The sequence below is a fragment of the Bos indicus genome, chromosome 8, assembly GCF_029378745.1.
Source record: "Bos indicus isolate NIAB-ARS_2022 breed Sahiwal x Tharparkar chromosome 8, NIAB-ARS_B.indTharparkar_mat_pri_1.0, whole genome shotgun sequence".
NCBI classification, from domain to species: domain Eukaryota; kingdom Metazoa; phylum Chordata; class Mammalia; order Artiodactyla; family Bovidae; genus Bos; species Bos indicus.
In genome coordinates this window covers 89,419,728-89,559,975 of record NC_091767.1, presented here as the reverse complement: position 1 = coordinate 89,559,975, position 140,248 = coordinate 89,419,728, and the positions used below count along the sequence as shown (strand labels likewise).

The 140,248-nt window shown below is 43.7% G+C and overlaps 2 protein-coding genes, 1 long non-coding RNA gene and 1 pseudogene across 4 annotated transcripts; 2 read left to right on the top strand and 2 right to left on the bottom strand.

Moving 5' to 3' along the window:
- Positions 1-3,586: 3,586 nt before the first annotated feature.
- Positions 3,587-27,846, bottom strand: LOC139184622 (uncharacterized). Of its 2 annotated transcripts, none has more exons than XR_011568165.1 (2): positions 27,352-27,583; positions 3,587-5,533 (listed from the first exon to the last, which is right to left on the bottom strand). XR_011568165.1 is itself a non-coding variant. In XM_070795194.1 (2 exons), exons 1-2 carry the CDS (start codon positions 27,844-27,846, stop codon positions 10,999-11,001), a joined length of 501 nt encoding a protein of 166 aa, XP_070651295.1. In that variant the 3' UTR covers positions 10,618-10,998. The 2 variants fall into 2 exon arrangements, 1 of the variants encoding a protein (XP_070651295.1); XM_070795194.1 differs by lacking the exon at positions 3,587-5,533 and adding an exon at positions 10,618-11,004 and having other exon boundaries at positions 27,352-27,846.
- NXNL2 (nucleoredoxin like 2) lies at positions 27,706-34,688 on the top strand. Its single transcript, XM_070795195.1, has 3 exons — positions 27,706-27,862; positions 27,967-28,319; positions 34,393-34,688. Exons 2-3 carry the CDS (start codon positions 28,018-28,020, stop codon positions 34,559-34,561), a joined length of 471 nt encoding a protein of 156 aa, XP_070651296.1. The 5' UTR covers positions 27,706-27,862; positions 27,967-28,017; the 3' UTR covers positions 34,562-34,688.
- Positions 34,689-52,063: 17,375 nt separating this feature from the next.
- On the top strand, positions 52,064-133,640 carry LOC139184469 (uncharacterized). Its single transcript, XR_011567969.1, has 3 exons — positions 52,064-52,221; positions 52,628-52,744; positions 133,391-133,640. It is a non-coding gene; the product is annotated as an uncharacterized lncRNA (long non-coding RNA).
- On the bottom strand, positions 78,766-81,285 carry LOC109562727 (vasculin-like protein 1; annotated as a pseudogene).
- Positions 133,641-140,248: the final 6,608 nt, after the last annotated feature.

Here is a 140,248-nt window from a genome sequence, read left to right as displayed (position 1 = left end):
GGGTGGGCAGTGAGGGTGGGAAAGGAGGAGAGATGGGCAGGATGAAGTTTGGTCTCAACAACCATCTCAGGCAATATTTTAATTGTCAATGTTAGTGTACTCAGGCCAGAGGGGGCCAGTGAGAGCTACACCTGCTTGTGTCCTGTATCCTCTAACATGCTCTCACACTTTGTATTTCTCTGTTTTAATTCCCTCACAGACTTCTTTGTAAGATCAGCTCTTATCAATAAAGATTTTCTAACTTTCTCATGGGGTCTTACCTGGTGGCTCAGTGGTAAAGAATCTGCCTGCCAGTGCAGGAGATACAGGAGACTCAGGTTCAATCCCTGGATTGGGAAGATCCCCTGGAGGAGGAAATGGCAACCCACTCCACTGTTGTTGCCTGGAAAAGTCCATGGACAGAGGAGGCTGCCAGTCTAGGGCTCATAGGGTCACAAAGAGTCAGACAGGGCTAAGCAGCTGACCATGAGCATGAACTTCCTCATGCCACATATTTGTGATCTATCAGAGAGCCCTCCATGCATTTTGTTAGTTCATTCAAGGGTGTTAAGGGATTTCCATTTGTAGTTACAATTGAGGTCTATGGGACTGCCCATTGGCTTCTGAAAACAATAGTCCTCTCTGACAGAGTCATTGCCTGTGGACCAGATCTCTGCAGTAGAGAAGGCAAGGGGGTGGTACATAGAGCCCTGTGTTTTAGGGGATCCTCTGTAAGCAAAGCAACAACATAATATATATTCTGTTCTGGCAAAACAAGTTTGGGTGCCAGGACAGTAGGTCGAGGTCCCATGTATGTGTGTGTGTGTGAGAGAGAGAGAGAGAAAGAGAGAGAGTGTGCGTGCAAGTGAGCAGTGGCAGGGGTTACAGGGAAAGGACAGTCAGAGTGCTAGCCATTCACCGTGTGCTTTTAGAGGCTTGAAGGATGCTGTACATGGGGAGTCTGGAGACAGTTGACACAGGTACCTTGAGCTAATGGTTTCCATTACTGTATATGAGGAACTCTAGGTCTCTCATTGGAAACTAACCATCTCTAAGCAAGAAATCATTTCAGCTCTTTATGTCCTAACAGGCGACTCATCTCTGCCTTCATGCCTTGTCACGCAGGGTGTGGTGGTCAGGCTTCAGATCTCCACCTTTAAAATGGACTCATTACCCCCTTTAGGAACTCTTTAAGGGGCTGTCACAAGGAGTGAGTGTGACCTCCACCAGAGTGACCCCAGGAACAGGCAAAGGCACTGCAGGTCTGACTAGACGCACCTGTCAAATCGTGATTCTGAACTGCGTTGTCTCCCTGAGATTCCATCACGTTCAGTAGGAAAAGTATCTGGCATGATACCTTATACAAGATAGAAATTTTAGACAAAGTACCACCTAGGGTATTTTCCACAACAGTGATAGAACACGTTGGCTCAGACACGAATGGATCATCTCCCATAACTGAAGGCTCTCAGAAGGGGCGGTATGATGAGGCATAGTACATCAGGGTCGCCTCTGTCTTCTCCATCATCAGTTTTACCCATAAAACTGCATCAGTCTGACAGCAAGACGGGTGCTGCTGTCCCAGGTATCATGTCTACTCCTCGTCCAGTCCCGAGGACCTAAGTCTGTTAAGGGATAGTAGGACCTGAGCAAGAGGAGCAGGACATAGGCGAGAAAGTCCACACAGACGGGTACTTTCCGGGGGATCTCCCTTGCCTGCTGGGAGGCCAGACAGAGGGGTTGGAGTGGTCAGGACTCTGCTCGCAGGATGCATGCCAGCTTACCAACAATCAGGGCAGAGAGAGATGGACTGCTACCTTGCTGCACTTCCCAGCCCGAAATGCATACCAGATGGGGCTTCTAGTACCAGCAGCACCTAGGCACTGAATCTGGGGTGGATGGGCCCTGGGAGAAGACTCAGTCTAGCTGCACAGAAATGGCCTGGGGGTCTGGGGTGTGATATGGTTTGAACCTTGGAGCCCCTCGTTAGCATGAGAATGCCAAGTGTGGTCCTCCACTGGAGCCCATTGTCAGTGCATTAACAGTGGGGCACAGGTCCAGCAGAAGCAGGGGTGCTGGCGTGCATATCTGGGTGGTGCCTCAGAAACACACGTCTTACGTGGACAGCCCCTGGGGAGGAATATGCAGCAGTTCCTTTCCTGGGAGGAGTGCTCTGCTTCTGCCCACCCCTTACCACAGTTTGGAGCTGGATCTGGGATGATCAGGTCCTGGGAGAGACCTACTATAGAGGCGGCCAGGTCCCATGCAGCAGCACAACTACCCAACTACCTTCGTCCCTGTAGCCACAGTGCCCTGGCCCCCAGCACCAGCCCAGGATGAGGTGTAGGATAAACACAATGGAGGAAAGGATGTGACCTTGGGCTGCTTCCACGTGACCGTGGACTACAGCACAGGTGGTGAGTGGGTTCACTGTGACCACAGGGACCTCAGTTGCTTCAGCACTCACCTCCTTTGGGACAGAGCATGCAGTCAAAGGCAACAGAATGTTATTTAATCCATCCATCAGGGCTTCTACTCCAACAACAGGGGAGCAGACCCTGCCCCTGACAGGGCTGTGATGGCTATGGAACAGAGAGGAGCCCCTGCCCAATAACCAGTGCTGGCTCTGGATCTCACAACACTAATTATACCCACTGTCGAGTGGATAGGGCTTCCCAGATGGCTCAGAGGTAAATAATCCATGTGCAGGGTAGGTGACGCAGGAGACACAGGTTCAGTCCTTGAGTTGGCAAGAGCCCCTGGAGGAGGAAATGGCAACCCACTCCAGTATACTTGCCTGAAAAACCCCATGGACAGGAGCCTGATGGACTATAGTCCTTGAGGTCGCAAAAAGTCGAACATGACTGAGCAGCTGAGCACAGCACATCACGTGGGGAACAGCCAGCACACACTGACAAAAGACACCCGTATCAAAAATACTGGACTCTCACAGTCTACACAGAGGAGCTCCCACAGAAAAACACCCCTTCAAGGACCATAAGAGGTAATTTTCTCCTAAAGTTATACAGGCAGAGAAAGTGAAGTAAAATGAGGAATCACTCTCAATTAAAAGAACAAGAAAAATCCCATGAAAGAACAAATAATGAAACAGACCTCACCAGTCTATAAGACACTGAGCTCAAAAAAGAGGTAATAAAAAGGCTAAAGGAAATAAAGATTTTAAATAGAAATGCAGATTACTCTAACAAGAAACTAGAAACTGTAAAAAGGAATGAATCAAAATTAGACAACTCAATTGCTGAGATAAAAACCAATCTAGAAGCAGTTAATACCAAACTAAGTAACACAGAAGAACAAGTAAGTGATCTGGAAAATAGAATAATGGAAATCACCCAATCAGAACAGCACACAGAAAGGCAAATGAAAACAAATGAAAGCAACATACGAGATTTGTGGGATAATATAAAGCATGAAAAATAAAGGTACCAGAAGGAGAAAAGAGAGAGAAGGGGATCAAAAATGTATTTGAAGAAATGATGGCTGAAAAATTCCCAAACTTCAAGAAGGAAATAGATATTCAGGTGCAGGAAGTACAGAGGGTCCCAAATAAGATGAATCCAAACAGACCCACACTCAGACATAAATATTAAAATAAAGAGTTGATATAATTAAAGAGAGGATTCTAAATGCAGCAGAAGCAGGGACAGAGGATGAGATAGTTGGATGGCTTCACCAACTCAGTGAACACAAGTTTGAGCAAACTCCAAGAGATAGTGAGGGGCAAGGAAACCTGATGTGCTACAGTTCATGGGGTTGCAGAGAGTTGGACACGACTTAATGACTGAACAAAGGTAGCAAGAGAGCCTTCAAAGGCCATCAGCTGATTTCTCTGCAGAAATTCTGCAGGCCAGAATGGAGTGGAATGATATATTCAAAGTCCTGAAAGAGGAAAACCCGCAACCAAGGATACCTTACCCAGGAAGATAAACATTTTGAATAGAGAGAAAGAATTTCTCAGAAAAGCAAAAGCCAGAAGAATGCAACAGTACTAAACCTATGCTAAAAGAAATATTGAAAGGTGTTTTCTAAATAGAGAAGGAGCAAGAATCCATAGAAAAGGGAAAATCACAATAGGAAAGGCAAATATATGAAACTATTGAAGATCACTTTAAAAAGTCAGTTGTTTAGTCACTAAGTTGTGTTGAACTCTTTTGCAACCCCATGGACTGTAGCCCACCAGGCTCCACCATCCATGGGATTTCCCAGGCAAGAATACTAGAGTGGGTTGCCATATCCTTCTTCAGGAGATCTTCCCAACTCAGGGATCAAACCCGGTTCTCCTGCATTGGGAGATGAATTCTTTACTACTGAGCCACCAGTTGTTCAGTCACTCAGTAGTGTCTGACTCTTTGCGACCCCATGAACGGCAGCATGCCAGGCTTCCCTGTCCTTCACCATCTTCCTGAATTTGCTCCAACTCATGTCCATTGAGTCAGTGATGCCATCCAACCATCTCATCCTCTGTCCCCTTCTCTTCCTGCCCTCGATCCTTCCCAGCATCAGGGTCTTTTCCAATGATTTGGCTCTTCACATCAGGTGGCCGAAGTATTGGAGCTTCAGCTTTAGCATCAGTTCATTCAATGAATATTCACGGTTGATTTCCTTTAGGATGGACTGGTTTGATCTCCTTGCTGTCCAAGGGACTCTCAAGAGTCTTCTCCAGTACCACAGTTCGAAAGCATCAATTCTTTGGCACTCAGCCTTCTTTATGTTCCAGCTGTTACACTGGAAAAAATCATACCTTTGGCTATCTGGAACTTTGTCAGCAAAATATGTCTCTGCTTCTTAATACACTGTCTAGGTTTGTCATAGCTTTTCTTCCAAGGAACAATGTCTTTTAACTTTATGGCTTCAGTCACTGTCCACAGTGATTTTGCAGTCTAAGAAAATAAAAGCTGTCACTGTTTCCATTTTTTCTTCTATTTGCTATGAAGTGATGGGACCAGACACCATGATCTTAGTTTTTTGAATATTGAGTTTTAAGCCAGCTTTTTCACTCTCCTCTTTTACCTTCATCAAGAGGCTCTTTAGTCCCTCTTGCTTTCTGCCACTAGAATGCTATCATCTGCATATCTGAGGTTGTTGATGTTTCTCCCCACAACCTTGATTCCAGCTTTGATTTATCCAACCCAGCATTTCACATGATGTATTCTGCATAGAAGTTAAATAAGCAGGATGACAATATACAGCCTTGTTGTACTCCTTTCCCAAAATTTGAACCAGTCCTTTGCTCCACGTCCAGTTCTAACTGTTGCTTATTGTCCTGCATACAGATTTCTCAGGAGGCAGGTAAGGTGGTCTGTTATTCCCATCTCTTGAAGAATTTTCCAAAGTTTGTTGTGATCCACACAGTCAAAGGCTTTTGCATAGTCAATGAAGCAGAAATAGATGTTTTTCCAGAATTCCCTTGCTTTCTCTATGATCCAACGAATACTGGCAAATTTTATCTCTGGTTCCGCTGCCTTTTCTAAATCCACTTTGTACATCTGGAAGTTCTCTGTACATCAGGAAGTATATCAGTCTCCTGAGAAACCTGTATGCAAGTCAAGAAGCAACAGTTAGAACCCTACATGGAACAACAGACTGTTTCAAAATTGGGGAAGGTATACATCAAGGTTATATACTGTCACCCTGCTTATTTAACTTCTACACAGTACATCATGGGAAATGCCAGGCTGGATGAATCACAAGCTGGAATCAAGATTGCTGGGAAAAATATCAACAAGTCCAGATATGCAGATGAAACCACTGTAATGGCAGAAAGCAAGAGGAACTAAACATCCTCTTGATGAAGGTGAAAGAGAAGAGTAAAAAAGCTGGCCTGAAACTCAACATTAAAAAAAGTAAGATCATGGCATCTGGTTCCATCAGTTCAGTTCAGTCGCTCAGTCGTGTCCAACTCTTTGCGACCCCATGAATCGCAGCACGCCAGGCCTCCCTGTCCATCGCCAACTCCCAGAGTTCACTCAGACTCACGTCCATCGAGTCAGTGATGCCATCCAGCCATCTCATCCTCTGTCGCCCCCTTCTCCTCCTGCCCCCAATCCCTCCCAGCCTCAGAGTCTTTTCCAATGAGTCAACTCTTCGCATGAGGTGGCCAAAGTACTGGACTTTCAGCTTCAGCATCTTTCCCTCCAAAGAAATCCCAGGGCTGATCTCCTTCAGAATGGACTGGTTGGATCTCCTTGCAGTCCAAGGGACTCTCAAGAGTCTTCTCCAACACTACAGTTCAAAAGCATCAATTCTTTGGCACTCAGCCTTCTTCACAGTCCAACTCTCACATCCATACATGACCACAGGAAAAACCATAGCCTTGACTAGATGGACCTTTGTTGGCAAAGTAATGTCTCTGCTTTTGAATATGCTATCTAGGTTGGTCATAACTTTCCTTCCAAGGAGTAAGCGTCTTTTAATTTCCTGGCTGCAGTCACCATCTGCAGTGATTTTGGAGCCCCCAAAAATAAAGTCTGACACTGTTTTCATCACTTCATGGCAAATAGAACAGGGAAAATGGAAACAGTGACAGACTTTATTTTCTTGGGCTCCAAAATCACTGCAGACAGAAACCGTAGCCATTATTGCAGAAATTATTAATAAAAGATGTTTGCTTCTTGGAAGGAAAACTATGACAAACCTAGACAGTGTATTAAAAAGCAGAGACATCACTTTGCTGACAAAGATCCATCTAGTCAAAGATATTGTTTTTCCAGTAGTCACATGTAGATGTGAAAGTTGGACTATAAAGAAGGCTGAGCACCGAAGCATTGATGCTTTCTAATTGTGATGTTAGAGAAGACTCTTGAGAGTCCTTTGGACTGGAAGGAGATCAAACCAGTCAATCCGAAAGGAAATTAACCTTGAATATTCATTGAATGGACTGATGCTGAAACTGAAACTCCAATACTTTGGCCACCTGTTGTGAAGAACTGACTCATTTGAAAAGACCCTGATGCTGGGAAAGATTGAGGGCAGGCAGAGAAAGCGGTGACAGAGGATGAGATGGTTGGATGGCATCACTGACTCAATGGACATGACTTTGAGCAAACTCTGGGAGATAGTGAAGGGCAGGGAAGCCTGGTGTGCTGCAGTCCATGGGGTCCTAAAGAGTCAGACATGACTAGTAGTTTGTAAAGGTGGCTCAGCTGGAGAAATATCCCCAGAGAGGCCAGTACTCCCTGCAGGGGGACGTCACATTTGTAGAGTTCACTGTTGAACCAGGGCACTGCCTTAAGCCAACACTTGTAGCAACTGCAAGGCTTATATGCCAGCAAACTGAAAGGCAGATGCATGTCATTCTTTTTTTTTTTTTTAAGGAGAGTAGTTTACAACTGCTGAGTTTGTGCATGCATGCTTAGTCGCTTCAGTTGTGTCCTAATCTGCAATCCCATGGACTGTAGCAAGCCAGGCTGCTCTGCCGACAGGCAACCATTGTCAGAGTCTGGTTACTGCACTAGGTTAGTAATTCTCATTCCTGCACAAGTTAAAGGCAGCAAGTTGGAAACTGTATTTTTAGTTTTGTATCCATTGCCCTACCAATGCCCAGTATTCTATGGCTGGTTTGAGACTGCCTCCAAGAGCCGTCAGACTCCTTTTCCTCAGCGGACCCCGAGAACTGCCCTCTGCATGTGTCAGAATGGGGCTATTGAGTGCACTGAGCCCCCAGATCACATTTGTTCTAACAGTGGGTGGCATCCTCCCATCTCCATGTGGCCTAGGGGAAGAAGAATGAGCACGTTGGGCCCCTGGAGGGCCTGGAAAGATAGGAAGAAAGTCTCCTGCCCTTGCAAGCAGACCCTGAGCCAGCAGCACCCCAGGACACTTCTGTCCCCTTCCTGGGAAGGGAAAGAGGCCTGCAGGATATTCCTGGTCTGTAGCAAGGCTGTGTCATGGCCTACATGGGGATGTTTATCTTAAGCTGCATCTTTGTTTTATGTGATTTTACAAATCCCTTTTTTTCTTTACAGTAAAAACTTAAAGAAGTACACAGATGAGATAAGAAAAATCCATGGAGGAGCCAAAAAGAACACCAGAAGCTAAGCGTCTATGGAGAGATGCCAGATGCTGTTGCCTCTACATGTCAGAAGTTGGGATGGAAAAATTCTACATAAAGAATACTTGCCTTTGTCTTTGGCCTTTTAGTTAAGAATTGAAGACAGTTTCCCTTGGTGGGGATACCAGTGGCTTCTGGATATGATTGCTTTGTGCTTGGTGTTGATAAAAATGTGAGCAGGCCTGGGAGTTGTATGGTTTTCTCATTATCCAAATGCTAGCTCCTTGAGGCCACCAAGTCTGGTCTGATGTGGAGCCTCCTCTATAGATGGATGTGAGGATGAAGTAAGATCAAATATTATAGCTGTGTTCATGCTTCCTGTTTACTCCCACCCAGCTTATCAAACTTCCTGCCAAAGTCAGGCCAACTGCTCTCCCAATGTGGCTGAAAGAACCCTCAGGACAGATGTGAGAGACTGGAGAGATGGGGATTCTTAGAATGCTAAACGTGAGAGCTGGAAACACCTCCTTCCATCTCTGCCCAAACTGGACAGCTCCTTATTAACTCATTATTAACTGGGGGATTTTTGCAGAAAGTAATGCCTGTGGCCAGCGATTTTTATTTTGCCTGGCCGAAAATTAATTCTGTTACTTCACTAACACTCTGCGGGGCCTTGCATTCAGTTGTTACACCTGATACACAAGTAAAGTCTTCTCCAGCACCAGGAGTTTCATTTTCACTTTCCATATAAGAATCAATCACTGAAGCTTTTTGTCTTTTTGTTGGTCTAATATTCCCATCATCTGAATCAGAACTAAGTTCTGAAGAACTATTATCTTCTGAGACACTGGTATATATGTCTCTCAGACAATCAGAGAAAGTATCTGGATAAAATTCACTGAAACATTCTTCTTCACTCAAAATTTTGCAATGCATCATGTTTGAAAATTTTATGGTAATTAACTTATGTTTATAATATGCACAAAGTTGGAACAAAACCCAACAGAGCAAAACGTGAATGATAATGACAATCATAAGTTGTATAATAATCAATGTTAAGCTCCAACAGCTTCATACAGTGATGTTAATTGTATCATTCTGTCAAAACATATTGTCGTGTCTCAGGTCAGTAATGTGTTAAGTCACCAGCAGTCTCACAGCCCAGTCATCTTCCTCCCTCCTTGCTCCAGAAGGAAATTAAATCAACCAATAGAAATAGACAAGTTAAAAAAAGACAACATGAAACTGGAAAGAGAAAATGAGGGTGGGGAAGCCTGGCTGGGCACATGGGCTGATCTGAGCCTGAGTCCCCAGGGAAAGGGCCCTGACTTTTGGGGTTCCCCAAGGCGGATCCCCATCTGTGCTGTCAGTCAGTGTAGGGCCCCTGAGTTCTGCTTGGCCATTGAGGCGCCCATGCTCCTGGGGAGTTGCAGCTTTTCTTTCTGTTTTTCCCTGTGCATTGAACTATCTCCAAATCCTATTTAGATTAGTTATCTTGAAATCAAAAGACCAACAATCACCAAACACACTGGAAGTGAGGAAAGTGCCCTCAATGGGCAGCATGGCCTGGACTGGATGTGAAGGCCCGCCCAGGAGCAGAGGAGAGCAAGAGGTGCTGCTGGCAGGTGGATGCTGAGGTCAGGCTCATGGGGCCTGGGAATGGGGTGGGAAGCCCAGCAAGTCCAGCTCCATTGTAAATTTAATGTGATGTGATAAGAAGTGGTTTTAAAGCAATCAACGTCATCTACCGTAGGCGTATTTTGTAACTTCACATAATTCTGTAAAATCCGGTTCACTTTTCCTAGACAATCACACAGACATTAAAGGTTTATGAACAGGGGGGAGCAGCAGAGACAGATGGATCTCTTTGCAGTGAAAGGAGAGGCATCACAGCAGCAAAATGTGTCTGTGGAAAAGAGAGTGCAGTTAAACTCACTCTGTTTCTTCGGTTTGATTAGTGGATTGGCTTGCTTCATCATGATTAGCCCTGGATCATCAATAGTCTCTATTCTTTAGCTCCTCTGATCAGCACAAGAGAAGGGATTTCCAGCATTACTTACAAAAATGAATTCTTCTGTAGCATGAAACAGACACTAGCACTGACCTTGAAGACCCCAGACTTCTCAGACTTCTGTTCTCAGGATCCTTTGTAGTCTCATGAATGACTGAGGAGCCAAAGACCTTTTATTCATGTATGGTGAATGTATTACTATTTACTGTATTAGAACTTAAAAATAATAAAATTTTTATGTGCATGCTGCATGCTAAGTTGCTTCAGTCATGTCCGACTCCTTGCGACCCTGTGGACTGTAGCCCTCCAGGCTCTTCTGTCTTTTGAAATCTCCAGACAAGAATATTGGAGTGGGTTGCCATGCCCTCCTCCTGGGGAGATTCCTGACCCAGGGATCGAACCTGAGTCTCCTGCATTGGCAGGTGGGTTCTTTAGCACTAGCACCATCTAAAATAACACTAATAAACCCATTACATGTTAATTCACATATTTTTAAAAAAATGATGTTTTACCAGTAATTATTTTGTTTGAAGAAGAGTGTCACTGTGTGCCTTTTTGCAAATCTCTTTAATGGCTGGCTTAATAAAAGATAGCTGGATTATAATATCTACTTCTGCATCCAATCTTCTGTGATGGGTTTTATTTTTCATTTTATTTATTTTTGGCTGCATTGAGTCTTCATTGCTGCACGCAGGCTTTCTCTAGTTGCTCTGTGCAGGCTTCTCATTGCTGCAGTTTCTCTTGTTGTGGAGCATGGGCTCTAGGCGTGCAGGCATGTGGTTCAGCAGTTGGTGCTTGAGGGTTCTAGGGCACAGGCTCAGTAGTTGTGGCCCATGGACTTAATTGCTTTGCTGCATACTATGGCATATGGGATCTTCCCAGATTAGGGATCGAACCCAGGTCTCCTGCATTGGCAGGCAGATTCTTTACCACTGAGCCACAAGGGAAGCCTGATAGGTTGTTTTGATTGAAGTATATGAAGAAAATCCAACCTCACTTAGATCTGTAGTTTTAAAAGAGAAGAGAATTTGAAAAGCCTTTCAGATAGTTGTGAATCCTTCTTTGATATGACATCAACACTTGACTAGTGGTAGCTTCTTAAAGGTTAGCTGCAATATGCAATCTGAAATCATATCAATGGACTTTTTGTCCTCCATTAAAATAAAATCAGTTAGAGTATGTTGCACTTTGAACAGATTTTTCAATCTGTGCATGGTTTTGTACAAAAATGCATTGGCCATTTGGAAAATATTGGTTCACTAAGGTACATGGAACTTCCAAATGTTGATCTAATTATTACAGAACATGAAACAAATCACAATTGTTAATATCACTACCCACCTCTCAAGTATTTTAATGATTGAAAGGCTCTTGAGCTCATGGTTCTTGGTATAAGCTTTTCAAAATTTCAATTTTTGCTTGAAAGATTGAATGGTATCACAGGCAACAAAAAATGTCAATCGTTTTTCTTGAATCGACAGGCTCCATTTATTCATTTCTGAGAAAACATCTGCCAAATACCCAAGTCTAAATATTCAGTTTGTCTGCTAATTGTTCTTTCAGGAAGAAATGATGTTCCATGAAAAAGTGGCTAGTTTGGCTTGCTATTCAAACAACTGCACAAGTGTTTTTCCTCAAGAAAACCATAGTGTTTTGGGATGCAACAAAAGTCCTTTTTGTGAACTTTCCATTTTGTCATACAGAATACAAAACACTTGTACTCAGAGATTGAGAGTTAATAAATTAATAACTCATAGCATCATCATGAGCGAAACTGGCCTTTGTTTTTTAAGTGTGTGAATGCGTGTGAGGGAGGAATATGATCTACAGTACAGTCTGGTGCTGCTGGCTTGATTCAGGTTGTGCCAGCACTTTTACCCATTGTTTCTTTTGTACCATTTGGGCAAATGTCAGTGCAATGAACGTGAATACCATTTTAGTGTTATTATGAAAACAGTTTCTACCCTGTAAGCCATCTGAAAGGCTCTTGGGTCACACAGTGTTCTGCAGAACATACTTTGAAAACCCCTGAGATAGGTTTTTTCTTTTTTCTTTCTTTCATTTTACTTTTTCTCTTTTTGATTTTTATTTCTTCTTCCAGTTTTATTGAGATATGTTACAGCACTGTATAAATTTAAGGTGTACAGTGTAATGATTGGAATGATCATCACAATAAGTTTAGTGAGCATGCTTCATCTCATATAGATACAAAATTAAAGAAAGAAAAATTTTTCATTGTTATGAGAACTCTTAGAATTTACTCTCCTAATGACTTTCATATATAACATGTTAATTGCTCAGTTGTGTCTGACTCTTTGTGACCCCATGGACTGTAGCCTGCCAGACTCCTCTGTCTGTGGAATTCTCCAGGCAAGAATACTGGAGTGGGTAGCCATTCCCTTTTCCAGGGGATCTCCCCAATCCAGGGACTTAACCCATGTTTCTTGCCTTGCAGGCAGATTCTTTTTGGTCTGAGCCACCAGGGAAGTCCCATCATATATATAACATACAACAATATTAATTAGTGGTTTACTTTTCTTATAAGCCATCTTGCCAGCCTTCTGGAGACAGGTAAGCTCCACACAGGGGGTTCTGCTTATTCCTTTTGTACCACTGAAAGAAGATTCCAGGAAAAGCCTTACTTCCCACTGGTCAGGCCTGCAGGAGGCTCAGAAAGGAAGCATTTGGGTTTTCATACTTCTTGGGTGGGTGGGGGGAATGGCAGCAGAGAGAATGGAGGATGGGGTTAGTGAGGGGAAGCCTCAGTGCCTGAACAAGGAAAGTATTTCTGGGCTTCACCATTTCTCATTTTAATAAAACAAAAGTCCACATTTCTGATTTTACAGTTTCTTTTTTAAAGAGAGGAACTACATATATTGCTTTGTTTCTGCGATACCTTATGAGACTTTTTGGAGGACTGAATAAGATAACACGAAATAGGGGATGCACATAACACAGTGCCTGGCACATATCATGGATTAAATGCCATCATCATCACATATACCAGGCATCCAGGGCCCTGCCTGAGCTGGCACAATCAGCCTTCCACCATCCTCTCCATCCACCCTCCTGACAAATGTCCACCCAAGCCAAATCGAGATGCTTGCCATTTCCTCTCCCCAGTCTGCTTGAGTTCAACTCCCACCACCTCTTTCTTGGGCTCCTGTCTCTACAAAGTCTCCCAATCCTCCTCCTTGAAATAACTGTCCTTCCTCTAGACTCATGTTATGTCCTGAATCATATCCCGCAAGGAATATATATCGATGTCCTGATCCCCAGAACTTCAGAATGTGACCTTATTTGGAAATAGGGGCATTGCAGATGTGATTAAAGTTAAAATGATGGTCTACTGCAGGAGACTGGGCCCATGATCCAGTGTGACCAGTGTCACCAAAAGGCCCTGTGAAGGTGGAGGGCTGGAGAGATGAATCTACAAGCCAAGGGACACCAGCAATTGCTGCAAACTCCTGGAAGCCAGAAAGAGGCGAGCATGGATTCCACTACTGGCTTCAGAGGGCAAGGGTTCCTCTTGGATCCCAGCTCTACTCTCTTTGCATTTTGATCTCTCTGACTTTATTTTACATACCTGTATTTTGTTTGTCGAAGCTTCTTGATAAGTCCCCCTTCTATCTGAAGGGGAGAAATCTGTGCTTCTCTGTGTTTTAGGCAGCAATGGCACCCCACTCCAGTACTCTTGCCTGGAAAATCCCATGGACGGAGGAGCCTGGTGGGCTCCAGTCCATGGGGTCGCTAAGAGTCGGACATGACTGAGCGACTTCACTTTCACTTTTCACTTTCATGCATTGGAGAAGGAAATGGCAACCCACTCCAGTGTTCTTGCCTGGAGAATCCCAGGGACGGTGGAGCCTGATGGGCTGCCGTCATGGGGTCACACAGAGTTGGACACGACTGAAGCGACTTAGCAGTAGCAGCAGCAGGATTACTGGGACTTCCCTGGTGGCTCAGTGGTAAAGAATCCACCTGCCAATGCAGTAGGATTCAATCCCTGGGTCGGGAAGATCCCCTCCCTGGAGGAGGGCATGGCAACCTACTCCATTATTCTTGCCTGGAGAATCCCATGGACAGAGGGGCCTGGCGTGCTACAGTCCAGGGGGTTGCAAAAGAGTCAGACATGACTTAGTGACTTAACAGCAACAGGATTACTCTCCTCAGAGATTGTTTTAGGGAATTCAAAGGCAAAGATGGGTTCTACCTGGTCTAAAACTCTTTCTTCACTGTCCTCCAGAATACCTGTTTCTGGAGACTTCCCTGTCAGTCCAGTGGTTAAGACTCTGTGCTTTCAAAGCAGGGCATTTGGATTTGATCCCTGGTTGGAGAATCAAGATCCTACAGGCTGTGTGGTATGGCCAAAAGAAAAAGCAATCCTGTTTCCCATGTGTATACCCATTATGGACCAGGAACTTGGCCTTTCTGGGAAATGGGTGAACTTTTGGATAATTTGGAACTGTTAATGGCCACTTTGGGGAAACTTCAATTTAGACAAGTCAACCTGAAGGGGCATCCTTGAAAAAAGGACCTCACATCTTTCAGAGACAGTGGAAAGCAGTCTTTGATTGGTATGCAGAAACAAAGACAAAATGATTCCAAAAATATCTTTTCTAAAAGAATCCTTACAGCATGCAAAAAAAAAAAAAAAAAAACTTCAGCAAAAAACTGGTCACCTGAGCAGGTAAACTTAGTCCAGCAGCCAGAAACACAGTTAGTATCCAGCTATTCTTTTGGGTTTTGTATTATTGTACCTGAGACATGGCTAAAATTTTTAAATGAAAGCTATAAGGTCTCTGTTTGTGTCGGTCTATATTATTATGTGTATCTCTTCAAGTATTTATATTATGTATGCATTATTTTTTAAAGTGTTCTATTTAATTGGCTAAAAGAAGAATAAGTGATTATAAAAAGTATTTGCAAAATACAGAAATATAGAATCTAACACAAATATTTTTTAAGTTCACATGATCTGGGGTAATCTTGGGTAAATAAAATGTAGTTTAAGTGTGTTGGTTTAATAAAACAGGAATGTCTTCAGAATTGCCAGCATTAAATGTAACACAAACATACAATTTTTCCTACCTGGGTTTACTACTCAAATTAGGTCATCCTATCTCTACATTGGCAAAGTAATGTCTCTGCTTTTGAATATGCTATCTAGGTTGGTCATAACTTTCCTTCCAAGGAGTAAGCGTCTTTTAATTTCATGGCTGCGGTCACCATCTGCAGTGATTTTGGAGCCCCAAAATATAAAGTCTGACACTGTTTCCACTGTTACCCCATCTATTTCCCATGAAGTGATGGGACCAGATGCCATGATCTTTGTTTTCTGAATGTTGAGCTTTAAGCCAATTTCTTCACTCTCCACTTTCACTTTCATCAAGAAGCTTTTTAGTTCCTCTTCACTTTCTGCCATAAGGGCGGTGTCATCTTCGAGAGTTGGACTGTGAAGAAGGCTGAGGGCCGAAGAATTGAATCCTTTGAACTGTGGTGTTGGAGAAGACTCTTGAGAGTCCCTTGGACTGCAAGGAGATCCAACCAGTCCATTCTGAAGGAGATCAGCCCTGGGATTTCTTTGGAAGGAATGATGCTAAAGCTGAAACTCCAGTGTTTTGGCCACCTCATGTGAAGAGTTAACTCATTGGAAAAGACTCTGCTGGGACGGATTGGGGGCAGGAGGAGAAGGGGACGACAGAGGATGAGATGGCTGGATGGCATCACTGACTCGATGGACGTGAGTCTGGGTGAACTCCGGGAGTTGGTGATGGACAGGGAGGCCTGGCGTGCTGCGATTCATGGGGTCGCAAAGAGTCGGACAGGACTGAGCAACTCAACTGACTGATCTCTACATTACAAAATTGTCAATAAGAAAAATAACTTAAGATAATGGTTAGCTGTTTGATGTCTAACCTAGGCATAATTGTTAAGAGTAATTTAAATAAGATAAAATTTACACTAAGTTTAACTATATAATGGATATATTTTGAATATTTAGGTCATATCGCAATAAGGTAGTATACTGAGATTTTGATCACTAAACAGCAGTTTGTCTACTTTGAGCTTTTAATTTTTATGGAGAGACAGTGGATATCTGGGTCTGTAATCAATATATCATTTGACACATTAAAAAAAGGATGCTATGAAAAAATGTCTCTACCAAGTATAGATTTTTATAATTATGTACAGTTGGCCCTGTGCATCCTTGGGTTCTGCAAGCATGGATTCAACTAACTGTGGATCGAAAATATTCAGAAAAAAATTTCAGAAAGTATGCCACATGTTGGCAACTATATACATAGCATTTATACTGCATTAAGTATCATAGGTAGTTTAGAGACGATTTAAAGTGTATAGGAGAATGTGTGTAGATTTTGCAAATATACATCATTTTGGAGAGGGAAATGGCAACCCACTCCAGTATTCTTGCCTGGAAAAATCACATGGATGGAGCAGCCTGGGGGGCTATAGTCCATGGGGTCTTTGAGTTGGACACGACTTAGCGACTATACAGCAACAACAATGATATACATCATTTTATGTAAAGGACTTGAGCATCTGCAATTTTAGTATCCATTGGGGTCTGGAGTCAATCCCTAGAAGGTACAGAGGAGCCATTGTATTTATACATTTGCTAATCTACTGCTGCTGCTGCTGCTAAGTCACTTCTGTCGTGTCCGACTCTGCGACACCATAGACGGCAGCCCACCAGGCTCCCCCATCCCTGGGATTCTCCAGGCAAGAACACTGGAGTGGGTTGCCATTTCCTTCTCCAATGCATGAAAGTGAAGTCGCTCAGTCGTGTCCGACTCTAGCAACCCCATGGACTCCTCCATCCATGGGATTTTCCAGGCAAGAGTACTGGAGTGGGGTGCCATTGCCTTCTCCTGCTAATCTACTACATGATGTTAATAGGTGATCGTTCACTAGGGCCTGCTTCCTAGTTTTCACTGGGAAGTAAAGATTGTAATAGTTAAAATTTATAATCAATATGTAAAAATAGAACTACTGGTAACAATAAGAACAAAGGGAAACAACTTTGTATATAACATATGTGAAGAAAATGGGATATATTTTTATATGAAGAGTATGCAAGTAATATAGAATGTGTTTTTGTTAAAAGAGAGGGATGTTGTCTAAAATAAAATGACTGGTTGTTCCAGAATAAGAAGAGAAAAAATAAGACAAAACCTAAATGGATATAGAAAACTGCAGGAGGTTTATGGAAAATATATTTTATGTTGTGAGGTCACAGCTGGCCAAAAATGAATAGATACAAGGGTTTTTAAAAAATGAGCTTTAATAAATAGGGTACTTATGTAAAACTAAAACAATGCTCTTTCATCTGCTAAAAGGACAAAGTTTGGTTAGACTCTTAGTCTGCTCTTGCTGATTTTGAAAGGTTTTTCTTTACTTTTTAAGTAGTCTGCCTAGAAAACAAAGATTCTGTTGTTTATGAAAATAATTTCCTGTGCTTCATGTTGTCTTTATTGAGTTTGATTACTTAAGAAAACTGAGTCTTCTCTATTAAAAGAGCTAGGGTTTTTTGCAACTACAGCTGACCTTTGAACAACATGGGTTTGAACTGCACAGGTTCACTTATACTCATATTTTTTTAATAAATAGGTATTATGATACTACAATATCCAAGGTTGGTTGGATCCAAGGATACCGAATCTCAGATTTGGAGGGCCAACTATAGAGCTACATGTGGATTTTTGACTGCACAGAGGGTTGTGCTCCTGCCTTCATGTTGTTCAAGGGTCAGCTGTATATAACTTTCTGTATTTGCCTTTGAAATCTTTTCATTGTCACTTTGGTTGAATGAATAATGAAGTGTTGTTTTACAGTGAACTGTGATCTTATTTGATCAAGTGTCTTAAACATTTTGACATTTTTGACACAGTTCCCAAAATCAATTATGAAAGTCTTTTTGATCTCAGAGTAACTTTGGGATTTTTCCAGAGGGTCCCTGGAAGATCTCAAGAGAATTGCTCTTCCTCCCTATAATTTATTAGGCTTAATTTATTAGGTTATTAGGCTTATTTTAAATGTTAAGTTACAGGGGAAACATAATCAAAATAAAAACTGTTTAACTTTCTTAGATTTTATTTACATGGTTATATATTAACATAAGTAATTCAGAAATTATGTGAAATTCCTAAAAATCCAATATGTCCTGCTGTAATGTTATCAGTCATAACTTCAGTTATTATGTTATAGTATTGAAAGTGAAAGTTGCTCAGTTATGGACTACACGGTCCATGGAGTTCTCCAGGTCAGAATACCGGAGTGGGTAGCCTATCCCTTCTCCAGGAATCAAACCGGGGTCTCCTGCATTGCAGGCAGATTCTTTACTAGCTGAGCTACCAGGGAAGCCCAACATCACAAAATAAACGTTTGCTTCTCAATTGCATTATGATTATTATTATTTTGGTCTATTTTAACCATGGCTATTTTTAAGCCTTTTGTCACTCTCAGACAGGTATTTTTCATTCTCTATTCTTCTCTGAATGCACTTACAATCAACTACAGATGAAAATGCTTCATCTTCAAAGAGATTCATGAAAGGACCCTGACAACATGACAAGTACTCTAACTGGTTTGTTGGTTCAAGTCGCAATCTGAGTTACAGGGTTTCAGTCCCATTTCTAAAAGCAACCATTTAATAGTGTCTTTAGAGTGGAAAGGCAATTGAGAGAGGGGATTATTAGAATAAGTATTCAAATAAAGGAGTATTAAAAGGAGTAGGAGTTAAAGTTTTTGTCCCTTTTATATCATTAACCTTTAGTTAACCATCTGCAAATCTTTCCATTAGGCTATTTTGGAATTCTGAAGCCTTTTGGGGCTTCTGTATACCAATTAAAATAGATACAGTGGTTTGAAATAAGAGCTCTCTAAAACGTTAACAATTTGAAGACTTTTGAATTCTGAGGATCCAAGGAGCTAGCTCTTGCCTACAAATATTTCCCTCTGCTAATCTAATTTTAGAAAAGAGAAAAACTTACTGCTGTTATTTCCAGTAGACCCTGCAGACAGAGATCCAGAAGTCTGCAACCCACTCCAGTATTTTTGCCTGGAGATATTCCATGGACAGAGGAGCCTGGAGAGCTACAGTCCATGGGGTGGCAAAGAGTCAGACACAACTTGGCAACTAAACAAGAACTAAACAAGAATTTTATGTGAAAAATTTCTGGAGAGCCAGAAGAACCCAATTTTTGCCATTTCAGGGTCTGATTTCCTTTAATTTCTAATCAAGTACTTGTAAGCATATATAAACCCAGCTGGTATTCCCATAGGTGACTGTCTGCATGGGACCTGTTTGGCTTTTGAGTACAATTTCCCATTACTAATTTGGTAGGCTAATTCAGATATGAAATATGATCTGAACAACTTTCTGAGGCCAGTGTGGTAGATCAAATGTGTGCTGCTTCTGAGTCTAGATCCCCAAGGGGTTACCCTTGGGTCAATTCAACTCTGATATTTCTCAGTTTCTCCCTGTTGCAGTCTAAAACTGCCATCGGCGCTAGGTTATCAGCCTCTGTCTCAGCCCTTGAACCTCCTCACCTCACCATGAGCAGTATTTACTTGATGGTGGTAGAGGTCAGTCTCTCTTGTTCTTTGGAGCTGAATAATTCAGTCTCATTTCATCAGCAGCAGTTTTACTCAGGCCATATATCAACTAGTTTAAAACAAACTTAACAAAACCCCAGCCATCCATGTTTCCCTGGATGTCTTGCCCAGATGCCTTTAGGCCCCTGCCTAGGAAATGCACTGGTGCCCATTACAACTTCAAGAAAACAGCTGGAATAAAATTTTCAGGACCATCACTCAAATAACGGGATGCAATATCAGGAGAACTCATCAGAATACCTGAGCAGTGATAAAAAGGTAGTGGGGTTCAATGGGTCCTATGCTGGTTTCAGGTAGGTTCCAGGTGTCCCCTGTTGGATATCTCTGATATTCTGCTGACCACACCATACATATCATGAAAAATTGATCAGTTGATCTAAGAAAAATTTTGAGTCAAATTGAGAGTTATAACATGGGAACAACCATCCAGAAAGCTCCAAGAACTGTTCTGCCTGTTAGAGGTCAGAGTGAAGTTATTTAAGCTTTTGAGACAGAGGTTGTTGTTGTTTAGTTGCTAAGTTGTGTCCAACTCTTTGCAACCCCATGGACTGTAGCCCTCCAGACTCCTCTGTCCATGGAATATTTCCATGCAAAAATACTGGAGTGGGTTGCCATTTCCTTCTCCAGTGGATCTTTCGAACCCCGAGTCTCCTTCTGCATTAGCTTTTACTGCTGAGTCACTAGGAAAGCTTGAGATTAAGGGCTATACGTTAAATGAAGTATTATTGATAGTTCATGTAACCACATCCATGTGTAATGGGTCATCATGGTCCCTTACAAGGTTAAGAAGGGAGGTTATCTCCTAACGAGGTCAGGTTAATGTGAATGCACACTACACACTAAAAGGGAGGGAGGAGCCCAAAAGAGGAAAGAAGAATTTTATGTTTATTTTTTTTCTCATCTTGTCACGGAATATGAATTTTATTTCATCACCACTTACAGACCTCAGAGCACTCACTACAACAGATCATATGCGGACAACCTCCATTTCTGTTGCTGTATGGTACACGTGAGGACATGATTAAAGACCGTCAAACTGCAAACAAGGAAAATCCATCAGATTGAAACTGCCAGCCTCATTCCATCATCTAAAGATGCCTCAAACTCAAATCTAGAAATTTTCTCAACTAGCTGTTCTCCAAGCTTGGAAACTGAATTTATAATTTGCTTGAACTCTTAACCTTTGTTTTTCTTCTGTTTTCATACCTATTTGCCCACATAATATAGAGGTCAAATTTAGGTGGATGCTCACCTAACATCACCTCTTGAAAGAAAACATTTCCATGTTCATCCATTCCTAAATAATAATGATGTGTGTTTGCTAATACATCATGCTATATCTATGTAAATAAAGATAATATAGATTGACTTAGACAAGTAAAACCTGTATTTGATTAGAACCTAAGTTATTTTATTGGTGAAATTTTGGCTTAAAAACAAATCTTGGCTTCTGGGAATCTCTGCTCAGGGGAGTTTTACAATCCTTGGCTATTTTCCTCCTCATCCTCATCATATTAACCTGTCTAGTTTGTTGTATTCTCTCAAGGTTTTCAATACCTTTTGGTAGCCACTCACACTTCAAATGACATCTGTCAGGATTGGACAACCTAACGAACTTAATGATTGACATCCAATGTGTATGATGCTGATGCAACTGTTGGTAACAGTGACTACAATGACCCTCTGTCCTGATGATTCAATTAGCTGAAACATCCAATATCTGATTCTTCACCCTGGTGGCAACAACAGTGGGAACTGAGAGTAATGCCATATAGTTGGTCACACTCCCAACTTGCTGAGAGAATGATTAAACTTTTGGCTGTTGGTGATTGATCCAACCTCCATTCCCTTTTTCTTCCCCAAGGGACAGGATGGTTGGGATTGAAAGCTCAAACCTTCTAAGCACCTGGTTAACTCCTTTGGTAACCAGGCCCGGTCCTCTGGAGCATTTCAAAAACCTCATTAACATAAAAAAGATACCTTTATTCCTCTCATCACTTAGGAAATCCCAAGGGTTTTAGGAGCTCTGCACCAGGATTGGGGAACAAAGACCACATAAAGATTTTTTTTTGTTATTAATAACAATATCACAAGAAGTCACTGGATTAAGGAGCCTTAATCCAATAGACTATGGCTTTATAAGGGGAGGAAGATATCTCTTCCTCCTCTCTCCTCACTCACCTCTCTCTCTCTGCCATATGTGGACATAGTGAAAAGATGGCTGAAAAGCCAAGAAGGAAGCTCTCACCAGAACCTTGAACTTGGACATCCAACTCCAAAACTGTAAGAAAGTAACCTTCTGTTGTTTGATCTGCCCAGGGCGTGTCCTTTGTTATGGTAGCCCAAGCTAAGTGAGACACACTGCCATCTTCTGCACCTGTTCTGCATTTTCTGTTCTAAGCCATCTGGTGGAGCAATCCAACTGCTTCTAGAATTATCTAAAAGCATCACTGGGAAGAACTAATGGGACCAAGGAGCACTTCCTTGTCCATCACGAGGCCTGTGTGAAGTGCTAAACATTATCATCTCTGAGAAGCTGGTATCCATTGAGGATGACTTGCCCCCGGCCCCACAGCTCATCATTGATAAACCCAGGCTTCTGTTTGTCACTTCAACGTCCTTTCCCTGCAATGGGCCAACCACTGTTTTGAAAAATGAGTCACAAAAACCTCATGATACCAATCCTTAGGAACAAATATTTAAATACAGGAAAATAAGTAAGCATGAATATTTAAAACCGGGAAATTCAGAATGTAATATTTGCACACTAGGATATCTAATTTGTTTGCTATGCTGCTCAGAGCAGAACAAAGTTCTCATGGTTCTATTTATATATTCGTAAGGAGTAGTACACAGAAATGAACCATCATTTGTACGTTTTGGCAATGAAAAGAAAAAGTCAACTTTATGTCAAGCAGCTGAGGGTACCATATTCTTCACACGTTCCTCTTGTGTCACGCAGAAGAAATTCAGTGTGTCAACAAAAGAGGACAGAGCAGAAGTGCACTGATGGGAACTTCAAACATTCCTGCTTAGAAAAGGAATTTCACTAGTGAGAAATAGCCTCATTCAGAAGTGGAGAGAGTGTGCATGCTGAACACAGAAATGCAGAGCCATAATTTTACTGGAGCGTTTCTCCTTGGAGAGCCTTTGAAGACCCCACATACCCAGCCAGCCAGTAGTTAGCTCTGGAAACATTCTGCCTGTCAGTCTATGTCATGGTTATAAGCAAACTGAGGTGTCACAGTCTTTGATGACTGTTCAAAAGAAATAGAGCCAGACCCTAGTTAAAGGCAGATAAGATTTTATTCATACTACTGCAATAAGGGGAAAGAGTTGAGCTCAATTCCTAAGGCAGGAAAAAGTGGGAATTTATGGCTAAGAAAGGGGAGTCAGTCAGTCAGTCCAGTTGCTCTGTTGTGTCCAACTCTTTGCAACTCCATGAACCGCAGCACGCCAGGCCTTCCTGTCCATCACCAAGAGTTATCAAATGGAAGACTACTGAGAGGGACATCAAGGGTGAGCTACTCTTACTAAATCTACCTAGGATTCTTGCTGAAGGCAGGCCAGAGTGGTCAGTTCAGGGATGAGGGATGACAGAAGGATTCTTGGCGAGGACTGGCTGAGGCAGGCCAATGATGGGCCCTGAATGAAACCACAGAACACATCTCAGAGCTCAGTGGCTCTCATGTTCTTTCTGTTTCAGTGTGGAAAGAATTCAGGGAGAGGCAAAGTGATAGATAAGAAGTGATTTATTTGAGGGGATATATGTATACCTATTGGAGAAGGCAATGGCACCCCACTGCAGTACTCTTGCCTGGAAAATCCCATGGACAGAGGAGCCTGGTGGGCTGCAGCCCATGGGGTCGCTAAGAGTCTGATATGACTGAGCGACTTAACTTTCACTTTTCACTTTCATGCATTGGAGAAGGAAATGGCAACCCACTCCAGTGTTCTTGCCTGAAGAATCCCAGGGATGGGGGAGCCTGGTGGGCTGCCATCTATGGGGTCGCACAGAGTCGGACACGACTGAAGTGACTTAGCAGCAGCAGCAGCAGCGTGTATACCTATGGCTGATTCATGTTGAGATTTGACAGAAAACAACAAAATTCTGTAAAGCAATTATCCTTCAATTAAAAATATTATAAATAAATTTTTTAAAAAGAAGTGATTTATTTGTATAAGATGCTTGTGAAGGATACACGTGGGCAGGTAAAAGGGCTCTGCTCTGAGAACTTAGTAGGCTACATTTTTACAATCAAAGGAAAAGTGGGATGGGGGAGAAGACCATCTCTTCTTCATTCTTTTTAAAAATCAATCAGTTAATTAATTTTTGACTATGGTGGGTCTTTGCTGCTGTGAGGGCTTTTCTCTAGTTGTGGCAAGCAGGGGCTACTCTCTAGTTACGGTGCGTGGTCTTCTCATTACAGTGGCTTCTCTTGTTGCAGAACACGGGCTCTAGGGTGTGTGGGCTTCAGTATTTGTGACACATGGGCTAAACAGGATGGCTCCCAGGCTCTAGAACACTGGCTTAGAAGTTGTGATGCAGGGTTAAATTGCTCCAGGGCAGGTGGGATCATCCTAGACCAGGGATTGAACCCATGTTTCCTGCACCGGCAGGTGGATTCTTTACCACTGAGCCACGAGGAAAGCCCTCTCATTCTTTTTAAAAAGTATTCATCTATTTATTTGGCTGCCACAGGTCTTGATTGCAGTGTTTGCATCATGTTGCATCATGCAGGATCTTTTGTTGAGGCACGTGGGCTCTCTCCAGTTGTGGTGCATGGGCTTAGTTGCCTGTGGCATGTGGCATTTCAGTTCCCCAACCAAGGATTGAACCTATGCCCCCGGCATTGCAAGGCAGATTCTTAATCACTGGACCACCAGGGAAGTCTCCTCTTCCTCATTCTAGACTAGACATCAAGCTTCCATCATCAGCTACTCCTCCACCCTGGGTGGTACAGTTTTTTGATTGCTACGTAATCAGACTGGGATTGTCAAGGTGCTATTCAAATCAGCAGAAGGGTGGTAACATATGCTAAAATATGGTTAATCATCTCAAGCTTCTGTATAATGAGGGTCTTCTACTTTGGAATGTTACCTTTCCTATATATATATATATATTTATATACACACATAAATAATTTTATTTATTTAATTATTGGCTGTTCTGGGTCTTCATTGTTGCAAGAGGGCTTTCTCTAGTTGAGGAGAGCAGGGGTTACTCTCTCTTGTTGTGGAGCACAGGCTCTAGGGCACTTGAATTTCTATAGTTGAGGTGCATGGGCTTAATAGTTGTGGCTCTTGGGTGTTAGAGCATGGGCTCAGTAGTTGTTGTACACAGGCATAGCTGCCCTGAGGCATGTGGGATCTTCCCAACCCTGGGATCGAACCTGTGTCCTCTGCATTGGCAGGCAGATTCTTAACCACTGGACCACAAGGGAAGCCCTATTTTTGTTTTTAGTTCATATACAGAGGAACATGTGCTAGGGATCATTAACTTACTGACCTCAACCAGCAGGATGCAGGTGTCACTGACTTGACATACAGTTTTGTTATTAAGCAAGCCTGCTTTGTTTCACAATTTTCTGATTGCTTTCTTGATGATCATTAACTTACAATGGTCTCTCAAAGCCCCCTAAAGTTCCCCATCTATTTATAATTTCCTAGTGGGATTTTTAAACTAGCTATTTGACTGTCTTACTCTAGACTTATCATGAGGACAAGGCCTAGTGGAGAAGAGGGTTCAGAGGAGCCTGTCTAAAGTTTGATCGAGGAAAGCCTTTAACAGAACTGAAGTTATCGGACAGAGACAATGCAGAAAATGTTGCCCTTAAATTCAGGCGGGAAATGGGTAATAAGGTAGAGTATGTGAACAGTAAATTATTTTTAGAGTAATGGCAGGGGTCTGGGAGAGGGGGCAGGGGAGGGAGGCAGGTGTGAGGAGGCCCTCATGGAGCTGCTCTCAAGCATCAGGAGTAAGAATGTTGTTCAGTTCCGCTGAGATTATCCAGGACACATAAAGCTGGTTAGCAGAGGCCAGCAATCCAGCCACCCTTTGATGCCCTGGAAGGAAGTCAGGTACGAACGGATGCTGCATGTCTCAGCTGGGGTTAGTCACCCTATCCTGTTTCCAGGACTCCATTTATGGCTGTTCTTGTGCTCAGTGGAGAAAAGGGGTAGGAGACTTGGTTCCAGAAGAGGCAAGGAAAGGGTTCTGGGCTTCCTCTCATAGCATCTGCAGCCCTCTCCCACCTTAAGGATCAGCCAGTGCGATGGGTCAGAAGCAAATGACACAGGATCATGGCTCAGGAAGGGCCTTGGGAAAGTTCCTTCACAGACTGGTTGAGAATACCCAGTAGATGCAGAGCTGGAAGAGAGCTGAGCTGCGCCTATGTTTCTCTTGAGGGGGTTCTTGAGGGCGGGGTCCCCGGCTTACACACACACACACACACACACACACACACACACACGCACTCACTCAAAGCAGTCACAAGAGGAGGGTCCCTAGGTGCGGAGAGGTGCTGGCTTGCTCTTCTCCCCAGGATTTCTCTTTCCTGGAGGGCTGTGCCCCTTTCACCAAGGTAACTGAGTGGGCTGTGCTCCCAGGAAGGGACATCTACCCCTCCCCCAAGCACTCGGAGGGCACATAATACTTATACCCCAAATCGGGAATTTGTCGGTGGGCAGGTGGCATCATCACTAAAAGGAATGTTCCCTACTTTCCCCACTATGGTGATAAACGAATAAAAGCCAAACATGAAAAATACAGTCCTCACGATATTTAGTTTCGCTACATTCATCTTAGTTCTGAGTTTTAAGAAATGTCAGGGACCTGTACATGCAACATTTATAGGGCTTGTAGTTCCTCTCAATCTTTTCCTCCCTTCCATTTCGCCTACAAATCCCCCCTTCTTCCAAGAGGACAGTGAATCAGAGCTTTGGCAGCACGCTTCATGGAACAGCATCAACCCTCGGAGAGAATTTCCCTTAGCCCTGGCTCTGCCAAGCGCAGGTACACAACCAACCGAGGAGGTGGGGCTAGTAGTGAAAACTGTCCGCGCATTTTCGTCCCATTTCCCTGGGAAGCCGAGGGGACAGCGGGTGGCTGGAGGAAGTTCATCTGCGGGCGACCCCGCCTTCACCACCCGCGCTTCCTTTCCCTCCTCGCACCATCGCAAGGGCTCTGTATTTTCCTTATTCACCTTTTTCTTTTTTCCCTCTTGTCCCCGCGGGAACATAAGCACCGCGAGGCTGGGCTCGAGACGGGACTCAGGGCGAGAGGAGCTCGGTCGGCGTCCAACGGCAGGGTGGTGGGATCCTGTCCTTACATGTTTCATGTTTTGCTCATCATAAACTTTTTTTGCATTAACATCAGAATACTATTTTTTTTTTCCAGAATATTATTTAAATTGACCACTGAACTTTTTTTTTTTTTTTTGGCTCTAAATCTTTTAAAATGAGTCCCGCGCGAATGCCTCACCCATCCCGGGCAGGAAGTTGAAGCTGTTTTGCTCGCTACTGAATCCCAGTGCCGGGCACAGTAATACTCTGGTTCTCCGAATAAAACATTCTTTAAGAACCGCCCCTAATTTCTTGCAGGGACCCTCTCTGCCAGGGCGCAGTACTTCGGGACAAACCTCGAGAAAGAACAGGGCCCAGGTCTCCCCAGCGCTGGATCCCTGCCCCCTACAGATGGAACCGCTCTTACCTTTCCTCGCTGGTGGGACCCCTGGGACAGGTGGGAAGGGATTGAGCGCCGAGTGGGGCGAGCGCCCCGGGGACTTAGGGCGAGGGCGCGGCGGGAGGGGCCCAGGGGAGAGCGCGGAGGGGGAGGGCTTGCGAGGGTGGCGGAGAAGAGTGCGTCGCCCAGGAGCGCGGAGGCGGCGAGCAGCGAGCAGCGCAGGACACAGAGCTGCGCAGGTAGGTGGGACGTGCAGAGGGTCGCGGAGGAAGGAGTGGGGCGGGGCGCCGAGGCAGGAGGGGGCGGTGCAGAGGCAGAAGTGGGCGGGGCAGGGGCGGGGCGACTCGGTTCCCTGGAGGCTGGTGCTGTGGTTGTTGGTGCTACGGCCGCTACACCTGGGGTCGCGGGTGTTTGTGAGTGTTTCCCCTTACTCCAGCGCGGACGTGCCTGCTCCCGCCGGAGGCCGAGGCTCAGGCTGGTGCCGAGGTCCGGGCACCCGGTGGTGCGAAGGGAGCCAGACATCGCTACCCGCCCGCAGGTGACCGTTCCCCCGCAGGGATCAGCCACCTGAGTTCATTCACCCAGGTCCGCTCCTCCGCTAGGATCCGGGCCCCGCGCTCACCGCCCCGCCTCTCCCCTCAGGTGTCCTTCTGCCGCAGGTGTCCTCCCCCGCAGGTGTCCCCGCGCCCGGACATGGTGGACGTGCTGGGCGGGCGGCGCCTGGTGACCTGCGACGGCGCGTGGGTGGAGGCCGAGGCGGCGCTGCAGAACAAGGTGGTGGCGCTATACTTCGCCGCGGGCCGGTGCGCGCCCAGCCGCGACTTCACGCCGCTGCTCTGCGACTTCTACGAGGAGCTCGTGGACGAGGCGCGGCCGCCGGCGCCCTTCGAGGTGGTCTTCGTGTCCGCCGACGGCAGCGCGCAGGAAATGCTGGAATTCATGAAGGAACTGCACGGTGCCTGGCTGGCGCTGCCCTTCCACGACCCCTACCGGCAGTGAGTGGAGGCAGTGTGTGTGGGAGGTGCTGGGAGCTCCCACACCAACCCCCACCCCAGTCCCTCTTCTCCGGGCTTCTCCCAACTCTCAGGGCCTCTTTGATAGCCTCCATCCCCACCCCTTCGTGTTTGAGCCTCTTTGCTTTGGCTTCCCAGGGAGGCTCTAGCGTTGGCTGACGGGGAACTCGGTGGGCGCGGACCTTGGTCCACCTTCGTCTTTGGCTCAGTAGATCTGAGGCTCTGGGAATCTGAATGTATAAGTTCTGGTGATGATTATTCTGCGGCAGGGAGCCCACTCGAGTAATCATAGCCCTGAGGTGCTGCACCCGACTAAGCAGGGAGGGCTTCCCAGGTGCCTCAGCTGTAAAGAATCTGCCTGCCAATGCAGGAGACACAATCGCCGCAGGTTCCATCTGTGGGTTGGGAAAATCCCCTGGAGGAGGAAATGGCAACCCACTCCAGTATTCTTGCCTGGAGAATCCCATGGACAGAGGAGCCCGGCGGGCTACAGGCCGTAGGGTCCTCAAAGATTCGGACACAGCATTGAGCACACAGGCACTGCACAGGGAAGACACTGACGCTTATCTGGAGAGTAGGAGAGGGAGATCCAGAATGGATGCTCAGGTCAGAACTGGAGACGAGGGGTGGACTACCCTGTCCCAGTAGCCTGGGCCTGGGTACCAGGTGCTGGGAGAAGGGTCAGGACTCAAGTCCTGGAGGAAACTACTGTAAGCCAGGTTGCAATTTCAGTTTTATTGACAGTGACCGAAATTTCATAAAGGTGTCTCCTGCTCCTATACCTGTAAGAAGAAGCAGCTTCCTGGACTCTTGAGACAGATGTCAGAGGTGACAAAAATCCATGCTCCCTGAAGGGATCTTGCCCCACCCTTGCTTTTAGAAAAATATGTGACATGGATTTCGGAATTTGTGAACAAACTAGAAATTGACCCTAGCGCTCAACTTTTTTTTTCATTTTCATTTTTTTTTTGCCATTCTGTGTACCATGTGGACTCTTAGTTTCCCAACCATGGATTGAGCCCACAGCCCCTGCACTAGAAGCTCAGAATCTTAACCACTGTACCTCTAGGCGAGTCCCAGCCTTGGTGTTCTGTTGGCTGTGGTCATGGGATCTATGGAGGGGAGGAGGGAGAAGGTGGGGGGTGGTGTGTTAGGGAAGAGAGAGGACATGGGAGGACTTTGTGGAGGATTGGAAGAGGGAAGTGGGGCACAGGCACCGATTGTCTGGAATGTTGGGGTCACCTGTGGTGTAAGAGTCCAGACTGAGGTTAATTGTTCTTCACCAAGTACATTACCCCACCATCCCCTTAACAGATATGGAGGCGAATTTCTGGATTTTTTTTTTTTTTTTTGAATAGCACCACGTGGTACATTTTTCTGGGAATTAGTATTCAATTGTGACGTTCTCCCAAATTAATTATTCTGAAATGGTTTTCCTTCTGGACACTTAAAAATGAAAGCTAACTTTGGAAAGTTCCCTGGAGGAGTAATTTTTCCCAAGCACATGCTTTTGCTGATGCCAAGCAAAAGGTGAGGCCCAGGCCCTTCAAGGGAGGTTACCTGCTTCCCAAGGCTTCACTCAAGGCAGGACTAGGAAAAGTCATCCATGATACATCCAAATGACCATGATTTACTTGGTTGAAAGTTCCTATAGCTTCACATCTAGAGGTAGTTGTAAAAGGAGTTTTGATTTGCTTAGCGTTCAAGTTACACACCGCTTTTGAAAGAATACACTTATTTTTGAAAGTGACAGTGTTAGTAATCAAGCAAAGAGCTCAGGCCCCCGGCAGAATTCAGTTGTGGGATCTATTTGTGGGGTGACTGTAGGCAAGGTATTCAGTTGCTGAGTATAATGACATGGCACGTGATGGATGAGAACTGCACTGATGCACGCATTCAGAGCTATGCCAGCTGGTTGTGTAGCAGCACTTTCCGTGTTGCCCATTTCACTGATGTGCTATTGAAGTGCAGAGATGGGTGCCCCTGGCTCTGGAGCCAGTCCTTTCTGCTCCAGCTTCCTCTCCCAGGGGACACTGAGCCTCAGGACAGTCTTGCTGGGGGTGGGGATAAGGGTGGGGTTGGGGGGGCTTACAGCGTGCTCTCTGCTTCCTGGATTAACTGGTCAAGGCCCATTTGGTCCACTGCAGGTGCTGAGTTGTTTAGGGCCCGGCATGGGGCTGCACTAGGCCCTGGCCATCTCCGGCTGCCAGCCTCACCTAGGCGGAATCTGATAAGGGTTGGGGGGGCAGGGTGGGAGGCAGCAGTTTGGGGAGAAGTTAGTTCCTGGGGCCTCCCCTTCCCAGATTGAACTTTGTTAATCCTGTCATTGCAATTTATAAATTAGGAAATGTGGTATTCTGTGGGAAATTCTTGGAGCTAAGCCCTAAATTTTGCTTATCCCAGCCTGCATTTTGAAATCAGATCGTGAGCAAAAATGGAAGTAACAGCCACCAAGGAGAACTAAAGTATGTAGGAAGCCCCAGGAGGCCTTTTGAGAAGTTCTCAATATGTGCAGAGCATGGCATTCTTCTTGGTGCTGTGAGAAGGTGAGGGACCCGGGCTGTCTTTTTTCAGTGGTCCACACGTGTCATCTGCTGTCCTCTGGTTTTCTGATGACCTGCCTGAGGCTCATGCGTCCATGCATACTAAGTCGCTTCAGTTCGTGTGTGACTCTTTGCAACCCTATAGCCTGCCAGACTCCTCTGTCCAGGGGATTCTCCCAGGCAAGAATACTGGAGTGGGTAGCCATTCCCTTCTCCAGGGGATCTTCCCAATCCAGGGATTGAAACCACATCTTTTACGTCTCCTACATTTGCAGATCAGTTCTTTACCACTAGCACCGCTTGGGAAGGTTTGCCTTAGGCTCAGGAAGTGGTAGATCACCACAGAGGCACTCCACCCCACTAAGCTTACCCTGGGCATGGCTGGAGGCGGTGACGATGGAGATGCAACTGCAAGAAGAAACTTTCTAGAACCGCTCACCTCAAGCTCGGTCAGATCTTGGCTGTCCAGAGAAGAATGCACACAAGACCCAACCCCAAGTGCCACCCTTCTGCCTAGAGAGGCAAATATCTAGTGACGTGCCTATAGCGAGGGGCAGTGGGGGCCCAGGGTGGGCTCTCAGGTCCTGCCTTGATGCCTGTGTGTGCAGCTGGGCGAGAGGTCTGAGCAAGGGGGCAGCGTTGAAGACAGATTCTGTCCTGCCTTCCCTCCCTCTTTTTATGAGCCAAGTAAGGAATAAAGAAAAATCCCTGACTTTGCCAACAGGAATTTCTGTTACATGCTGCCAGGTATGCAAGACCCACTCAGTCCATGTCTCACACATCCCCCTCCAGTATTTGACCCTCACTCATTTTATTTCTTGTTGTCTCGTTTACATCTGTGTTCTGGTCAGACATGACAACTAATATGCCAGAATACTCCACACACTTTCCCACCTCCAAAGGTCTTACACATGCGGCATCCTCCAACCCTGGAGCCTCCCACTTCTCTTCCTAGGAGCTCTCCCTTTGTGCCCCCGGGGACACAGGGCGCATGTCTGGCTCCTGAGGCCTATGCCCTCCATAGCTTGAGCCAGTGCCACTCCTGTTGTCGGAGTGTGTGTCTGGTGGGGGCAGTGGTCTCTGTAGTCCCAGAGGTTGAACTAGACATTGTTCAGGGCTTGGCACCTGCAGGGCACTTGTTTGATGGATACTTGAAGCAAGTAGAGAGATTTGCTCGGTAACAGCCTGGCTACCAGTGGCTGAGATGGAAAGAGACTGGAGCCAGAAGTTGCCATGACAACCCAGAAGCAGTTGTGCCAGGGATAAGGATGCACTGCTTTAGATGAAGGGAGGGAGCCAGTGCTTCAACTGAATGCAGGGTGAGGAGGGAATGGACGCTCACATTTCCCTGAAATGGTTAAAATGCTGAGTTATCACTTCATTCTGCCCAGCAACAAGGCTTTCCTTTCTGAGGCTTGGTCTACTCTCTCTGGACACAGCTCCCAGAGGAGACAGAGATGACTTCATGGTTCCAGGGTAACACCTGTCACCAGTCAGAGGCTGCCAGGGTGGGGATGTAGGGTCCGCATTGGGTGATTCTCTGAAGAGAAGCTGGAGCAATGAAATGTCTTCAGACCTCTTCCTCACTCCTCGAAGGCCTGCCTGACTCCTGATGTCCCTGTGTTGTCCCTTTTTCCTTCTCAATCTCGATAGAGCTTTTCTCTGTTTCTTAGTCTAAGAGCCGGGTTTTGTTTTGTTGCTCACCCCATGTGGATTCATTTCCTACTCCAGTGATTTCTGTCCTCTGTCTTCTTTTGCCTTCTTTCTACTTTCTCTATAATTGCTTCATCACTGTTTTTCTGGTTTCTTGAATTAAACGCAGAACTCATCTATATAGAGGCCTTTTAGTTTTAGACAAGAATATGTAAGATAACTCTCTGTGTCTAATTGTACCTATAGCTTGGGACCCATAGTATATTCCATATTGCCCTGTTCTAATTATTTTGTAAGTCTGCTTTACAATTTCATAGATAACATATGGTTATTTAGTTTTTAACTCATTCCAAAAATTATTGCTTGTTGCTTTCCAGTTCTATTATGTTATGGTCTGATTAAGCAATCTGCACTGATTACTTGAAACTTATTAAGATCCCTTTATGACCAATAACATGGCTGGTGTTGTCACCATTTCATAGATGCGTGAAAGCAAGGCATATTTTCTCTGTTGGGTGTAGATACTGTTTTGTTTTTTTTTTTTTCCAGTTTGAATTAAGATTTGTCTTGGAGCAGGATACCAGAAAGCAGCAGGAAGGACCTGATGGAGGTGTCACAGGGGAGGTTTGGTAACAGGAGGGTCTCAAATGCATTTCTTCTTCCTCTCAGGTTCACAACCCTGAGGGCGCCAGATAAGGGAAATCAGATTACTGCTAACCTGAGGCCCTGGCAAACTGGTAACAGGACGGGATTTGCACCCAGCTGTCCTGGCCTGAGGACGATAATCCCTGTGAAGGTTATGGGGAGATTTGCAAAACTGAGAAGGCAGACACTCCTTTCCCTAAATGAATACAAATAATTTTGTAAAATGGTCACACAAGGGGTTATTACATGTGAAGGTAAAATGTTTCACCCATAATGTTAATCAGCATGTCCTTGAATTTACAGGATAGAAAGTCTAGTAAGCCTTTGCATTTGTCTAAAACTTATGGAATTTTAACTTTTACCATTATAGGTACCTGATGTATTTAAACCTCTTGAGATGTAGGAAGGATCCAAATTTATTGGGTTACTTGTGGGTTTAAAATTGCACTGTGTCATTCGGCAGCCACTAGCTACATGTGACTACTTAAATTTAAAATAGACTGAAATAGGGAATTCCGTGGTGGTCTAGTGGTCAACTTCCCTAGTGGTCAACTTCCCTCCTGTCTTAGTGGGTAAAGCATCTGCCTGCAGTGCAGGAGACCCGGGTTTGATCCCTGAGTTGGGAAGATCCCCTGAAGAAGGAAATGGCAACCCACTCCAGTATTCTTGCCTGGAAAATCCCATGGACAGAGGAGCCTGGTAGGCTACAGTCCATAGGGTCTCAAAGAGTCAGACACTACTGAGCGACTTCACTTTCTTTTCACTTTCTAGTGGTTATGACTTGGTGCTCTTACTTTCATGGCTGGGTTCAATTCCTGGTTAGGGGAACTAAGATCCTGCAAGCCGCTTGGCACAGCCAGAAAATACATAAACAAACAAATAACATGAACTAAAACCCAAAATTCAATTCCTCAGGCTCACCAGCCAGATTTCAAGTGCTCAGTCATTGCGGGTAACCATGGCTATGACGTTGAGTAGCACAGATGCAGAACGGTTTCATCACCACATGCTCCTCTGGGACAGCATTGGCTGAGAACCAGCCAGCAGCAAGAAGAGCCCACAGGAATCCTCACCCCAGTGGGAGGGCTCACCGGGCGGGCTGGGTGCTAAGGCTTTGCGGGCTCAGCTGGCTCTGGGAGGCGCCGGTCCCTGCAGACGTGCAGCGGCCTGGCCTGTCCCACGCTGACCCTCCGCCGCCCTCTTCTCTCCCACAGCGAGCTGAGGACCAGGTACCACATCACGGCCATCCCCAGGCTTGTGATCCTGAAGCCCAGCGGGGAGGTCATCACCGACAAAGGGCGGAAGCAGATCCGGGAGCGGGGGCTGGCCTGCTTCCAGAACTGGGTGGAGGCAGCGGACATCTTCCAGAATTTCTCCGGTTGAGCAGAGGGCGGGTCTCCAGGGGGCCCGGACAGGTGTGCAGTCACTCCTGTTGCTGCAGCCTCAACCCGGCAGAGAAGAAGAGCATCCTGTTTCTCTGTGTTGGTGGTTTCTTTCAGAGCAGAAGCACTCTTCTGTGATGGAAAGAAAATGTTGCTCAGGGAATGCCCTCCCTCTAACTTTGTTGGTAGTTATTTTTATTATTCTTAGCATAGCTTTCTCCACATGAGCTTAAGTGTGTTCACAATGAGCTATTGGAAATCTATGCAAAACATGTATTTATTATACAAGCTCTTCAGGTAAAATGGCATATTTATTGATACATTTTTTTCTGGAGATGTCTTTATTTTCCTTTTATTTTTTTTAACTGAAGGATAATTGCTTTACAGAATTTTCTTGTTTTCTGTCAAACCTCAACATGAATCAGCCATAGGTATACATATATCCCTTCCCTTTTGAACCTCCTTCCCCTGGAAACTTGCATTACCATATGTAAAATAGATAGACGATGGGAATTTGCTATATGGCTCAGGAAACTCAAACAGGGGCTCTATATCAACCTAGAGGGGTAGAATGGGGAAGGGAATGGGAGGGGAGGTTCAAAAGAGATGTCTTTATTTTAATGATATGCTCTCATGACTATATTTGTTACTAAAGTTTGTACAGTCTTTTCGCTTTAATAAACACACCTATCTGCACCTGGAGCCCTCTGATATCCTTCTTTCAAACCAAATGCCTTTATGAGGAAAGTGAAGCACTCGAGAAATACCATTCTCAAACACTTTGTTTTGTTTTTCAAAAGGGATAGTTTTTAATTATAGGTCTTCTTGGGAATTATTCTTCTGTTTGTTTTCTTACACTTTTAGTAGCATCATATCTTAGAAAAGAAAATTTCAAGGCTGCATACTCATATCTTCAAGATCAAATCTCCCCATCTTCTAAAAGATGCTGATTAATCCAGGTAGACAAAAGTTCACACACAATCTTTCATTTTTTAGGATTTCTATTGAAATGTAGTTGATTTACAATGTTGTGTTAGTTTCAGGTGTACAACAAAGTGATTCATTTATACATTGGAGAAGGCAACGGCACCCCACTCTAGTACTCTTGCCTGGAAAATTCCATGGACGGAGGAGCCTGGTAGGCTGCAGTCCATGGGGTCGCTAAGAGTAAGACAAGACTGAGTAACTTCACTTTCACTTTTCACTTTTCACTTTCATGCATTGGAGAAGGAAATGGCAACCCACTCCAGTGTTCTTGCCTGGAGAATCCCAGGGACGGGGGAGCCTGGTGGGCTGCTGTCTATGGGGTCGCACAGAGTTGGACATGTATACAAATATACATATATTCTTTTTTAACATTTTCCCTTATTATAAGATTATTATATTTTTATTTATTATATTTTATAAGATTATTGTATTATTATTATAAGGTTATTACAAGATATTGAGTAGAATTCCCTGTGCTATTCGGTAGGTCCTTGTTGGTTATCTATTTTATATACAGTTGTGTGTATCTTTGCTGATAACAGGAGGGATGTGTGCAGTGCCTGCCTGCTGGAGGTGGCCAGCCGTGATCTGATCCACGTGATTGGAGTCGTGAAATACCAGGCACCCACCTCTAGCCCAGTTCCCATCTGCCAACCCACTTGGCTCACTGGGTCCCTCGCCAGGGATCTGGAGCAAAGCTGTCCCTTGTAGGACCCAGGAACCCCCACATTCCCTAAGGAGGCCCTCTGTAGAGCAATGCTGGGTGAAGTGAAGAAGGCTGCTGGGCTGCTCAGGTAACCCAGAATGTGAGAGTTGAATCCAAGAGGGTGAGGCCGTGTCATTGGTTAATTATATCAGGGCCAGGGAACTCCACAGCACAGTCACCTTGATGTGCTCTCCCCACCGTCAGTCAGGTTCCCCATGGATTGACTAAAGATATATTTGATGAAGCTAACCTGGTCATTATTTGCCCCAGAAATAAAGCTTAAAAGTACAGTTTTCCTCTCAAAACAAAAGATGGCATATTTCACTTAATTTTGGTATTTTCCCCAGTACCATGGTGTTAGCTACTCTCTTTATCATATCACATGGTTATCACTTGATCTTATCCAAAAGGCTGAGAAGCAGAGACATCACTTTGCTGACAAAGGTCCGTCTAGTCAAAGCTATGATTTTTCCAGTAGTCATGTATAGATGTGAGAGTTGGACCATAAAGAAGGCTGAGCACTGAAGAATTAATGCTTTTGAACTGTGATGCTGGAGAAGACTCTTGCGAATCCCTTGGACAGCAAAGAGATCAAACCAGTCAATCTTAAAGGAAGTCATCCCTGAATATTCATTGGAAGGACTGATGCTGAAGCTGAAGCTCCAATACTTTGGTCATCTGATGTGAAGAGAAGACTCATTGGAAAAGATTGTGATGCTGGAAAAGATTGAAGGCAAGAGGAAATGGGGGCAACAGAGGATGAAATGGTTGGATGGCATCACTTACTCAGTGAACATGAGTTTGAGCAAACTCTGGGAGATGGTGAAGGACAGGGAAACCTGGCATGCTGTAGTCCGTCTGGTCGCAAAGATTCGGACATGACTGAGTGACTGAACAGCAACAACAGTGGTTGCCACTGCTTTTTTGTGATGAAATAATGTAAGATCGGATTACAGTAATTCAAATCACACATTTTGGGAGGGGGTGTGGGCATTTCTTGTAGGTGTAACATCCTGGTGGGTGGATGCACACATATGCATGCATGTTTTGTGTGTGTGTGTGTGTGTGTGTGTTAACCACAACCAGACTTCTTAAAAAGTGTAGGTAAGTTCCTCCTGGTAAACATGCTCATTAGTTGCCATGATGGAGCCCAAGCACCGTGGTTACCCCTGAGGCTGGAGCATCACATTGCTTTCAGCTTGGGAGCTGCATGGGGTTGTGTGTGTGGAAAGCATTCAGCACCTGGAGGGAGGGAGAGGTCCCGGCAGAGGCCACCCCACATCTGCACCGAAGTAGCACATTGGAGGTTAGGGTTTCCACATGTGAATTTTAGGGGCACACGAATATTCAGACCACAGTAGTGGCCCCACGCTAGCCCTGCATTCCATCGAAATTCCTGGGTCTCTCTGTGTGTGCTGATTTTACAGAAGTACTGCTCTACAAGGTGTCTGTCTACTAAATTTTGTGAAATCATTTACACTGAGCCTATAATTGTAGCATCTTTTCTCACACCTGGGCTGCCCAATAAGCAGGAAGTATTAGCTGCAGGCTAGGGAGGTCCAGCCACTCAGTTTTGTACAGAATCATGTGCAAATCCCAGGAGGTCTCCTCAGCAATTTCACTTGAGAAAGATGTTGCTTATTGTGTGCTTGTGTGGGGCAGCCACTGGGAGAACATGTGGACACACACACAACACACAAACACCACACCACATATATACCTCATACACATCACACACTATATACCATACATGGATACATACCACACATCACACACGGACACATACCATACACATGTATGTGTATACATGTATGCATACACATACATGGATACATACCACACACAAACATCACACACTGCACACACAGATACACACCACACATCACATGCACACCAGTTATGCACAATATCACACATACTATACCACACCACATGCACATACTACACATCACACAGACACACCACACACTCACCATAAACAGCACACAAACACCACACACACAAAAAGCATACCACATATACACCACAGACACACACACTACACACCACACACAAACAAATCACATGCAAACACCACATACTACACACAGACACATGCCACACACAGACAACACCACACACACTACACACACTACATTCACACCACACATACCACAAACACACATACCATCCTCACATCACATTTGTCTTCTGAGTCTTTCTGTCCTCCCTTCCTTTCTTTTCTTCTCTCATAGTGTTTTGTTCTAATTCCATGAAAGCAGGATCTTCCTATCTCTTCACAGGACACTGATGGGGTTTGTGGGGACCAGATGGAACCCCAGTGGGCTTGCTAACTTTGAGTTCCCTTTAGAGTGATCTTCCTGGGCCATTTTGCCAGTGAGACTTTCTTCCTGGGCTGGTCACATTCACCAGGTAACACCCTCCCATCCCCACTGGCAGGAGAGGACTGGGGGCTGGCAGAGAGAACACATTTTCCCCTGATTTCCTGAAGTTCAGCAAATTTCAGCACCCCGCCTTCAACTGTGTCTCTCCCACCGTGAAAGACCACCAGCCACCTCTGGGTGAGGTGGGACACCCAGGGTAACAGGGTGCAGAGGTAATCTGTTGTTGTGTTAGTCCCTCAGTCATGTCTGACTCTGTGACCCCATGAACTGTAGCCTGCCAGGCTCCTCTGTCCATGGAATTCTCCAGGCAAAAATACCGGAGTGGGTGACTATTCCCTTCTCCATAGGATCTTCACAACCCAGGGATCAAGCCAGTGTCTCCTGCAGGCAGAGTGCAGGCAGATTCTTTACCATATGAGCCACCGGGGAAGGGAATCTAGGTCTGATTTCATGTACAGACCCCAATCCTCATGGGTGCTGTGTGTCCCCCTCAAGGGGTTTCTGGAGCTGCCAGGTCTCAGGTCTTCAGGATTCCCGGCTAAAACCAGTAAGTTTCTGCTTCCCTAGTGCTGGCCAGGATCCTCTGTGTGCGTGTGTATGTGTGCGTGTGTTATGTGTGCGTGTTATGTGTGTGTGCGTGTTAAGTGTGCGTGTGTATGTGTGCATGTGTTATGTGTGCGTGTGTTATGTGTGTGTTAAATGTGCATGTGTTAAGTGTGCGTGTGTATGTGTGCGTGTGTTAAGTGCGCGTGTGTTATGTGTGCATGTGCTATGTGTGTGTTATGTGTGCGTGTGTTATGTGTGCGTGTGTTATGCGTGTGTGCTATGTGTGTGTGTTATGTGTGCGTGTGTTATGTGCGCATGTGTTATGTGTGCGTGTGCTATGTGTGTGTTATGTGTGCATGTGTTAAGTGTGCGTGTGTTATGTGTGCGTGTGCCTGTAGAGGCAGCCACCACCCCTGTCACTTTTAGAGCTTCCAAACATTTCTTCTTCCCTCTTTGTTTTCCCATCATTTAAAAAATCCCTTCATTGTCATTTTAATGACTCTGTCAAGGAGTTAAATTATATGCAGGTGTTCAAACTGCTTGTTTGCCTGAGAGTTGAGAAGTGTCCATTTTAAGTTTGTAATGCCACCAGGACGATCTCTTTGAAATTTTTATTGGATTTAGTGAACTGACAAAATGCTGTGTAAATCTAGCTTTCTGCTTTCAACATAATTTCTAACTTTGACAATGTCTCCACAGTTGTAATCGCATGTCCGGTATTACTTCTACAACACCTCTCTGCCTTTGCCACTGAAGCACAAGAATGAAAATGCTTGTGCCTGGTTGGACCCAGACGCTTCACACCATGGATGGGGAGCAGTGATGATGTGGCCTGGATTAGGATCTAAAAGGATGATTTTAATCCAGGTGCAGCTAGATGTGAATTTTAGGTCTAAAAATCCTGGATGAAAGCTCTCTACTCCATATGAAAGCCGTCTGTAATCCAGTATTCTGTGGGCACAGACTCTCCTTCAAAGAACAACTGCTTGTAGGCAATAGTAATTGAAAAGGAGGGGACTTCACTGGTGGCCCAGTGGCTAAGGTTCTATGCTCCCAATGCAGGGGACCAGGGGTCAATCACTGGTCAGGGAACTAGATTCCACATGCTGCAACTAAGAGTTCGCCTCAACTAAAAAGAGCCCACATGCTGCGATGAAGATTGAAGGTCTAGCATGCTGCCAAGAAGACCCTGCACGTGTGGTGGTGGTTTTAGTCGTGTTTGGGACCCCACGGACTGTAGCCTGCCAGGTTCCTCTGTCCATGGGGATTTCCCAGGCAAAAATACTGGAGTGGGTTGCCATTCCCTTCTCCTGGGGATTCTCCAAACCCAGGGATCAAACCCAGGTCTTCTGCATCACAAGAGGATTCTTTATTGACTGAGCTATCAGGGAAACCTGACCTGGAGCAGGCAAATAAATAAATAATAAAAAAAAAGAAAAGAAAAGGAATTCCATTTCTTTCTGACATCATTGAAAAGTAACTAAGGAGATCCTTTCCAAAGTCCCAAACTACACATGGAAAACTCACCTTGCCTCTGCTCCCCAAAGCTCCCTCCAAAATCTCCTGTCCACTCCCCACACCTCTGGTTCCCCATAGCTCTGCTCTCTCCCTCTCAGTTTCGCATGGTCTGTCTTGGCATCTCTGGTTCCATTTGCATCGCTTTCCTTGTTCTCCAGATTCTGCCTTTCCTCACTTGGAATCTCTGCTGACCTGGAGGACTCCTGGTGGCTGTAGGAAGTGGTGAGTTTACAGGGTACAGAGAACTTTGGCTGTGGAATAACAGAGAGAAGGCTGCTAGGGACGTGGCAAAACACGCCTCATACATTGTATATAATACATCTCTTGTTATTCCAGGTAAATGCAAATCCCTGGGTTAAAGTCTTAAGATTTGAGGGTTAGCATTCTCAGTGATTGGTCAGAAGATAAATCATTTTTATTTCTTATGTTCTTTTACTTTCTTGCTTTCCTCTTAATGATGAAGAATCATTATCTTTAGTCTCTTTCCCTTACATAGGCATCATGATAATTTTATTTGTTACATATAAGCAGCTTCGGTTTGGGGGTAAGATGCATATACTGATACAAGGCTTTGGATATTAACCAATACATTCATTCATCCATTCATTAAACAAGCATCTGGAGCTCGCCAGGTATCTAGGCTGGCAGACATTAATTGTATCATTAAATGGTCTGTGACAGAGCGTGGGGATCTCAGGCAGGGTTTAGGCTCAGAGGTGAGAGAGGCGGGTGGAGTTAGTGAAACTGGCAAGAACAGCTGCTCACCTGACATGATAGCCCTTCAATCAGGACCTCAGAGAGTGGGTCTGAGGCCATTCCCGGGGTGTGATTACTTCTCAACGTGAATGACAGCCATCTGCTGCGAGTTGGACAGGAGACTCTCTCTGCAGTGAAGGAAGTCATCCAGGAGCATTTCTGTACTGGAGGGCCCTGGAGGTGATGACATACCACAGAATCCACGGAAGGACAGCGGATACAGCCAGGACGGTGCCCTGCGTGTTCCTCTTTCCCTCTGTGGGCAGACTTTGCTCCGTGACATTTTCTCCAAGACAGATTCACCAGGCATTCTTCGTCAGGCCAGCATCATGCTGGTGCTCATTGAGTGGGTTTTCCTGGAAGAATTAACATAACCAATTGGTTGAAATAAAGTCCCAGGTTGACAGGACAAGGGGGACAGGCTGGGGATTTTCTGGGTTCATGAAACAGATTTTGTGGCAAAAAGTGTGTGAGGCTTTGAGATTGCAGGAGAAGGGAGGCCACGTTAAAAAAAAAAAAAAATTATTTATTTATTTGACCGTGCCGGGTCTTAGTTGCAGCAGCCAGGATCTTTTGTGAATTCTTAGTTGCGGCATGTGGGATCTAGTTCCCTGGAGAGGGATAGAACCTGGACCCCCTGGATTGGGAGTGTGGATCCTTAGCCACTGGACCACCAGGGAACTTCTGAGAGGCAACAATTTTAATTGCAGCGAATATCTTTACAGGCTGCGTTTTTGTACATCTCAGCTGACAAGGCTCCTCTTTCCTCCTCCCTCTCCCAGCTTCAAAAGAGACCCAAGAAACCACAGGCTTAGGTGGCTCCCCTTCCGGGTGGGTGTCAGACAGAGCTCCCTTCAAGAGCCTCTGTGGTGAGGTTCCTGGCTCTGCAGCCACTTGCATCAAGATTTCTGGAGCACTTACACTGTGAGAATGTTCTTAAACCTGATCATACAGACAAATATATACATAAACAAACCATGTTTGCTGTCATAGTTCATCCCAATTTGTAGAATTGGTGGGTTAGAAATGCTTTTCCTCCTTCCCTGTGTGCAGGCGGGGAGAGTCTCTGACCAATAACCTGAGATGAGGGGTGAAACCCAGCCCCAGAGTGTCCTGGTGCTGCTGCTGCTACTGCTAAGTCGTTTCAGTCATGTCCGACTCTGTGCAACCCCATAGACGGCAGCCCACCAGGCTCCCCCATCCCTGGGATTCTCCAGGCAAGAACACTGGAGTGGGTTGCCATTTCCTTCTCCAACGCATGAAAGTGAAAAGTGACAGGGAAGTCGCTCAGTCATGTCTGACTCTATCGACCCCATGGACTGCAGCCCACCAGGCTCCTCTGTCCATGGGATTTTCTAGGCAAAAGTACTGGAGTGGGGTGCCATTGCCTTCTCCGCTAGAGTGTCCACCTTATTCCAAAACAGACCCCAATTTGTTGTGTGGATATAGATGCATTTTGAAGCCTCACCCACCCAAAGCAAGTAAGGCGAAAACCAGTGAACAAGGAACTGAACCGTGTCCCCCGCCACTCAAGAACCTTTGAGCCAGGGGAAGAAAATTTATAGGAGAGGTCAGTTCACCCTCTCGTTTTATAATAAACTCCGGTGGCAAAGTTCTCTCTTCTGAATTTCAGGAACTGCCCTTCGGTTATTTGCCCCCTCCTTGCTTCCGTGAGAGCAAAGGTCATTTGAGGACTTGTTCAATGGAAAAATGATAGTGCCTCTTTGTCCCTGCCAGGGCTTCCCAGGACCTAGGTTAGAAGGGGAGGAGACAGGCCTTCTATTCCCAGGGGGTAGGTCACTCCATACTCACAGGGCTTCCTGTCTCCACATTCAACCTCTTGGTACCTGTACCAGTCAGCTCAGGCTGCGTAACAAAGCGGCACACACCGAGTGGCTTAAACAACGGACATTTATCCCTCACAGTTTTGGAGGCTGGAAGTCCAAGATCAAGGTGTGGGCAGGGCTGTTTCTCCCGAGGCCTCTCTCCTTGGTTTGTAGACGGCCGCCTTCTCCCTGTGTCCTCTGTGGTCTTCCCTCTGGGCGTGTGTGTCTCAATCTCTTCTTATAGGGATACCAGTCTGCCGGGAGCCACCACAGGAGATCCCACCCATGACAAGGTCGTGTGGAAGAGCCATGACGAGCAAGGTGGATCATGGCTCAAGGGACCCCCTGGATCTGCTTGAGCATCTACCCCAAAACCAGAATCTGTCTGTCTTACTATTTTGTGCCTTTCACCAACTCTTCTGACATTAACAGGGGGCTATCCCTGACCACCTTTTTCTGGAAAAAATCAACTTAGGGCTTTAGTTAATAAGTCTCCTGGGCATGAAAGGAATATTTCTATTTTAACCCCTCTGTTGGCATTCTAGCTTGCCTGACAGGTTTATCCATACTCTTGCAACTAACACACATGATTGTTCACAACTCCCCAACTTTGAAAGGCACGGGAAGCCAAAACATTCTAAAAGTCCTAATGAGCATAGAGTCCTTTAAGGGATGAAAAATTATTGGAATAGATAGTACTGGTAAAGGGCTTCATTATTGGGCCAATGCTTGCTGCCGAGTTCCCATATGCCTTATCCATTGCGCACCTGGGAGTGCATTGGTTAACACAGTTGGAATGTAAGAAAAACAAGCAGCAGCCTTGGAATTAACCACATCAGACCTTTGAGCTAATTGGTTCTTTCTTTGTTGTGACCCACTGCACCTTTGCTCTGTGAGAATGTAACTTTATTTAGTATTTTCTGAGGCTGGGAAAAATAGAGAAAAAACACTTTAAGAGAAAATAAGTTTTCTGGTTGAGCAGCCTTTATCAAAAAAGGATCATAAAATGTCCACAGGCCTCCAAGGCCAAAAGATAATGTACACAACAATGTTTATGGGAAAGGTATGCAGAAAAAATCCTGGTTTCGAAAAGACAAAACAGATGTAATGTTTGGGCTGATTCTGTATGACTTTGCATCTTTCATTTCCCTCTATGAACAAGTCAAGGTATAAAAGTTCCTTTTGAAAATAAAGTTATGGGCCTCGCTCACCGAAGCTTGGTGTCCCCATGTCGTTCTTTTTTTCCTTTTCTCTCCTTTTCTCTCTCTGTTCTTCTTTCAGGATGACTCCTTGGAACACAGGAGCTTTATTGGCTTTCTGTGTAAACCAAGGAAGATCAAGCCTCTTTCTCTTCTCTTTTATCTATCCCTAATTGCCTAAGCTGTCATCCTGAGGGTACCCCTGGATCTTGCTGGGGCTGGACCCCGGCACCAGTCATTTTGGATTAGGACCACTCTAACTTCATCATTTTAATGTAATCACCTCTGTGAAGATGCTATCTCCAAATACAGTCATGTTCTGCAGTACTGAGGGTAATTCAATATATATAGATTTTGGGGAGATGCAAGTCAGCTCATAACAGCACTCAACCTCCTGAAAGCACTCTGCATTGAGCAGAGACATCTGCTTCAGCTACTATGCTCTGAGTTTACCAACAAGCACAGACGACCCAGAAACAGTGGGGGAGGAGAGGAGAAGGTCCAGTGAGCCTCACAGCGACCTCTTTCCTTTCAGAACCATCAGCTCTCCTGTACTGTTCACCTTAGGTGGGCTCTTGGTTGTAGGACACGGAACTGGAGGGCCTCTTCTTGGGGCCAGGCAGGTGGATGTTGTGGCTGGCAGGTAAGGTATCCTGCGTGGATACCACCAGGAACAATAGTGGCTCTCTGGAGACTGGAAGCTAACTGTGGCTAATCCAAGACACCACGCTCTACTGAGACCCCAGAGAGATGGCTGCCATGGGGGAGCCTCCAGAGACTTAGTGACTCACCACCTACCAGGCTGGTGCTCCATGACTGGCCGCCCTCCACTGCTTGCTCCCTCACCCAGCAACAGTGACAGCAGTTGCTGTAACTGCAAAGGGCTTGCTCTTTCCCATGAGCATCCACTCATGTGCTCTCCTCCCACTCAGTGCCCGCAGGAGCTCCCGGCCCCAACTTTATGATAGAATCCACACTCCACACCCTGCACTTCCCGCCGGGTGTAACCTCACGCAACTTGCTCAGTCCATTTAAACTCGAGCTTCAGAGCAGCAGTGATGGTGTGAGTCCTTCCACCTGAAATGGCAAAATAAATGGAGTAAGTGGAAAGATTGTTTATCCTCCTCTGAGGGAGTGGGGCTCGCTCCCTCACCGGGCTGCTCTCCTGGCTAGGTCCACTCCCCACGTCCAGCAAAGCCACGTCCTGATACTGCAGGTGGGAGAGACTAGGGAGTCTGAGACCTTGGGGGTGACCTAGGAAAGCCAGTGAGACCTCCCAGAATGGCGCATTCCCTTCTCCTTTCTGCAGGCCCTTAAAAAGATGTAGGGGCACCTGTATATGGACCATTGATCTTAAAGAGGAAAGAGCTGGCAGAAAACATGAGCAGAAAAGGGGACTGTGGCCTTCTCAGGAATCATAGCACGCTCTGCCTTTCTTTCAGCATCTGGAAATCTGAACATAGATCTTCACTCAGTGGTGTGAATTCTGCTGATGTTACAAAAAAACCTGTCGCCTTCTGCATGATGGCCTCTCCTGGACCAGCTTGATGCCTCTCTTTGCCAGCTCTGGTCTCGCTGTCCCTCTGGCCCCATCATCCTTGTGGAGATGAACTTCCCACTCTCATCCGTCTTCCACTTGCCACAGGCTCCTTCCTTCACCAGGGGCTGTTGATCAGGGTGTTGACTGCAAAGGTTCTCAGGTGTGACAACCTTGATTACTGCAGAGCCCTTGGGTTTCCTGCATTGCAGGCAGATTCTTTCCTGTCTGAGCTACCAGAGAAGCCCCAAACCCCCAAAACACAGATGATAAATAGAGTTCATATGACGAGTTTGGACTTCCCTGATGGTGTAGTGGTAAAGAATCCATCTGCCAATTGAAGGAGACACAAGAGGCACAGGTTCAGTAACTGGTATGGGAAGATCCCCTGGAGAAGGAAATGGTAACCCACTCCAGTATTACTGCCTGGAAAATGCCATGGACAGAGGAGCCTGGCGGGCTACTGTCCATGGGGTCGCAGAGTCAGGCATGTCTGGGCATACACACATATGACTGGTTTACATAAAAAGTGAGTATTTCTGTGACAGAACTAGTGAGCAAGTGATTACTAGAGAAGGCATTTGCAGTGGTTGAATCCAACACGAGATTCCTCCCCACGTTGTCTGTGAAGCTCCTGCAAGTGACAAGAAAGGACATGGGGAACGTGATAAAAGCATGAACGCGTGTCTTACAGAAGAGGAGACCAAGAGGCTCACAGGCCCCTCTGGAGACATTAACCCCCACAGTCATTGGATACAAACTACAAGAGCCCAGCTGGGCTTGGAAGACTGCCTGGACGGTGTGGAGGGGCAACATGGTGGATGGCACCAGGTGGGACAACAGCAACTAGAGGCCTCAGATTAGAGGTTCAAATAGGTAAATAACACTCCACATGGCAGGATACCTTGATTCTGAAGATCTTGGAAGACTGAAGAGCAGAAAGAGGATGTAGTAGCGGTGCCTGGGGATGTTGCTGCAGGTCACCTTGCTTTGGAATCAGCATCACATACAGGACTCCGGCCTTGACCTGAGAACCAGGTGGTCAGTTTCCAACACGTTTTTAGCAGTGACCTGAGTACAAGCAGCATGGATGGCTATTAAAAACATCACATTGAGTGAAGACAATAAAATACAGAGTGAATTATGAAATGGGTAAGCAGTATTATCATTTATATCATTGAACATACACACATGAGAAAACCCCACACATGTCCCAAAACACATGCAAACAAATATATGCCCAATAAGACCCACAGAGTGAACTCCTCGTGATCGAGGAGGGTTGTGGAGTTAAAAGGGGGCGTAAACACGGGAGAAATAAAAAATAAGAGGTGAGTCGCATGTTGGCCAGTGATGACACTGCACATGGACCTCTGCCCAAAGGATAGAAAATGAAATGCACAAGTTCAAGGTTCGACACCTGCCATTCCCATCAGGATGACTAAGTTACTAAGACGGAAAACATCAAGAGCAGGGCGCACTGCTCGGGGAGTGTGGACTGATGCAGTCGTTTCACTGCTCTGGTTTGACTGATTCTGCTAAAGCTGAAACTTTGCACAGCCTGTGACTTAGGGATGCCAAGGTCTATCCCAAGAGATCATACATCACCAGAAAACACAAACTAGGATGTACATAGCAACGCTGTTGTTAGCAGTCCCAAGCTGGGAGAGGCTCATGGCCCATCAGTAGCAGAATGGATAATCCTTTGAGGTATAGTTACAAAGCAAGGATGTGCAATCACCCATAAAATAGTGATGCGTTTCAACAGTCAGTAAGAGGTGAAAAGAATCAGACAGAGAGACTAAAACGTATGTTTTCTTTGACACAGTGCTATGAACAGGTGAAGTGGATCTGAGTGGTTAGAAATTAGGATGGCCATTGCCCAGGCAGAGGGGCTGGAAATGAAACGGGCCTCAAGGGTGCCCCTGGGGTGCTGGTGACAGTGTGTGCACTTTGTGAGACTCCATCCAGCCATGCATCTCTGTTAGCTTTCAGTAAAAAGGAAGAAAAAGAGTAAGACAAAGAAATCATAAGAGGGCAGATAATAAGAGACCACATAGGAAATTTTGCTTATTGACCAAACATTAAAATACACACAGACTGAGGGCTCGCCACATGGGGGGCTGGGGTCAGAATACAGGGTGGGTGGTCTACTGCCTGTGAGTGGCGCTGAACCCTGATGCACCCTGATAAAAGAAACGGTCACATACTGAGGTATGGTGAAGTCATTCTGGCTTGTACATGAGTTAACTTGAACATTATGCTAACTAAAACACCCTGTTTGTGGCCTATCAAACAAGCATTGTACGTCTGCTTTAATTATTAAAGGAAAGAGTGTCTCTGACTCTTGACCAGAAGTAACAAATGTCCATGTTAAAAAAAAAGATTAAATGCCTCCCTTTCTGGGGTACCAGCATATCCACATTTAATTTATATTTTGATGAGAACTGACACCGCTCCACTATTGAGCTTCAATCCAGTGATGACATCTGCTTGGCCTTTTATTTGTTTGTTTTCTGTCTCTTGCTGGTGTCTTAGTTCTTCCTGCATAGCCCTGCCTCTGTTTTGCTTCTTTTCACACATATTTGTTGCTGTTGCCTTTGTAAAGAGAATTCTTTCTTCCTTTTTTTCCTCCCTCAACTTGGTTTTTATCTATACATAGAAAAGAAGCCCCCATAGCATGTGAAATTGTCACCAGCTGACTTATGGCTTTTATGACGGTTGCTAAGTTGAGATACCAAGGGAACATTTCATGCAAAGATGGGCTTGATAAAGGACAGAAATGGTATGGACCTAACAGAAGCAGAAGATATTAAGAAGAGGTGGCAAGAATACATGGAAGAACTGTACAAAAAAGATCCTCACGACCCAGATAATCATGATGGTGTGATCACTCTCATAGAGCCAGTCGTCCTGGAATGTGAAGTCAAGTGGGCCTTAGGAAGCATCACTATGAACAAAGCTAGTGAAGGTGATGGAATTCCAGTTGAGCTATTTCAAATACTGAAAGATGATGCTGTGAAAGTGCTGCACTCAATATGCCAGCAAATTTGGAAAACTCAGCAGTGGTCACAGGACTGGAAAAAATCAGTTTTCATTCCAATCCCAAAGAAAGGCAATGCCAAAGAATGCTCAAACTACCACACAATTGCACCCATCTCACATGCTAGTAAAGTAACGCTCAAAATTCTCCAAGCCAGGCTTCAACAATATGTGAACTGTGAACTTCCAGATGTTCAAGCTGGTTTTAGAAAAGGCAGAGGAACCAGAGATCAAATTGCCAACATCCACTGGATCATGGAAAAAGCAAGAGAGTTCCAGAAAAACATCTATTTCTGCTTTATTGACTATGCCAAAGCCTTTGAATGTATGGGCCACAATAAACTGTGGAAAATTCTGAAAGAGATGGGAATACCAGACCACCTGACTTGCCTCTTGAGAAACCTATATGCAGGTCAGGAAGCAACAGTTAGAACTGGACATGGAACAACAGACTGGTTCCAAATAAGAGAAGGAATTCTTCAAGGCTGTATATTGTCACCCTGCTTATTTAACTTATATGCAGAATACATCATGAGAAATGCTGGACTGGAAGAAACACAAGCTGGAATCAAGATTGCCAGGAGAAATATCAATAATTTCAGATATGCAGATGACACCACCTTTATGGCAGAAAGTGAAGAGGAACTAAAAAGCCTCTTGATGAAAGTGAAAGAGGAGAGTGAAAAAGTTGGCTTAAAGCTCAACATTCAGGAAACAAAGATCATGGCATCTGGTCCCATCACTTCATGGGAAATAGATGGAGAAACAGTGGAAACAGTGTGAGACTTTATTTTTTGGGGCTCAAAAATCACTGCAGATGGTGACTGCAGCCATGAAATTAAAAGACGCTTACTCCTTGGAAGGAAAGTTATAACCAACCTAGATAGCATATTCAAAAGCAGAGATATTACTTTGCCAACAAAGGTTCACCTAGTCAAGGCTATGGTTTTTCCAGTGGTCATGTATGGATGTGAGAGTTGGACTGTGAAGAAAGCTGAGCGCCGAAGAATTGATGCTTTTGAACTGTAGTGTTGGAGAAGACTCTTGAGAGTCCCTTGGACTGCAAGGAGATCCAACCAGTCCATCCTAAAGGAGATCATTCCTGGGTGTTCATTGGAAGGGTTGATGCTGAAGCTGAAACTCCAATACTTTGGCCATCTGACGCAAAGAGTTGACTCATTGGAAAAGACCCTGATGCTGGGAAAGATTGAAGGCGGGAGGAGAAGGGGACAACAGAGGATGAGATGATTGGATGGCATCACCGACTCGAAGGACATGGGTTTGGGTGGATTCCGGGAGTTGGTGATGGACAGGGAGGCCTGGTGTGCTGCAGTCCATGGGATCGCAAAGAGTCGGACATGACTGAGCGACTGAACTGAACTGAGGTTGTGTCTGGATTTCCCCAGCACGTGGTGGTGTCAGTTTTCATGGTGGTGGTTTCAGCTTTTCCTTCTTCACTGTTTTCAGCTCTTGTGTTCCTCTCTTACCTTAAACCAATATTTACATAATGAGAATATTTCCGGTATTTCATTATAAAGATTGGTACTTATTTTTGGTTTAAAATATGCTTTTAAATCATAATAAGAAAATACTCACTTATTGTTAAGTGTTCTTAAAATTTAATCAGGAATGGATGCTGAGTTTTCTAAAATATCATTTTAGCTTCTCTGCAGATAATTATGTGGTTTTTCTTCTTTGACTTACTAATGTTGTCAGTTGTGTGAATTGATGTCCTAATTTGAATTATCCTTGCATTCCTGAGGGGTAAATCCTACTTGGCTGTGGTTTATTATTATTTTAATGAGCATTTTGAATTAAATTTGTTAATATTTTATTGAGGCTATTTGCAGAGATATTCACATATAAATCTGCTCATTTTGTGCTCCTGCGTCTTGCCCTGCCCAGCAGCATGCTGCCTGTGAATGTGCCACTCTCCAAGACAGTGTACATGGGCCAGCTTTTCATACCGGTGACTCAGTTGCGCTCCTTTTATACTTTTCAAAGTGTGCTTTTCTTTTGGCAAGTAGAGAGTGTCGTGTGCATGCTAAGTCACTTCAGCCGTGTCAGACTCTTTGCCACCCTATAGACTGTAGCCCGAGAGGCTCCTCTGACTATGGGATTCTCCAGGCAAGAATACTGGAGTGGGTTGACATGACCTCCTCCTGGGGATCTTCCCTACTCAGGGATCAAATCCAGTATCTTTTGTCTCCTGCCTTGGCAGGAGGGTTCTTTACCACTAGCGCCATCTGGGAAGCCCCAGGGAGTATGATGCCTAGGGTTAAAATCTGTATTGAGACAGAACCTCTTAGGTGTCTTTGTTCACTTTGTCAGGCCTCACCTTCCTCACTTGTAAAATTGCAGTATTATCACACCTCTTTTATAAGGCTGCTGCTGCTTTTAAGTTGCTTCAGTTGTGTCCAACTCTGTGCGACCCCATAGATGGCAGCCCACCAGGCTCCCCCGTCCCTGGGATTCTCCAGGCTATTGGGGATTAAATGGATGAACAACACACACAGACTTGGAAGAACAGCATCCAGTAAAGAATAAATACTATATAAGTGTTTGCTATTATTTTGACCAATGCTATTATTCACTTGTTAATAAATGAATAATACTCATTCATTATGATTCTCTCATTCTTCAAAGAATGTCAAGTTTAACTGGAGGAACCCCGTGCTGGCTTGATGCCTTTAAATGCTCAGAGTTGGATGTGTGTGGGAAAGGGCCTCTTGTATAGTCTAGCACTGAGGCCTGCGGGTGGGAAAATCGTAGAAGCTGCTGAGCTAGCCGGCAGAACTTGGAACTAGCGTTTCCTTGCTGGTTGAAACCCTCTTCTGTCCTCACACCATTTGAGGCTGTTGGCTGCCTGGGTAACCTGGATGTGAGTGCGGTGAGTGGGACCTGTTGTGGTGGTTGCCATGGCAGAGTTGCTGTTTCCAGGCAAGGGTCAAGTTAACTCAGCGGCTAACTCCCAGGTCAGTGCATTTAGTCCTGTCCTGGAAAATTCATCAAGGGCTTTGAACCATCTGGTGGCACCTTGGAGTCTAGCCTTGAGCACGCAGGGCATATGTGCGTGTTAGGTTACTTCAGTTCTGTCTGACTCTTTGCGACCCTATGGACTGTAGCCCACCAGGCTCCTCTGTCCATGGGGATTCTCCAGGTAAGAAAACTGGAGTGGGTTGCCGTGTCCTTCTCCAGGGGATCTTCCCGACCCAGGGATCAACCCAGGTCTCATATCTCCTGCATTGTCAGGTGGATTCTTTACCACTAGTGCCACCTGGGAAGCCCTGAGAACGTGGGGGACATCACACCAGATAAACTGCTGCCTGGAGCTGCAGGCCAGATTCCCTCAGGATCACACCCCACCCACACACATCTTCTTGCAGACTTCAGTCAGATCGTCTAGTCACAGAGAAATGGTTTTGAGCATGAGGCAGCAGCCTTCTTGGATAGCCTCTGTGGCTGCAGACCCTCTGATTGGGTTTAGGGGTAAATTGTTGTTTAGTCACTAAATCGTGTTTGACTCTTTTGTGACCCCAGTCTCTTCTGTCCACGGAATTTTCCAGGCAAGAATACTGGAGAGGTTGCCATTTCCTTCTCCAGGGGATCTTCCCAACCCACGGATCGAACCTGCATTGGCCGGCGGGTTCTTTACCACTGAGCCACCAAGGAAGCCCTTAGGGGTAAGTACCTGTTGTATAATAAAGGATACATCTAGTCTTTGTCCTGGGATCCTGGCATGGAGCTTTTAAACCCTTAGGAATTCCTGAATGATAGGAGTGTCTTATTGGTAATGAGCCCTTGGACCACATGTAAGTTTATGTACTGAGGAGACTCATGATGGATGCATAGAATCCATCAGAATGGGGTGGTCAATCTAGAAGCACCAACCACATGATTAGAGGGTTGGGGCTTAGAGCCCCCATCAGCCAGACTTCCCACCCTCCAGGGCAGGGGGAGGGGAGTGGCTGGAGATTGGTTTCAACCACCTGGCTGACCAACGATTCATCATTCAATGATGATGTCATTAAACTCCAATGAAAACTCTGGACACCAAAGCTTCCTGCTGCCCCCTGGTTGGTGAACATGCGATGTGCTAGGACGTGGTGTAGCCTGACATGTAGGAAGAGTGTTACACAGAAGCTCTGTGTTGGGGACCCCCCCAGATTTCATGCTATGCATCTCTTCATTTGGCTTGTCCTGATTGTATTTGAGGAGAAGGCAATGGCACCCCACTCCAGTACTCTTGCCTGGAAAATCCCATGGACGGAGGAGCCTGGTGGGCTGCAGTCCATGGGGTCGCTAGAGTTGGACACGACTGAGCGACTTCACTTTCACTTTTCACTTTCATGCACTGGAGAAGGAAAGGGCAACCCACTCCAGTGTTCTTGCCTGGAGAATCCCAGGGACGGGGGAGCCTGGTGGGCTGCCGTCTGTGGGGTCGCACAGAGTCGGACACGACTGAAGCGACTTAGCAGCAGCAGCAGCAGATTTGTATTTGAACTTATGGAATGAGGTTCGTGACATTGTACAGGAGACAGGGATCCAGACCATTCCCATGGAAAAAAAATGCAAAAAAGCAAAATGGCTGTCTGGGGAGGCCTTACAAATAGCTGTGAAAAGAAGAGAAGTGAAAAGCAAAGGAGAAAAGGAAAGATATAAACATCTGAATGCAGAGTTCCAAAGAATAGCAAGAAGAGATAAGAAAGCCTTCTTCAGCGATCAATGCAAAGAAATAGAGGAAAACAACAGAATGGAAAAGACTAGGGATCTCTTCAAGAAAATCAGAGATACCAAAGGAACATTTCATGCAAAGATGAGCTCGATAAAGGACAGAAATGGTATGGACCTAACAGAAGCACAAGATATTAAGAAGAGATGGCAAGAATACACAGAAAAACTGTACAAAAAAGAGCTTCACGACCCAGATAATCACGATGGTGTGATCGCTGATCTAGAGCCAGACATCCTGGAATGTGAAGTCAAGTGGGCCTTAGGAAGCATCACTATGAACAAAGCTAGTGGAGGTAATAGAATTCCAGTTGAGCTATTTCAAATCCTGAAAGATGATGCTGTGAAAGTGCTATACTCAATATGCCAGCAAATTTGGAAAACTCAGCAGTGTCCACAGGACTGGAAAAGGTCAGTTTTCATTCCAATCCCAAAGAAAGGCAATGCCAAAGAATGCTCAAACTACCGCACAATTGCACTCATCTCACACGCTAGTAAAGTAATGCTCAAAATTCTCCAAGCCAGGCTTCGGCAATATGTGAACCGTGAACTTCCTGATGTTCAAGCTGGTTTTAGAAAAGGCAGAGGAACCAGAGATCAAATTGCCAACATCCACTGGATCATGGAAAAAGCAAGAGAGTTCCAGAAAAGCATCTATTTCTGCTTTATTGACTATGCCAAAGCCTTTGACTGTGTGGATCCCAATAAACTGTGGAAAATTCTGAAAGAGATGGGAATACCAGACCACCTGACCTGCCTCTTGAGAAATTTGTATGCAGGTCAGGAAGCAACAGTTAGAACTGGACATGGAACAACAGACTGGTTCCAAATAGGAAAAGGAGTTCGTCAAGGCTGTATATTGTCACCCTGTTTATTTAACTTATATGCAGAGTACATCATGAGAAACGCTGGACTGGAAAAAGTACTCAGTAGGAGACTGAAGCAAGGGAGTCTGGCCTTTTTGTCACTCTTTCTCTTAATTCAATTGCAGGAGCATCACCACAGGTTAACCTGGTGGTTCCAACAGTAAGAACCCTCCTGCAATGCAGGAGACCTGAGTTTGATCCCTGGGTTGGGAAGATTCTCTGGAGAAGGGCATGGCAACCTACTCCAGTATTCTTGCTTGGAGAATCCCATGGACAGAGGCGCCTGGCAGGCTACAGTCCTTGGGGTCACAAAGAGTCAAACACAACTGAGCAACTTTACGTTCACCACAGATGACAGCTGATATGATTTTTTCCTGTTGCCATTTTTGGCTTGGATCTTTCCAAATTCCTCCAAACTGGAGTATATAAAGCAGCTTTGTTTAGGGAACCAGCAGGGGCTCTCATTGGTCCAGTCACCCTCCAAGAGGGCTGCAGAAGACCTTCATTTAGGCCATCAATAGCTGTTTTATTCACCCCATTTCTTCGTAACTGTTTCAGGATTTCCATTCCATGGCACGAGTCCTGCGGCTCTCCCCTCATTTATGCCCCTTCCTTTGGCCATCAGCCTTCCTTGTCATGTGCTATTTCGGCACACCTTTTTCCCTTGGATATTGCTCTGAGACTAGACGCAGTAATTTGAGTTGGGTCTGCGTCTGAATCCCCAGCATATCCTCCACTGAGGGCCCGGAGACAAGAGGCTGTGGTTCCCCAGCCATAAGCTAAGCTTAGCCTTTTCATTTTTAGCTCTCACATAGAACAATAACCAAGGGATTGTATCTTTTGGTCTTTTCATATTATTTTGCATTTCCTTACACATCCACTGAGCCAACTCCCCAGAATTTGGATTCATCATCTCTAAATTCCACTGGGAACTTCTACCTCCAGGAACTGACATCAGCATAGCAGCTGCTCCATACCACTGGTTATTCAAGGTGGAGTCCCTGAGAAGAAGAGTTTTTTGGCTAATCTGAATGGAGGGAAATTGCCAGCCTGGTGGCAGTGTTTGCTGGACTTGAAGGAGTTCCTGCAAAGGTTGAGTGAGACGCCCCAGGTGTTCTGCAAACTGGAGTGGAGGTCCTGACAGGGGCTGAGTAGTTTGAGCACAGACCCCAAGGACAGAGATTTTATTGGTGTTCTGGGTCACACCTGGCTCATGTCAGATGACTTACTTGAAACCATTTTTTTTCCTTGTAGAATTCCTTAATTGATTTTTTAAACCACATTTTGAAGCTTAAAAAAGATTACCGAAAGATTTGCTGTTAAGTTCCCCTTTCATTCTCGTGATTCAGGTGAGGGAGTGAGGAAGGAAGCAGGGGGGAAGCTCGAGCCCTCCCACTCCTGGACTAGGCAGCACCCGATCCCCCCGGCCAAGGATTTATCCAGGCCTGCTGGGCCCTCCTGAGAGGGTCCCAGGGGTGGGCTGGGGCGCACCTGGTGTCTCAGCTTTCATACCTGCTTCGGCCGCTGGCTCCTCCTTTCTCATTTTGGAGGCTGCGGGCTGGAGTGTGTGGAGAAGTCCCAGGTGCCCTGCTGCTGCTGCTGCTGCTAAGTCGCTTCAGTTGTGTCTGACTCTGTGCGACCCCATAGACGGCAGCCCACCAGGCTCCCCCGTCCCTGGGATTCTCCAGGCAAGAACACTGGAGTGGGTTGCCATTTCCTTCTCCAATGCATGAAAGTGAAAAGTGAAAGTGAAGTCGCTCAGTCGTGTCTGACCCTCAGCGACTCCATGGACTGCAGCCTTCCAGGCTCCTCCATCCACGGGATTTTCCAGGCAAGAGTACTGGAGTGGGGTGCCATTGCCTTCTCCGCCCAGGTGCCCTAGGAGGATTCTGTTCAACTCATGGCTCCTTACGTGGTGCGAGGGCATCCCCCAGAAATTAGAAACAAGCAGAGTTCTGTTCTTTGTGGGACCGTAGGCGACTTGGAGAGCCTGGGCCGTGGGAGGCAAGGTGGCCTCTGCTCTATTTCTGAGGCTGCCTAGGTGCAGGCGTCTGGGGTTGCGGGCCTCCTCAGGACCCCATCCTGTCATGACCCTGCCAGAGTGTCTCCATGAAATGCTTCCTCTTGACCTGGGCACATGGAAAGAGTTTCAGCAAAGAAGGGTCAACCGTCCCCTCACACGGCGGTGGGCAGGGTTCCAGGTTCCCACCTGAAATGAGTCTGCATTTAGGCTTGTGGCCAAGACCTCATGGGCAGATGTTGAGGTAGGGCCTGTGTGACCCACATTGTATCGTCCAGAGGCAGCTGAGATGCTACTGGGTGGGGGGTGGTGGGCAGGAGGGCGGGAAGGCGGGCTGGAGCCTGGGGACCAGGAGCCTGGGGACCAGGAGCCTGGGGCAGGAGAGACAGAGGGAGGTATGAGAGAAGGATGGTCACAGAGGCAGGTGTGAAGGAGGGCAAATGGGGGACAGAAAGAGGGAAGGATGGGGAAGTGGGGAGGGGAGGAGAGGAGGAGACAGTTGTGCGGAAACATGTTGAAATACATAGACAGCTGCGCCGGTAACGGGGAGTGCCTGTCGGGGTCCTAGACAGCGGCCTCCTGTGCAGCGGTCAGCCCAGTACTCAGGGTCACCGGGATCCCCTCTCTAGAAGTGAGACACTGCATGGATTTCTGAGCGATTCTTGGCATTAGGATGAAGAACTGACTCTAAGGTTCTTTTCCTTTGTGCTTATTTCCCCCTGTTAATGGCTTTTCCTCACACTTCATGGCTTACTGCAGCTTCAAGGTCTAAGTTAGAGTTTAAGAGTCAGCCTGAACACCGTCTCTGTATCAGTACTGTGTTATTTCGGAGGAGAAATGAGACGGTTTCGCCTTTGAAAGTGCAGGGGACCCAGCTGCTGCCTGTGTGTGAGGAGAGGGCTGGTTGTACACTCAGTGACGTGGGTCTGAGGTCACACCTGGTGTCCGGGGTGAAGCTGTCATCTCCTGCGTGAGGATGGGGTATGCAGGTGATCTTGGGGGGCACTATGGGGTACAGGGGCTCCAGGCCAGAAGGGGTGGACCAACCTCCTGCTCCTTCCCAGCCCTGAGAGCCCACGAGGGCAGCTGGTGTGGGGGTGTTTTTGGTGCCTTCCTGGACAGGGGCACAGATGCCCCACAAGGACGTTGGGGAAGCCTCTGGATGTGAGGCCTCTGAGGAGAACACAGGGCCTGAGGGGACCCGGTGACCCCGAGTACAGGGCTGGCTGCCGCACAGGAGGCCGCTGAGAGCCTCAGGCCATCCCAGCATGGTCACCAGTCCCCATGAGGCTCAGCCTTCAGCCTTGCCACAGCTGAGGTGGAAGGTGGGAAATCGGGAAGACTCAGTAACTGAGAATTTGGGCACTGATTGCTCTGAAGGAAAGTTGGGTAGAATAGTCCCCAGAAAAATCCTCAAGAATGCAAAGGGCAGGTGTTTTAACTTATAAGAAGAAATGGGATTCATCTACAACAAGGTAACTGGGCATGTGGGGACAGAGCAACCTTGGCCAAGGGAGGGGCTCCTGGATCCAGGTGGCCCAGGACAGCCTGGCACAGCGCTTCAGGTGTGTGGCTCCCCTTGAGGGGGGAACGTCTGTAGTGCCCACGGCTCCACTCAGGGTCTTTGTAGGGGAAATGTGTCAATTTGCAACATGTGGGTATGGATGATGCATAAAAAAAGAAACCTCTATTGACCTAGCCTGAAATTGATTTGGTTGTGAAAGTTATTTATTAACGATAGAAAATGTGGAAAATACAAAAGAAGACAGAAGAGAATAGAAATAACCTGCAGTCCGGAAAGACTGAAGGCCAGAGGAGAAGGGGATGACAGAGGATGAGATGGCTGGATGGCATCCCCGACTCAATGGACATGAGTTTGAGTAAGCTCCGGGACTTGGTGATGGACAGGGAGGCCTGGCGTGCTGCAGTCCGTGGGGTTGCAGAGTTGGACACGACTGAACTGAACTGAACTGCAGGCCCACCACTGGCCAGCAGGTCGGTGCTTTTCCTTCTCCTGGGTGTGCTGGCTTCCTGTGTGAAACACGGAGGCGTGACCTGAGGATGTGGCAGGGCTGGCCTGTGATGTGTTCACACTGCCCCCTGGTGGCCCCTGCATGGGCAGCCACCTGCATCTCAGAGAGGCACATACAGAGCCAGGAGCAGATCAGAGGGTCAGCTTTATAATCTGGAATCCGGGGAGGGAACCTAACGAGTCCAGGGCTTTGAGGGGACAGCTTCAGAGAGGTGAGCTTCATCCAGACTGTCGGGACTATGGTGGGCAGGGCAGAGGGCCTGTGTACTTAGAGCTGGGCCCAGCAGACAGTGGGTGGGAAGTCCGTCTGCTTTGGCTGGACAGTCACTACATCCCCACCCAGGAACCGAGGAAGGGATGAGGGGGCCTGGGGACCAAAGACTGGCTTTCTTGCTACGTATGTGGAGAAGGGGGTTCGGATCATCGAGATTTGGGCAAGTAGGCAAATGTGATACATTTGTCCCTGTCAGAAGGCAAAGCTGGGGGACACACGGGTGGTCTCTGTCCCCTCCTATCACCACCTTCACTGATGCTGCCTTTTCATAGCTCAGCATCGGACACTCAGCACTGACTTGGGGAGTCAGTGAGTCTTCCTTCCCTTGGCATCAGCGGATGAAAGGCAGCTGAATACGGCTCTCTCTCCTCCTTTTCCTCCTCCCCTCCTCCTTCTGCTACTCCTCCCCTCCCCTTCTCCTCTCTCCTTTCTTCTTATTAAAATTTGAAGAGATTTTATTAAAAAATTGTAAAAACATTATTTTGAATTGACTTTGGACTCAAAGTTGCCTAATGAGAGCAGAGAATTTCCATCTGTTCCCCTAGTGTTAGCATCTTTGCGTGAGTTAATGTGGGGCTTCCCAGGTGGCTCAGTGGTAAAGAGTCTGCTTGCCAATGCAGGAGATGCAAGAGATATGGGTTCAATCCCTGGGTCAGGAAGATCCCCTAGCATAGGAAACGGAAACCCACTCCAGTGTTCTTGCCTGGAAAATTCCACTGACAGAGGAGCTATAGTCCATGGAGCTGCAAGGAGTCAGATGCAACTGAGAACAGATTAGTCCCTGACAATGGTCAAACCAGGGACTCTGCCGTTATGCAGGACTGTGAACAAGTCCATGAACCTCATTCAGATATCACCCATGGCTCTGCGAATGTCTTTTTCTGGGCCAGCACCCAGCCCGGTCTCACGTTATATTTAGTCAACATGTGTCCTTGGCTGTTTTACTCTGGAATGTTCCTCTGCCTTTCTTTGTCTTTCACAACCTTGAGACTTTTGAAGATCAATGGCTGGGATTGGTCACATGTTCCTCAATTTGGGTTTGTCCGATGTTTTCTCACAATTCAGTTTAGGTCATGCATTTTGGGTGAGAATATCATACATGACAGTCTCCTCCGCGGTGCATCATGTTGTGAGTCCCGTGATGTCGGTGTCACACCACGGGTGCCAACTTGGATCACCTGTTAAGGTGGGCCTGCCAGGCTTTCCTCGTTGAGGTTATCTGCACCTTTGTAATTCGTACAAGTCCAACACTGGCCTTTAAATGCACTGACTTCCACCACCTGACAGTTTAGTTTTCCAGGCCTGCCACTGCCCATCCCTTCTGGAAAACCTTCTGTCTTCAAGCGCTGTGGGGAGGGGAGGATGGCAACTGGAGCAGCGAGGAAGTGGGGGAGGCCTGGGCAGGATGCGGCTTCTGCTCGGCTCCTGATCGATGAGCTCCAAAGTTGGGGGGAGTCAAAGACAATACAAGCAAACATTGGTTTGGCCAAAACGTTTGTTGGAGTTTTCTGTACATTTTATGGAAAGAACAGGAAATTTTTGGTCAAATCGATAGCGTCACTCATTCTTTTTAACTTAATAGTGAATGTTGGTGATTTTAAATGAGGTAACTCTTCTATTAGCTCATTTATTTGTGAATGCCTTGTTTCCAAATTGATAAAAGTGTATTTTGAATGGACTTCGCTGCACAGAGCACTTGCTGACACGTAAGCCTTTCTCTTCAGTTGTTGTTCCCTCACTCGGTGGTGTCTGACTCTCTGTGGCCCCATGGACTGCAGCACACCAGGCTTTCCTGTCCTTCACTATCTCCTGGAGTGTGCTTAAACTCATGTCCATTGAGTAGGTGATGCCATCCAACCGTCTCATTCTCTGTCGTCACCTTCTCCTCCTACTTTCAATCTTTCCCAGCATCAGGGTCTTTTCCAATGCATCAACTCTTCATATCAGTTGGCCAAAGTATTGGAGCTTCAGCCTCAGCATCAATGAACCTCTAATGAGTATTCAGGATTGATTTGATTTCCTTTAGGATGGACTGGTTTGTTCTCCTTGCAATCCAAGGGACTCTCAAGAGTCTTCTTTACAGTTGAGAAGGTGTTATTTAAAGGTGATTCCTAACCCTGATCAAGATGACAATGGTTGTGGTTGGTGTCGGCAAATGTGAACCTGTGGAGGACAGTGGTATTTGGGATATGTCCGTATGGGAGGCCCTGACATCTTTTCCTGTTAATCGAGAGCTCCCTTTGAGCTCTCACTTGCTAGTTCTGTCATCCTCTCACCTGGATTCTGGAAGAATATTTGAGTTGTGAGAATTTTGCTCTTTGTGACTCTGTAGCTATATCTTTCTAAAAGGAAACGGACTTTTTTTGGGGGGGGGTGGCGGTGAAGATTGAACTGCTCATTAGAGGAGCAGCTTAAGCGAGGAATTGCATGGTTAGCTTTCACTGCACAAGAAGCATCCCAAAATGTACAGGTAGAAAACAGCAGTTATTTTCTACTGTTTACAAGTCTAAGAGACTCTGGCGCCAACTCAGTGGTCTCTGCTGGACTCTCCCACATATCTGTGGTCAGATGGCAGACGGGCATCTGGGCACTGTGGTTCTGTTCCTTGTGGCGGCTAATCCCCCAGCAGGCTCACTTGAGTTCATTCCCACAGGAATTCGGGGGTGCCAAGCAGATGCAACTCAGTCAAGTCCGTTTGCATCACATTCAGTATCTTTCCATTGGTGGCTCTACCCAAAGTCAGTGTGGGAGGAGGCTGCCTGAGGGTGTGAACACGGAGACAAATTATCAGCCATGTTTGCAAGCCGTTTCCCATAAGTGAGACACAAACATCACTGCTTATAGGGCATTAAGCACCAAATTAACAAAATAATGAGAAAGCAATTCCCTCTTCATTTTATGGGGCTTCCTTGGTAGCTCAGCTGGTAAAGAATCCGCCTGCAATGCAGGAGACCCCAGTTGGATCCCTGAGTTGGGAAGATCCCCTGGAGAAGGGGAAGATCCCCTGGAGAAGGGAAAGGCTACCCACTCCAGTATTCTGGAGAATTCGATGGATTCTATAGTCCTTGGGGTCACAAAGAGTCGGACACAACTGAGCACCTTCCATAGCTCTGTCCTTTCTCAAATGTATGCACGCCGGAAATAGAGAAACAACCTAACACATCAACAAAGACTTTCGCTGACAAACTAGTTCCTTAAGTTTTTGGAGCAGACACATCACTTAAAACCTAGATGAAGAAGAAAATTCTGTTATTGTCTTGGAAAATTAGTCAATTCTGCGCAATTATCCTAGGTAGGTTTTTTTTTTTTTCCCCCCTGAGAAGTTGTATTAACATCCCTTTGAATCCAAGAAAATACTTAATGGTTGCATGCACAGTTTTCTCCAGTAGTCATGTTATTCTCATGGCTAGGAATTTCATTTCTTGGATTTTTGTTGCTTGAAGTTTCCTTGAACATATCACAGTCCTGTGCATAAATGCAGCAGCAGCAGCGCATTACAAATTCTCCTCTCTATCAGATGTCAAGGAATACTAGGAAAAAATATTCCCCAGCATTGATTAGAAAAGTATAAAGGAGTAAAGTCAAGACATTTCATTTTGAATCATTACCAAGTTTGATACAGACCTTTCTGGGTATCTTTATCAGCCCCCATCTCCTCCTTCCCACCTGGGTTTTGTGCCTGTCTCCAAGAGTTTGTCTTCACTTGTCCTCAGAGTCCTTGCCCTCTGGCCTCTGTAAAGGTACTTTATTGCCTTGATCCCTAATTGTGGCCCTTCCTCTTTCTGCCTTTTCACAGACAAATTTCAGCTTGGTCATCATTGCTGCTACTGCTAAGTCACTTCAGTCGTGTCCAACTCTGTGCCACCCCATAGATGGCAGCCCACCAGGCTCCCCCATCCCTGGGATTCTCCAGGGAAGAACACTGGAGTGGGCTGCCATTTCCTTCTCCAATGCATGAAAGTGAAAAGTGGAAGTGAAGTTGCTCAGTCGTGTCCGACTCTTAGTGATCCCATGGACTGCAGCCTACCAGGCTCCTCCATCCATGGGATTTTCCAGGCAAGAGTACTGGAGTGGGGTGCCATTGCGTTCTCCGAAGAATATTTATTTATTGAAATGAATAAATATTTATTTATTAATGTAAAACATACTTGTGATTGAAAGTATTAAACAGAACCGATAGTCTCAAGATAAAAATAGTAGACCCCTTGGTCACCTTCTCTGTACCCCAGCCCCATTCTTCAAAGGTCAGTCACTTTTAGACTTCTATTTAGCTGTTTCTTCTGGCCCTCACCTCCATGCTTCTAGACAAGGTACTTATACCATTATTTCTTCTAGTTTTTTGTCTTTTACATTTCATTTATTTGGCTGCTTTGGGTCTCAGTTGCAGCACACAAGTGCCTTGTGGCATCTGAGATCATTCGCTGTAGTGCACGGGCTCTACATCACAGGCTCAGGTTACAGTGTGCAGGCTCGGTTGCCCAGTGGCCTGTGGGCTCTTAGTTCCCCGACCAGGGGTTGAACCACATCCCCTGTATTGGAAGGCAGATTCTTAACCACTGGACCAGCAGGGACGTCCCTCGTTATTTCTTGATTTGATAAATTTTAGGCATTGTCAATGGGCTTTCTCCAATGAGAGATTTTTCTTCCATGTCTTCTGTGACATCGTCTAGGAGAGGTGGATTAATAATCAATATTTACGTTACTAGTATAGCTATGTATTGCTCTTTGAGGCTCCAGGTGAATATTTCCTTTCTTGTGAGAATTTTTGTTTCTCCTGAAGGTTGTAATTGTTTCATTTTTTTCTACTTGTTTAATTTCCTACTCACATATTTTTATATTGTCCCCAAAGGTACAATTTTTTATCATTTGTTCTCCTTTTCCCCCATGAGTCTTACCTTCCAAATACTTCTATAACCCATTAAATCTGAACTGCTTGCTGTCTAGCCCATGGCATATTTTTCAACCTGGAGCTTCCCCTAACTCTTGGGGTTGGACCTGTTGTTTCTTTACTTCCCTCTCTTCCTAATTTTGCCAGAGATTATCTCTAGTAGTTCCTTAAGGAAGGTGAAAGAAAAATCAATTTTGAGATTCATTATATGAATGAAAATGTCTTTAGTCTATTTTTACTTATGACTGGTGTTTTGCTGAGTTTATAATTCCAAGTTGAAAATAATTTTTCTTCAGAATTTTTTAGACATTAGTATCTTTACCAACATAAGATGACATAAGAACCTCACCATACAGTGTAATATGGAGGCTGTTCTATATGAGCCTTAATTCTAAGCTTACAGATTCATAGACGTTCCTGGTTCCACCCTCTTTATGCAACCAGTCGCCTGACTGCTTCAATATGGAGCCAGTGTGTGATCTTCAGAATGGTCAGTCTTCACAGTGCCGAAGGGCTCTGCCTAGATGATTCCGGCCTATCATGACATCCAGCACATCTTTGCCTTTTATAAGAAACAGTATTTTGTTATTTTCTCAGCAGCGTTTTTCCTGCTATTTTTGTTAAGAGAATGTTGCTACCCGCTCTTTGTGATTTTCCTTTTTCAATTGGAATGACGTGTCCATTTCTGAACAGACCTGAAGAATTGCAGCAGCTCGTGTTTCTGTTCTGTTTTGCTAGCAAGCTGACCAGGGTGGGGCGCAGCCCTGCTGGGTCACAGCACATCGTGACTTAGTGCATGGAGGGACCAGGGCATGCGGGTGCATCTGGGTGAGGAGTGTGCACACCCTCTGTGGATCTGTGGTGAAGAGGGGAGCCCGGAGCCAAGCAAGGAGATCAGAGCGGCGCAGAAGGGTGGGGTGTGAGGAGGCGCTCCTGAGCGGGTCCTTCCTGCCCAGTGATTGAGCCTGGCTGCCAGGCAGGTGTCAGGTCCCAGTCCAGTGCTGGAGGGTGAGACAGAGGGAGAGTAACACTTGGTTTGTATAATGGCATTAAATTAGTTTTAATTTTGAATTTAAAAAATCCATGCTGTGACCCATGAAACACAAGCCACCTTCAGAAATATACTTCACAAATACATTTAAAACCCAGGCAGAGAACAGTCTCTTCTGTCACTAAAAGAAGTTGTAAGATGATTTTCCCCAAACATTATTTCTTGTGTCTCCTGTGTGTATCCAAGACAGACAGACCTCTCCCTGAGGCTTCTTGGGAGGAAACAGGGACTCCAAGCTCACAGATGCAGGCAACCAGCCCTGGTCTCCACGTCCTGGGTGAACGTAGGGGCACAGGTCTCCAGTGTTCCCGGGTCATGCTTTGCTTTGGTCCCTGCCAAGCAGGCGTTGCAGGTGACCCAAGGAGGTGGGCACATTGAGTATCTGTAGCCACAAGGAGACTAGATGTCTCACTAAGTGCCTCCTTGCGGGTCGCCAACAGTGGAAGCTGCTCCTGAGAGGTCAGTTCTCCATGTCAACAGGAATAACGTGTCTGCGATAATTTTCCTGTGTGGATCCCAGATTTCTGGGCTGTTCCTTCCTTAATGGCACCTCCAGGGGATAGAAGGGGGCGTGTGGGAATGGGGGACAGTGGAGAAAGGAGAAAGGTGGTAACGGGGGACTGGTGGAGACACCATCTGCATTGTGAAGACCTGCAGCCTGGGGCAAGCCGGTGAGGGTGACCTCTGCTTTCAAAGATGAGAAACAGTTCTGGTTTTAGTGGAAAATGCAGGATGCTTTTATTTATTTATTTAAAAATTTTTTAAAATTTAGTTCTATTTGGAGGATAATTGCTTTACAATGCTATGTTGGTTTCTGCCATGCTGCTGCTACTACTGCTGCTAAGTCGCTTCAGTCATGTCCGACGACCCCGTAGATGGCAGCTCACCAGGCTCCCCTGTCCCTGGGATTCTCCAGGCAAGAACACTGGAGGGGGTTGCCATTTCCTTCTCCAATGCATGAAAGTGAAAAGTGAAAGTAAAGTCATTCAGTCGTGTCCAACTCTTAGCGACCCCATGGACTGCAGCCTACCAGGCTCCTCCGTCCATGAGGTTTTCCAGGCAAGAGTACTGGAGTGGGGTGTCATTGCCTTCTGCCATACAACAACACAAATCAGCCATAATTATACTTATATCCCTTATCTCTTGAGCCTACTTCCCCTCCCCACCCCAGGTCATCAGAGAGCACTAGGCTTGGCTTCCTGTTATATAGCAACTTCCCAGCAGCTATCTATTTGTAGGATGCTTTTAAAGTAGAAATTCTCAGGTGTCTTTACATACTCACCTGAGGGTGAAATAAAAGTGTGTGACCTGGTTGGGCAAGACCTCATGCCTTATCCAGCCATGCTGACTTCTTTAGAGGAGCTTGGATAGCTTTGGGGCACTTGAATCACATGCCCGTCCAAAAAGGGACCTTGCCATTCTGAGGAGGGACAGATTCTGGGAGTGAAGAGGAGCCTCCTGGGCCCAGCGTGGTGCCGAAGCCAGTAGTGGGGGAGATCTCAGTGGCTTCACACAAAGAGATGCAGGAAGAAAGACCTGTTCCGTACCTCACTTGCCACTTAGGTTACAGGGGAGGAGGATTATAATGACAGGCTTCTTGTGGTTACTAATACAAATCTACTTCCATTGCAACTAACCAACCAACACATCACCCAACATTATTAAGCACCACTGTATACCAGGTACTTAATTGGCATTTCCAAGCGTCACTCATGTAACTTTCATAACAGCCATGTGACACATACTCGTCATTTCATAGACAGGACACTAAAGCTCAGAAAGGTTAAGTGACTTCTGTGGGTCACACAGCAAAAGCATCTGACTTCAGAGCCTTCTGCTGCAGCCTCCGTTGCTTGGATAGCTTTGGGGCACCAAGCTCTTTCAGTGTGGTAGCTGACCTGATTCATGTTTGTTGGGGTTCCCTGAGCTCATGACCAAATATGATGAGTTGTGGAGAGTGAGAGCCCTTCACTGTTTAGGTCGTGTCTGCTCTGTCTCAGATATGTTTTCTTTAGGACCTCATTCCTTTACTTCTGCAACAGCTTAGGGATGAAGGCAAGTTCTTTGCTGAAAAGCTGCCAACCAGATGTGGTTGCTTCCCAAAATGTTAGGTATACCTGAAAAGTAAACATTCATTTTCTCCTTTCTTTGCTCCAAAAGCTACCTTCTGTGTCTCTAACCCCACTGCCCAGAGATGGCCCCTTGGTTCAGCATTGGTGGAAACTTGCTTGGCCCCTTTATCACTTAGAGCATGTTTTACTGGCTTCCTGTCTCTTCTGGAACCCAGTGTCTGGACCTTAGAACAGTCATGCTATGCTATGCTAAGTCGCTTCAGTCGTGTCCGACTCTGTGCGACCCCACAAACGGCAGCCAACCAGGCTCTGCCATCTCTGGGATCCTCCAGGCAAGAACACTGGAGTGGGTTGCCATTTCCTTCTCCAGTGCATGAAAGTGAAAAGTGAAAGGGAAGTCTCTCAGTCGTGTCCAACTCCTAGCGACCCCATGGACTGCAGCCTACCAGGCTCCTCTGTCCATGGAATTTTCCAGGCAAGAGTGCTGGAGTGGACAGTCATAGTTTCTATTTTTGGAGGCTAGCCCGGATTGATCACTAGTGATTGCTTACAGCTCTGTGCTAAAATGACCCTGAGACATGGTTGGATGCAGTTCTGGGTTCCATTATTAGTGTTTGTTATGGTTAAAGGATGGGAAATGGTGCTAAGTGTGATGATAGTCTATGGCCCTTTCTATAAAGTGATAGGTCTTGGTGAAGTGTAGGAAAGAAGGCCCTGCCTCAAATTACTGCTATAGTGTCCTTGGGAATGATGGTGATGAGCCCCATCATGAGCCCCAAGATGAGCCCCCTCTGTCCCCTTTGGGACTTCCTTGGTGGTCCAGTGACTAAGACTCTGTGCTCTGTGCTCGATCCCTGGTTGGGGAACTAGATCCCACATGCAACTAAAGATTCCTCATGCCACCACTCCAGAAATTTCCCTCATGTTAGAAGGTATTTGTGAAGGGACTCTGAAGGGACTTTTCTATTGCCCTGGTGGCTGGTGGGAAGGTGACCAGCCTATAGGCAAGGGGATGTCACCCTGAAACCAAGCAGACCTAGGAAAACGTCTTATCTAAACCGTCCAGTGAGGTTCCCAGTGACAGAACCCTCCCAGAGCCCTTTGCTTACTGATGATTAGGAAAAAGACCATGGGAATATACTGTGACCTCTTAGGCCATCTATGAGTGGAGGAAGAAAGCAAGCCCTAGCAGTTGATGATTAGAGAAGCAAAGGAATGCAGGAACAAAGACAGAGCAGTCATAAGTCTGCTTAAGTCACAACCATAACTTAAGCAATACATTGGCTCCAAGGGCTCCCAGTTTTGTTTCTGTTGGGTACTTTGGTTTGTTTATTTGGCATTTGCTACCTGTTCTCCTTGCTTGGTGCCTTGAAATAAACACTGTACTTTCCTTAACCACAACCTTTGTGTCAGTGGCAGATGCAAGTTTAGTTGGGTGACAACCCTAGGAACATGGGTCTCTTGCTGTGGACTTAGGTCGTGTTGCCCCAGAACACACACACACACACACACACACACACACACCATGGATTCACTGCATGTCCACTTCACTTCTGGCAAGTTTGTGCCCCCACTGTCTCACCCAGGCTGTCCCAGTCAGGACACACATAGAACAAATCTACCATGAACAATAGGTCCGGGCACGCTGATTACCAGCTATGTGAAAGGTTTCAATAAAGAAAGTAATTCTCTACTAAACCTTTGGGCTCCATGGGCAGTTCTGACTGCCAACTCTCAGAGATCTCCAAGGGCTGGTACACACAGTGGGCCAAGGGAGGGCTCCATATCAACTTCATGGGTTCCTGCAAGAGGATTTTGTTGATTCTTTCATGATTCTGAACTTAGGATACATCTTAACATTAATAGCAAAATAGCTTCCTTGATTGCAGGCAGAGGATGAGGCCATGATGTTCCTGTTGTGTGTGAACCAGCATCTGTGGACCAAGTCTGTTCTGTGCCCATGGGATTTTAGCTTCTGGATTCTTCCTTTTTACTTAATATGTCTTCATAAGAATCACCTATAAAATGATGCAGCTATATTCTTAGTGATTTCAAAATTATACGTTGCATATAAAATTTATATACTTTTATGTAAAATAAAGTTTAGGCTTTCCGGAGGAAACTGCTTCCTCACACTGGCTGCCCTCTGTGCCTCGTTCATGCACCTTGGGGCCAGCATCCCCTGCCAGCAGGAGCAACTCTCCACCGTAATGTGGCTGATGCTTGAAGAGAAGGTTACTGCCCAGAGTCTCGTAATACAATTTAAAAATTGACTGTGACTTAACTAAGCGGGAAATGGCGATGATGGTACTGGCATTTGGGGGTATGTTTCAAAGTGATTTTGTTGATTTAGGAAGGAGTTCTAACCCCAAGGGGGTCAGGACCATGATCTGGAGTTGGTAAAAATACAAGTGAGGCCCTGAAACCGTGGGAAAGGTCAGCAGCTCAGTGTTTCCCAAGATAGTCCCTCCCAGGACTCAGCTGCTAGCCTGAGCAGTTCTGTAGAGCAGGGAATGCCAGTGTCAGTTAGTAAACAGGTCAAACAAATAGAGGTGTGTGCTCTTATAATGTGAAGCTGTCCCATCAACCCTCCAAAAACCTGGCTTCCGGAAAGCAAGGAGCAGGGCCGTCAGAGGCCTGGAGTCCCCCCATGCCCAGCTGACGTGTTTAATGGTGGGCATGACGCAGCACTTGGGTGTTTGGAGAGGAACTGAGATGCTGCGTTTGGAGCCTGTGACCCCTCTGGGCGGCAGTGTGTGGAGTGACTGTGGCCCCGGACAATACGGTACATGTGGGGCCTCTCTCCACATGCCTGTATAATTTCTCTCCAGGAAGGGGGTGTGCACCCAGGGAAACTCAGATGTATAGGCATTCTGGGATCAAAAAGTTGAAAGCCATGATAGTAATGACCCACCGAGGACTTCCCTGGTGGCACAGTGGCTGAGAATCTGCCTTTCAATGTAGGGGACATGGGTTCGATCCCTGGTCGGGGAAGATCCCACCTGCTGCAGGGCAACTGCCTGTGCTCCACAGCTACTGACCCTGTGCTCTAGGGTCCGCAAGCCACAGCTACTGAAACCTGCGTGCCTAGAGCTGTGCACCGCAACAAAGAGTAGCCCCCCTCTCCTCAAGCAGAGAAATCAACAAAGACCTAGAACAGAAAAAAAAAAAAGAAAGACCCATCAGGCACCCTGCTGAGTCTGTTGACTGATGCTGGAGGCTGCGTGTCCCCTGGGCGACTCCCATGGCTTTGATCTGGCTGGCCATTCAGCTCCCCACGTCAGAGCCCTCAGCTGTGCAGAAGTGGTGGGGGGCCCATCTGTGATTATTTCTAGAACACGAGTGAGACACAAAATACCCTCTGTCTGGGGCATTCTGAGAGTAAGTGATGAAAAGTCTAAGAAGATGAGATTGCTGACAACTTTTATTCTGTGATTCTGCAAAGCAGGAAGAAGTGCAGAGAATTCTGCAGGCCCAGGCCTGGAAGAATCTGCATGAGGGGTGAATGTACATGTTCCTGCATCTTTGGACATGTCTGTCCAGGCAGATGGGGCAGTGAGTCAGAAAACTTCCTGCCTTTTGAAAAAAAAAAAACAAAAAAAGGACAACAAACAAACAAACAAACAAACAAACAAAAACACCCAACTGACTGAAAAAGATAAGGCCTTTGAGTGAAGAGTGTAAATATAAAAGAGAAAGTGGGTCTTCCTTCCCACCCTCTAGCCCCACCACCAGCTTCTTCAGCCACTGCTGTCAGAGCCCTCGAGCACTGGGATCCCCACAGGCTCTGGGAGGTGGGATTGGTAGGCAGCACATGGCTTTCCTTTGCCCCAGGAAGTGGACTCTGTGCAGTGGAGGAGAATAGTTAGAGCCTCATGCTCTTTGTTTTCTTATCAAAAAATGACTCAACTTTCTTGGTGGTCAGAACCAAATACTTTATCATTTCAGGAGTTTGCTTCGTAAGTGGAAAAACAGCACATACACACAATACTGGGATACAGGTTTGGGGATTCTTAGAGATCTTCTACCAGCAGGGGGCCCATAACTCCAGGTTAAGAACACCCCAGGAGAAAAATTTTGCAAAGTGTAGGAAATAAAACCAAACCGCTTTCCCACGTCCACTACCATAAACAGTCTGCTTTTCCTTCAGTTTCCTCTAGCGTTTGCGCTGTCAAAGCCCTTCCCCATCAATTTGCACTGTTAAAACCCTGCCTCTCCATTACAACTGCTTTTAACAGCTGTGTAATACTCTACTGCTGAGGCATAGTTTGAAGTGAAAGCCGCTCAGTCATTTCCGACTGTTTGCTACCCCACAGACTATACAGTGCATGGAATTCTCCAGGCCAGAATACTGTAGTGGGTAGCCTTTCCCTTCTCCAGGGGATCTTCCCAACCCAGGGATCGAACCCAGGTCCCCAGCATTGCAGGCGGATTCTTTACCAACTGAGCCACGAGGGAAGCCCGAGACATAGTTTGCTGTTGGATGTTTAGACTGTTCCCACTTCTGGATCATTAGACATAACACTATTGTAACATCTGTAGACATACAGTTTTGTCTCTGTTTCACTTAATTTCCTTTGAGTATATTCCTAGAGGTGGGATGATTAGGCCAGAAGGTTTAAAGAATTTTTCATGTCCATGGTGTGTGTGTTGTATGTTCAGCTGCTAAGTCATGTCCGGCTCTTTGCGATTCCAAGGACCGCAGCACGTCAGGCTTCCCTGTCCTTCACTGTCTCTTGGAGTTTGCTCAAATTCATGTCCATTGAGTCAGTGATGCTATCTAACCATCTTATCCTCAGCTGCTCCCATCTCCTTTGGCCTTCAATCGTTTCTAGCATCTGGGTATTTTCCAATGAGTTGGCTCTTCGAGAATCAGCTGGCCAAAGTATTGGAGCTTCAGCTTCAGTATCACTCCTTCTAATGAATATTCAGGGTTGATTTCCTTTAGGATTGACTGGTTTGATCTCCTTGCTGTCCAAGGGACTCTCAAGGGTCTTCTCCAGCACCACCTTGATACACCTTGTTAAATTCTGATGCTCAGACCTGTTGTTTTATTTATTTTTAAATTTAAATGTTTTCATCATTTATTTTATTCTGGCTGTGCTGGGTCTTGGTTGCTGCTAGGACTTTAGTTGCGGTGAGCGGGAGCTGCTCTCTAGTTGCGATGCACAGGCTTCTCACTGTGATGCCTTCTCTTGTTGCGGAGCACAGCTGCAGGCACTTGGGCTCAGCAGTTGTGGCATGCAAGCTTCAGTTGCTGTGGCGCACAGCTTTAGTTGCCCGTGGCATGTGGAATCTTCAAAGATCAGGGATGGAACCATAGTCCCCTGCATTGGCAGGTGGATTCTAAACAACTGGGCCACTGGGAAAGTCCATAAACATGTTTTAATTACAGTTTAATCACCAACAGAGCAAGGAGGTGGGATCAGATGGCCTGTAGGAAGGCAAGGTGCTTGTGGGGCTGGGGGGTGCAGCCTTTAGCTGCTGAGAGTGACTGCTGGAAGGTGCAGAGCTGTGTCCTGTGCTCATGCGCCTGGTGGGAACTGGAAACTGTCCCTCCCTGCCCTGCTGCTTCTTGAGGAGGCTAACAGTTGCTCAGTAATAGCTCAGCTGGTAAAAAATCTCCCTGAAATGCAGGAGATCCCAGTTCCATTCCTGGGTTGGGAAGATCCCCTGGAGAAGGGATAGGCTACTCACTCCAGTATTCTTGGGCTTCCCTGGTGGCTCAGATAGTAAAGAATGCAATGCAGGAGACCCAGGTTCGATCCCTGAGTCAGGAAGATCCCCTGGAGGAGGGCATGGCAACCCACTCCAGTATTCTTGCCTGAAGAATCTTGTGGACAGAGGAGCCTGGTGGGCTATAGTCCATGAGGTCACTCCGACAACACACACACACACACACACACACACACACACACAACCCGAGTATGCTCTGGCTGACCTCCACCTGACCGGGCTTGCTTTTAAGATTTGAATAGAATGGAAAGTTAATGCAGAATCCAGTCTTTGTGTTCTGACTTCCCAGCAAACTCCAGAGCTGCGGAGAGTCAGACAGATTGAATAATAAGTTTGCTTTGCTTTGACTGTACTACTTGAATTTCTTGAATCTACAACCTGGAAAACTTCTGTTTAAACTTCTGAAGATACATCAGAATGCCCTATGTTTTATAGGAAAAAATGTAGTGTAGTAAAATGTCAGTCAATTTATTATTTTTTGTGGTTTCTTTTAGTAGTGGATTAGTTTCCTGTTTTTTGCTTTTCTTTCTTTAGGGATTTGGGGAACAGAAATCCTATAAATCTTCTTTACTGGATCCACAATCTACCGCCCCTTGGCAACTGTAAAAATGGTCTGATGCCTTTCAGTCCATGATGATGACCTTTTGAAAGGCCTTGGAAAATCTGTTTGTGAATTTCCACCAGGCTGTACAATCATTCCTCTCTCAAATTCCTGCATCCCAGATGCTGCTCTAGAAAACTTATTTTACATTTATGTCTATGAGCCACTGAGTTAATTTTTGTATATGGTATGGAGTATGGATGAACGTTTAAATTTTTTTACATAAGATGTCTAATTATTTCGGCACTATTTGTTGAAAAAAGCTATTATTTCCCACAGAATTGCATTTACATCTTTGCAAAAAAATCAGTTGTCCATAAATGTGTGGGTCTGTTTTGGGGTTCTTTACTGTGTTCATTGGTCTATTTTTCTATCTTGATATCAGGTCCATACAGTCTTGATTACTACAGCATAATAAAAAAGAAACCTTGAGATCAGATAGTGTTGGGCCTCCAGCTTTTGTCCTTTTTTCATAGTTTGTTTTGACCACTTCAGGTACTTTGCATTTCCATATAAATTTTAGAATTAGTCTGTCAATTTCTACCCAACTAAAGCTGTTGGGAATTTTGTTGGGATTTCTGACATCTTAGTAATATTGAGCCTTCTGATCCATGAATAAGGTATATCTCTCAACTTATTTAGGTATTCTTTAATTTCTTTCATCAGTATTTCATAGTTGTAAGTGTGAGTTAAGTTTCATAGCTGTAAGTTGTAAGTCTTATACATTTTTGTCAAATTTATCCCTAAGTATTTTATATTTCTTGATGCTGTTATAAATGGTATTATCTTAATGGGCTTCCCAGGTGGTATGGTGGTAAAGAATCCACCTGCCAATGCAGAAGTTGAAAGAGACTTAGGTTAGATCCCTGGATCAGAAAGATTTCCTGGAGTGGGGAATGGCAACCTGCTCCAGTATTCTTGCCTGGAAAATTCCATGGATGGGATCCTGGTTGGTCATAGTCATGGGGTCACAAACAGTTAGACATGACTGAATGACAGAGCATGTGCACACCCACACACATTATCTTAATAATTCCAATTTCCTATTGTTCATTGCTAGTATATTGGAGTAGAATTAACAGCTGTATGTTGACCTAAAATCCTGAAGCTTACTAAACTCGCTTATTAGTTCTAGCAATTTTTTAAAAAATAGATTCTATCAAGATTTTTTGTTCATTAATTTATCTTAATTGGAGGATAATTAATTCACAATATTGTGATTTTTTTTTGCCATATATTGACATGAATCAGCCACAGGTATACATGTATCCCCCCATCCTGAACCTCCTCCCTTCCATTCTATCCCTCTGGGTTGTCCCAGAGCACCAGCTTTGGGTGCCTGCTTCATGCATCTATTTTACTTGTGGCAATGTACATATTTCAGTGCTGTTCTCTCAAATCATCCCACCCTTGCTTTCTCCCACTGAGTCCAAAAGTCTGTTCTTTACATCTGTGTCTCCTTTGCTGCCCTGCAGGTAGGATTGTTGGCACCGTCTTTCTAAATTCCATATATATGCGTTAATATACCGTATTTGTCTTTCTCTTTCTGACTTACTTCACTCTGTATAATATACAGGGATGATCATAAATCAATAAATTTTATTTCTTCCTTTTCAATCTAAATGTCTTTTATCTCTTTTGCTTGCCTGCTTACACTGCTGACTAGACATCGTGAGAGCAGACATCCTTGTCTTGTTCTTGAATCATAGGGGAAATGCAGTCAGTCTTTACCACCAAGTATTACATTAGCTATAGGTTTTCTGTAGGTGTTCTTTATCAGATTGAATAAGTACCTTTATGGCTGTAATTTTTTTTTTTTAATTAGAAATAGATGTGAGCTTAAAAAATAGTGAAAAGTGTTTCATCTTATTCCATTCTGGCTGTCACCTTACTTGCTCAATAGAAATTGAATTATATCATCAATAAATAAGGCAAATACATCTGAGATGCATATAGTCATATGCAACATTCATCTGTAGCTAGCCATGTCTTTGTTGATCCAATTAATCATTTAAGTTGCATATTCTAAAATTAACCATTAAAAATCATATCATGTACATATTATTTAAAGCTAAGAAGAAAAAAATGAGAAGACTTTAGCCTCTGAAACTATAGCTGAATTGTCTTTTGGATTAATTATCCATAATTCATGTAAGATTTGGCATTCCAGGACCCTGTGAATATAAAATGTGATTATCTTATGACAAAAAGTGATAAGTCAATGAGTCAAAAATACAATTACTTTAATAAGGGTAGGTACTCTTAATGGACAAGTAAATGTCAAATTGATTAGAGAATTTTAGTGGAAAACAGTGGCATAAATAAAAACGAGAGGAAGCCTTTTGATGGATCAACACCTGATGAAGCAGATATATAAAGAGCCCCAAAGTGAGAGGAGACATTTCATCCTAGATATTTCATCTTTCACTCCAAGATACCAAAAGCAAACCAGGTTTCCAGTGCCATAGCTTATTGTGCTCCCCTCTGCTGCATGTTCCCACCAGCCCCGCCACTACTGTCTGCTCCTCTGACAAATTCTGGGCATGAGTTTGCCTGCCCAGCCCCTGCTCACGTATGGTTTGGTTACTGGAGACAACCTGCCGTGACAGCTGCCCAAACCCTGCCACATTCCTCAACCCTATGTGCCCACCTGCTTCCTGCTCAACTCTACCCAGCCCACCCCAGACCTGGAAACCATCAACCTCACAGCCTTCACTCAGCCCACCTTGAGCCTTGTGTCCCAAGCTGCTGCTAACTGATGTTTGACTCACTCAGTGCCTGGTAATAACACAGAAACTGTCTATTTGGCATTCACTTGCTCAGTATTTTATCATGTATTGAGGTAGATCTGGTGGCATAGATATGGAAAGCCTACTTTTTATCCTAATGGAAAGAAAATAAATAAGCTTTTATGGTTATTTGGCTGAATAACAATTTGGTTCATTTGGGCAGGTGAATGTCATCTATTGTCAAAATAGTATTAAAGTCTGTAAGATCTCAGACCCTATTTTATTGGTCATATTGCTTCCTGGATCCCATTTATTGTATTGGGCATTTTCACAGAGGAAAAATAATTTCTTGATGGATTTTCTCAATAAGCTATTTCTGTGGCAAAAAAAGAGAAATAGATGTGAAATTTTGTTGAGTGCTTTTTCTGTATCTATGGAAGTAATTGTTTAGTTTTTTATATTTAATCTTTTACATTTTAAAGTTTATAACTATGTTCATTTGCATTGATTTTTAAAATGTTAAACCAACCTTGCATTCCTTGCAAACCCAAATTGGTATAATGTATTTTCCCTTTCATACATGATTGACTTTAATTTGCTACATTAAAAAAATTATTTATTTGGCTACACTGGATCTTAGTTGCAGCACATGAGATCTTTGTTGTGTCATGCGGGATCTTTTGTTGAGACACATGGATTGTCCAACTGTGGTGCACAAGTTCTGGAGCATCCTGGACTCAGTAGTTGCAGTTCATGAGCTTAGTTGCTCTGTGACATGTGGGGTCATAGTTTTCAACCAGGAATCAAATCCTCATCCCCTGCATTGCAAGGCAAATTCTTAGCCATTGGTCCACCAGGGGAGTCCCTGATTTGCTAAAATTTTATTTAGAATTTTTGCATTCATATTAATGCAGAATATTGGTTTTTAGTTTTATTTTCTTGTAATATTCTTTTCTGGTTTTGGAATTAGGAAGGCTGGCCTGATAGAATAGGTTAGGATATACTCCTTTGTGTTTAATTTTCTGGGGTTTCCTTTGTGGGAATGGTTTTAACCACCAATTGAATTTCTTCACGTGGGAGTGCTTTGACCAACTTTCATGAGAGTGGGATTGCTTTCAAGATTTAAATTAAACAGTAACCTAATGCAGAAGCCAGTCACCACATTGCGTAATTCTGAGCAAACTTCAGAGAATCTAAGTCTCTGAAACTACTCAGAATACTGAGTTTTATATTGACTATATTGCTTTTATTTATTTTATTTCTATCAGGTTACCTCTTTCTTTTTAAATGAACTTTGGCAGCTGGTGAATTTTAAGGAATTTATCCATTTCAGTTATCAAATTTATTAACAAAAAGTTGTTCACAGTTTTCCCTTATAATTCTTTTTAATATATGTGGAATCTGTGATGATGTCACTTCTCTCATCTTTGAATCTTGGCAATTTATGTCTTTTCTTTAGTTGGATAATTAAAGAAAAATACCGTATTTTGTTATTTTAGTGGTTACTCTGGGTTTCTGGTATACTTGTCATGGTCTATTTTCAAGTGATGTTAGACCACTGCATATCCAAGAAAGCCACAGGAGTAAGCTTTAATTCCTCCCCTCCTATGCTTTATAGCTTTGTCACCATCCAGTTTCTAATGCTTACTACAAATCTCAAAATCCATAGTTTGTATTTTTATAGAAGCAAATGTCTTTTAAAAGGGTTTAAACCATAAGAAGAAACCATATATTTTCATTCATGTAGACACAATTTCTGGTGCTTTATCCCTTTATCCTATTTTCATCTGATTTAATCACCTACCTGCTTGCAGAGACACCCCTTAACATTTCCTGATGTATGAGTCTACTCCTGGGCTTCCCTGGTGGCTCATATGGTAAAGAATCCACCTGCAATGTGGGAGACCTGGGTTCGAGGTCTATTTATAAGAAATTCTTTGAGCCTTTGTAAATTTGAAATACATTGGATTTTGCTTTTTAAAATTAAAACTTTTTTCCCACCAAACTAATGCAAACTATTTATTTCAAGTTAGTTATTTTATGCAGTAGCTTTCCCCCTCAACAGACCTGTGATAACAACATCTTTTAAATCTGTAAATAATGTTATCAAAGTAATCTTAATCTTTGAAATCTCACAAAAATTTATATTTTACAATCCACCCTGAATATCAAGGCTTCAAGAATAGCACAACACTTCCTATATCCAAATATTTTACAGCTGTACCCAGAAAGAAAAAAAGGGGGAAAAAAAACACATATGCTTGGTTAAGGGCTAACCTTACCTGAGCAGCCAGAAATAAAATAAAATATCCAAATTATTAGCATTAATTTAATACAATTATAACTTCAATAGTCACTTTGTCATTGACAGTGATTGCTTGAGCACAGGGGTGAGTGCCCCAAGGGCTGGTAGTAGAAGCTGCTGCTGCAGACCAGTGTCTCTTCCTCTCTGCACTGCCAGCTCTATCCTGTGCATTGCCCCATATATACTGTGTGTATGTGTGTGTGTTTTAAAAATATTTCCCACCACACAAAGTTCTCTCTATTAAGCAGGTAACAGGGAAGAACAACAACAAAAGCTAAACAAGCCAACTGTTCGCTCTCTCTTTGGGATATGACTATTTTTCCTGTGCATGAAATATTCAACAATAACATAAGAAAAGGAAAAGAACAATTTCTTCTGTATAATCCCTAAACACACAAGCTGAGTTTACTGGGTCAGATTTAACTGTGAGCATTTATATGCCTACTTCCAGGCATTGTCATCAGCTGTGTCACTGCTACTTGTCTCTGTGTCTGAGTCCTCAAACTCTGCTCTGCAAGTGGTCCTCCAAGGGGAGAATAGGTTGGAACTTCGACTGCAAGAAGCCATTCTTCCTAAAGCCGTTTCTTATCAGCTGCTCTGTCTTCATGTGGTACTCTCTGAGGTCATCCTTTGTGAGGGGAAGGAAATTCTCATCATTTTCAGGATACTCCTGCCATCCCATTGCTTTCAGTAACCTGTGCTCTGCTTCCAGTGAGTGAGAGAGGACCTCCCTTTCCTTTTCTACAGGGAGAGCGAGACCATTCTGATGACAGCCTTCCTCTCATTTTCCTTTGGTTCAGGTGTGCTATTATCCTCCAAATCTTTCAGCTTCTCACACTCTCTGCCCTCTGAGAAATCCCTATTCCGGTCATCCTTCAGAGTCTTCAGGAGCTCGCTCTTCCTGTCAGTAGTTCAGCGGGTCAACCTGGTCAGATGAGAGGAGCTGATCTCAATTGGAGGAGTGGTGCTGGTGGGGCTGTCTTTGGGAGAGCTTAAAACTATACCACCAGCCAGTACTACTGGTTTGATAACAGATTGGTCTGTAAAAGCAGACTCTTGGCTAAAGCAAAGTCTTTGACTGTGTGGATCACAATAAACTGTGGAAAATTCTGAAAGAGATGGGAATACCAGACCACCTGACCTGCCTCTTGAGAAACCTGTATGCAGGTCAGAAAGCAACAGTTAGAATTGGACATGGAACAATAGACTGGTTCCAAATAGGAAAAGGAGTATGTCAAGGCTGTATATTGTCACCCTGCTTATTTAACTTCTATGCAGAGTACATCATGAGAAATGCTGGGCTGGAAGAAGCACAAGCTGGAATCAAGATTGCTGGGAGAAATATCAATAACCTCAGATGTGCAGATGACACCACCCTTATGGCAGAAAGTGAAGAAGAACTAAAGAGCCTCTTAATGAAAGTGAAAGACGAGAGTGAAAAAGTTGGCTTAAAGCTCAACATTCAGAAAACTAAGCTCATGGCATCCGGTCCCATCACTTCATGGGAAATAGATGGGGAAACAGTGTGAGACTTTATTTTTTTGGGCTCCAAAATCACTGCAGATGGTGACTGCAGCCATGAAATTAAAAGACGCTTACTCCTTGGAAGGAAAGTTATGACCAACCTAGATAGCATATTAAAAAGCAGAGACATTACTTTGCCAACAAAGGTCTATCTAGTCAAGGCTATGGTTTTTCCAGTGATCATGTATGGATGTGAGAGTTGGACTATAAAGAAAGCTGAGCACCGAAGAATTGATGCTTTTGAACTGTGGTGTTGGAGAAGACTTGAGAGTCCCTTGGACTGCAAGGAGATTCAACCAGTCCATCCTAAATGAGATCAGTACTGGGTGTTCATTGGAAGGACTGATGTTCAAGCTGAAACTCCAATACTTTGGCCATCTCATGCGAAGAGCTGACTCATTTGGAAAGACGCTGATGCTGGGAAAGATTGAGGGCAGAAGAAGGGGAAGACAGAGGATGAGCTGGTTGGATGGCATCACTGACTCAATGGACATGAGTCTGAGTAAATTCCAGGAGTTGGTGATGGACAGAGAGACCTGGTGTGCTGTGGTTCCTGGGGTTGCATAGAGTCGGACACAACTGAGTGACTGAAATGAACTGAACTGGCTAGAGGAAAGGGATCCTGATTTGTGTTCCATTCTGTTAGCTTTCCATGCACTGGCCTTGGATAGAGATGGTACAGGCTTAGGAACCGGGTTCTTATAGACACTTGGAACCATAGTTGATGGTTTGTTTCCATTTGCATGATGAGATCCTGGTGAATGCAGCAGACAAGGCAGCAGCAGGATCTTCTTTGAGAACTTTTTTGATGACTAGCATTTTGGAGGGCTGCTTGGCAGTAGGTGGGTTTTCCCACACTCTAGAAGGGGTCCCAATAGATCTGCATGGCTGATTCTGTTTGCCAGTTTCTGGATTCAAAGAAGGAAAGTCTTCCTCTTCAAACTTTTCCGCCTTATCTTTTTTCTTCTCTCCCCTAATATCTGTAGGTGGCTTTTCCTAAAAGGCACATTCTTTCTTGGAGTGGAAGCTGCCATTCCAGTGGTGATGGTTTCCAGTGCCAACCCCACTATGCTGGCTCATACCATCATGACCTAATGCAGAGCCATGCCAACTAGATAGGTTCCCTGTGATTCCAGCATATGCTCCCTTAGAGACACCAGAGTCCACAGAATCATGGCGGAACAGGGAGGGCTGGTGCCAAGAATCTCCTATTATCTGAAGAGGTCCATTGTTGAAAATGCCATCAGAGGAATTATGTCTACAACAGCTTACTCCAAATCTACCATCTCCTTGGGATAGGTGCCCTCCATGTTTTTCAAAAGTTGCTGTAGGTGACTTAGCTGAATGTGGTGTTGAGAATTTTAGCCAAGCAGGAACAAAGTCATGCTGCACCATTTAAATCCAGTGTCTCTTTTCAACAAGGTGAGGCCTCCAACCTTATGGCCAGGATCCCAGAGTATAATCCCTGTGGTCCTGCTTCCTGAACTTCTTTGAGCTGCCAGCTGGATTTCCATGAGGTTCTCTTGTTAAGAGGGTACTTAATTAGGCTGGCCAGCAGAATGCCTTACGATGAAGCACAAAGAAGCCAGGCTCTGTGTGGATCAATCTCTCAGTCCCCTCAACTGCTTATCTTAAACCATCTACTTCTTGACATATTTCCCAAAGGGGAAGGAAAAAGGGGAGAGAGAGGGGGACATAAAACGTATTTGTTCCATTTAAAAAATGGGGGAAAGGGAAAGAGCTATATCAATGTTCAGCTCATTCAACTTCCTTGAGTGATGACACTATGATGTTGCTTAAATAGATGATACGTGGACATCTGCACAGTGAATGCAAATGCTGTTCATAACAAGGTCATAGCTTAGAAAGACAGAATGACTTCTGTTTGGTCAAATAATGTCATTGAAGTGATAGATCAAAAATAAAACATTGAAGAGCTATAAAAGATCTTCTGAGTAGTCAACTCTAGTAGCAAAACATCCATCCACATTACAAAGCCATTAATTTACAAATCTCATTATTCTTACATGGCTGCTAAAAATAGTCTGCAGGTATGAGTTTATATTTGTCTTATCCTTCAAAATCTAAAGACGTAAGAAACCTTGTTAAAAAAAAAAAAAAAACAGACAGGAACTTGATATGATTTCGCTCCAAGAATAGCAGCTTTCAAGGCAAATTTCTTGGTATAAAACTCCCAAATATTTCTTCTATTTCTTTGGTCTTCACTATTTATAAATTCAAAGCAAAATTAAAACAAGTAGAAAGGAAGGGCTTAAGAACAGTCATGGAGAAAGTTCCAAAGTGAGGTTTTCTTCTTTTCAGTTTTCTGTGTTTCACTCCTTCTGCCTGTTTCTGAAGACTAAATTGAGTTAATGGAGGGTAATAAGAATCTTCTGCTTCAGTAGAAAGGTCACTTTGGATCCATTTTCATCATTGTTCAATCATTTAAAAAGCCACAGGAATCTATCATGGGCAGTGGAGGGGCTACGCTACCAGTCGCGGCGTCTGAGGGCGTGTCCCCAGCTTCCTGATCCAGCAGAGGTGGAGAGCCCACATCCATAACAAAGGTCTTCCCAAAAATCAAATTAAAGACATCTTTGATGGATGTTGAGTTCTAGATTAACAGATATTTTCCCCTTTCAATACTTTCATGATATTATTTTTCTGTGTTGCTATCTGCATAGTTTTGGGTGATAAATTTGCTTTTATACTTATCTTTTCCCTCTGTACATATATTGTTTTTCCTCTTCTGACTTAAGGTTTTATTCTTGTCACTAGTTTCAAGTAGTTTAATTATGATGTATCTTGGTTTGATTTTCTTCATGTTTCTTGTGCTTGGATTTCATTGCACCTCTAAACATCTGCGGATTTTCGTTGTTTGAAAAAAAAAATGTCCACCATTTCTTCAAACATTTTTTTCTCTTCCCCCAGTCATATCTTCTTCAGGGCCTCCAACTAAATGTATGTTGGGTCTTTGGAAGTTGTCCCATAACTTACTGGTACTTTCTGATTTCATTTTTTCACAGTTTGAGTTTGGATAGTTTCTATTGCTATGTCTTTAAAATCACTAATCGTTTCCTCTGCAATGTCTAATCTTTTGTTAATTTCATCTAGTTTATTTTTTCTCTCAGAAATTATAGTTTCCCTGTCAAAAAACTTTAGTGCTTTTAAAATATATTTTTCAAGTCTCAACTTTGAAAACATAAGGCAAATATTTGTATTAGCTATTTTAACGTTCTTTTCTGGTAATTCTTTTACGTGTGTTAATTCTGGACTGGTTTTGTTTGATTGACTCTTCTCTTCATTCAGGAGTGGGAGTGCGAGTACCCAGGGTTGTGGACTCTGCAGGTCTGCCTGGGAAGAAACAGCTGCCTGATTTTGAGTAGCCATAAAACTTCAACCCCAGGAGCCCAATGAACTGACTTGGCTGCATCCAATCCAGGCTCCACATGGCCATCTCCTATTTTGCCCTTCCTGAATTATGAGGTGAAGATGCTCACCCAGGCAGCAAAGGACCCTGTGTTGTCTTCAGAAGGGCACTACACAGCCTCACCTGGGATATGTCAGGCTATGATCACTGGAATGCAAATATCCACCTTGTCTCTTCTAAGATGTGCCCACAAACTCTACCCAGCTCAAATTCAGTCACCATAGATGGATAGGGAGCTAACTTTTTGTGACCTAATCCCAAGACCAAGGCACTATATTTCCAAGTCTAACTTGACTCAAATATCTTTGCCTACTAGGGTTATTTTCTTGCTGTTGTGGTGAAATTGCTATTTTCAGTAGCTGAGAGAAATTCAGACTTTATTTCACTTAGTAGGAAATCCACTGTGAGGTAGGTGATTACCAGAAGTTGGTATTTTTATTTAACTGAATAGATGGATCCCTGAAGAAATGATCATAAATAATAATATTTTAAAGAGATTAATCTGTGCCTACAGGATGCAATCATTGGGGCAAATATCTATCAGATAGATCTTTTGTCCATTTAAAATTTTATGTATTTATAGCTTTGAGGCATAATACAAGTGGAGCAGGAACCTAGCCAGCAGCAAACAAACACAATTTCAAGAGGGAGATTTATTACTGCCTCTGGAAGTAAATCATAGCTGATATTCTGGGCTTAGTTTATTCTGAGCGTGTGATCTCACTCAATCAGATCACACTAAATATAGACCTGGAGAGGAGTCATGGCAGAACATCGATAGACCCACAAGCTGCCACCTGGGTTTTTCATGTCTTTTTCAGAAAGCAGTGAATTCATCTCAGCATTCAGTTTCTTTTAAGATAAAGCAGGAGGATCATCCCTTGCTGATTCCTGGAGGGAAACTCAAACTGCTATGAAAATATATTCACAGTTGTATTTGGATTTATAGAATTTTAGGACAAAATTTACTATCTTTTTGCAAAATGTCCCTCTGCTCCACCATACCCTGTAACGTTCCATCCCTTATAGGATTATTGGCCATGATTATTCTGATCATGAGCAGCATTAAGGATGACTCATTTTACTGATATTTCTCTGTAATCTGTCTTGAAAGAAAGACCTTCTTAAAACTATAATGTTTATCAAAATATCAGAGAGATTTGGGTAATCTGGCTTCAACTTCCCTATCAGCCTCACTACCACTTTTGGAAAGAACACAATGTAAAATCTCCAGGATGGTTAAAAATTCATCCTAGTAATCAGGTTGTTTGGCAAACAAGTCCCCACAACCTCTCTCACAATCACTCCCTTCAGGGCTACTCACATGGTGGGTGCTCAATTCAACAAATACTTGGAAAAAAAAAAAAAAGGGAAAGGAGGAGTGGTCAGAAAGCAGAATATACACATATATGCTAACAGCTTACTCCCAGCCTAGGCTGTCTGTCCTGCACAAGTGACCTGAATGACACCACATGTATCTTTTCACTTTCAGAGCTTCCCTGATGGCTCAGCAGGTAAAGACTCTGCCTGCTATGTAGGAGACACAGGAGATGCAGATTCAATCCCTGGGTTGGGAAGATCCCTTGGAGAAGGAAGTGGCAACCCACTCCAGCATTCTTGCCTGAAAAATCCCATGAATGGAGAAGCCTCAATGGGCTACAGTCCAAAAGGCTACAAAGGGTCAGACATGATTGAGAAACTAAGCATGCATATCTTTTCACCAACTTTCATCACCTGCCAGCAAATGTGTTTCCAAGTGTGACAACCTGAGGCATTGTTTCTCTCGAGCTCTGCCTTCACTTCTCTTCATGGATGCATATCTGTGATTTTTTGGTTCTTGGATCCTCTCATGGTGATATATGACCTCAGAAGCTAAAATGTGAAAGGCCAGATCTCACTGGGAGGGGGAGATGGTCACTATGTCTTTTACTATAACTATCATCCTTGACTTCCTGTCCCTGAACATGTTTTTCTTTCCCCACCTTTCATCAGTTTAGTTCAGTTGCTCAGTTGTGTCCGACTCTTTGCGACCTCATGGACTGAAGCACAGCAGTCCTCCCTGTCCATCACCAACTCCCAGAGTTTACTCAAACCCATGTCCATTGAGTTGGTGATGCCATCCAACCATCTCATCCTCTGTCGTCCCCTTCTCTTCCCACTTTCAGTCTTTCTCAGCATCAGGTCTTTTCAAATGAGTCAATTCTTCATATCAGGTGGCCAAAGTATTGGAGTTTCAGCTTCAGCCAAAATATTGGAATATTCATCTTCCAATGAATATTCAGGATAGATTTCCTTTAGGATGGATTGGTTGGATCTCCTTTCTGTCCAAGAGACTCTCAAGAGTGTTTTCCAACACCACAGTTCAAAAGCATCAGTTCTTTGGTGCTCAGCTTTTTTTATAGTCCAACTCTCACATCCATACATGATCACTGGAAAAACCACAGCTTTGACTAGACAGACCTTTGTTGGCAAAGTAATGTCTCTGCTTTTAAATATGTTGTCTAGGTTGGTCATAACTTTTCTTCCAAGGAGCAAGCGTCTTTTAATTTTATGGCTGTAGTCACCATCTGCAGTGATTTTGGAGCCCCAAAAATAGTCTGCCACTGTTTCCATTGCTTCCTCATCTATTTGCCATGAAGTGATGGGACCAGATGCCATGATCTTAGTTTTCTGAATGTTGAGTTTTAAGCCAACTTTTTCGCTCTCCTCTTTCACTTTCATCAAGAAGCTCTTTAGTTCTTCTTTGCTTTCTATCATAAAGTGTGGTGTCATCTGCATTTCTGAGGTTATTGGTATTGCTCCCGGCAATCTTGATTCCAGCTTGTGCTTCATCCAGTCCAAGGTTTCCCATGATGTACTCTGCATAGAGGTTAAGTAAGCAGGGTGACAATACACAGCCTTGATGTACTCCTTTCTTGATTTGGAACCAGTCTGTTGTTCTATGTCCAGTTTTAACTGTTGCCTCTTGACCTGCATACAGATTTCTCAGGAGGCAGGTCAGGTGGTCTGGTATTTCCATCTCTTGAAGAATTTTCCACAGTTTGTTGTGATCCACACAGGCAAAGGCTTTGGTGTAGTCAATAAAGCAGAAGTAGATGATTTTCTGGAACTCTCTTCCTTTTTCAATGATGTTGGCAATTTGATCTCTGGTTCCTCTGTCTTTTCTAAATCCAGCTTGAACATCTGGAAGTTCATGATTCATGTATTGTTGAAGCCTGGCTTAGAGAATTTTGAGCATAACTTTACTAGAATGTGAGATGGGTGCAATTGTGTGGTAGTTTGAGCATTCTTTGGCATTGCCTTTCTTTGGGATTGGAATGAAAACTGACTTTTTCTAGTCCTGTGGCCACTGCTGAGTTTTCCAAATTTGCTGGCATATTGAGTGCAGCACTTTCACAGCATCATCTTTTAGGATTTGAAATAGTTCAACTGCAATTCCATCACCTCCTCTAGCTTTGATTGTAGTGATGCTTCCTGAGGTCCACTTGAGTTCGCATTCCAGGATGACTGGCTTCCGGTGAGTGATCACACCATCATGATTATCTGGGTCATGAAGTTCTTTTTTGTATAGTTCTTCTATGTATTCTTGCCACCTCTTCTTAATATCTTCTTCTTCTGTTAGATCCATACCATTTCTGTCCTTTATTGTACCCATCTTTTCATGAAATGTTCCCTTGGTATCTATAATTTTCATGAAGAGATCTCTAGTCTTTTATATTCTACTGCTTTCCTCTATTTCCTTCTTTGATCACTGAGGAAGCCTTTCTTATCTCTCCTTGCTATTCTTTGGAACTCTGCATTCAGATGCTTATATCTTTCCTTTTCTTCTTTGCCTTTTGCTTCTCTTCTTTTCACAGTTATTTTTGAGGCCTCTTCAGACAACCATTTTGCCTTTTTGCATTTCTTTTTCTTGGGGATGGTCTTGATCACTGCCTCCTATACAATGTCATGAACCTCTGTCCATAGTTCTTCAGGCACTCTATCAGATCTAGTCCCTTAACTCTATTTCTCACTTCCATTGTATAATTGTAAGGGATTTGATTTAGGTCATACATGAATGGTCTAGTGGTTTTCCCTACTTTCTTCAATTTACATCTGAATTTGGTGATAAGGAGTTCATGCTCTGAGCCACATTCAGCTCCCAGTATTGTTTTTGCTGACTGTATAGAGCTTCTCCATCTTTGGCTGCAAAGAATATAATCAGTCTGATTTAGGTGTTGACCATCTGGTGATGTCTATGTGTACAGTCTTCTCTTGCATTGTTGGAAGAGGGTGTTTGCTATAACCAGTGTGCCTACCTTTCATCATATCCCAGTAATTGCCTTGGTATAATATAAGGAGAAAAAAATGTATTTATTTAATAGGAACTTGACCTCACGAAGTCGTAGGAGCTAGGTGTGGCCCTAGTCTTTATGTCTGTTGCTAGATCTTGGAGTTCACAGGGAATGCAGCCAGGAGGAAATGTGGATACAACATGAGAGAAGACAAAGAGAAGCTGGAGCCCACAAGAGCAGACTAAAACACAAGTCCATTCTTGTTACCTCTGACTTTGGTGGTACAAATATTGTACAGAAACCAGGACCTTTTATCAAAGAACTAACCATAGACTGCTAGCCCAGAAGTCAGAGAAACTCAAGGGGGATTTAGGGAAAGGTGAGTCAATCTCAGGCCAATGAGGTAAGTCAATAGGTGAGGCATGTCAGTGAGCTACAGATGGTTAGCTTTCCACTTCTGTCCCCAAGATACTGCAGAAGAGCCTCTCTGTGCCCTCCCCTGACTAGAATAGGGAGCCCTGGGAAATGTAGGCCAGCCTAGACAGTGACATAGCCCACATCCCTAGCCTCCAAACAGATTATATCATACAGATCAAAATAAAATAAGCTCACCAAAATAAATGTATTACTAATTGTACTAGAATAGCAGTACTCATAGCTCAGTCAGTAAAGGATCTGCCTGCAATGCAGGAGACATGGATTCATTTCCTGGGTCAGAAAGATCCTCTGGAGAAGGAAATGGCAACCCATTCCAGTAGTCTCACATGGAGAATCCCATGGACAGAGGAGCCTGGCAGGCTACAGTCCATGGGATCACAAGAGTTGGACACAACTTAGTGACTAAACCACCACCCGCAGTACTAAAGAATTTTTGATCTTAGGATTCTTTTACATTCTTAAAAATTATCAAGGATCCCATAGATCTTTTGTTTATATAGACTATAGCTATTGATACTTGTTATTTTAGAAATTAAAACAAAGAAATGGAAAAATATTAATTTATTTAGAAATAAGAATACTAAACCATTACATGTTAATATGAGTAACATCTTTTTCTAGAATTAACTATATTTTCCAAAATTGAAAAAAATGAATGAGAGGAGAGATACTCTATATTTTTCAAATATCTTTAATGACTTTGCTGTTACTGTTTAGTTGCTAAGTTGTATCTGACTCTTTGTAACCTCATGGAAGGCAGCACCCCAGGTTCCTCTGTCCTCCGCCATCTCCTTGAGTTTGCTAAATTCATGTTCGTGGAGTCAGTGAGGCAATATAACTATCTCATCCTCTGCTGCCCCCTTTTACTTTTTTTTTAAATTTAATTTTAATTTTTTACCTTCAATCTTTCCCAGTATCAGGGTCTTTTCCAATGAGTCAGCTCTTTGCATCATGTGGCCAAAATATTGGAGCTTCAGCTTCAGACTCAGTCCTTTCAATGAATATCCAGGACTGATTTCCTTTGGGATTGACTGATTTGATCTCCTTGCAACCCAAAGGACTCTCAAGAGTCTTCTCCAACATCACAGTTCAAAGCATCAATTATTCAGTACTCAGCCTTCTTTATGGTCCAACCCTCACAACCGTACATCACTACTGGAAAAGTCATAGCTTTGACTAGACTGACTTTTGTCAGCAAAGTAATGTCTCTGCTTTTTAATATGCTGTCTAGGTTAGTCATAGCTTTTCTTCCAAGGAGCAAGTGCCTTTTAATTTCATGGCTGCAGTCACCATCTTTTGGAGCCCAAGAAAATAAAATGTCACTGTTTCCAATTTTTCTCCTATTTGCCTAAGTGCCATCATTTTAGTTTTTTCTTTTTTTTTACATTGAGTTTCAAGCCAGCTTTTTCACTCTTCTCTTTCACCCTCATCATTAAAGAGGTTCTTTAGTTCCTCTTTACTTTCTGCCATTAGAGTATTATCATCTGCATCTCTGAGGTTGTTGATATTTCTCCTGGCAATCTTGATTCCAGCTTGTGATTCATACAACCCAGTATTTTGCATGATATATTCTACATATAAATTAAATAAGCAGGGTGGCAATATACAGCCTTGTTGTACTCCTTTCCCAATTTTGAACCAGCCCATTGTTCCATGTCTGGTTCTAACTGTTGCTTCTTGACCCGCATACAGGTTTCTCAGGAGAAGGTAAATTTGTCTGGTATTCCCATATCTTTAAGAATTTTCCACAGTTTCTGTGATCCACCCAAAGGCTTTAACATAGTCAATGCAACAGAAGTAGATGATTTTCTGGAATTCCCTTGCTTCCTCCATGATCCAATGAATGTTGACAATGTGATTTCTGGTGCCTCTGCCTTTTTAAAACCCAGCTTGTACATCTGGAAATTCTTGGTTTACTTACTGCTGAAGCCTAGCTTGAAGAATTTTGAGCATAATCTTGCTAGCATGTGAAATGAGCACAATTGTATGGTAGTTTGAACATTCTTTGGCATTTCTCTTTCTTAGGATTGGAATAAAAATGGACCTTTTCCAGTCCTGTGGCCACTGCTGAGTTTTCCAAATTTGTTGACATATTGAGTGAAACACTTGAACAGCATCATCTTTTAGGATTTTAAATAGCTCGGCTGGAATTTCATCACCTCCACTAGCTTTGTTAGTAGTAATGCTTCCTGCAGTCCACTTGACTTCACACTCCAGAAAGTCTGGCTTTAGGTGAGTGACCACACCACTGTGGTTATGCGATTATTAAACATTTTTGTATCATACTGTGTATTCTTGCCACCTCCTCTTAATCTCTTCTGCTTTTGTTAGGTCCTTACTGTTTCTGTCCTTTGTAGTGCCCATCCTTGTATCCTTCCCTTTCTCCTTTGCCTTTGCTTCTTTTCTTTCCTCAACTATTTGTAAAGCCTCCTCAGACAACCATTGTGCCTTCTTGTATTTCTTTTTCTTTAGGATGGTTTTGGTCACTGCCTCTTGTACAGTGTTAAAAACCTCTATCCATAGTTCTTCAGGCACTCTGTCTAACAGATCTATTCCCTTGAATCTATTCATTCCCTCCACTGTGTAATCCTAAGGGATTTGATTTAGGTCACACCAGAATGGCCTAGTGGTTTTCCCTACTTTCTTCAATTTAAGACTGAAATTTTCAATAAGGAACTCATGATATGAGCTACAGTCAGCTCCAGGTCTTGTTTTACCAACTGTATAGAGCTTCTCCATCTTTGGCAGCAAAGAACAGAATCAATCTGGTTTCAGTATTGACCATCTGGTGATGCCCATTTGTAGAGTCGTCTCTTTGGTTGTTGGAAAAATGTGTTTGCTATGACCAGCATGTTCTCTTGACAAAACTCTGATAGCCTTTGCCCCGCTTCATTTTGTACTCCAAGGCCAAACTTGGCTGTTATTCCTGACGTCTCTTGACTTCCTACTTTTGCATTCCAGTCTACTACGGTGAAAATGACATCTTTTTTGATGTTAGTCATAGAAGGTGTTGTAGGTCTTCACAGAACCATTCAACTTAAGCTTCTTCAGCATCAGTGGTTAGAATATAAAGTTGAATAACTGTAATGTTGAATGTCTTGCCTTGGAAATGAACTGAGATCATTCTGTCATTTTTGAGATTGCACCCAAGTACTGCATTTCAGACTCTTTTGTTTACTATGAGGGCTGCTTCATTTTTTCTAAGAGATTCTTGCCCATAGTAGTAGATATAATGTTCATCTGAATTAAATCCACCCATTCCCATCTATTTTAGTTCATTAATTCCTAAGATGTCAATGTTTACTCTTGCTATCTCCTGCCTGACCATGTCCAGTTTACCTTGATTCATGGACTAACATTCCAGGTTCCTATGCAATATTGTTCTTTACATCATCGGACTTTATTTTCACCACCAGACACATCCACAGCTGAGCATCATTTCTGCTTTGGCCCAGCCACTTCATTCTTTCTTGCTGTGTGTGATTAGTTGCTCAGTCGTGTCCGACTCTTTGCGACTCCATGGACTGTAGCCCACAAGGCTTCTCTGTCCGTGGGATATTCCAGGCAAGAATACTGGAGTGGGTTGCCATCTCTCCTCCAGGGGATCTTCCCAACCCAAGGATAGAGTCCAGGTTTCCTGCATTGCAGGCAGATTCTTTATCATCTGAGCCACCAGTGAAGCAGGCAGATTCTTTACCATCTGAGCCACCAGTGAAGCTATTAGTAATTGCCCTCTGCTCTTCCCCAGTAATATTTTGGAAGCCTTCCGACCCGATGGGCTCATCTTCTGGTGTCATATCTCTTTGCCTTTTCATACTGTCAATGAGATTCTCCAGGCATGAATTCTGGAGTGGGTTGCCATTTTCTCCTTTAGCAGACTGTGTTTTGCCAGAACTCTCCACTACGACCCGTCCATCTTGGATGGCCCTGCACGGCATGGCTCATGGCTTATTGAATTATGCAAGCCCCTTTGCCACAACAAAGCTGTCATCCATGAAGGGGGTCTTTAACCTCTACCTTAATAGAAAATAGTTAGATTTTCATATCATATCAAACAGTTATATCATTCTGAATTTAGTCTGCTGAGATTCCACTCATCATGTAACCCCCTAGCAAATCCCACCACTCAGAGGGAATGAGAAAGACAAATAGCTTCTTAGTGTTATCATGAAAATAGCTTTGACTTCATGAACCCCTTCATAGGATGCTAGTGTCTCCCCAAGGATGGCTAGACCATACTTATCCACAAGGGAAGCACTGGGGCAATTATCTAATCACTGAAACCCAAGTAACATGCTCATGGCTCAATTATTTGGGCAATTTAGATATTTCTCCTTCCAGTTCCAAAAATTCATGACACAATATTCTACATCATTTTGCCCCTGCAGATTCTAGTAGTAAGAGGTAATAGAATTGGAAAGACAGAAAGAGCTAGAGAAATAACACGGACAGGAAGGAAGAGGAAGGAAGGGAGCACCCCTGGAATTTGCCTCATAGACCTTCACCATCAACTTGCTGAGAAAGAAGCAGGTCCAGAGTTCCTTGTGTGTTCCCAGAAGAGGCCAGCCTTCCATGTAGTCTCACTGGGTTCAGGGATCAGTTTCAACGGATTCCCTGAAGCTGTTGCAGAGTGGTCAAAGAAGTCTGGAGTGGGAGTAGCAACCTCATTGCGGATAGTTATCCATTTTTAAATGCCCCTGGCCCATCCCTGCCTAGGAGACTGAAAAATCAAATTGCTGCACTGTTGTCTATCAGTGATATTTTCATGTGCCTCAAAATCTTATTTTCCAGTGCTAGTTAAAAAAAATTGATTATAAAATAGAACCATTCTCTCAGAAAATATGAATATATTTATCAAGACTGCTGCTAAGTCACTTCAGTCGTATCCGACTCTGTGTGACCCCATAGACGGCAGCCCACCAGGCTCCCCCCGTCTCTGGGATTCTCCAGGCAAGAACACTGGAGTGGGTTGCCATTTCCTTCTCCAATGCATGAAAGTGAAAAGTGAAAGTGAAGTCGCTCAGTCGTGTCTGACTCTTAGCAACCCCATGGACTGCAGCCTACCAGGCTCCTCCGTCCGTGGGATTTTCCAGGCAAGAGTACTGGAGTGGGGTGCCATCGCCTTCTCCGATTTATCAAGACACTAAGGCTTAAAATGATAATGTAAATTTTTATAATGTCCTTTTTATAAATTAAAGCCTTTATTTGGAATAAGAACCCTCTAAAAGATAAACATTTTCTTTTCACCAAGCCCTGGTTCCCAGCCCAGTTTTCAGAAATATTTTGGAAAAGCACCAGCTTGTGATACCAACCATCCGGCTAGTATTTAGACATAGCTACATTTTTATGGTCATTACCCTCTCATTGAATCTTTATGGAATGAAGATAATGTCATGGTCAACTTTCTTCTTAAAATAAACTGAACTGCAACATGATTTTCTTTAGGATTGAAGTTATAAACATTTTCTATATTAAGTCTTTCTGATTCTAAAACTGTTGCAGATTTATCAAAATTTGATGACAGGATATTTAAAAATCAGCTGTAAACCTACAACCACCCAAGTATACCATTTTAATAGATGTCCTTCCAGTCGTCTTTCTAAGCCTGCATATAAGCTATATATGTACAGCACGTACATTGTAATGTAAGTGCCTGACACTAAGCTTTTGATTGCGTGAGCATCTGCTTCAAAGATCTTAAAGCTGTGTGACACAGTTACTAGCAAAACAACCAGATAAGGAAGTGAACCTCCCCCGTGGAGCTTATCCAAAGAAATGGAATCGATAGGGTGTGTGTGTGTGTGTGTGTGTTTATAGGCGTGTATCATAGGGACTTGGCCCACGTGGCTATGGAGAAGTTCCATAGGAGAAGTTCCATGGTCTCTTGCTTTTACATCACTGCCAGGAGAGGCAGCTCAAGCAGTCAGGCAGAGAGAGAGACAGAGAGAGAGAGACAGAAAGAGAGAGAGAGACAGAGATTCCTCCCTTTCTCTGCCTTTTTCTCTCTCCATGCCCTCAGTGGATTCAAAGATGCCCACCCATATTGGGGAGGGCAATCTGCTTTTGTACTCTACAGATTTAAATGCTCATATCATCTGGAAATATCCTCATAGGCACCTCCAGAAATGATGTATAGACGAATACCTGGGTGCCTGTGGTCCAGTCAAGTTGACACATATTTAGCCATCACACTCCAACAGTGAGACAGACCACAAGGCCAAGGACCCAGAGCTTGTCCCAGTCTGCCGCTCCTGTAGACCTCTTGTCCTGGTCTAGAACTGGTGTCACAGGAGGCTGAGCTGCAGGTGGATGGGAGGAACACTATGTGAAATGTAGCCTGGAGTGGAGAGTCCTGGCTGAAATGTCCTCAGAGGTTCTCTGTACCCTCAGGATCAAATCCAGATTCTTTTAGGAATTACCTGACTCCCCTGCTCCTTGGCAAATCCATCTGCCCGCTGGACACTATGTTCTCTCTCAGCTCTGGTCTGCTGCAGACTTGTCTCCTTGAACACTTCTTCTCCCCTTTCATCAGCTAACCCCCTTGTATCCCCTGGGATTCTGCTTCGCTGTGCTCTTCCCTCGGAACTTTCCTCTAACAGCTCCAGATCTGGGCAGGTGTCCCTCAGGTGTACTGTATGGCACCCTGACAGGGTCTCTTGTCTCAGTCCTGCCCCAGTCAGCTTTGTGACTTTCAGTTCAGTTCAGTTCAGTTCAGTTCAGTTGCTCAGTCATGTCCAACTCTTTGTGACCCCATGGACTGCAGCATGCCAGGTTTCCCTGTTCATCACCTACTCCCGGAGTTTACCCAAACTCATGGTCTTCGAGTCAGTGATGCCATCCAGCCATCTCATCCTCTGTTGTCCCCTTCTCCTCCCACCTTCAATCTTTCCCAGCATCAGTGTCTTTTCAAATGAGTCAGCTCTTTGCATCAGGTGGCCAAAGTATTGGAGTTTCAGCTTCAGCATCAGTCCTTCCAATGAATATTCAGGACTGATCTCCTTTAGGATGGACTGGTTGGATCTCCTTGCAGTCCAAGGGACTCTCAAGAGTCTTCTCCAACACCACAGTTCAAAAGCATCAATTCTTTGGTGCTCAGCTTTCTTTATAGTCCAACTCTCACATCCATACATGACTACTGGAAAAACTATGGCTTTGACTAGATGGACTTTTGTTGACAACGTAATGTCTCTGCTTTTTAATATGTTGTCTAGGTTGGTCATAACTTTTTTCCCAAGGAGCAAGTGTCTTTTAATTTCATGGCTGCTGTCACCATCTGCAGTGATTTTGGAGTCCAAAAAAATAAAGTCAGCCACTGTTTCCTCATCTGTTTGCCATGAAGTGATGGGACCAGATGCCATGATCTTAGTTTTCTGAATGTTGTTTTAAGCCAACTTTTTCACTCTTGTCTTTCACTTTCATCAAGAGGCTCTTTAGTTCTTCTTCACTTTCTGCCATAAGGGTGGTGTCATCTGCATATCTGAGGTTATTGATATTTCTCCCGGCAATCTTGATTCCAGCTTGTGCTTCTTCCAGCCCAGAGTTTCTCATGATGTATTCTGCATATAAGTTAAATAAGCAGGGTGACAATATGCAGCCTTGACGTACTCCTTTTCCTATTTGGAACCAGTCTGTTGTTCCCTGTCCAGTTCTAACTGTTGCTTCCTGACCTGCATACAGATTTCTCAAGAGGCAAGTCAGGTGATCTGGTATTCCCATCTCTTGAAGAGTTTTCCACAGTTTGTTGTGATCCACACAGGCAAAGGCTTTGGCATAGTCAATAAAGCAGAAATAGATGTTTTTCTGGAACCCTCTTGCTTTTTCAATGTGACTTTGGACAGGTCCTTTTGCTCCAGTGTGCATCCAGCTTCTTTATCTGGAAAATGATAGAGTTGGACCATATGATATGAAGGTGTTTCATTTGAGAACTACATGATTCTCCAAATCCTCTATTAATTATATAACCAACTTGTAACTTCTACTTGTCTAAGCTGTCCACAGAAAGAGGGTAATGGACATTATCTTCCACTTCACCTTTGTAAACTTTCCAGCTCTTTGTCCAAAGATGGAAACTTCATTTCTGGATGGTCGTAGTTGTGGTCACTTGACCAGAAGCTCCCCTGGTTGATTCAGCAGGACTGTGGACAATGAGAAGCTGGGGAAATATGTCATCAGTTTTGGCCATCAAATATCATCAGATGAACCAATTGGCTGTCTCTTTTTATTTTCAGAGGTGCATGTGGTGGAGATTAACCAGACACTTAGGGGGAAAAAAATCAATGCTCAAGAAACTTCTGGTATTCAGGTTCACCAGATCAAGAGCATGGCTCCAGAGCTTTCTACCATTGTTTCATTTTTCTGTCCAGTTAGGAATGGTTGGGCTTTTGAATACTATTCCAGGAAGGAGTTCAGTTCAGTTCAGTTGCTCAGTTGTGTCCGATTCTTTGCAACCCCACGGACTGCAGCTTGCCAGGCCTCTCTGTCCATCACCAACTCCCAGAGCTTACTCAAACACATGTTTGTTGAGTTGGTGATGTCATCCAACCATCTCATCCTTCGTCGTCCCCTTCTCCTCCTGCCTTCAATCTTTCCCAGCATCAGAGTCTTTTCCAATGAGTATATTCTTTGCATCAGGTGGCCAAAGTATTGGAATTTCAGCTTCAACATCAGTCCTTCCAATGAATATCAGGACTAATTTCCTTTAGGATGGACTGGTTTGATCTCCTTGGAGTCCAAGGGACACTCAAGAGTCTTCTCCAACGCCATAGTTCAAAAGCATGAGTTCTCTGGGATGGAGAGAGACCACCAAAGACCTGCCACTGAAAAATTGAAACAGAATTTTGTTTGAATTCATTGTTTCCTTTTGGCTCCAACCACATAATAAATTTAGTCCAAGATGAAGACTGAAACAAGGAAAGAGAACTAGGTACTTCTAAGCACATCAGCTGAGCCTTTGCAACTTCTTCTGAAACAGCAAACTTTTCCTGGACACAGCCTGAGAGAGAGGGCGAGGTGATAGCTGACACTGAAGTTTGCCCCTAATTTCTGTGAAAAAATTCTAGGCACATGCTGCTGGTTCTGCTGTAACACCCTGTATGTATTATCCTAAAAACCTTGCATTTTTTCAAAATCACAAAGGGATCATAGGAAAACTTGGTTGAGGGCAGATAACTCCAAACCTATATAACTGTGTAAATAAGCACTAACAAAATCAATACTTTATGCATCTGCTGCTGCTAAGTCGCTTCAGTCGTGTCCGACTCTGTGCGACCCCATAGACAGCAGCTCACCAGGCTCCCCTGTCCCTGGGATTCTCTGAGCAAGAACAGTGGAGTGGGTTGCCATTTCTTTATCCAATGCGTGAAAGTGAAAAGTGAAAGTGAAGTCGCTAATTCGTGTCCAACTCTTAGCGACCCCATGGACTGCAGCCTACCAGGCTCCTCCATCCATGGGATTTTCCAGGCAAGAGTACTGGAGGTAACTTAGACTCTCCAGGCAGACAAATCAGTGTGATTGGAGGCTGCTTTGGCGAGTATCAAAAATGCACAAAACCAGGAGAGGGAAATGATGGAAATGCTGGCTTGCCGGCATTCAGATAAGGCTGTGTAAGGAGGCACAGAAAGAAGGGGGCAACCTGCTCGAGTAGGAGCCCTGGGGGTCAGCACTGGGGGCGTTCCTTTCTAGGAAGGGAGCCCTGGGCAGAAGCACTGGCTTTCCTTTTTTTTTTTTAACTTTTTATTGTGAAAAGTTTTAGACTTATACAAAAGTAGAGGGACCTGTAGAGTAAGCTTCCATGTAGTTACCACTCAGCTTCAACAGTTACCAACTCGTGACCAGAAAGGTACTGCCTACCTCTCTCCCCACGCCTGTCCCAAACTGTGAACTATTTTTGAAGCAAATTTCAGATGTCACATAATAGCTTTTGTAAATATTTCAGTGACTATTTTTTAAAAATAAGAAACCTTTTAAAAATAAACCATTTACTTAATATCTTTATTACACGAGGTGATTATATTTCCTTAATATCATAACTCAAATGTTTATATTTTCCTGATTATGTTGTTCATATTTTTGGTATCATATCTAAGAATTCAGCGTCAAATCCAAGGTCATGAATATTTAAACTTATGTGTTCTTCTAAGAGTTTTATTGTCTTTATTAGATGGTCAAATTGTAGCTTTCCATTGTCCAAGTTAGGGTAGTTTAGACTGTTTTGCAGTAACAAGCCCTGAAACCTCAGTAACTTACAGTAAAAATTACATATTCTTACCACACATACAATATGGATTGGACAATCCTCCTGTACCTTGCAGCTACATAAAGTAAGGACATCTTGCAGCTACATAAAGTAAGCAAAGCCCATGAGAGATATTTAAAAAAATCACCCCAGGAAGTACTCAATTTTCACCCAACTTCCATTGGCCAGATCTCAGTTACCTGTCTCAACCTAATTGCAGTGGAGACTGAGAAATGTAACCTTCCTGTCTGCTCAGGAACAGAACTGGCCTCTGCAACGTGCCTTCCTCTATTTGCTATGTTCACTCAGTTACTGGCTTTGTGTATTGAGCAAAATAAGAGTGACGAAAACTGAATATTTTGAATTAAGACATTATTAGAAAACATTTTATAATTTCATTAGAGATTTTACATCTTGCTTTCTGTATCCTTGAAAATTATAAGATTATTGATTCTTTTGAGCTGTGGTGTTGGAGAAGATTCTTGAGAGTCCCTTGGACTGTAAGGAGATCAAACCAGTCAATCCTAAAGGAAACCAATTCTGAATATTCATTAGAAGGACTGATGCTGAAGCTGAAGTTCCAATGCTTTGGCCACCTGATATGAAGAGCCGAATCATTATAAAAGTCCCTGATGCTAAGAAAGATTGAAAGCAGGAGGAGACGGGGACGATAGAGGATGAGATGGTTGGATGGCATCACTGACTCAATGGACATGAGTTGGAGCAGGTTCCAGGAGATGGTGAAGGACAGGGAAAGCTGGTGTGCTGCAGTCCATAGGGTTGCAAAGAGTTGGACATGACTGAGTGACTGAACAACAGCAACAATAATATATACATATACGAATATATAATATAGAATGTACAATATATGTACATAATATACATATATATATATTTAAGTATATATATAATCTCTGAAAAGAAAGAGTTGTGGGGAGAGTAAAGAAAGTGTTTGAAGAAATAATGACTGAAAAATTTCCAGACTTGAAACTGTAAACCCACACAAAAGAGGCTTAATGAGTTCATGATTCATACCAGAAACATGAAGGTTAATTGAATGTGCCCAACTACCCATGGATCCTCTTTTTAAATTATTTCTTTCTTTTGTTTCATTTTGAATAGTTTCTATTGCTACATATTCAAGTTTCTTTTCCAAAACCTAGTTGCCACTAATCTATTCCAGTGATTTTTCATCACAGAATCCTAGCTTTCATTTAGAAAGTTCGATTTGGTTCTTTAAAAATATTTTTGCATCTTTAGTTAACTTCTTGAACATCTGGAATACATTACAACAATTAATATTCTTGTCTGCTAATTCTGACACCAATGTCAATTTCACTTGGTTGATTTTTTTTTACCTTAATTACGAGGCCTATTTTCTTGCTTCCATACATGTCTGGTATCTTTGATTGCAAGTCAGACATTGTAAATTTCCTGGTGAATCCAGGAAGGTTTCTTGAAGCAATATTTGAGCTGAATATTGCAGGATATGAATGGATTAAAAAGATAAGTGAGATGAAAGCATTTAAAGAAGGAGGATCAGTATGTGCAAAGGACCTGAGTATATGTCCTTGCATTTTTGAGAAAATAAAAGAATGATACTGTTATTGGGAGCAAATAAATAAAAAGAATAACTAAAAGTCTTTGGAGATGAAGTCATGGCAGATCATGCCTTGCTTTCTTCAGGGGTCTTAGGCATTTAAAATTTTTTCAGCTTCATGGAGGTAAAACTGAATATTTAAATTGTACATTGAAGTGATGTTGATATTCATAAACACTGTGAAAGAATGTCCTCCGTCTACTCAATTAACACATCTATCATCTCTTATATTTATTTGTGTATATGTGCATGTGCGTATATGTGTGTGTGATAGAGAACATTTAAGTTCTACTCTCAGCAAATTTCAACTACACAATACAGTATTGTTAACTGTACTCCTTATGTCTACATTAGCTATTCAGAATGTAGACATGCTAGAATTGAAAGTTTGTACCCTTTCTTTAAGCTCTCTGCCCCGCAGGCCTCAGCCCCTGACAACCACTTTGCTACTCTTGATTTCTAGAAGTTTGACTTTGTTTTCCTTAAGATTCCTCATATATGTGATACCATGCAGTCTTTGTTTTTGTCTGGGTTATTTCACTTAGCATAAAGCCCTTAAGGTCCACCCATATTGTTGCAAATAGCTGCATTTTTCTTTCTTATGGTTGAATAAAATACACACACACACACACACACACACAATACACATATACACACAACCCCCACCCCCCCACATCTTTTACCCATTCATCTGTTGATGGACATTTAGCTTGTTTCTATATCTTGGCCATTGTGAATAGTGCAGCTGTGAACATGGGCAGGTAGATACCTCTTTGACATACTGACTTCGTTTCTTTTGGATATGTACCCAGAAGTAGGGTTGCTTAGATCATATGGGAGTCCTACTTTCAATTTTTTTAGGAACCTCCATACTGTTTTCCACAGTGGGTGCACTAATTAACTTTCCTATCAATAGTCCACAAATGTTCCCTTTTCTCCATATCCTTGCCAATATGCGGTATCTCCTGTCTTTTGGATGACAGCCATTCTAACAGGTATGAGGTAATATATTATTTGTGATTTTGATCTGCATTTCCCTGATGATGCTGAGCACCTTTTCATGTACCTGTTGGCCATTTATATGTCTTCTTTGAAAAAAATCCAGGTCCTCTGCCCATTTTTCAATCAGATTTTTTTTTTTTTGCTATTGAATCATGTGAGTGTTTTATTAATGTATATTTTGCATATTAACCCTTCATCAGATAAATGCTTTGTAAATATTTTGTCCTATTTTCTTTTCATAAATATTTATTTATTTGGCTGCATTGGGTCTCAGTTGCGGCTTGTGGGCTCTTCATTGCAGCATGCGGGATCTTTCACTGTGGCACGTGGGCTGAGTTGCCCCTTACTATGCCTCTCACTGAGTTCCCCAGCCAGGGACTGAACCTGAGGCCCCTGCATTGTAAGGCAGATCCTTAAACCCTGGACCACCAGGTAAGTCCCTTTGCCCATTCTTTAGGCTGCCTTTTTATTTGTTAATGGTTTTCCTCTGCTGTGGAAGCTTTTTAGTTTGATGGATCCCCTCTTATTTATTTTTGCTTTTATCACCTTTGCTTTTGGTGTCAAATCCAAAAAAACATTGTCAAGCCAATGTCAAGGAGATTATCTCCTATGGTTTCTCCTAGGAGCCTTATGGTTTCAGACTTTATTTCAGTCCTTAATCCATTTTGGGTTGGTTTTTGTGCATGGTTTAAGACTTCCCTGGTGGCTCAGATGGTAAAGCATCTGCCTACAATGTGGGAGACCCAGGTTCGATCCCTGGGTTGGGAAGATCCTCTGGAGAAGGAAATGACAACCCACTCCAGTACTCTTGCCTGGATACTCCCATGGACGGAGGGGCGTTGTAGGCTACAGTCCATGGGGTCGCAAAGAGTCGGACACGACTGAGCAACTTCACTTAAGATAATAATCTTGTTTCATTCTTTTGTATGTGGTCGTCCAGTTTATTGAAGAGACTGTCCTTTTCCTTTCCCCATGGTATATTCTTGGCTCCTTGTCAGAAATTAATTTACCATTTATGCATGGGTTCATTTCTAGGGTTTCTAATCTGTTCCATTGATCTGTGTGTGTGTTTTTACACCAGCAGCACACTGTTTTGATTATGATAGCTGTGTAATGGATAAAGAAAATCAGGAAGCATGGTGTTTCCAGTTTTGTCCTTCTTTCTCAAGACTGTTTTGGCTATTCAGGGTATTTTGTGGTCCCATATAATTTTTAGGCATTTTGGTCTTCATCCTATGAGGGGTTGTAATCTTGTATGGGTTTTAAACAAGTTCAGAATTTTTAGAAAAATTGCTCTAACTTCAGGATGGATAATACCCTGAGTGGGCCTTCTGGGCGGGAGAGGTTGGATATGTTAGGAAACTAGGGTACATTTCCAGGTGAGAGACAAACTTGGTTTGTACCACGGTGGAAGTGGGATGGAAAGAGGTGGGTTGACCTGAGATGACAACTGTAGTGTGATTCTGGAATCCCTCTTGTCTGCATTTCATCAAATTAGTCGCCAAGTTCATGTAAACCTCTTCTAAGGGAAATATTCTCACACAGTGAGTACATTTCTTATTAAAATGCTCATAAATATATATTTTTAAAAAGTTTTGAATATTTTGCACAGTACCCCAGAAAGGGAAACTAATAACCTGTTTCTGGAAAGGATTCTAGCAACTCTCTTGTGATATTTGCGCAAGAATTCCCCTGGAACACTCAGTAATGAAAAGCCTCATTCCAAGGCCTGCTTCAGTAGCTTTCAAACATCAGATGCATCAGAAACCACCTGATGAGCTTGCTCAAACACGAATTTCTCAGTCAAACCCCCAGAGTTTCTAATTCAGTAAGTATGAGTTGGGGCCTGAGACTTTTCACCTGTATCAAGTTCCCAGACAATGCCAGTGTTCCTGGTCTGGGAACTAGTGTGAGAACCACTAGACAATTAGAGGTGAGGTAGTCAAGAGGTGAGCTTCTGGGATTAGACACAAAACTCTGTCCCTTTCTAGTGATATGACTTGATACGACTTGGGCAAAATCACCTGTGGGTGCTTTTGTTTCATTAAGGCTCATTATCTGAGCCTTAATGAAGGTTAGAATGAGGGATGTTCATTTTTTTTTCATTTTAATGGTGTGAAATGGCTTTTATTTTTTAATTAAATTACAGTTGATTTACAATGTTGCGCCAATCTCTGCTGTACAGCAAAGTGCCTCAGTTATACTCATATATACATTCTTTTAAAATATTCTTTTCCATTATGGTTTATTGCAGGATATAGAATATAGTTCCCTATGCTATACATTAGGAACTTACTTATCCATTCTAAATGTAACAGTTGGCATCTACTAACCCCGAATTCCCAGTCCCTCTTCCTTCCTCCCCTCCGCGCTTGGCAACCACAAATCTGTTCTTTAGGTGTGAGTCTGTTCCTGTTTTGTAGATAGTTTCATTTGTGCCATATTTTAGGTTCCACGTGTAAATGATATTATATGGTATTTTCCCCTTCTTGCTTCACGATAATCTCTAGTTGTATCCATGTTGCTTCAAATGGCATGATTTCATTGTTTACAGCTGCATAGTATTCCACTGTATATATGTACCGCATCTTCCTTATCTGTTCATCTGTAGATGGACATTTAGGTTGTTTTCATGTTTTGGCTACTGTGGACAGTGCTGCTATGAACATAGAGGTGCACGTATTTGTTTGAATTAGTTTTCTCCTGGCAAGGAGTAGGATACGGTAATTCAATTGTGGTTTTTTAAGGAACCTCTTACTGTTTTTCACAGTGGCTGCACCAGCTTACATTCCCACCAACAGTGTAGGAGGGCTCCCTTTAGAATGAAGACTGTTTATAAAGTTAGGATAGGTACACAATGAATGTAGATATATTCTTGTGAAAAGAAAATGACTTCGGAGAAGGCGATGGCACCCCACTCCAGTACTCTTGCCTGGAAAATCCTGCAGACGGAGGAGCCCGGTAGGCTGCAGTCCATGGGGTCGCTCAGAGTCGGACAGGACTGAGCTACTTCACTTTCACTTTTCACCTTCATGCATTGGAGAAGGAAATGGCAACCCACTCCAGTGTTCTTGCCTGGAGAATCCCAGGGACAGGGGAGCCTGGTAGGCTGCCGTCTATGGGGTCGCACAGAGTCGGACACGACTGAAGCGACTTAGCAGTAGCAGAGCATGCTACAATTTTCAGTGTAAAGCAGGACAGATAACTCTTTTAGCTCATTCTTGGAAAACGCTTGTCAAAGTTCAATGTTATAACATAGTGGAAGTCTTTAGTCAACAGCCTTGAGGGGAAACCTTCACGTTCTGCTCTGCTTCATGCCCTCAGTTCTGGTAAATTCCTACCAGGGTGTGTGTTAGATGTTTGCCTGCCTCTGCCCTCCCTCTGATCCCCATGACCTTGGCAATGAGCCTGTCCCTAGACAGGGTGTCCCATCTGGGAACAGCCAGTTGATGAGGGGGTAGAGAGCTGACTCATCCATGCTCTTGGGAGACAGCTATGGGCAATTTTTCCCAGGTTGCATAAGCCTTCGGTTTCTGAAACAGAAAGAAAGACAGCCTCTGCCAGCTATTAGCTGACCTCATGGAGATAGTCATGGTGTGCCAAGAGGACGTGTGGGGAAGGGACGACCCAAGGGAGACCCTCTTATTTGAATGTTAGGTCCACCCAGATTCTTAAGCAATAAGCGATAAATGGCTCACCTACACATTCCATCTCTTAAACTTCCATGGATAAAGGTCTCTACCTGGAGCTTGTATGTGAGATTCTAGTAGTTTTCCAGAGTAACCAAAGGGACCAGTCGAATGAAACCAGAACCTGAAGACTAGTTAGCTTTGCTGAAACCACCCATCAGTCACCCTGCAGGTGTAGCTGGGGAGGTAAGGCAGTCAGTGCAGGCTTTTTTTGAGCTTCTGAAGAACGTGTGAAAGCCAAAATGTGCACCACAGGAGAAAGCTGAGTTTTATAAAGAGGCTTCCTTAACCCAAAAGTTAAACCTGGGATAAGGCAAGTATACCCTTTACCTGGGCCTTCATGCACTGTGCACATTTTGGGTGATCTACAAACATTGTGAATCATCTCCAGAGTGACCTTCACCATGCAGTTAATGTTCAACATTTATTGACATCCTGTGATGGGAACATCTTTAAAGTTTGGCATGACTCTGGCCTGGAGGGGTTGTGGGTTTTGTGTTTGGGGATGTGAGGACTCTGAACTTTGAGTCCTTGGGTCCTTGAATCTCTGTGGGAAAATGGATGTAAGCATGAGGGTCTGGAGAGCTAGGAAGCACAAGTCAGAGAGTTCCTACACTTTGCTCTCTCTGTATGATCTCTTTTTATTCCCATATTGATGTGGCCTGGGCTAACAAAATGTACGTTTGGGGAGATGTCAGTTTTCTAAATGGTCAGAAAAACATCGTGTTTTCCTGTTATGGCCAAAGTATAATCAAAGCATCCAATAGTTTAAATCAAAACAAAGATTTGGGAGTATTAAACCTATTATCTAATATCTAAGATGATGCCCGTTTAATAATAGATCATCATTCCAAAGGAGAGAAGCCCTTTGGAATTCATGTTATTGTTCATTCATTTTCCCCTTTAATCATTCTCCCTGGGTGATCTCCCGCCACAGTGGGGATATGTTGTGTGTCTTGAGTGCATGGGTAAATGAGAGTTCATGGTCACTGTTAGACTGGACCTATGGGGTTGGACTGACCACCATTTTTCTGGAAGCAAATGGCAATAGAAAACCCACGAATGAAACTGCAAAGTAGTCACAGGGCATCCTGAATATCTATGCCCAGCTCTGGGGCCAGAGTTCCTTGGCTAGTCATCTCTGACCATAGCTTATCTGTATGTTCCAATGGGACATTCAGCCAGCACACCTTTACTGAGCACCCACTCACTATGAGCTGGACTTGTTTAGGTGCTTGGAACACCTCAGTGAACAAAGCAGATAAAGACACCTGCTCTCTAGCAGGGACATAGTTATTCATGATTAACGGAAGGACACATATCGTCACATGTCATTGTTGTTCTCCGTTTGCCAAGATGCAAGACTGCTAGGACTGATTAGACTAACCACCAGGGGGCAGCCTACCCCATGGGCTTAGCCTGGTTGCTAAGGCTGCCTGTCTTCTGCTGTGCATTTAAGGCAGGCCCTGGGGGATTTTACCAAGAAGGAGGGGACAGTTGGGTCTCTGTCCTGAAATAGGGAATGTCAGAGAGGTCTAGAAAGGAAGGCTGTGTTTAGGAATTAGGAAGGGCAGGATATTGCTTCTCTTCCTGCCCTATTTTGTCCTTTTACAGGGAGGGGTTTCCAAGCCAGGTCTGATGGTGTATGTGTAGCAGCGTGGGCAGGAAGTAGGTTCTTCAACAATTAATTCCTTAAGCCTGGAATCTGAGTCTGGGAGTGGCCCTACGTGCGGTAGGCAAACTACCTTTCAAAGGTTTGCATGTCCTCTTTGGAAAGTGGGAGCCAGAGATAAGCAAACGTTCTATTGTAAAAATCATGTTCTTAACTACTATTTTAAACATCTCTAAGTTTGAATAATTAATAATGGAAACATAAAATATATTCAACTTTTTAGGATATGATTGAAGACTTTTTTTGTTTATTTCCAGTAAAACCTTTTAATATATTATACCTCACGAGAGACATTACTTTGCCAACAAAGGTCCATCTAGTTGAAGCTATGATTTTTCCAGTAGTCATGTATGGATGTGAGAGTTGAACTGTAAAGAAAGTTTTTGAACTGTGGTGTTGGAGAAGACTCTTGAGAGTCCCTTGGACTGCAAGGAGATCCAACCAGTCCATCCTAAAGGAGATCAGTCCTGGGTGTTCATTGGAAGGAGTGATGTTGAAGCTGAAACTCCAATAGTTTGGCCACCTGATGCCAAGAGATGACTGATTGAAAAGATTGAAAAGACCCTGATGCGGGGAAAGATTGAGGGCTGGAGGAGAAAGGGATGACAGAGGATGAGATGGTTGGATGGCATCACAGACTCGATGGACATGGGTTTGGGTGAACTCCGAGAGTTGGTGATGGACAGGGAGGCCTGGCGTGTTGCAGTCCATGGGGTCACAAAGAGTCAGACACGACTGAGCAACTGAACTGAACTGAATTGATACCTCACCCTTTTCCTTGGAGTTTCAGACATTTGTTCAACTTAATATAGTAAAAAAAAGTGAAAGTGTAAGTTGCTCAATCATGTATGACTCTTGTGACCCCATGGACTGTAGCCTGCCAGGTTCCTCTGTCCATGGAATTCTCCAGGCAAGAATACTGGAATGGGTAGCCATTCCCTTCTCCTGGGGATCTTCTTGACTCAGGGATTGAACCTGGGTCTTCCACATTGCGGGCAGTTTCTTTATTGTCTGAGACACCAGGGAAGTCCTCAACTTAATATAATATTTCCCCAAAAGGTTCATCTTTGGAATCTTTTAGTTTCCTTAAAGGTCTGTTAACATCTTGCTTAACCCGGTATTCTACAGCTGTTCTATTTGAAGTGTGACCTGTAGACCAGGAGCAACAGCATCATCTGGGAGCTTGTTAGAAATGCAGAATGGCAGCCCCTCCCTGGACTGTGTTGTCCCATTAAATTCCTATACATGTTAACATTCCAAAGTGCTGCTCTATGGGATGCATGTCAAGAAGTGCTAGATTAGAGAGAAAGAGTGAAGGGATAACGTGGAGAAGTTTGCAGCACTTTGTAGATTATTTCCAGAGTTCCCACATAGAATGTGGACTCTCTAGATGTTCCTTGAGCTGACTGAACTGGGCTGCCTTCCTCACATCCCTACTTGCCTTTACTAACTCAACGTGGCTCCAGGCCTTTATTAAAATCCTGATCGGAAATCTTGAATCAGGCTTTAAAACTTAAGTAACTTTGAAATGAGGTCAAAGTCAGAATATTCAGTGAGGATCCTTAATTAGAAAAGTATGTCTTCAGGCTGGGTGGATCCTGAACAGTTTGCCACTAAGAATGGTAAATTTGAAAGAGGCAAATTATCACTTGCACTGAGTCGCGTTCATGGCTGCTTCCAAGCAAACTTACCTTTTCTTTCCTTCAATTGTATTTCTCATGTGAGGGTGACAAATGTTTTCTCTTGTAATTTTCTTTTATAATAGCGATTATTTTTGTTTTGCATTACCTAGACATCTCAATATGGACAGCACAAAATTTTCCATCCTATCTTAATTCTTAGAGTACATTGATTTTTAAAAATTTACTGGAGTCAATTTTCAATGCAACCATATTTTATTCAGCATGAAAATTAGTGCCAATTTTAAACATTTATAGACTTGTTTCTCCAAGGAAAAGCACAAACTAGAAAGAGAAAAAAAATGTCACTTGATGGGATTCAAATGGCTTTGGCCAGATGACTGTAGAAACATCTTCTTATCCAGAACAGTCACTGAAAGTCCATTTAGGAAATGATATCTGTCTGATTTCTGTTTACTTTGTAGAGAAAGAACATTTTCTGAGGAATCAAAAAAAGTGGCAATTTGCATTTTCTTGTTAGACTGATGTGAGAGATGGGGGGAAGACATAATATGTAAAGCTGAAGTTCCCCATTTATACATATAAAACACATATATTTTAAGTAAATATATTAATGGATCATACAATGTTGCTTTTCAAAAATCTTCTTTTTGTGTTTTGCTGCCCTTACCTCCTTGTCCCCTCCAAGCTCCCTCCTTTCCTCCTGCACAGATGTGACAGCAGGATTCCACGTGTGCAATGGTTTTCATTGCACATGTGGAATTGCCCATAGGTATTGTTCATTGCACACATGCTTGTCTGCCTGTATGTACATTGATGCGGAGAACTTTTTTTCATTGTTTTAAGAATGGGATAATAAAATATGCAGTATTCTGAATTTGGTCTTTCTTACTCCATAATTGCTCATAGAAATCTTGCAAGTCATTAAATATAGCTCTAATTCATCCTTTTCGATGGTTGTGGTGTGAATGAACCAGAATTTATTTGAACATGCCTTTGTGAATAAGCATTTATTTCCATTCCTCCCCTTTGCCAGTATGAACAATGCTGCAATAAATGCTTACGTCCTTGCAATTTAAAAATATATTTTTTAAAGAGCAGTTTAGGTTCACAGCAAAATAAGAGGAAGGAATAGGGATTTCTCACATGCCCTCTGCCCTCACACATGCGTAGTCTCCTTTGTTATCAATACCCGCACCAGAGTGGTGCATTTGTTATAACTGAAGAACCTACACTGACATATCATAGTCACACAGAGGCCATAGTTTACATTAGGGTTCGGTCCTGGTGTTGCCTATCCTATTGGTTTAGACAAATGTATAATGACATGTGTCCATCATTATACATACAGAAGAATTTCACTGCCTTAAAAGTCCTCATTTCTCTGCCTTTCATCTTTCTCTCCTAACCTCTGGCAAACACTGATCTTTCTACTCTCTCCCTAGCTGTGCCTTTTCTAGAATGTCAAGAAGCTGTAATCATATATGTCCTCGCATTTTTACTTCTGCCAGGTAGATGAAGGTGGATATAGAAGCTTCAGTTTTAAATTTCAATTCCTTTTTACTCTTTTTTTTTTTTTAAATTATTTTTTCTTGAAGTATAATTAGTTAACAGTGCTGTGTTAGTTTCAGGTGTGTAGCAGAGTGATTCAGTTATACAAGCATATGTATCTATTCTTTTTCAAATTCTCTTTCCACTTAGATTATTACAGAGAATTGGGTTTTTTGCTCTTCTTTATCTGCTGTAGATGCTGCAGACTTACCTTGCAGAGCCTTCACAGCTGAGAACAGCCATGGGGCTGAGTCCATAGAGGGGACATGGCCTTTGCCTAAGCCTCTTCAGCTACCACTTTCTTCCTGCTTGGAGTGCAGCTTGTGCTAAGATCATTTTAAACCTGGTCCTACAATTTAGATATTGTTTTGGCAAGTGTTTATTGAGCATGTACTATGTTCTGGCAGGAGGCTTGAAGGGCATGGATATAACACAGGGGGACATGGTCCTCTGGCTTCATGAAATGTGTAAATGCTTTGTAGGAACAACATAAGGTGCTCTAAGGCCACAATGAACAAAGAGCTAGAGTGATGTGGGGGAGAGGGTGTTCATAAGACCTAGAGGGAACTCAGGTTGGCCTGGAACAACAAAGGGGGGAAACCTTCTGAACAGAAAGCACTCTGAGGTAGGGAGGACCTGGCCTGTTGCTGGGAGCAAAGAAAAAATCACCATGGCTAATGGCCAGCACTGGAGACACAGGAGGAGCCAGATCGGATGTGGCCTTGTTGGTCTTTCAAGGACCTTGAACTTGGCTGCTGTTGAGGAAGGGATGAGCATGTTAAGTAAGGGATGACTGTGGCTTAGGTCAACACTGTGAGATGGGATTTAGAGAAAAGTTGATAACTTTAAGATGTAGCTTTCCCTCATTTGTAAAATTAGTATAAAACAATATAGCAATGAAAATTACTTTATTTTTTTTCCAGATTTGTCCCATTATCTTTTTAGAATAAATTCTGGAAGTGATCTTTTGGATCAAAATTGATGCTTGTTAAAATTTTGCCACCTATTTTTAACCTGCCATCTCCAGCTGCTGTGCATGGAACATTCTCAACAACACTGGTGAGAGTAGGGATTGCACAGAACTCATTAACACTGTGTCATCAATCTTTTAAATATTCCCAATCCAATGGATGGAAAATAAGGTTTCAGTATTATTTGTATTTCTTTTGTTACTTCTGTGGTTGAATTTCTCACTATTATAATACCACAACTACAAACTATAAACTTTAGGAGTTTATAGTTTCCTAAAAGGGAATGTGGGATTAAATAAAATGCAAAAGAAATGGAGTTAGGATTTTCCGTCTTTTAAAGACACACTTGGACTGCAAAGAGATCAAACCAATCAATCCTAAAGGAAATCAACTCTGAATATTCACTGAAAGGACTATGCTGAAGCTGAAAGTCCAGTACTTTGGCCACCTGATACAAAGAGCCAACTCATTGGAAAAGATCCTGATGCTGGGAAAGGTTGAAGGCAAAAGGAGAAGAGGGTGGCAGAGGACAAGATGGTTAGATAGCATCATAGCATCAGTGACTCAATGGACATGAGTTTGAGCAAACTCCAGGAGATAGTGAAGGACAGGGAAACCTGGCATGCTACAGTCTGTGGGTTGTACATGAGTTGGACATGATTTAGTAACTGAATAACAACAAATAGACATAATTATACTCCCAGAATATGTGTAATATAGTATATGTAACATAAGTGTAACCCTGGCAGAATGCCTTCACTTTAAAAATAGTTTCCACCAGGAGACTTGCTTCTTACCTATTACTTGTTCTCCGGATATTTCCATGGATATCTAAAAACCAATGAACCACTAGCCTTCATAAGTGAACAGTGAAGTTGCTCAGTTGTGTCCGACTCTTTGCGATCCCATGGACTGTAGCCTACCAAGCCCCTCCATCCATGGAATTTTCGAGGCAAGAGTACTGGAGTGGGTTGCCATTTCCTTCTCCAGGAGATCTTCCTGACCCAGGGATCAAACCCAGGTCTCCCACATTGCAGGCAGATGCTTTACTGTTTGAGCTACTAGGGAAGCCTGTATATTCAGTTGTGTCTGACTCTTTATGACCCCATGGACTGTAGCCCACCAGGCTCCTCTGTCCTTGAGATTTCCCAGGCAAGAATACTGGAGTGGGTTGCCATTTCCTCCTCCAGTATAGTATATACATATACCAACTAATATACCAACTAATTCCCCACCCAGGGATTGACCTTGCATCCCCTGCGTTGCAGGCGAATGCTTTACTGCTGATAGACCAAAATAAACATTGTAGCCCTATGCTTTTAAAATCTAGGCACCCCTTCCCTGGCGGCTCAGATGGTAACGTGTCTGTCTACAATGTGGGAGACCTGGGTTCGATCCCTGGGTTGGGAAGTTCCCTGGAGAAGGAAATGGCAACAGACTCCAGTACTCTTGCATAGAAAATCCCAAAGATGGAGGAGCCTGGTGTCCATGGGGTCGCAAAGAGTCGGACATGATTGAGTGACTTCACTTCACTCACCCCTCAGTAAAAACAAGGTGAAGTAACAGATGTGGGAAAGAATTTTTTATCTGATAACTCAGTATAAATGAAGTTCATCTTTTTATTGTACTATCAAGGTAACAGAGACAGACCATTAGCATTGAAAATACTGGAAGTAGGAACCTTATCATCCACTGTACATTGGGCTCTTTCTAGGTGCCAGGCGCTGTGCAATGGGTACATGAATACATTCCCCTTCTCAGGTTAATTTTCCATCATGCCCCCTGAAGTAGGCCTATTAGTAATAATGCAGAAACTGGGCATTAACCTGGAAAGTAGAAGACCCCACAAATGATCAGAGTAAGCTAACACTCTGGCCTCTTGTGTATTTCTGATTTTCTCCATTGACAATTACCATTCATGGTGGTCAATAGAAGCCCAAACTTTTAGTATATACATATACCAGCTAATCGGAGAAGGCAATGGCACCCCACTCCAGTACTCTTGCCTGGAAAATCCCATGGACGGAGGAGCCTGGTAGGCTGCAGTCCACGGGGTCGCTAAGAGTCGGGCATGACTGAGTGACTTCCCTTTCACTTTTCACTTTCATGCATTGGAGGAGGAAATGGCAACCCACTCCAGTATTCTTGCCTGGAGAATCCCAGGGACAGAGGAGCCTAGTGGGCTTCTGTCTATGGGGTTGCACAGAGTCGGACACGATTGAAGCGACTTAGCAGCAGCAGCAGCATACCAGCTAATAGCAGCTCCTAGAAATGAGGAAAATTTGTGAGGAAAGAAATCCATTTTGTTTTTCTCTAAGAAAAGTACTTCTATTCCCTTGCAGTTTTCCAGAAAAACATTGTTCCTGAAATACCATTCTTCAAGTTGTTGGGTTAATGCTGATCAGATTGTAGAGGATTCTTATGTAAGAAAGCAGACTGGACCTTGGAGCCTGTAAGGAATATTTGTGTGCAGTGAATCCTGAAGGTTCCGTGTCAGAAGTTTCAGGAAATGTTTTGTCCTCTGTGCTTCTACCCGCCAAGAGGCATGCACAGGAGACTCGTGTCTGCATCACCACACTGAAGCTACTCGCCATGTCAATATCAATGGGGCTTGTTTGTATCTGGACTCCCTGGAATTGATGAGGTCATAGATTTCTAGTTATGTTTCTAGAAACACTGGTTTCTAGTCTAGAAACATCCTCAAGGAAGCAACTGCTCCTTTGGTTTCCTTATATTCAATATGGCTTTACAATTAATGAGAAAAGAGTCAGGCTACTCTGTTTACCCCCGAAGACCAAATACGTATTTTTATTGTTATGAGTGTGCATGAGTGCAGCTATGCTTCCAAATACTTAACTGTTGTTTCAGAAAAGGCACATGTTTCTTAGTGATCTTGAAATCACTCCTCAAGCCTGGAGATAATAACGTATTTTATCATGTGCTCTGGAGATTTTGTTTTGCCAAAAATCTGGGATTTCAATGGCAAAAATGCAGAACACAAATCAAAGAATCATTTTCAACCAGCTTCCAATATCTTTTCTTTGAAAAAGAAGAATTCCATGTCAAATGTTTATGCTCTTTTGGTCTATTTCATGGCTGTGGTGGGATGTCAACAGTGCAAGTTGATCCAAAGTAGTAGCTTTGCTGTGCTTCAGTCTTGGCAAAGGGGTGTGTATTGATTAGCGCTCTCCAGACAAACAGAACTGATATGATATATGCACACAGAGACTGATTTATGTATTGTAAGGAACTGGCTCATGAAATTTTATATAGGAATTGGCTCATTTAATTACAGAGGCTGGGGCCAGAAGGTTGGAGACCCAGGAGAGTCAAAGGTGTGGGTAAAGACTTCCTGCTGGAGAATTCCATCTTACTCTTGGGAGGATTGGTCTTATTGTTCTACTCAGGTCTTCAACTGATTGGATGTGGCCCACCTACATTAGGGAAGGCAATTTGACTTACTTAGACTATCAGTTTAAATGCTAATCTCATCCACAGACACCCTCACATACATATCCAGAAAAAAGTTTGACCAAATATCTGGGCACCCTGAGACCCAGCCTAGTTGACACATAATTAAACATCACAGAGAAGCTGCTGTTTTAATCTGGAAATGAACCCACCTGTGAGCAAAGGAAAACAGAGTGAGCCTGGGGGAGATTTGATGCTCCTTTTGTACAAAACCCTCATGCTATCAGAAGTTAACACATAGGAGGGTTAGCCAGTTAAGAGCATTCAGTTGGGGTAGCAAAAGAAATCTTCCAAGTCCCTCACAACTTCAATTCTTTAACCTTTTATTCTAGATTAAGGTGGTGTCACTTTGGTTTATCAATTCTGGAGAAAAAAGATAGATATCTTTCAGCTCCTGTTACACGGATTTGCTTTTTCACTATTGTGTTCTTATAGATGAGAAAGTGTATTTGAGATAACATTCTATGTAACTGGCGCTGTAAAGAAGAATGATAATTAACAAACATCCTAAAGCCTGCACACCCCCGGGGATGCCTGTCCTGCAGTAAGTGCTCCTGGGGCCAGAGCACTTTCACCAGAGCTGCTGGCAGGGCTCACAGTGTTTTTGGAAACCTTTTGGGAATTAACTTCATCACTTCATGGCAAATGGATGGGGAAACAGTGGAAACAGTGGCTGACTTTATTTTTCTGGGCTCCAAAATCACTGCAGATGGTGATTGCAGCCATGAAATTAAAAGACGCTTACTCCTTGGAAGGAAAGTTATGACCAACCTAGATAGCATATTAAAAAGCAGAGACATTACTTTGCCAACAAAGGTCCATCTAGTCAAGGCTATGGTCTTTCCAGTAGTCATGTATGGATGTGAGAGTTGGACTATAAAGAAAGCTGAGTGCAGAAGAATTGATGCTTTTGAACTGTGGTGTTGGAGAAGACTCTTGAGAGTCCTTTGGACTGCAAGGAGATCCAACCAGTCCAACATAAAGGAGATCAGTCCTGGGTGTTTGCTGGAAGGACTGATGTTGAAGCTGGAACTCCAATACTCTGGCCACCTGATGCAAAGAGCTGACTCATTTGAAAAGACGCTGATGCTGGGAAAGATTGAGAGCAGGAGGAGAAGGGGAAGACAGAGGATGAGATGGTTGGATGGCATCACCGACTCAATGGACATGGGTTTGGGTGGACTTTGGGAGTTGGTGATGGACAGGGAAACCTGGCATGCTGCAGTTCATGGGGTCGCAAAGAAGTCGGACACGACTGAGTGACTGAACTGAACTGTGCACTAGTGGCCTCAATGTGCCAATAGCTCGCCTTTGTTCTGTAAGATGAGTTTACATCTTACAGTCAAGTCATAATAGATAACAAATATTATTAAGAAAGATAGTCAAGAAGCTGGGTAAACAAGCTGCAGTAGACAAAATAGACAGATGTTTCATTCAGTTCAGTTCAGTTCAGTCGCTCAGTTGTGTCTGACTCTTTGGGACCCCATGGACTGCAGCACGCCAGGCCTCCCTTTCATCACCAACTCCCAGAGTTTACCCAAACTCATGTCCATTTAGTCGATGATGCCATCCAGCCGTCTCATCCTCTGTCGTCCCCTTCTCCACCCACCAAAATCTTTCCCTGAATCAGGGTCTTTTCAAATGAGTCAGTTCTTCGCGTCAGGTGGCCAAAGTATTGGAGTTTCAGCTTCAACATCAGTCCTTCCAATGAACATTCAGGACTGATTTCCTTTAGGATGGACTGGTTGGATCTCCTTGCAGTCCAAGGGACTCTCAAGAGTCTTCTCCAACACCACCGTTCAAAAGCATCAATCTTCGGCACTCAGCTTTCTTTGGAGAAGGCAATGGCACCCCACTCCAGTACTCTTGCCTGGAGAATCCCAGGGACGAGGGAGCCTGGTGGGCTGCCATCTCTGGGGTCACACAGAGTTGGACACGACTGAAGCGACTTAGCAGCAGCAGCAGCAGCTTTCTTTACAGTCCAACTCTCACATCCATACATGACTATTGGAAAAACCATAGCCTGGACTAAATGAACCTTTGTTGGCAATGTCTGCTTTTTAATATGCTGTCTAGGTTGGTCGTAACTTTTCCAAGGAGCAAGCGTCTTTTAATTTCATGGCTGCAATCACCATCTGCAGTGATTTTGGAGCCCCAAAAAATAGTCTGTCACTTTTCCCACTGGTTCCCCATCTATTTACCATGAAGTGATGGGACTAGATACTATGATCTTAGTTTCCTGAATGTTGAGTTTTAAGCCAACTTTTCACTCTCCTCTTTCACTTTCATCAAGAAGCTCTTTAGTTCTTCTTCACTTTCTTCCATAAGGGTGGTATCATCTGCATATCTGAGGTTATTGATATTTCTCCCGGCAATCTTGATTCCAGCTAGTGCTCCATCCAGCCCAGCATTTCTCATGATGTACTCTGCATATAAGTTAAATAAGCAGGGTGATAATATACAGCCTTGATGTACTCCTTTCCCTATTTGGAATCAGTCTGTTGTTCCGTGTCCAGTTCTAACTGTTGCTTCTTGACTTGCATACAGATTTCTCAGGAGGCAGGTCAGGTTGTCTAGTATTACCATCTCTTTCAGAATTTTCCACAGTTCATTGTGATCCACACAGTCAAAGGCTTTGGCATAGTCAATAAAGCAGTAATAGATGTTTTTCTGGAACTCTCTCACTTTTTCGATGATCCAGTGGATGTTGGCAATTTGATCTCTGATTGCTCTGCCTTTTCTAAATCCAGCTTGAACATTTGGAAGCTCATGGTTCACATACTGCTGAAGCCTGGCTTGGAGAATTTTGAGCGTTATTTTGCTAGTGTGTGGGATAAGTGCAATTGTGTGATAGTTTGAGCATTCTTTGGCATTGGCTTTCTTTGGGATTGGAATGAAAACCGACCTTTTCCAGTCCTGTGGCCACGGCTGAGTTTTCCAAATTTGCTGGCATATTGAGTGCAGCACTTTCACATCATCTTTTAGGATTTGAAATAGCTCAACTGCAATTCCATCACATCCTCTAGCTTTGTTCGTAGTGATGCTTCCTAAGGCCCACTTGACTTCACATTCTAGGATGTCTGGCTCTAGGTGAGTGATCACACCATCATGATTATCTGGGTCGTGAAGATCTCTTCTGTATAGTTCTTCTGTGTATTCTTGCCACCTATTCTTAATATCTTCCACTTCTGTTAGGTCCATACCATTTCTGTCCTTTATTGTGCCATCTTTGCATAAAATGTTCCCTTGATGTCTCTAATTTTCACGAAGAGGTCTCTAGTGTTTCCCATTCTATTGTTTTCCTCTGTTTCTTTGCATTGATCACTGAGGAAGGCTTTCTTATCTCTCCTTGGTATTCTTTGGAACTCTGCATTCAAATGGGTATATCTTTCCTTTTCTCCTTTGCCTTTTGCTTCTCTTCTTTTCATAGCTATTTGTAAGGCTTCCTTAGACAACCATTTTGCCTTTTTGTATTTTTTTTTTTTCTTGGCGATGGTCTTGATCCCTGCCTCTTGTACAATGTCATGAACCTCTGTCTATAGTTCTTCAGGCACTCTGTCAGATCTAATCCCTTGAATCTATTTGTCACTTCCACTGTAAAATCATAAGGGATTTGATTTAGGTCATACCTGAATGGTCTAGTGGTTTTCCCTACTTTCTTCAATTTAAGTCTGTATTTGGCAATAAAGAGTTCATGATCTGAGCCACAGTCAGTTCCTGGCCTTGTTTTTGCTGGCACTATAGAGCTTCTCCATCTTTGGTTGCAAAGAATATAATCAATCTGATTTCAGTACTGACCATCTGGTGATGTTCATGTGTAAAGTCTTCTCTTGTGTTGTTGGAAGAGAGCGTTTGCTATGACCAGTGTGTTCTCTTGGCAGATCTCTATTAGTCTTTGTCCTGTTTCATTCTGTACTCTAAGGCCAAATTTGCTTGTTACTCCAGGTATTTCTCGACTTCCTACTGTTATATTCCAGTCCCCTATAATGAAAAGGACATCTTTTTTGGGTATTAGTTCTAGAAGGTCTTATAGGTCTTCATAGAACCATTCAATTTCAGCTTCTTCAGAGTTCCTGGTTTGGGCATCAACTTGGATTACTGTGATACTGAATGGTTTGCCTTGGAAATGAATGGAGATCATTCTGTCATTTTTGAGATTGCATGCAAGTACTGCATTTCGGACTCTTTTATTGACCATGATGGCTACTCCATTTCTTCTAAGGGGTTCTTGCCCACAGTAGTAGATATAATGGTCATCTGAGTTAAATTCACCCATTCCAGTCCATCTTAGTTCACTGATTCCTAGAATGTCGATGTTCACTCTTGCCATCTCTTGTTTGACCACTTCCAATTTGCCTTGATTCATGAACCTAACATTCCAGGTTCCTATGCAATATTGCTCTTTACAGCATCAGACTTTACTTCCATCACCAGTTACATCCACAACTGGGTGTTGTTTTTGCTTTGGCTCCATCTCTTCATTCTTTCTGGAGTTATTTCTCCACTGATCTCCAGTAGCATATTGGGCACCTACCGACCTGGGGAGTTCATCTTTCAGTGTTCTAGCTTTTTGCCTTTTCATACTGTTCATGGGGTTCTCAAGGTGAGAATACTGAAGTGGTTTGCCATTCCTTTCTCCAGTGGACCACATTTTGTCAGAACTCTCCACCATGACCCATCCATCTTGGGTGGCCCTACACGGCATGGCTCATAGCTTCACTGAGTTAGACAAGGCTGTGGTCCATGTGATCAGATTGGTTAGTTTTCTGTGACTGTGGTTTTTGCCACATTGATAGCAAGATGAACATGAGTTTTAGCAATTACAGATATCAGTCTCAAAGACTTCCAGATATAAAGTCAGTAAACCATAGATAACAGATTTATGGACGTGGAGAGAGGGGAGGAGAGGGTGAGATGTATGGAGAGAGTAACTTGGAAACTTACATTACCATATGTAAAATAGATAGCCAGTGAGAATTTGCTGTATGTCTCAGGAAACTCAAACAGGGGATCTGCATCAGCCTAGAAGGGTGGGATGTGAGGGGAGATAGGAGGGAGGTTCAAGAGGGAGGGGATATATGTATACTTATGGCTGATTCATGTTGACGTGTGACAGAAAACAACAAAATTCTGTAAAACAAGTATCCCTCAATTAAAAAATAAATAAATTTCAAAAATAAAGTTAATAAACATGAACATTCAACATCATCCTCTATGTCTGCAATAAACAAGTAGAAAATGAAACCACACAATGAAAATGCAATATCTAGGGGACTTTCCTGGTGGCTCAGACTGTAAAGAATCCGGCTGCAGTGCAGGAGAGCCGTATTTGATCCTGGATTGGAAAGATCCCCTGGAGAAGGAAATGGCAACCCACTCCAGTATTCTTGCCTGGGAAATCCCAAAGACAGAGGAGCCTGGTAGACTATAGTCCATGGCATCGCAGAACAGATATGACTGAGTGACTAATACTTTCAGTTTCAAGTAGAACAGAATGGAGAGCCCAGAAACAGACTCAAGTGTTCATGGGCATCTTTTATGTAGGAGATAATTTCATAAATTTATAAGATAGAGGTAGATTATTTAGTCAATGTTGATGGTAAAATTGACTGTGTAAATAAAGAAAAGTGAATTTGGATCCTGACATCATGTCATATTTGAACAGTTTGGATTAAAGACCTAAATCTAAAAGATGAAATTTTAAAGAAATGGAAGAAAACATAGAATACTTTGGTCATTTGGGAAGTGGAAAGATTTTGTAAACAAGATCTCCAAAGCCTGAAGAATAAGGCAAAAAATTAGATGGATTTGACTATATCAGAATTAGAAAATATTTTTTCCGTAGTGAATTTGGATTTGTTTCCATGAAGTTAGCAGACAGGTAGTAAATTGGGAGAAGACATTTTTTAGTGTACAAATCAGAAAGAGGATTTATATTTAGAACATATACAATATTTATAAAAAACAAGAATAAAGGACAAGAAATAGAAAAATTAGCAAAAGATGTCAATGGGCATTTTTAAAAGGGGTAATCTGATAAAACATCATTCTCACTAACAAAGAGGAAGATTCAACTAGTTCATTTCAAATTAGTTTATTATAATAATAAATTTATTACTATAAAATTGACAAAATCTGAAGGTTGAATAATAAAAAGATTTCTATTTAAAAGGCATTTACCATCTCTCCCTTTGCAAATCCCACTAATGTAATACAATTTTAAAAAATATAAATTTTAGTTTCATGTTTTGGTCTTTGCTAAAAGAGCAAAATGACTAAATGAATAAATAAGTGAACAAAAGAATAAACAAATAGATAAAATCAAAGTACAAGAATAGAGTCTTGGAAAAAAAGAGAACATAAAAAACATGAATTTTTAGATGTGAAGTGGAGAGGAGTGTAATTGACTTAGCAGAGAAGATGAAATAAATGTTTAAATGCCTGCAAGGGTGGATAAGTGTGAAGAGTGGGCAAATATGTTCTAAAGACTCCCTGAAGTCTTTGTATTGAAGAAAACAGCCACCTTGAAGCCACTTCAAGGTGGGCTTGTGTGTAGAGCTGCTAACATTATGAGAGTTGAAAGTGTGCAAGGCAAACAGTTGAGTTATCTTGGTCTCTTCCTCCACCACATCCTGCAGCAGGTGCCCATACCTCTCCTGTGCCCGACAGGATCCCAGAGATTTAGTCTAAAGACATCAAAATACACAAGCTGTGGCCAGGTATAGTCATTGACTTGCTGCTGCTGCTGCTAAGTCGCTTCAGTCGTGTCTGACTCTGTGAGACCCCATAGATGGCAGCCCACCAGGCTCCCCCATCCCTGGGATTCTCCAGGCAAGAATACTGGCATGGGTTGCCATTTCCTTCTCCAATGCATGAAAGTGAAAAGTGAAAGTGAAGTCACTCAGTTGTGTCTGACTCCTATCGACCCCATGGACAGCAGCCTACCAGGCTCCTCTGTCCCTGGGATTTTCCAGGCAAGAGTACTGGAGTGGGCTGCCATTGCCTTCTCCAAGTCATTGACTTGGGAGCCTCACAAAGAAAATGCTGCCATGGTTTTAGAGTAAGGTGCTCCTAGGAGCTTCTAGCAAATCTTTTGGTGCCTCACTCAACTATGAATGACACAGGTAAAGCATTAAGGATTTGACAAAAGTCTCCAGCATGAAACAGAAAGACAAAAATGAAACAGAGAAAAGGGAATTAGATGAGGCAAATCTATAAAGGAAGTGGGTTTGTGTTCGCTTGGGGAAAGGCAGGCTGTTGACAGAAAATGAGGTGTGACATTGATAGAGATGGGTTTTCTTTTGGGGGTGCTGAAAGTTTTGGAAAATTGAATGGGATGATGGCTGCATAACTTAGCAAGTATAGTAGAAGTGTCAAGATAGTTACCTTTTTGAGCCCAGATCCCTAGAGTACCATTATAAGCAGTACCTTGTGTTTCTGCCCAGAACTGTTCTGTGTATAGGCAAATTACATACACATGCATGCATATGCAAATGACTTCCATGTAGACACAAACATGTGTCTGGTATATGTTTTACAAAACGGAGGCTTTGTGCATTTTTCAACTCACTTAAAAAAAAACAAAACACTCAACTACGTGTACGGGACATTCTTCCATGTCAGTGAGTGTATTTCTCACTTTCATTTTAGGATTGCATGATATCACGCAGAATGGCGGAAGCATAATTTATTAAAAATCCTGATGGATGTACATCTCAGTGGTCTACATGCCTTTGTCTTTATAAACACTGAACAGCTTCATGTCTACAGCCTTGAGAGCTTGTGCAAATATTTCTAAACTATGAATTCCTGGAGTCCAACCACTGCCAAATTGCCCTGGCAGGGTTTGTTTCAATTTATTAATATACTCCCACCTCTCCCCTCATTCTTGTTAGTGGTAAGTACTACCAATCTTCTACATTCTTGCCAACCTAAGCAGAGAAAAGTCATCTTCTCTCTTTAATTCACTTTCTCTGATCACTGTCATCCTTTTGTTTCATCAATTTCTTTCTAGCTTTCTGGATGCTTTTAAACAAGGAATATCCAGCCTTCAGAACTTCCTTTACTAGACCAAGAGTTCATGGGATTTTTCATGTTGAAACAAGTGGTTCTTTTCCAAGGTCATTGAACACGTACTGCATCAGGCACCAGACATTGTGCTTTTCCTGCATCATTTCCTTCTCTCATCGTGATTCTTGTGAGGGGAACTATGACTTAGCCTCATGTGGTGATGAGAAACTGAAACCTAGAGGGATTAACTCACTGTTCCATGGTTAATACACCAATAGTGTCAGCCACTCGATTCATTACTATTAATATTAACCAAAGGTTAATACATTGCATCAGGAGCAACTTTGCAATGTTAATAAGAAAAATGAGTATTAACATGGCTGGATAATTTATTAAAGTATTATTTTTGCTTTGGTCTCATAGTTTTCCTCTTCCATGCCCCCAAAAGCCTTGCCTCAGGTCATTCTCAGGACGGAAATGAGCTGCACAGCTGTTGTATCTTCTTAGCATGTGGGATGTGTGTGTGTGTGTGTGTGTGTGTGTGTGTGTGTGTGGTTTAAAACCAGACTTTGGTTTTTGGGGCATTGCTTTCCCAGGAAGGAGGCTGCAGGCGCGGAGGGGTGGAACAAAGAGGAAGTACTGACCCTGCAGGAAGATCCATTTTTTAGCTCAGGAAACCCTAGGGACTGTTTTGAGAAGCCATGTTGGACAGGCCCAGATCCCTCACAAAGCTTCAGGGAGAATGGCTGTCCACTCCTGCAGGCAGTGAGCCATGTGGACCAAAAGACTGCAGACCTTTCAGAATAATCTGCTCAGCATTAGGTCCCAGAACCACCATGTGGCTCCATGGAGAGCTGGGAGGAGGTTCCCACAAAGATGGAAATTGAGTTTTCTACCAGCCAAATAGGATAGGGATTTCAATTCAGACCTCATTTGATTTTGAAAAAAATAATGAGACATTTCTTGCATTCCCATGTTAATATTTGCAAGTTCACTTTTATTATATAGAAAGAGCATATCTTGGGCAGTTCCTGATATATCCAAGGTATTAACCAACAAAAGATGTAGATGAATCAAATATTTTTAGCTCAGTGAGCAAATGACTACCAGACCACCAGACAATGAAAGTTTGATTGAAACCTTGCATCTGGTTCCTGTTAACCAAATATAGGCAAAATATGTGCTCAAGGTTTCTTGCCAGTTAATTTAAAAAGAAATTTGGATTTCATGGGTCTTAGCTGAAGTTTAGTTCCAGGGACCTGATAGGCATGAAACCATAAGTAATTGTAATGAGTTAGACAGGCTCATACTTTCTTTTCCATATTGTAAAAGCAATGATGACCACTTCTCAAGATATTTGAAAGTAGACACTAGTTACTCACAATTCCTCTCCTGAATACAATTTGTAGTTTTCTATTGCACATTCTTTCAGTGTTCTTCCTGTGAGAATGGAAAACATGTCGTATCTATGTATATATGTTTGTATTTGTAGCAGCATGGAATTCTCGTACAGAAGATGGTGTGCATTCTGTATCTTCACAGAATAGTTATCATGCTTTTATATAGTCATTATGAGCATTACTCATCTTCTTGCTTAAAGTCCATCAGACGTAGATCCTTGTTTTCTTATCTATTCCCTGTGGTGTTTGAGTCATTAGGTTACTGTTGGGTTTTTGCTCCTAGAAATAATGACACGGCCACACCTCTGAGCAGAAAGCCAGGAGCCAAAGACAGAGCCCTCCCATGGCTCTGCATTTGTGCCTGTCACCAAGTCACCTTCCCAAAGGGCTGTGCCAGTTTGCACTCAGCAACCCGCGTGGGGTTGGCCATTCTTCTTTTCCAGATTGGTTAGCCAAAGTGGTGTGTTTGGGATTAGCAGATGCAAACTCTTATATATAGGATGGATAAACAACAGGTCCTGCTTACTGTACACAGGGAATTATATTCAGTATCTATGATAAGCCGTAATAGAAAAGAATATGAAAAAGAAAATATATAAACTGAAAAAGAATATATATATATATATATAAAGAATATATATAAATATATATATATATAGAAATTAAACACAACATTGTAAATCAATTATACTTCAATAAAATTAAAAAATAAATTAAAAAATGATGTGTGTGTGTTAGGGCTCTGTATGTGTTAGTTGCTCAGTCGTATCTGACTCATTGCAACCCCATGGACTGTAGCCCACCAGGCTTCTCTGTCCACGGGATTTCCCTGGCAAGAATACTGGAGTGGCTTGCCATTTCCTTCTTCAGGGGCTCTTCCGACCCAGGGATCAAACTGGAGTCTCCTGCATTGCAGGCAGATTCTTTACCATCTGAGTAACCAGGGAAGTCATTGGTCTAATTTACACTAAGATCATGAATGATTTTGAACATCAATGCTGGCTGACACACGCTGCAGTATCCTGGTTGTCTGCCTCCCCTCCCTCCCCTTCCCCTTTCCTTTCCACTCTGAAAGGACTTTTGTATGTCCCATTCTCCACTTTTCCCTGGAGCCACTCGGGCTGATGCAGCATAGAGAGAAAAGTCAATTACTAATAAGAAACCATAACCAGGAGGTGTCTTAATTGTTTCCACCTGTCTTCTCCCATCCAAAATTCCATTATGAAAAATTTCAAAGCACAGCAAATTTGAAAAATGTTATAATAAATACCTGTACAATCTGTATTTTGCCATGAACTTTTCATTACATGTATCCATCCATGTATAGTCTACTTGTCCATCAACCCATGTTATTTTTTGATGCATTTCAAGTAAATTCCAGATATTAATACCTTTCTCCCCAAGTGCTTCAGCATGTGCATCATCAAGAAAATTAATGTTAGTGTATAGCTCTTTTAAAAAATTTATGTATTTATTTGGCTGCATCAGGTCTTAGCTGCATTATGAGGGATCTTAGGCTGTGACACACGGAGTCTCTAACTATGTCATGCAGGCTCCGGAGATGTAGGCTCAGTCATTGCAGCACATGGGCTTAGTTGCTCCATGGCATGTGGGATCTTAATTCCCCAGCCAGGGTTTGAACCCACGTCCCTTGCATTGCAAGGTGGATTCTTGACCACAGGGAAGTCCCTATACCTCTTTTGTTGAGGAAAGTTGAATACAGTGAGATGCCAATTCTTAAGTATACCATTTAATGAGTTTTGAAAAGTGGTTCCACCTGTGTGATCTGAAGTTCATCAACACGACATTCATATCACCCCAAATTTTCCCCATGTTCCCTCATTCATCCTTTCCTCACCCCACCAGAAGCAACCATTGATTTTTTCCATCCAAATTAGTTTTGCTTATTCATGAAATTAATAATTATGGAATCACAGAGGGCATACCCTTTTGTTTCTGTCTTCTTTCATTCAACATGATGTTTTTGAGATTCATCCATGTTGTTGACGTATCAGTTTGTTCCATTTTGCAGGTGAGACGCCTTTCATTGTACAGATATATCATAGTTCGATTAAACATTCTCTCATTGATAGATATCTGAGTTGTTTTGGCTATTAAGAAGAAAGCTGCTATGAATGTTCTTGTGGGAAAAAAAGTGGAAGCAGTGACAGATTTGATTTTCTTGGGCCCCCAAATCACTGCTGATGTTGATTGCAACCATGAAATTAAAAGATACTTGCTCCTTGGAAGGGAAGCTATGACAAACCTAGACAGTGTATTAAAAAGCAGAGACACCATTTTGCCAAAAAAAGTCCCTATAGTCAAAGCTATGGTTTTTCCAGTAGTCATGTACAAATGTGAGAAAGCTGAAGAACTGAAGCTTTCAAATTGTGGTGCTGAAGAAGCTCTTGTGAGTCCCTTGGGCAATAAAGAGATCAAACCAGTAAATCCTAAAGGAAATCAACTCTGAATGTTCATTGGAAGGACTGATGCTGAAGCTGAAGTTCCAATACACTGGTCACCTAATGAGAAGAGCTGACTCATTGGAAAGGTCCCTGATGCTGGGAAAGACTGAGGGCAGGTGGAGAAGTGGGTGGCAGAAAATGAGATGGTTGGATGGCATCACAACTCAATGACATGAATTTGAGCAAACTCTGGGTGATAGTGAAGGATAGGGAAGCCTGGTGTGCTGCATCTGTGGGGTCGTAAATAGTCGGACATGACTTAGCGAATGAAAAGCAACATCAAATGTTTTTCATTGGGTTAATATCTGGGATTGAAACTGGTAGGTTTCCAATGGTATGCTTATGTTTAAATGAAGCTACCAGACCTTTTCTCAAGTTGGTTGCACTGTTTTATACTTCCACTGGTAGGACTTGGGGTCTCTGATTGCCCTGTATCCTCATCAGCATTTCATATTGTCAGTCTCTTATTTTGAGCCATTCTGGTGGGTATGTAGTGACATCTCATTTGGTTTTAATTTTTACACTTCCCTGATGACTAATGATGTTGAGCTTTTTTTCATGGTAATGCTGTTTTTGGTCATGTGTTTACAAATCTCTAAATCACTTCCACCCCCAGCTTTGTGGGAGACCAGAGAAACCTGGTCAAGAGTTACATTCTAAAATTCTATTTTGAGAGATGTCTTCATGAAGCCTGGGTAGAATTCTTGACTCTACTGGGGAATCTGAACACATAAGATCTAATATAAATGCCAGGTTCTGAACAGAAGAGACTCTGTGAAAGGCCAGTTGGGTCAGGATCTAGAGCAGTGAGTGAAGGAGCTCATGAGGACCATGGAGTCAGTGAGAACCATGGAGTCAGCGAGGATTAAGGGGTTAGTGAGGGCCAGGAGCACCAATGAGGCCACTGGCCTTGAGTTCTGGGTGTCTAGTCCACCTCCATGCATCAACAGTGAGTTGAGAAGGGATGTCTCGGGCTGTAATAACTATTTGGGGACAATTTTCCAATAAGGCAGTAGTTTTTTTCTTATGAATTAGTATATGACATTCATATGATAAAATTATTGAACATTTTCCTATTGTACATACCATAAACACTTCCCCCAGTCTATTGTTTGAGACTCTAGCTACTCACGTAGTGATTCTCCAAAGTGGGGGTGGAATTATGATGGTGATTTTCAGATATTAATGTGTAATTCATTGCATAACCCCCAAATGTTTGATGGTCAACATTCTGAAAGGTTGTGGCCACAAACTGTAAGTTACCTCAGGAATCGTGACATCTGGAGGAGAGGATTTCGATCCAGGGCCAGAGATGAGGCTTGATCACTCAGAGCTTCTGTGTGGCAAAGTTTTATTAAAGTCTAAAAGAGATAGAGAAAGATTTTGACATAGACATCAGAAAGGGACAGAAACAGTGATACCTGTTAGGGCTTCCCTTGTGGCTCAGAGGGTAAAGCGTTTGCCTACAATGCAGGAGACATGGGTTTGATCCCTGGGTCAGGCAGATCCCCTGGAGAAGGAAATGGCAACCCACTCCAGTACTCTTGCCTGGAAAATCCCATGGACAGAGAAGCCTGGTAGACTACAGTCCATGGGATCACAAAGAGTTGGACACGACTAAGCGACTTCACTTCACTTTATACCTGTTAGCAAGCTGCTAATCAGATAAAAAAACACCTCAAGACTGAGAGAGCTGCACCAGGTCCCTCTCCCACAACATGCATTTTGAGATAGAATGGCACAAGAGGAGTCATCTCTGGCCATAAAATAATTGACATGAAGCTTGAAAAAAGGCAGTTTCCAAAACAAATACATAACTTCATTAGCATAGTTTAAGGAAACATTTCCATGAATAAGACATACTGGTTTCCTGAGCCATTATCAGCTCAAGGTTTGAGAAAAAGTTTAGTCTCAGGTGGAACAGATTTGAAGAAAGGCAGATTCCAAAGCAAATACATAGTTTTAATAACCTAGCTTAAGAAAAATATTTCCATAAGAAAAATGCATTGGTTAGCTCAAGGTTTGAGAAAAGTTAAGTTCAGGTGGAACCAGGTGTCATCCTGACAACACAGAATTAATTTTGTATTTATACTTTAATATACTTTAATTTTGTATAGAAAAGGAAAAAACTGTCTGCCACTTGCAATTTATTTCCTTCTGCTGCTTGGGAACCTTTGGGCTTCCTACCTGACCATTAACACTCTCAATTTCTCAAAGCTGAACTTTAGATTGAATCAAGTACTTGGCTGGAAAATGATTTGTCTTTCTAGCAACTCCAAATTGTTTGCCTATAGAGGAAAATGGGTGGGAGCCATTGGATAGCACACCCTGTTCTAAGCTAACCATGTAATGCAAAACTGGACTTTTACAAAGATACAAAAACAAGAGGTGATTTTTCTATCTTAAGTTTTGTTGGGTAGGAGTTCACCAGAGGTTCATTCAAATTTCAAGTCCTTCTCCAGTCACAATATAGTTTGATTGTCAAAAAGTCAAGGCAACTGATTCTACCAGACAGGAACAGTCTCAGAGCAATAAGAGGACTTCCCAGACAGAGGGGGGCTTTTTTTCCCAGGAGAGAGGGCAGCATAAGCTGGCACACCTGCTGGGGACACCCTCCTGGTTTGCATTGGTCCCGCATGTCAGGACCATGCAGGGCCTCTGTAGACTGAAAATTTCTGTGCGCCATGCCTCCCCCTCCATCCCAAATTCATACGTTCAAACCTGACACTCAATGGGATAATGTTAGGAAGTGGGACCTCTGAGAGCTAAGTAGGTCTTGAGGGTGGAGGTCCCTTGGATGGGATCAGTGTCTTTCCCCCATGTGAGGACACAGCCAGAAGACAGCCATCTATGAACCATGAAGTGAACTCTCACCAGATACCAAATCTGCTTGTGTCTTGATCTTGACTTAGCCTGCAAAACTGTGAGAAATAAATGTCTGTTAAGTCACTAGGTCTATGGCAAATTTCTTGTAGCAGCCTGTATGGCCAGTGGCTCCTGAGGGGTCTCTGCATTAGTACTCACTATCCTTCAGTGACTGAGTGAATTTGTGAGGGAGTAACTAATTGCCTTAGTCAGCTAGGGCTGCTATAAAAAAACACACCATAGGCTGAGTGGTTTAAACACCACAGATTTATTTCTTACAGTTTAATGACTGGAAGTCCAAGATCAAGGTGCCAGCCAACTTGATTCTCTGATGAACCCTCTCTCCCTGGCTTGAAGAATGGCTACCTTCTTGCTGTTTCCTCACATGGCAGAAAGACAGAACAAACTCTCCAGTCCCTTCTTGAAAGGACACTAATCTCATCATGAGAGCCCCACCCTCGTAACCTATCTAAACCCAATTACCTCCCAAAGGTCCCATTTCCAAATACCAATGAAATGAGGGTTAGGGTTTTAATATATGGGTTTAAAAAGGGAACACTTCAAACTATAATATTCTGCCTCTGCCCACCCCAGCCCCCCTGCAAATTCATATCTTTCTCTGTTCAAAATACATTCATTCCATACCAAGAACTGCTAAAGTCTTAATTAATTCAGCATCAGTGTTAAACTTTAAAGTCCAAAGTCTCATCAAAATCAGGTATGGATGAGACTTGAACTATAATTTATCCTGAAGCAAAATTCCTCTCCAGCTGTGAAGCCAAACAAGTTATATGCTTCTAAATACAATGGCAGAACTAGCCTACGATAGCTATACCTATTCTCAAATGGAGAATTAGAAAAAAAAGAGGAGGAAGGTCCCAAGCAAGTACAAAGCATAATGAGGAAGATTCCAGAAGACCTTAAAGTTTGAGATTAATCCTCTTTGATTCTATGCTCTGCCTTCTGGACCCACTAGACTGGTTTACGATGAGATTTGTTTTAAAGAATTGGATTATATGGTCATGGAGGCTGAGAAGTCCAAGGTCTGCAGTCTGCAAACTTCACACATAAGAAGACCCAGGAATGCCAATGGCTGAGTTTTAGTCTCAGCCCCAAAGCCTGAGAAGTAGGGCTTTGTAAGGTCAATGATGTGCAAGTTCCAGTCCAAGTTCCAGTTAGAAGACAGGAGAAGAATGATGTCCCATCTAAAAGACAGTCACACAGAGAGAGCAAATTCTCCCTTCCTCCCTTTTATCTATTCAGGCCTTCAACTGATTGGAAGGGCTGTCTGCTTCACTCAGTCTACTGATTCAGATGCTAATCTCATCCAGAAACACCCTCACAGATACATCCAGAATCTGGTTTAATCAAATATTGGGGCACCCTGGTTTTCTCAGGGTATATGCCCAGTAATGGTATTGTTGGGTCCTATGCCATACATCATATGGATACATGTAGAGGCCAACAATATTGTGGGGGCAATTATCTTCCAATTAAAAATAAATAAAAAGCATATACACAGAAAAAATAAAAAGAAATACATAAAAAAATAAAAGAAATGAAGAGGTTAATATAAGGGTTGATGTATCCCTGCTATAGCAGAGGCCACGGTGCCCCATCCACAGCCCTTGGTCTCTGGAGTTCCAGGTAGAGAGTTCTATCAGGTCCTGCCCCTGGTGTGAGACAGCCTGAGCTCAAGGCAGGCCAGCTATCCAGATCAAGAATTGGTGGACAAAGACCTGGCTCCCTTTCCCTTGGAGAGCAGTCCTTGGGTGCACCACAGTTTCTCAGAATAGCCTCAAGTGACCTCATGAACCCCATCCTCCACATTTGGCTTCCTTCCCTTCCCTGCCTGCCACCTCAGTCAGGTGCCTCTGGTCACCTCCCAACTCTTGTACTGGAGTCAGCTTTGGGGGACCCAACACAAACACCCAGAAAGAGTGAAACGATCATAAAGAGTCAAGATGTTGTCACACTTGCCTCATCTCTTTCCCTTTCCCTGGAGTATCTTAGACCAGATCCCAGACATCATGTGATGACACTAAAGATTTATGGGTCTGCTCAGGGGAGGAATGGAAAGGCCTCCTTGATGTCACTTTCACACATATTAGCACAACTGTGTCCCTCTTCCAACCCTCCCCTTCCCACCACAAGCCCGGATACCCATGCCTGCCATCTGGACACAAACTGGGAACGTGTCAACTCGCTTATCGCTTATCGCTGTTTATCTTTTAATGCGTTATCCCAAGGCTTCAAATTGTGGGTGGGTGTGATAAATTGTGGAGAAGGAGATTCCCTTTAAATAGAAGGATCTTTTATTAGACAAAGATAAGGAACAGGGGGAGAATCACTCTTAGCAAGCAAGCTCAAGCTGTGCCTGTGGTGGGGCGAGCAGCTTGCTGTAAAAGACCGAGAGAAAGAGGTAAGTTGGGACCAATAGTTGCTTTCGAGGGCATCATTTTGTAAAGGTCAAACGCTTTCCATCGTCTGCTTGGTGATGGTGATGTAATATGGTCACAGCGCTCACACTGGGTGCACCTCTGTGCTCTCAAGCTCCTGGAGGTGAGATTGAACATCATGAATCCCTCAACAGAATCAAGCAGCTGATTACCAGAGGAAGATTGGTTCTTCACATCCTGTCTACAGCTTTTCTCTTGCCTTCAGCCTTGGTGGTGAGAGAGAAATGTGTGCACTAAAGGCCTCCTGATATTTGGATGAATAGAAATTGATGGAATGGACAAGACTCTCACCAGCCTTGTTCTCCTGATGTTGGAAGAGAGCACAGTGGATTCAACATGTGTGATGCTGAGACCTGCTGGCCGTGGGGCCTGCATCCAGGGAGCCCATGATAAGTGAGTGGCTTCATCTCTGAGAGTCACTGAAAGTGGGCTGGATGCATGTTCTCATTTTATTTCCACCAGAAATCAGGGAGGAAGATCTAGAAGGAAAGTATGTGTGCTGATTATCTCCCCTTTACAACTGGGAAAACTGACCAGGGCCCTGTGAATGGGCGTGGATATGGTTACAGAGCTGGGAGGCCAGGCATACTTTTACCAGCCTTTGAAATGTGCTCTGGGAAGCTCTGCTGTTCATCCCATCGCTTATGCTGTCAGGGCCACGCTGCGTCAGTGGAGGGGCTGACGACTGTGCAATGGGTGACTTTGACCCATCAGCGAACACTTGGGAAATTCCGTGCTGGGCGTGTTGGAGCTTTCACAATAGGGGTTGGGGGTTCTTCCCAGAGATGCCTCAGGAGGTGGAGACAGCTGAATGGGGGCTGTGTGTGCTCATGTCCTCTACTGATTTATGAGTCCCCGCTTGCAGTATTTCGCATGATCCCAGTGCAGCGTGGGAAGGAAATCAAAGTATGGGTTAGTGACGAAGGCAAAGCAGGCCTTGCCACAGGCTGGCTGGGGATCTGAGAAGCTGCCCCAGTGCCAAAGGATGCAGAGACCAGCTGTGCCCGAGGCCCCCGTGGGAGCACAAGATGCTGAGTGCCTGGGAGCTGCCCCCATTGGCAGATGCTATGCTATGCTATGCTATGCTAAGTCACTTCAGTCGTGTCTGACTCTGTGTGACCCCATAGATGGCAGCCCACCAGGCTCCCCCGTCCCTGGGATTCTCCAGGCAAGAACACTGGAGTGGGTTGCCGTTTCCTTCTCCAATGCATGAAAGTGAAAAGTGAAAGGGAAGTCGCTCAGTCGTGCCCGACTCTTCGTGACCCCATGGACTGCAGCCTACCAGGCTCATCGGTCCATGGGATTTGCCAGGCAAGAGTAATGGAGTGGGGTGCCATTGCCTTCTCCTCCCATTTGCAGAGCTGGCCTTCAAGCCAGTTTTCCTCCACTTCTGCTGTCTGATTCTGGGTGCATCCCATTCCCCCAGCAGGTGTGGTCCTGAAGGAGTATTGGACCCAGGCCAAACAAGTGCTTGGAACAAGGTGGGGAAGGAAGCAGCAGAGGCGAATTTAAATAAAAAAGATGTTCTGTTACATCAATTTTCATTCAAAACTGTTTCGAAGAAGATTAGCTCTTTGGAGACAAAAACACAATTTAGTCTACAGGAAAATGAACTAATGGTGGGCTCATGTATGCTAGGAGTCGGACACGACTGAGTGACTTCACTTTCACTTTTCACTTTCATGCATTGGAGAAGGAAATGGCAACCCACTCCAGTGTTCTTGCCTGGAGAATCCCAGGGACGGGGGAGCCTGATGGGCTGCTGTCTACGGGGTTGCACAGAGTCGGACACGACTGAAGCGACTCAGCAGCAGCAGCAGCATGTATGATACAGAGAAATAAACACTTTACCTTTTAAGGATTCAAAATCACTCCACAGATGAGCCTTGAGAAGCTCTGCATTCAGCTTAGGGTCCCGGCAGACCCCGAGTCTTTTTCTGCCAGTCTGTGCACTCTTGACTATTCCAAGTCCATCACAGAAGATGCTGGCCCCTGGACCCAGAAGAGAGGCCTGGGGAATGTCCCCTGCACAGCTTCTGGACCCCCAGAACTCATGGGTAGTGTTTATTTTATTCTCTCTTTTGAAGATTCAAATATATCACACTGTACACTATCACTCTTGGCTGTAAGGGCCAACTTCACCAGAGTGACAGATACCATTTGTTTTGGACTTAATTGTACTCCCTCAAAAGTTATGTGCTGAAGTCCTGACCCCCAGAACCGCACAAAGTGACTGTATATGGAGACAGAGACTTTAAAGAAGTAATTAATGTAAAATGAGGTTATTAAAGTGGGTTCTAACCCAGTATGATGATGGATTTCTCTCTAGGAAGAAGAGATTTAGGAGACACACACGGAAGCCCACATGAGGACACAGGGAGAAGATGGCCATCTCTAAGACAGGAGAGAGCCCTCTGGAGAAACAACACTGCCCACACCCTTATCTTGAACTTTCAGCCTCCAGAAATTATAATCCCCTAGTTGATGTTTCCATGAGACCGTATTGCGACACCAGTGAAAATGCACAACATCTACTGTACTTTGCTTTCCTGATAATAGGAATCTGTGTTTCGTATTCTGAGAGAGAATAAACATCGGTTGTTTAAGACCCCAGAGTGCTTTGTTATGTAACGAAAGAAGACTAATACACTATCCGAACTAATACATGGTTGTGTAAATGCCTTCCCTCAAGCCAGCTCTGCTTTTCCTGGGAAGCAGGAAACTGGATTTCAGGACACCCAGCTCTCACCCAGGCTGTCAGATGAGGCTTCTTTTATTATTCTGTTCTATATTATTATGCTTTGACAGATTTATTAATTGTTTTTTTATTATTATCATTTTTTAACAAATACTCAGACCTTTGAACAGCTGCACAGCATGATTGACTTTGTCACCCAAAGTTGATAGAATTTCAAACGGAAGAATCGATATCTTGGTCAGCAATGTTGATGGTAAAAGTCTGATTCCTTCTGAGCCTTTTGAAGTATTAAAAATAGCATGTGGATGCTTTTAACTGCTTACCTGATACCTTTGCTGTTCAAAGGTCATGGCCAGGAAAGGCAAAATCAGAGAAAAATCCAGAGCAGACCAGTTCACCAATTGTTGTAATGGGGCTAATCCCCAAAGAAGTAAGAGAGGAAAATAGGCCAGGAGAGGGTTGAAAACTTTACTGGGGTCCTGGACAAGGCAGCCATGGCTATGGGAAGTGTTTGTTGGCTACTTTGAACTTCACTGGGCATGGTAGGGGGAGGCTGGTGCTGCTGAGGTCCACACAGGCGGGTGGCTGGAGGGTGGGGAGTCCTGAGGCCACCAGGGAACAGTTGTGTTATAACTGACCACATGTGTCTCAGTGGCTCTCAAACAGGATGAATTCCTCTTACCACCCCAGTGAGAAGACATTGGCTGTAGATTGGAGCTATTGCCAAGGCATCAGACAATCAGTGGGGAAGTGGGTCTCCCTGATTTCACAGGGCAATAGACAGGAGTAAAGACCTGATACCTCTGAGTTGAAAGATTTTGCTGAAAAACCTTAGGATTAAAAAAAAATATTTATTTTTGCTTGCACCGGGTCTTTGTTGCTATGTTCAGGCTTTCTCTAGTTGTGGTGAGTGGGGGCTACTCTTCTTTGAGGTACACAGGCTCCTCAATGTGGTGGCTTGAGGAAGCTTCTCTTGTTTTAGAGCGCAGGTTCTAGGGGTGCACGGGCTTCAATAGTTTCAGCATGTGGATTCAGTTGCAGCTCTCGGACGTTAGAGTGTGGGCTCAGTAGATATGGCACATGGGCTTGATTGCCTATGGCATGTGGAATCTTCCCATACCAGGGATTGAACCTATGTCCCCTGCATTGGCAGGCAGATTCTTATCCTCTGTACCACCAGGAAAGTCCAAAACCTTAGTTTTGTTGAGAAATTTTTCATCTTCTGTAAGTTGTTGGTGTTGTATCTGCCCTTGCTAGAATTGTTGCCATTTATGCAAGAGTGTCTCTGAGTGGCATGGACCCTGCCATCCTTCTCCAGCAGTTAATCAAGAGCTGAAAGACTATCAGTGACCACTTAGACCAGAGGTTCTTGGGTTTCCTGCATTAGAGACAAGTTCTGGATATTTTTTGAACATGTTCCGTGAGGGCATCAGACAGTTGTTTAGCTGAGATCATGTGATTTCGTTTGCCTGTGCCCAGGGCAATTGCCTCCACCATTTACAGCCAAAACTATTAATAGACATATGGAGGTCAGATGCCTGACCCTCTGATTTTTTGAAGAAAGTATAGATGTTGCAATAGGGTAGACCGTCAACGACATTCCCAATGCCATGGAACATGAAACACAGGCTCCTGTTATTCATAAAGTAAAGCACAACAGATGCTGTGCATTTTCTTGGTGTTGCAATCTGGTCTCATGGAAACATCAACTAGGGGATCATAATTTCCAGGTTTTACCCACGTAGAGGTAAGTGTGGAGCCTGGGAGAACAGAAGCATTTGGCCAGACTGTGTGGAAATCTGGAAAAACATAAAAGGTGCCTGGACATTGGATTTGCTTTATTGGAGGCTCTTGAGTTTTCCCAAATGTTCACATCTCCAGGAAAGCCATGTGGTCCCAGGACTTGAGACCATCTGGCCAAACACAGAAGATCATCGATGTTCTAGGCACAGGTACATATTACTGTGTGGCAGACCCAACGATCAGATCAGGTTGATATGTGTACTGCCATGTCTGCATTTGGGGTTGACATCCTGGAGGCTCTGGGTAGATGCCAAGGGGAGTTGTGGTTGGCGGGGAGGTGGGTGATGTGGTGTTTGGGGAAGTGGCTGTGGAGGACAGGGAGCCTGAGGAGGTGTGGTGCATAACAGGGTTGATGGTGGGAGGCTTCTGGGTCAGTATCATAAGGAAGCAAAAGTCATGAGGCATTTCTAAGAGCCCCATAAAAAGAGAAGAATGAGAGCAGTTGGGGCTGGAAAGCAGGCAAGGAGGAATTATGTGAGGAATGTTGGTGGTATTTAACAGGCATAACTTTGTGTCCTATAGGGGCTTGATATACTCCAAGGTGGCCTTATTGTCATGGGTTTATGACTCACAGTTCCGTGGAGCCCATGGAGGCCATGCAGGGGTCACTGTCAAGCATTTTGTAATCTTGGGGAAAAAGTAATAGAATGCAGGAGATCTTACAGATCAAGACAATGACCTAGGAATTGGGGAACCAGTGTGGGGTTGTTGGAAACCAGCATGGACCCATGTGGGTGAGAGGTTGAAGGTAGGTAAGGCTGTAACATTCAGTTCTACAGTGGGGGGTGGTGGATGAGGTGTTGTCCTTTTCATTGGCATGGAAGCTGGAGTCCACCCTCAGAGTGAGGGTCCCTCCCAGGTGGCTATCCACTGATGGAAACCTGGGGTCCCATGTGGAAGTGTGACCTAGTGAAGCTTGGAGACCTCTACTAGAATCTTGCCATAAACATGTGAACTGTTGCAAATGCAAATTTTCAGTAACTCTTAGGGATCATTTGAGCATCTTGGGCCAAGTCCTGGGCAGCTTCTCTTAGTGTCTGAACTTGATATTTCATCCACAGGGAATAAATCTTCTGGTCCATAGATAGCTGACTTAGTGGGCCTGGATATAGTTGTGACACAGTCCATAGACATAGTTATATAAACATTACAGCCAGTATAATAGAGACTGAGTGGTTAGTGGAGGATGGATTCAGGATTGTTGTTCAAGCTGGCCAAAGACTCTCTGACCAGTTAAAATTGGTATTCTGGATCAATATTCTGCCTGGTAGGTCTCAAACATCTGTGCCATTGGTGCCATTTATAATACATTCCAAGCCTCCCAGGCTTGATGGTGTGTGGGCCTGAGAAATGGTCCTTGCAGTCTGGCATCCCCAGCTGGCCCATTCTTGAGTGCAATTTTGAACATTTTTGGCCATTTGGTTGCTACAGGATTTGGTCATAGAGAGCTCTTTTGGGTCTGCCAGAAGTCCTAGGATCCTAGCCAGGTGTAATAAGTCCAATAACCATAAGCCAATTCAGCATTGGCAGCAATTAACTTGGGGTTCCAAAAATTTGTTGTCTAAGAAAGTTGTTTGGCAACCGGGTGGGGCATTTTGAGGCCACAGGCATCTCTCCCAGTCTTTTGTGGAAGTTCCCATGGGCATCTGAGAGGGTGATCAAATGTGGCCAGTGTTTCTAATCAGTGATCAGTTCCTGGGCAGCCAGTGGCAAGGCTTGTTATGTAGTCTGCTGTGTTAGTTCCAAAGCCTGTGGTGCCTCGGTGGGAAGAGGCAGCCTTCCTAGTAATCTGATCAGTGAATTAAAGCAAGATAGACAGGTGTGGAGTATATTGTCTCCAAAACATGGACTGTCTGAGTAAGTGCGGGGCCTGTCTGGGTGTTTTTGGTGGGCGTCAGTGGAGGAGGTGGTGTTTCAATGAGTGTGGATGAAGCCACGTAAGGTAGGGCAAAGTGGGATAAAAGAAGGCCAGCAGGATGGACGGCTTTCCCAGATGGTACAGTTCAGCCAGTATGGTCCATCAGTAAGCCACATGAGCATCTCCGGGGGAATAAGGGATCATCTGCCCATGTTTAGAGTGATCTTGTCCTTGTCACCAGTTATGTAAATGAGGCAGATCACCTCAGTTGAAGTCCTTTGGGGCTCCCTTCTACACAGCCATGAAAGTCACACTTGAAGAGGCATAGAAATTAAGGATTTATTACACTCACAGGTCCCAGAGAAGGAGGACTGGCAACCCATTGCCAGGTTGAGCTCTGCTGGCAGGAAAATGGGCCAGGAGAGAATGGTGGGTGATCTTGGAAGGGGCAATCATGGCATGAGGAAGGGATTGTTGGCTACTTTGAACTTAACCACGTTGGAAGAAGAGCAGGGAGGGGGCTGGAAATCTTCTCAAGAGTTACCCTCTGTGCACAGTCAAGAGGAGGCTGATGCTGGTGAGGCTCACATGGGTGGGTGGGCTGGTGGATGGGGAGTCCCGAGGCCACAGGGAACAGTGTGTTACCCCCGTCCCTGTCTTTACCACTGAAGTCACTCTTGAGAACTTATCACTGAGGAAAAATTGTTCAATGAAAAAATTTTTTTCAATATTTTCCCATTTTCTTATTTCCTGTATCTTTGTATCTATCATGTTACATTGAAGGTATTTTTTTCAGCTTTCCTCTTTGTTTCGGAAATAAGGCAGACTATGAAGGATAGAAGCATTCTATTGCTGGTTTGCATAAGGAAAACCATCAAAAGAAAACAAGTATTTTCATCTTTATTCAAGGGTTCTTTTTATGTTTGTTTGTTTTTTAAAGTTATTTCCATATTAACCATATTCCATACACTGTATAGTACATTTGATTGCTTTTTTATTTTATACCTGGAGGTTCATACCTCTAAATCCACTTCACTTTTTTTACCTACCCCCGACACCCTCCCCTCGTCAACTATCAGTTTGATCTCTGTATGCTTGAGTCTGTTGAGCTTTGTTTTTTAGATTCCACATGTAAATGAGATTATATGGTATTTGTCCTTCTCAGTCTGACTTATTTCACATAGCATAATAGCCTCTGGATTCATCCATGCTGTCCCAAATAGCAAGACTTCATTTTTTTAATTATGGCTGAGTAATATTCCATTGTATATGCACCATGATCTTTTTTTATTCATTTATCTTTTGATGGACACAGGTTGCTTCCATACCTTGGCTGTTGAAAATAATGCTTCAGTGAACATTGGGATACATATATCTTTTCAAGTTAATATTTTGTTTCCTTTAGGTACATACACAGATGTGAAATTGCTGAATCATGTGATGGTTATATTTTTAATTTTTTGAGGAAACTGCATAGTTTTTTCCATAAAGATGGTATCACTTATATTCCCACCAATAGGGCACAAACATTGCTTTTCTCCACATCCTCACCAACGCTTGTTATTGTCTTTTTATGATAGCCTTTCTAACAAGTATAACGTGGTTTCATTGTGATTTTGATTTATTTTTTCTCTGGTCAGTGATGAGCATCTTTTCATGTCTTTTGGTCATCTGTATGTCTTCTTTCCTGGAAAAATGTTTATTCACACCCTCTATCCATTTTTAATGAGATTTTTTTTTTGATGTTGAGTTGTATCAGTTATTTAAATATTTTGCATGTTAACTCCTTATCAGAGGTATCATTTGCAAATATCTTTTCCCATTCGTTAAGCTGCCTTTTCATTTTGTTTGTACTTTCTTTCCCTGTGCAAATGCTTTTTAGTTTGCTGCAAGAACATTTGTTTATTTTTGCTTTTTTTCCCTTGCCTGAGGAGACAGATCCAAAAAAATATTACTAAGACCAATGTTGATAAGTATACTGCCTATGTTTTCTTCTAGGTGTTCTTTGGTTTCAGGTCTTACATTTAAGTCTTTTTTTTTTTTTTAGATTCATTTATTTATTTTTGACTGCTCCGGGTCTTCACTGGTGCCCATGGCTTTTCTCTGGTTGTGGCAGGTGGGGCTGCTCTCTAGTAGTAGTGTGAGGGCTTCTTTTGTTGCAGAGCATGAGTTCTAGGTGTGTAGGCTCAGTAGTTGTGGCACACAGGCTTTGTTGTCCCAAGATATGTGGAATCTTCCCAACCAGGGACTGAGCCCATGTCCCCTGCATTGGCAGGTGGATTCTTAACCACTGGACCACCACGGAAGCCCTTACACTTAAGTCTTTAATCCACCCTATGTTTATTTTGTGCATGTGTGAAGGTAGTCCAGTTTGATTCTTTTGCATGTAGCTGTCCATTTTCCCAACAATGTTTACTGAAGAGGCTATCTTTTCCCCACTGTATATTCTTGCCTCCTTTGTCATAAATTAATTGACCATGTAAGTGTGGATTTATTTCTGGATGCTCTGGTCTGTCCCATTGGTTAATGTACTGTTTTTGCACCAGTGCCAAACTGTTTCAATTATGGTAGCTTTGTTCTTGTTGTCGTGTCTGACTCTTTGCGACCTCATGGACTGTAGCAAGCCAGCTCCTATGTCTTCCACTGTCTCCTGGAGTTTGCTCAAATTCATGCCCATTGGGTTGGTGGTGCTATCTAACCATCTCATCTTTTGCTGCCCACTCCTCCTTTTGCTTTGTAGAATAGTCTAAACTCAAACAGGATGATACATTGTGCTTTGTTCTCCTGTCTCAATATTTTATGTTTATCCAAGGTCTTTTGTATGTTTG

What these genes read in the sequence shown, in the direction of transcription:
- LOC139184622 (XM_070795194.1), bottom strand. Translation starts at nt 27,846, where the DNA reads ATGTCTGGCTCCCTTCGCACCACCGGGTGCCCGGACCTCGGCACCAGC.
- NXNL2 (XM_070795195.1), top strand. Translation starts at nt 28,018, where the DNA reads ATGGTGGACGTGCTGGGCGGGCGGCGCCTGGTGACCTGCGACGGCGCG. An exon ending in TTCCACGACCCCTACCGGCA is followed by an intron (nt 28,320 to 34,392) that starts GTGAGTGGAGGC and finishes TCTCTCCCACAG; the next exon opens with CGAGCTGAGGACCAGGTACC.